General features: G+C 42.7%; 4 protein-coding genes across 13 annotated transcripts; 3 read left to right on the top strand and 1 right to left on the bottom strand.

Annotated features, from left to right (window-relative positions):
- Positions 1-2,565: 2,565 nt before the first annotated feature.
- LOC117457492 (cyclin-dependent kinase-like 1) lies at positions 2,566-18,419 on the bottom strand. Of its 6 annotated transcripts, none has more exons than XM_071205230.1 (10): positions 18,364-18,419; positions 16,299-16,477; positions 14,931-15,052; positions 14,054-14,126; positions 12,619-12,709; positions 12,069-12,269; positions 10,586-10,668; positions 10,435-10,491; positions 9,807-9,986; positions 2,566-3,323 (listed from the first exon to the last, which is right to left on the bottom strand). In XM_071205230.1, the coding sequence occupies exons 2-10, from the start codon at positions 16,464-16,466 to the stop codon at positions 3,249-3,251; spliced, it is 1,050 nt and encodes a 349-aa protein (XP_071061331.1). In that variant the 5' UTR covers positions 16,467-16,477; positions 18,364-18,419; the 3' UTR covers positions 2,566-3,248. The 6 variants fall into 6 exon arrangements, with proteins under 6 accessions (XP_071061331.1, XP_071061333.1, XP_071061332.1 ...); XM_071205232.1 differs by having other exon boundaries at positions 12,069-12,266; positions 18,303-18,385; XM_071205231.1 differs by lacking the exon at positions 18,364-18,419 and adding an exon at positions 18,153-18,228.
- Positions 18,420-23,348: 4,929 nt separating this feature from the next.
- On the top strand, positions 23,349-41,633 carry tgfb1a (transforming growth factor, beta 1a). Its single transcript, XM_034097082.2, has 7 exons — positions 23,349-23,665; positions 24,104-24,811; positions 37,313-37,594; positions 37,732-37,963; positions 39,307-39,457; positions 40,246-40,356; positions 40,468-41,633. Exons 2-7 carry the CDS (start codon positions 24,481-24,483, stop codon positions 40,513-40,515), a joined length of 1,155 nt encoding a protein of 384 aa, XP_033952973.1. The 5' UTR covers positions 23,349-23,665; positions 24,104-24,480; the 3' UTR covers positions 40,516-41,633.
- Positions 41,634-71,298: 29,665 nt separating this feature from the next.
- Positions 71,299-84,846, top strand: ppp5c (protein phosphatase 5, catalytic subunit). Its single transcript, XM_034097641.1, has 13 exons — positions 71,299-71,440; positions 75,516-75,757; positions 78,146-78,293; positions 78,456-78,577; positions 78,657-78,722; positions 78,873-78,971; positions 79,098-79,203; positions 80,578-80,720; positions 81,586-81,673; positions 81,750-81,790; positions 82,250-82,428; positions 82,518-82,599; positions 83,729-84,846. The coding sequence occupies exons 1-13, from the start codon at positions 71,335-71,337 to the stop codon at positions 83,789-83,791; spliced, it is 1,485 nt and encodes a 494-aa protein (XP_033953532.1). The 5' UTR covers positions 71,299-71,334; the 3' UTR covers positions 83,792-84,846.
- Positions 84,847-86,878: 2,032 nt separating this feature from the next.
- Positions 86,879-101,118, top strand: LOC117456861 (THAP domain-containing protein 5-like). Of its 5 annotated transcripts, none has more exons than XM_034096707.2 (6): positions 86,879-86,923; positions 89,102-89,312; positions 90,260-90,990; positions 93,918-94,104; positions 94,853-94,948; positions 99,713-101,116. In XM_034096707.2, exons 2-6 carry the CDS (start codon positions 89,148-89,150, stop codon positions 100,772-100,774), a joined length of 2,241 nt encoding a protein of 746 aa, XP_033952598.2. In that variant the 5' UTR covers positions 86,879-86,923; positions 89,102-89,147; the 3' UTR covers positions 100,775-101,116. The 5 variants fall into 5 exon arrangements, with proteins under 5 accessions (XP_033952598.2, XP_033952596.2, XP_071061409.1 ...); XM_034096705.2 differs by lacking the exon at positions 86,879-86,923 and adding an exon at positions 87,651-87,841 and having other exon boundaries at positions 89,102-89,222; positions 99,713-101,118; XM_071205308.1 differs by lacking the exon at positions 86,879-86,923 and adding an exon at positions 87,651-87,841.
- Positions 101,119-135,445: the final 34,327 nt, after the last annotated feature.

Raw genomic sequence — 135,445 nt, forward strand, 5'->3', positions numbered from 1 at the left:
ACAGTTTGAATCAATCTTCCTGTTTTTATTGTATTGGTTTTAGGGGTGTATAAGGTCATTTTTGATAAATGTTTCCTCAATTATATGCACTTTAGCAGATTGATTTTCTACAAGAATAATAAGTAAAATGCATGGATCACATGATAAAAACGTTACAAGAATTGTAAAAAAATGTTTTATTGATGAACAAAGTAAATACATGATTTGTCAAAATGTCATCAGTCATATTGTGACACATTTTGAGGATTATTGTCAAAGACAGGCTGTATTATTACAGACTGCAACCCGTCACACTACTTAAGAGCCAAGTATAGAGCACTACATGGTTACTGTATTACTGTAGTATACTCTTATTGTAAAATTGTGATTAATTGGACAGGAACATCTTGTTAAATATATTAAAGGGGCCCTATTGTGCTTTTTGGGGTTTTCTCTTTCCTGTAGTGTTACATAGGTTTGTGTGCATGTAAATGTTCTGCAAAGGGAGTGTGTGGGAGTTTCTCTCCCACACACCCCCCCCCCCCCCCCCCCCCCCCCCTGCCTGAAACGCCTCAGTATGTAGTCATTTACTTCCGTAACATGGTGACATCACTAGGTAAGACTATCCCTTTAACACATTGTACTTGATAGGCTAAGGGGCGGGACATCTTTAGGCGGTTGGTCAATCACAACAGAGCTGTCCAGCTAACCAATCAGAGCAGACTGGGCTCTGGTTTCAGACGAGAGGGTGAAAAGAGGTGCTGCAGCAGTATGAGAACAATAAAGAGCTCTTTGATCATTAAAGCATGGAGACATGTACCAGTAGAGACACTAAATACAAATATGAACCTGAAAATAAGCAGAATAGGGCCCCTTTATTTCTAATGTGTACATATTTTGTAGTTTGTGTCATTGACTGCAACAGAAAACTATAAAACTAGTACAAAGAAATAAAAAGAAGAAAAGTACTTTAGTCCAAGTGATGATGGCACACTGCCGACTTTAATGAGCTATTTAATAAATTTCATAGAGATGAAGAGTGCAGTATTTGTGCACCTACATTTGCTGTATGCCTTACTAACAGTACTGTAAGTGTGTTGCATAACCTGCCAACACACTCTCACTACCTAACGGTACGTCCACACAGCAGCTTTAGACAAATCTTCCACCGCTTCCAACGCTTCTCTGCCCATTGACTTTGAATGGGGATGACGTCACTTTGCCTCGCTTTTCGCCGAAATGCATTGTGGGGGAGCGAAGCGAAGATTTCCAGGATTCAAAAGTTGAGCAATGTTCAACTTTTGAAGCTGAGCTGGAAGCGCCAGCCAATCAAATCCCGTTTATGCAAATCTGCCAGTACAAGCGCTAGCCAATCAAACCACGTGTATGCTGGGAGAGTCAGACCGCAGTTCATTTCCTCATATTCCAAACGAGAAATTACGGTAGCAAATCACCCGGTTCTTTACGACCAGAACTATTACCGGGATACAAACCGGAGGAACCAGCATGGAGGGAGGTGGCAGAGACAGTGGGTGGAACTGGTAGGTTTTCGCCTGTTTGGGGAGTTTATATTTATATATATATTGCTCGCATAAAATCCCCAGGGTTTTTTGCTTTGTATGTCGGGGGCGGGAGATTCATGTGATTGGTTGTTGGTCGCGTTGCTCGCAAAAAATCCCCAAGTTGTCAGACACGCCCAGCTCCAAGATTTTCAAGATTTTTGAAAAGCTGCTGTGTGGACGTACCGTAAGCGTCAGGAGCGACGCTTGGTCAGGGTCCCATGGCGTGCAGTTGTGACGCGCCGAGGCTCCTTCAGCTTCATAAATGGACGCAAAGAGCTTTCAACTGATTGCAATGTATTCCCATCGGCGGCAGTATTTGACACTCGGGAAGCACCGCATCGGTCCATGTCGGTGGCCTTAAAGGCAATGTGAGCGTCCATTCCCATTGGATTAACGGAGAATGTACACCCGGAAGTAAGTATTCTCCTTACTGTCGATTGATTTGACAGTGATATCTGCACTACTCATCGACTCAAAAACAACCAGATTATCCTGTTAATTACACAACATTGATTGGTGTAAATTGTGGACAATGGTTTTGTGTTTTTCCCCTTCTATTCTGAGAAACAAATAGTTGTATCGGAGTTTAGGATGGCCGAAGACACTACACTACCCATAATCCTCAGCTATCGTGTGAGACTACACCATGCGCTTTGCTCGACAAACCCCGTGATTAGTCCTCAAGCTCTGTGATTGGTTGACCTCTGACTGTATTCCATATGAAATAAATGTTTTCGTAAAAGGTAAAAATCATACTTTATTCAGAGGGATTGCTTTACTCTTTTAAAGTCATCACATGAATGCATTGTAATAAATGGTTCGGCTGCATTAAATATTACACATCTGGCTTAGTTATATATTTATCTACAGAGATTGGGCCTCAGAATAGACCGGAAACTATTCATTTACCGTTCTGTTTTAATTTCACACATAAAGTTAATGGTAATATTTTTGTTTGATATTATTATTTTGTATTAACTAGACAGCTGCTGGGTCATGTTAAGACCATCTTTTCTGTGTTGCTGTGGGTTTTTTCCCATCGCTTTTGTGTTTTTTTGACGTTTAGAGTTTTTTTGGACGTTTAGAGTAATTCCAATGCAGGTAGATTGTGTTGCTTTTTAATTACTGTTTTTAAATGCCTTTTTCTTAATGTCTTTCATTTTTCTAAAGCACTTTGAATTGCCTTGTGTTGAAAGGTGCTATATAAATAAACTTGCCTTGCCTAAGGTCTGCTGCATGTTTTGTTGAATGTGTTATATTTGATTAAATAATACTTTAGGTTAAGGTCTTCTTTTAAATACATATAAGCAAAAAGCTTTGAGGGTATCTAGAGATAAATATTAAGCCTGATATTGCATGGTTTGTTTTGGGACTTGAAAATCAACGTTCCTGCAATGTTAAGTCCAATAGCGACGCTATGTTGAAGCCAAGTGCTTCGACATAGCGTCGCTATTGGACTATCAGGGAGTGAGACTGTGTTGCACCTGCATCTGTAAATGACCTAACAATTGTTTGTCGAGTAAATAATATTAAGCGATAATGCCAAAAATACGACGTGATCACAGACTCAAAATACACATTTTCACCGTCACAACAACAACAATATATCTTACTGTATTCAAATGATCGCACAAAGCTTAGCATGAGTCAGCCTTTTTTCAGCTCAGCCCACACGTGTTGCTTTGTTAAATGTTGGGCAGGTGATATTTATGCTTTCACCTGTTTCTTAACATCTGGAGCTGGTGAGATGTTGCTGTTGGGTAACTGAGGCAGGTACTGAGCCTAGAGAAAGGAAAGGGGAAGACAAGAAAAAAAAGGTTAACTTGATGCTTTTTTCAGGATGTCTATCTTAGACTACTTATTAAGGTGTCCGTTAAAGAAAGGTTTGTTCAGATCCATGCAAGTTCAAATCAGTCGTAGAATGTAATTGAGCACTTATTTAAGTATTTTACTTAAGTAATAATAAAGTGTTGCAGGAATGAGTCATAAAACCCGGAAATTAGTTGCATTTCTTGTTCCCTCGTGTCAAAGTAAATGTTTGTTTTTTAAACGTGTGTTTGGTTAGATGTCTCAAATAAGGTCTGTTGTTTACGTAAGTCCAAGAGTGTTTCGCTACATGTTAAAATACATCAGTAGATACCCCACTGGTCAATTTCCGAAGATTCTTCTGCAGACTATTTAAAAAATGAACGGGCTGATTTTATCATTGCACAACAATGTGTGATTGTTATAGCAGTAATATTAAACACTAATAATACAGTAAACTATTAACACTGTAAATATTATTGTTTGCTCGTGGTGAGATAACGAGGCTCCATTCAAAATAAACCTATTTTTTGTGTTTAGGCACGTTAATAAAGTTTTAATTAGGTTGACTCCAGCATATTCATATTTGTTGATGCTTTTCATGTCAGACGACGAGGCTCCGTTAAAATAAACCTATTTTTAGTGAATTACTGAGTTTAGGCACGTTAATAAAGTTTTAATGAAGTTGACTAGAGCAAATTCATATTTCTTAATGCTTTCATGTCAATTCTGCGAACATATGATACATTAAATGATCGTGAGGATGATGATTTAAAATCGTTTGTTTGAGCTGGGCTGCATTTCCTGATGAAAAAACAAACCGATTATTTTTGTAGTTGTAGTACGCCAACGTGGATTAAACAACATTATTTTGTTAAATAAAACAAGGTGATGTTTTGTAAATGATTACATGTCAATTATTTAGCACAGATATGATCCTATCTGTGAAGATCCGCTATATCAGATATACCTATCAGCTGTTTATTTCACATGAGTTCCAGTGTGGCAGCTTTTTAAACACTGCTCCTCCTGGTGGATCCATGATCCATTGCAGCTGGTTTCATTATAATTTATCAAGGGGGCGTATCAAGTCATGTGGGGGGTTTTCCTTTCAGCGAGGGCCCACCCCGTGCCGATCACGGCCCCACATGGGTAGGGGCGTCTGAAATTAGGTGCTACATTTGTACATTGGATTTAGTTATACCTGAAGTAAAATCACTATCTACCCAGCAATGCATAAAGTAGTTGAATTAGCTCCACTTTACTACTTGCAAAAAATACATTAATGCATCAATATACATGTATGTGTCCCTTCGCATTTATCACTGGCCCTGTGCATCTCCTAATCGTTATAACCGGCCTGCTCTCGTCTATCCCACATGCTCCACTGAGATCCAACATCTAGTTTCAGGCAGCCTGTGGAACTGCCAGTCAGCTGTTCCTAAGGCTGACTTCATCTCTGGCTACGCCTCCCTGCAGTCCCTTGATTTCCTTGCTCTCACTGAGACCTGGATTACTCCATTCAACACATCCACCCCAGCAGCTCTGTCCACAGCATATTCCTTCTCCCATACACCCAGACCCACTGGCAGAGGAGGTGGCACTGGTCTCCTGCTCTCTCCCAATGGAGCTTTTCCCTCTTCAAGCTACCTAACTTCACTCCTTCCACCTTTTGAATTCCATGCCGTTGCTGTAACCCATCCTATACAACTAACCATTGTGTTCTCTACCGTCCACCAGGCGCCTTGGGAGACTTCTTGGAGGAATTAGATAATCTCCTCTCACACATCCCTGAAACTGGCCCCTCCCGCTGTACTTCTCTGAGACGTCAACCTCCAGACAGAGAAGACATCTGAACTAACATCTCTTTTAACCGCCTTTGCTTTCTCACTGTCTCCATCCCCACCAACTCATAAATCTGGCAATGTCCTTGATCTCATATTCTCAAGGAACTGCACTACTCCTAACCTCTCTGTAAACCCGCTTCACACCTTGGATCCAGGGCTCTCGACTAACTTTTTTCACCATCCTCCCGGAACCATCTCGAAATACAATCTAAGCCGTCCCGAAATTAATGTGGACCGTCCTGAATTTAAAATATTAGTTTTTCTACATTATCATTAGTTAAGATAATTCAAAGTGACCTTTAACATAAATAAAACATCATACAAATCATTAGATGATAATTCATCAATCTTTTTATTTGAGTAAATCAGTCAATCACATAAACAAAGGCCAAATATATTTAAGAAAAACACACAAACGAGAAAGTTACTCTAATATTGAATCCAATCAAGTCCCATCCAATTAACAAACAAATCCAACACTTTCCAGAAGACAGAACCCAGAGGAACCACTAACCAGGATGACAGTCTGTAACACAGTCAGGAGACCTTTACAAACCGCCCCGTACACAGACGGGAGAGCGAGATCTCTCGTCTGGATTGTGTGGTGTCTCGTCAATTGTGTTAGTTGTGTTTTATGTCTGTCATTTCATGTTTAGTCAGGTATGTAATTCCAAGTCTAGTCAGGTTTCTATGTAGTCAGGTTTTCTTGTTACGTCACGTCTTGTCTGTCTATTTTATGTATGTCATCTCTAGTCAAGTCCCCATGTTTCATGTTATGTCTCGTTTTCCCATTTCCTGTTTTATTTTGTACTTACCTCTTGTCTTTCTCTTCAGGTCCTGTTACGGCCCGTCCACACAGCGGCGTGCGTTGAAGCTTCCAACGCTTCTGCCCATTCACTTTGAATGGGGTGACGTCACTTTTAGCCGAACTGCATTTTGGGAAGCGACGTGGAGCGTTGCTGGCGTTGCTGGCGTTGCTGGCGTTGCTCGCTTCAAAAGTTGAGCAATGTTCAACTTTTGGCGCCTCGGCAGAAGCGTCAGCCAATGAAATCCCATTTATGCAAATCTGCCAGTACAAGCGCTAGCCAATCAAACCGCGTGTATGCTGAGAGAGACTACGCAGGTCATTTCCTCATATTCCAAAAATGGAGGGAAAATTAATTATAGCGGTAGTGAATCACCCGGTGCTGTATGATCAGTCTCTGTTCATCTACCGGGATACAAACCGGAGGAGCGAGGCATGGAGGGAGGTGCAGAGACAGTGGGTGATGAAATGGTAGGTTTTTCGCCTGTTGGGGATTTTATATCCAGTTTACTTCGTTTTAACATTGCTATGCTTTGTATGTCTGGGGCGGGAGATTCATGTGATTGGTTGTTGGTCGCGTTGCTCGCAAAAAATCCCCAAGCTTCAGACACGCCAAGCGTCAACGCACGCTGCTGTGTGGACGCTCCGTTACTTCCTCACTTTGGGTGTTTTTCCGCCATCGTCAGCATCTGCCCCGCCCCTGATTGTTTCCACCTGTTCCCAATTCCCTCATGTTTAAATAGTCCTTGTCTCCCTTGTCTTGTGCCAGTTCGTCTTGTTTCAGTGTGCTTCTATGTCCACAGACCCAGCGTTAACCAGAGAAGAGAGTTTTGTTTGTTTGAAATCAAGAAGTTTTGTTTTGTCCTCGCAAGAGTGATTTTTGTTAAAACTTTGTTTTATTTTTTCCTCATTAAAATATGAGTCGTCGCATTTGAGTCCAGCATTTTTTGTACCCCCGTTCTAACAGATTGGAAAGATCGAAAATACATCATAGACGCATTTTGTAGTCTTATTGCATATTAGAGTTGATGAAACTAAAACTGCATATAATGTTTATGTAGCACTAAGACAGGAAATATATTTTTACAGATAAAAAGTCAGATAACGTCGGAGCTTAAAGGTACCACTGTCTTTAATCATTCCGGCCCGGGCCCAGTTAATACCGGGGCTCGGTACCCATCCCTACATGGGGAGAGGCGCAGCATATTGCTAAGGACTAAATACGATGGAGAGTTCTCAGCCTTATTACCCATAGGGATGAAGAGGAGTAAGTAAATAAAGAGGCCGGCGCTCCAGGGTCTGGTTCTGCTGTGCGTTTTCGTGATGTAATGGTAAAAAATTGCAGAATTCCTCCGCGGGATGCCATTGTCATTATACATCAACTCAACATACGAAATACACACACTCAGTAATAGCTAGACCCACAAATTTGCGGGCACAGCTGTGTGTGTGTGTGTGTGGTGTGTGGTGTGTGTGTGTGGTGTGTGTGTGTGGTGTGTGTGGTGTGTGTGTGTGTGTGTGTGTGTGTGTGTGTGTGTGTGTGTGTGTGTGTGTGTGTGTGTGTGTTGTGTGTGTGTTATTTTGCGGGTTGCTAAATGTTTTGTGCTTGTGTGTTTATGTTGACAAGGAGGTTTAATAACTGTGTGCTACACAAAACGAGCAGTCAGTTTCATTTTCATCGCCGTTCGTAGTAGAGTTAGCAGGGTATTTTTATTTTAACTCTGGTCCCAAATTCATCCCAAAATTATTTTGTATCCTCCCCGACCCTATTTTTTTAGGCCCACTCCGATCACTTCTTCATCTCATTCTCTTTACCCCTTTCCAAACATAACAAACTAATCTCTTCTCATTCATGCACCTGTCCACCGTAACCTTCGTTCCCCTCTCCCCCTCTACCTTTGCCTCATCCCTTCCTCTGACTCGTTCCAACTCCTGCCTCCAAACTCTGCTGCAGAAACTCTCCTCTCTACTCTCATCCTCTCTGGACTCTCTCTGTCCTCTCACATCTCGGCAGGCTCGTCAGTCCCCTCCTGCTCCCAGGCTAAATGACGCACTGCGTGCTAATAGAACCGTCCTTCGGGCAGCAGAGCGGAAATGGTGGAAATCCAAACACCGTGACGACCTCCTAACCTATCAGGCTCTCCTCTCCTCTTTCTCTGCTTCGATCTCTCAGGCAAAAAGCACTTTCTTTCAAGACAAGATCCAATCTTCCTATTCCAATCCCAAAAAACTATGTTCCATCTTCTCCTCCCTCCTGGACCCCCCCAAAGCCCCTTCCCCCTCCTCCCTCCTGGACCCCCCCAAAGCCCCTCCCCCCTCCTCACTTCTGTCAAGCGACTTTGTTAACCACTTTGAAAAAAAGGTTGATGATATTCGCTCTTCTTTTTCTGACTCACCTCTACTCACCGCTGGGTCACCAGACCCTCCTTTCACCCCGCACACTGACCTCCTTTTCCCCTCTCTCTCCAAGTGAGGTTCTTACCCTCATTACCTCTGCCCTACCACCTGTTCTCTGGACCCTATCCCTTCAAACCTCCTTCAGACTATCGCTCCTGATATTCTACCGTTTCTCTCCCATTTCATCAACACTTCTCTAACTTCTGGTCACTTTCCAAACAGTCTCAAGGAGGCAAGAGTAAACCCTCTCCTATAAGAAACCCACTCTCAACCCGTCTGATGTTATAACTACAGGCCTGTCTCTCTCCTCCCGTTCCTGTCTAAAACACTTGAACGCGCTGTCTTTAAACAACTCTCCTGCTATCTCCATCAGAACAACCTTCTGGATCCGCACCAGTCTGGTTTCAAGGCAGGTCACTCCACAGAAACTGCTCTCATTGCTGTCACTGAGGAACTGCACAATGCTAAAGCAGCCTCCCTCTCCTCTGTCATCATCCTGTTGGACCTGTCTGCTGCATTCGACACGGTGAACCATCAGATCCTCCTTCGCACACTCCAAGAGTGTGCGACGATAGGTATATTGGAGTTTCAGGCTCTGCACTTTCCCTCCTCACCTCATACCTCAAAGACCGCACCTACAGGGTTACTTGGAGAGGGTCCGAGTCCGACCCTTGTCAATTTGCTATCCTGGCTCCAAAATGGTGGAATGAGCTCCCCAATGACATCAGGACAGCAGAAAGCTGCACATCTTCCGGCGCAGACTAAAAACTCATCTCTTTCGACTCCACTTCGAGCGATAGAATTACTAACAGAACACTTATATACTAATAAAGGACTGGCTTACCTAAAGCCAGTTGAGTAGCACTTGAAATGTTTTAGCTCTATCAAACCTGATGTACTTTATGATTCTGTTTTCTTCAAGTTTGTATCTTCTTGGTCGAATGCACTTATTGTAAGTCGCGTTGGATAAAAGCGTCAGCTAAATGTAATGTAATGTATCAATAATTAGGATCCAAAAATATAACGTATATTATTCTGAAAGTGGCCAATTTGTATAATGAGGACTTTTTGTACCTTAGGCATATTGGATGCCGATAAATGTTTTGTTAAGTCATTCTTTATGCAGGACTCAAACTTCAACAGTATTCTATACTGTGGTATTTTTATGTTTACTCAAGTACAAGATCTGACTCTCTTTTTTGCCCTTGTTTGAAGTGATTTCATGAAAGCAGCCTTTGTGTCGGACAAAGATGAGTATGATATTATTATTGTTAGGAACATACTAAGAATATATAAACTAACCTATAGCAGTATGTTCATTGAGCTTGTATAGGTACAGTGATATGTGTGGCTGAAGCAGCATGCACAGTCTGTCAATGTGGGGTCATGAGAGGATTTCCCCACACTTACCCCAGGCTGTCTGCGTCGGGAGACTTTGTCATGTCGTCTCCCCAGGCGCTCCCCCTCACGGCCCCAGTTCACTCCATCTTCCTGGAAGTAAGGCAGCTCCAGCAGCTCCTCACAGGACAGACGGAGTGACGGGTCCATCACCAGGCAGGACTGCTCACACAGAGTGAACATGGAGGGTTGCTTTTCAAAATATTAGTTATTTCAAAGAATTGGACAAACTACAGTATGTAATGGCAACACTTGTTAAAATGAGCTCACACATAATAGCCTTAATTTTCTGTAGCACCATTTCTTGATTTATCTTTATTGATCCAAACATTTTAAATTGTTTGTTACAGGGTATTGCACGTGAGTTAAAAATATAATAAACAAAGAAATAAACACAAACCTGCATATCAACAGTATATATAGAGAATCTATTGATCACAATATAAAAAATACAGAATAAGTTAGGATACACTTTAATAAATCATCTTTAAACTGAAACAAAATATATAAACAGTATACAAAATAAATGGAAATGCTATTAAGTAGAGTTTGAGTACAATATGAGAGGGGAAAACTGGAGTGAAATCTGGTTAAAAAAGAAAACGATGTATTATATATGTATATAATAAAGACTACATACCTTCATAACTTGGAGGGCATAAAGAGACATGCCATGGAAGCGCTTTTCCAAAGGCTCCTAATAACAGAAATAAATGGAAAATGATGACGTCAAGGACCCTTGGCCTCCCCAATAATAACATGTGCATTCTCAATGGTAACAGGATTCGTACCGTCGTGTCAGGTTCAGGAATACTGACTCCGCTGAAGAAAACATTGGAGCGGAAGACCTGCTGGTGCCGGGGGATCAGGTCACCTGAGGTCAGAAAGGAGATCAACTAAATCATCAATCAGTACCATTTATTTTATTCAGTGTGTCCATTTCTGGGAGTAAATGGTTAACTAAGCTGAAGAGACTTTTCAAACATGTTTAACCAAGATCTATGGCGGTTAAACAAACCACGGAGAGCAAAGTCCACTGAAGAAAAGCCAAGCTTCCTTGGGAGGTTTTCTTAAGGAACAGTTCAAAAATACATACTGTTCCACTTACCTGTAGTCTTATTTATCAATGTAGGTTGCTTTGCTGTGTGCTGCAGAGTGCTGGAAATATAGTGAGGTGCAGTGATGACGTATTTATGTGAACCAGACTCGGAAGTGAGCATCGCAACGGGCTCCCTCGACACGTTCTGTTCAGCAGAATGATCCTCACGTATTAACACCCCTTTGGGACTTTTGAAGCGTCAATATAAAAAGCTAACATTAGGCAATAAACAAACTACATCACAGTGGCACGGCTGCGAATCACCACCGCTAAGCTAAAGGGGGACTTATGTCGGGGTGATGACGTTTAGCAAATTCATTTAGTCACTTGTTAGCAACCGCCGTTTTAAAGACACGTCAAATCTTTGGACATTCACAAGTGGCGTATTTTACTGGCGTATTTTACGTCGTTAAACAAAATGTACAAATCTCTTCAGCTCGTGTTAACCACAGACCTTATTTCAGGCTTCTAACCACAAACACGTTCAATAAACTGTTGACTTTGAGATGAGGGAACCGGAAGAGGTTAAATGCTGTCTTTTCCTGGTTTCAGGACTAAGCACCACTCCATTGGCCTTAAATGTGTGACTTCTCTCCGATATAATGAAAGTATATGTACTGTAACTATACGCGGTGCTTACATCGCCCAAAAAACACACTTTGACCCAAATACTAAATACAGTCCACAGACCTGTTGTGAGCAGTTTCATGTAGGAAGCATTGTCTTTCGACCAAACTAAACATGTCAACCTGTCTCTCTCCGTATGTGCAGTGAGACAGTTGGCAGGTATCTCACACCAAGGTCTGAGGGTTATCCTTCTGGAAAGAGACATTGTTCCTCTTACATTATAGTTCCTTTGAGTTCACACAACCTTTGATGTATTGTCTGTTGACTAAGCTTATACTGGTGTGAAAGCTATTGTATTAATGATCAGTCAACTTGACCAAGACTGCTCTAAAAGGTAGACATCTTTGTTTGTGGTGTAAAAGCAAGACAAATCCATCATTAACTGTTGAATTATCTCGGATTTCTTCATCAACTTAAGAACTGAACTACCCTTAAATCCATTTACTAATCGTATTAACTATGAATGTCTGAATAAACACATGTTGAGTTTGGCACCCAAAAGCAGATTCTTCCTGCTAAGAACCCATTTACGTGGCCCCTCAGTATACCTAGAGTTTTTCGGATAAGGTAGAGCTGGTCAACGTCAGACTTCCCGGGCCAGAGTGGATTCCCATTGAGGAGCTCAGCGAAAACACAGCCGAGGGCCCACATGTCCACAGGGGGCCCGTACTGAGTGTCCCCGACCAGCAGCTCAGGGGCCCGGTACCAGCGAGTCGCCACGTAGTCTGTGTACTCGTCCTCTGGTCCTGCTGAGTAGGCGGATAGAGATAACTTGTATGTACACACATACACTTATAATAATAATAATAAATACTAAATAGGGTACATTGTTGAGGAGGGGATTACAAGGCATGTTGAAAGAGTACATGTATGGTAACACAACCCAGAAACCTAATGCACGAAGGGTAAACAGAGACACGCTACACAGAGACACGCTACACAGAGACGCCTGAACGGTCCCCCTATGCAAAGCATTCATTGGAAACATTGAAAGTGAGGAGGCCGCCGGCAGGAGGATGATTCCGGTTTGTTGTTGAATAAGTCATTAGAGGTAGACGCTAAATGCACATAAATGCACTCGCTTTCTGGATGACCTACTCAGAATGCGGGCGAAACCGAAGTCGCAGAGCTTGATGACTCCGGTTTTGGTGAGGAGGATGTTCTCTGGCTTCACGTCACGGTGGATACACTGCAACATAAACACTCAGTATCAGGGATTTGGCAACGTGATACACAGTCTCTTCGTGACATAGGAAGAGGCGGATATTAAGGCTGAGGGATTAGGAATGGAGGAACAATGGCAAGAGATCAGATACCAAATATTGAAACTGAATACCGCATTGCAGTCACTGAGACTTAAAGGACTCCTGATGGGGAGTAGAAGGCAAAGTTTGAGTTTATTATTCTTAACTGTCGTGAGAAAAGAGCGGTGCAGTGAGTCCTGAACCCCATGCACGAAGTCAATGGTTTTTAAACGTGTTTTATGGTGAAATAAGGTACGTGGAAAAAAGATGTTTCACGTTTTGTTTGACGACATAAAACACGCCAGTATATACTCAACTCTGTAATGTCCGAAGCATCTGTGTCATAACAATAGCTAACAAGTGGCTAAGTGAGAAAACTAAATGTCATAACGCCGACATGATTCCGCCTTTAGCTTAGTGGTGGTGAGGCGCAGCCATTACGTTCAAAACAAAAACTACATGGTGTTAATATGTGGAGATTGTCCTGCTGAACAAAATGTTGTTGGTATCATAAATGTGTGATGCTAAATTCCAGGTCCGGCCTACAAAAATATATCAACACTGCACCGCTCTATTATGTAAGTAGGAGTAGTTCTGTGGTTTGTGGTGGTGCACATGTCTTCCCAGTATCCAAACCACAGGTGCCTGATGGACAGCTTCATTGACACCTTTTGCAGGAAAAGGTGTTAAAAAACTGAGCTATTCAAATAAGATGGTTTGCCAGATTCTGGGAATTAGTATAATATATTCCAAGCAATGCTATGAGCAGCAACAGTGATACAATTATTGTGTGTACTGCATGATGCTCATGTAACTATAATTCAATGTTAGAATAACATTAAACTGAATATTAGAGCAAAACACTGTATTTTATCAAATGTTTTGTATGAAATAATATAGTAAACTGTAAAACACATACAAATGTAAGGATAGTTATTTATGTGTTCAAGTTTATCTTAAAAAAATAATCAGCTGCCATATGTACACTGTAAAATATAGTGGAAAAGATACACACTTTAAATTGAGTAAATACAAAATCTTTCTTAAACCACTTTATTTAGCCCCCCCATCTCTTTACATGTTGTCACAGGAGGAGAGGGAATATATTACAGAAACATGTCACTTTAAAATACTCTAGATATGGCTTAAAGTATTTTTCTAATGCTTCCTTAAAAACTCTTAATATATCTTTTTAGACAAGAAGAAGAAGAAGGACAAACACCGATCAAAGAATAAACACATGAAAGTGACCAAAGAAAAACATTATATTAGCAGTTAAATATACTGACATTGTGCTTGTGGCAGAAGTTGACCGCCTGTAGAGTCTGCCACACGATGCTCTTCAGCTGAGCCTCTGGAACCCTGCAGAGGACCAGAGACAAACACAACATATTTACCAGTCCTGATTTCCTTGTCTATTATACAATAAAATACAAGAAGTGTGGCTTTACGCATCCTCTTGTCACCCGGGTAACCTTAGGCATGTCTCTAACGGCAACAGCGCCTTTGTTTTCAGGAGCAGCTAGAGTTTCTGCTGCACTGCCTTGTGAGAAGGGACTGGTCCGACGGCCACTAACCATTTGTCTTGCTGTGTGACTTCCCATGACTAAACTAAACAGAAGGCCCACATATACAAACTATATAGATACTCCAATGAAACTGAAAGTAATGTAGAAGGAAGTATCATCAGCATAGTGTAAAACATATCAAAAGTAAAAGTTCTAATGTTGAAACTTTTAGTGAACATTTATATACTGAACAAGAGAATTGATGATAATCACTGATGCGTTAAGAAGTAGGCAGCACTTTGACATTGTAGCCGGTCAAGTGCTTATGTTAACCAATTTATATACAATTATATACATCGGAGTTGTTTTGACTTGCTAAATGATCTAAGATGTAGTGAAGTAGAAAGTAGCATAAAGGGAAGTACATGACTAAAGTACAAATGCCTCAAAACGGAAGTACAGGACTCGAGTAGATGTACCTTCCACCACTGCACATCATGGGGCATTCTTAGAGGGGTGCGAACGAAATTGATAACAGATACACTTCTATAAAGATTCAAGTGGATGAGTATCTTCAGCCTTCCAAGTATGCAGCTCTTCAGAGTCCTCCACGACTCACTGATCAGACACACAGACATGGCCGACGTGTTTCCCTTACCCTCGAGGGTGTTTGTCCAGCTCATTGAGGACTGTCTGCTCGCAGAACTCGAACACCAAGTGGAGCCGTCTTTTCCTCCTGAACACCTCCAGCAGGTTGACCAGATTCACGTGTTTCAGCTGCTGCAGGACCAACAGATAACAAGGACACTGTGTCAGAACTAGTGCTGCGTACCTGGACTCACATTCAGGTTCAGGTCCGGACTCAAGTCCAGAGGTTCAGAGGTTCAGGTTCAGGTCCGGACTTATATGACTTTTATTCTGAAAATTCTTCACTTCCGGTTAGCATTAGCATGTGGCGAAATGCTACGTTTTCAAACGGCGAATCGAAGGTGAAATGACATGTGATGTTGTACACTGAGCACACTGGGATTAGCACTCATTTATTGACGCTGAATAACGTTTATCAGGGAATGTTTAAATAACCACAGACACCAGAATATACGTAAGTGTTTTTTGCGAGTCCAAGTACCGGTTCCTGACGTTCCGGTTTTAACCGGACTTGAACCGAAACTTTTTACAAGTCCAGTACCGGTTCGGCGTACCGGTACGCAGCACTAGTCAGAACTCAACATCATACTGAACAACATACAACCTATTATAGTGGAGCAGATAACAAGGTCAATCGTTCAAATGATGATACAAGCATGAAACTTGGCAGGAATATTTATTTTATGTCACTTTATGAGAAAAAAGTGCTAGCCACTTGAAATTCCAAGATGGCAGCCATTTTCCAAGATGGAGCCTGCACAATAGTTATTGTTACACAAGTCCTAAAATTGATTTATTGGTTCAAGAAATCGATCAATACACTCAGGAATCAGCTCTAGCAAGGTTAAAAACCTATAAATCGACACCAAGATGAAATAAATCCGACATCTCTGGCGATTTCTATGGTTAAAAGTTGTTTTTTTCATACCCTGGCGGCCATCTTGGAAAAAATGGCCGCCATGTTGAAAATCCACGTGGCTAGCACTTTTTTCTTGCAGAGTGATCCTAAAGGAACGTTCCTACCAAATGTCATGCTTGTATCACCATTTGAACGATTCTGCCAAAAAATCACACTTATCTGCTCCACTATTAGGGATCTTGAGTCTGGCCACCTTTTTGAAATGTTGTATCAGAATTGCCTCCAAATGTGTACTCTTTGTTTAAAGCTTGTTTCCCATCCCTTTAAAGTTGAAATGTCTGTATCGCTCTGTGAAACAACAAGTATACATTATGTGTGTCTAACACCTGTGTCGGACACATTCCTTACAATATGGCTTTGTATCATATAACCTAAAGAGTGCATATGAACCGGTGTGCGTGCAGTGGTTTTAAATGTAAGCCAACTTGATACTATTGGGTGTTGCTAATCTCCTGTCACCTTCAGCATGCGGATTTCTCGCAGTGCAATCTTCTTAATGACAGGATCATCTTCGGATTCCACAAACTTCTTAATGGCAACTATCTGGCCCGTGTCTCTGTGTCTGCATTTGAACACCACGCCGTAAGAGCCCTCGCCGATTTTGGCCAGCTTTTCATATTTCTCCATTTTCTAGTCACCTGTCAAAAAATGTAACATTTATCACAAGCTCAGCACCTCATTGAGATGTAAAAGATTCACCTTAAAATATCAAAGACACCTAAGACATATCTTTTAAACACTGGTCTATTTTGATTTCTCCTAAATGTCTTCAGTCAGTCAACAAAGTGAAAAACTATTTTTCAAACTGACTTTATCGAATGTTTGGATTTATATCACACTAGCACGTATTTATAAGAAAACAATTAATTCATCTAGGAATTTACAATATAACTGCCTTAATGTACGATTACCTTGAGACGTTTAAGGGAGGAATCTCTAAGGTGAAGTGGACCCTCACCTTTCCATGTGTTCTACTCTAAAACCTCAGAATAGTGAGTAAATGAATAACTTTTTATTTTGTATTCAACTAATTCAACATGAATATATACAGCCAAGGTAAGAAACAAGAAAACGAAGTTAGTTGACGTTATATATAAAATAATAGCCCTCCCTTGAATTATCCATCGTTGTTGGTGAAAGATCAAACATTATGATTAAAATGGCAACAAAAAGCATAGAATAGAAATGCAAATGATTTCATTTCTCAGGCTATACGTTTAACATCGTGTGTCGGGGCTGACATAATAATACAGTACCAGAAAATGAAAAGCAAGAGTAAAAAAGGAATGTCTTGTTTTATTCTAGAAATGCATATTATTGGTTAGCTGAAGTCATTAAAGTCAATTGGTGGTTGGTATAACTTTTTATAATCTGTTAGTCAAATATTCCTTAACTTTGATTTGGATTGTTGATCATAAACAATACTTGAGAGATTCCGACTCAGCCAATTCACCAATGAAATGAATTGTGTGACTTAATGGTTGTTCTTTCTACCCATTTGACAGAAGTTGGGAGAAGTAGTCATATACTGAAGTAAAAGTAGAAGTACTAGAGTGTAGGAATACTCTGTAAGTAAAAGTCCTACATTCAAAACGTTACTAAAATCACACAAGTATTCTCATCAAAATATAGTTGAAGTAGGGACAGTAAAAGTAGTCATTGTGCAGATTGGTCCATTTCAGAATAATATATATGATGTGTTTTATAATGATTGATCATGAAAGTGTTCTCAAAGCTGGTGAAGGTGCAGCTAGTCTGAATACTTTGTATACTGCAGGGTAGCTGGTGGATTTACTCCAGGTGGAACTCAAGTCTGATTTAAGAGTAGATCATGCTGTTTATCATCAATCTAAATCTGCAAAGTATGCTAACTAAAGGTACTGCATAGGCTAAATGTAGTGGAGTAACATTACAATATTTACCTCTGAATTGTAGTGGAGTAGAAGTACAACATTCTACTGAAGTACTTGAGTAAATGTACTTAGTTACTTAAGCCCACTGATATTACCCCAGTCCTGAAGATGTGTGTTGTTGTAGACAAACACAACTCATGATGCCGACCCTAAATTGCCGTCAGTGTCCCACTCACCTGTCCGCAGTGAACTCGCCACCCGCCGTCAGTCTGCGGAGGGTCCTTCCGTCAACAGTCTGTCAACAGTCCGTCAACAGTCCGTCAACAAACAGTCCGTCAACAGTCCGTCAACAAACAGTCCGTCAACAGTCCGCAGAGATACATGTTGTCGTCATAAGGTGAGTTTGATTTATGATAGCAGTAAGAAGGATGTCAGAGGTCTCTGTCTGTTAATACTATACCCTCCTGTCCTGTGCGTCGTCATTACCATGGTAACCCTCTTTGTTATAATTTTCCCTCAGCACTCACTCTTCATTTTCAGTCTATTTTCACATTACCAGGACGCCTCGTCATTGATAATTAATAACTAAGCGTTAGGAAGTTTGACTTACCCCTGAGAACTGCGCACAAACACATCGTTACGGGATTCACAAAGAAGGTTAAAACACTCACGTTGTAACCAAGGAGACAGGTGGCCGACAGGTGACCGGAAGCAGCGTTAACCGTCACACGACCTACGAATGACTGATTATCTAACAATGTTTTGGTTTATTGTGTATTCAGTTTATTATTTAAAATCAGGTAGGCCTAGTAGGCTATTAAACCGCTCCTATTTAGGAACAAACCTAACACAGTAGGTCCATTTCCATTGTTTTATTATTAGCTTTAAAGTTAGTATATTTTTATAACGTTCACAGATACTAGACTGTAAAAATACTCCGTTGCAAATAAAAGTTTAATCAGGAAAATGTATTAAAAGTATTGGGAGTAAAAGTACTCATCACAGAGAAAAACCCTCTAAAATATTAAAAAGAGATAGATATAAATGGAAAAAAGCATAAAATCTTCACAATTGAGAAGCTGGAACTATGAAATGTTTTACATAAAAAAAATGCTTAAACAATTAGCTAAATTGCTTCCAATTAATGTTGTGTTTCCCCAACATTGTTTTAGGCACTTAATGGATCATCTGATCTATACAAATATCATATGTTGTAATGTTTAATAATCTTTATCCATAGTAAAATGTAATAAACTAAAGCTGTTGAATACATTTAGTGAAGTAAAAAAGCACAATATTTTCCTTTGAACTGTAGTTGGGTAGAAGTATAAAGTGCCACAGAAAGAATATTCTCAAGTAAAGTACAAGTACCTCAAAATGTGTACTTTAGTGCGGTACTTGAGTAAGTACTTTCCAGCACTGTTGGAATTTATTTAGGAGTTACACTAACATAAAAGATGTAGAATTATACATCCAAAGTGTATAAACTCTACAATAAAATACTCAACAGCACAAATGCAATACTATGCAATAATAATATAATTATTGGCTATATGCTAAAGTTACATTGACAACACCCATTCAATGCGTCACAAGTACTTTACTGAGGACATCTCTGTACTTTATCTTGCATGTTGTTTCTTGCCATTTGCTTTTGAGCCGCTGATCCATTTACGTCTAATGCTGTTACCTGGAACCTGTACCGATACACTATTCCTTGAAATAAATCAGTAAATATATCCTGTCTGACTCAATGTTTGAATCCAAAGTTCCTGAGCATCACTCCACTGCAAAATCATCTCAGCAGTTTCAAAGCTGCAGCATCATGTCACATAGCCACCAATATGACCATTGCATGTATAATAATTGATGTGATGTGATGTGATGTGATGTGTATTTGTAAAGCGCTTTGAGCTCTGGAAAAAGCGCTATAATAATGTAAGGAATTATTATTATTATTATTATGATATGTGCAGGACCAACTCTGATGTGGTAGCATGATTTATAGACTGTGCTGTCCTCTCTCTCTCTCTCTCTCTCTCTCTCTCTCTCTCTCTCTCTCTCTCTCTCTCTCTCTCTCTCTCTCTCTCTCTCTCTCTCTCTCTCTCTCTCTCACACACACCGTCCAGCATTTACAAGTGCTCAGAGACTCAAGTACTGTACTTAAAGGTAGGGTAGGTAAGAATGGAGAAACCAGCTCGAGTAAGCTATAATTTGAAAGTACACAACCGAAAAAAATGAGGGCACGAGATAAGTTTGTGCACGAGATGGAAGGCTGACAGGCAGGTAGGCCATCCAATCATCTGCCACGGGCAGAGGCAGATAATTTGACTTGCTTTTTACAGCGCCACGGCTTCCACAGATGAAATATTTGTATATATTTATTGTCAAAGAATTTAATTTATTCATTGCTATCGGGATGTTAAGAGCATTCCATGGAATATAACAAAAAGTGTTTCTGAAGTAAATTACCTATCCCTACCTTTAAGTACAATTTACTTTTAAAAGTATTTACATTTGTTGTACTTCTACCCCATTACAAACATAGCTACATTGTGTATTTTTAATCCACTACATGTATTTAATACCTTTACTTACTTTACAGATTTGGATTAATGATGTGAAATATAATCAAGTGTTAAATCAGACTTTACCTGCTTTGAGAACACTTTAATGCATTAAGTTCAAATTCAAATGTTTTTTTGTCATGACATATACACAACTACGGTGTAATTATGTAATGTTTGAAATACTTAGATGGCAGGTTCTCAACATTGCAATTTTACAAGATATAAAACAAAATATATAAAACAACTACATGCAAAAATAAAAATAGTGCAAGCTCAGCCGTTTAATAGTCTTATGGCCTGTGGGATGAAACTGTCCCTGAGTCTGGTGGTTTCATTCCTGATGCTGCGGTGCCGCCTGCCAGGCGGAAGAGTTATCGATAATCAAAACATATAATATATGTTTTTCTGAAATGAGGTATGAGGATAATGACTTTTACTTTCAGTACTTTGTGTTTATTTTGATGCTAATACCTATGTACTTTTACTTGAGTAAGATTTTAAATTCAGGACTTTTACTTGTAACAGAGTATTCCTACACTCTGATACCTCTACTTTTACCTGATTACAAGATCTGAGTACTACTTCCACCTCTGGACACAGCTCTGGGATCCTTGGCAGAGACGCATTTAGGACTTCACAGGGAAAGGCATAGATCATGTTGCTCAGAAAAGACAGACAGACACCTTGAGGTGCTGGCGTCGAGGCTCTGTGGTATGAAATGCCCCATGACAGACTGGTAGGGCGTGCTGGTAGGGAGGTGGTTGTGTTCAGAGGTCCATGAAGTAAGTTGGAATAGAGAGAAGGTGAAACAAATCATTAAATGATTTTTGGACCTTTGGACTCATTTGTACAACAAGAACTCATGTGTTGCTGGAGATGCATTTAGTTCAGTTGTCACTGTTAGAACTATAGTGTCCTTACTGATAGTGCCTAAACATCCTGACCTTCACCACAGGATGCAGCTGTGGTTATGAGAGGAAATGCTCATTATCTTCAGTTCCTATATGCAGTGGTGGATAGTACATACTCAATTATTGTGCTTTATTTTTGACTTTACATAACATTTAATGCTGCTTTATACTTATAAGTCACTACATTTCAGAGGGTAATATCATACTTTTTACTCCACTAAATGTATTTGAACACTCACAGTAACTAGTTACTTTGTACACAAAATAGCACATACATATTTACTACTAATCTATACAGTATCTACATTTGGTCACAATTGAAAAACTACAATACTTAAATGCTCTTATATGTATCACAATAAAGTACGGTGAAATGATCTAGTCTGAATAACAAGTATTTTCACTTTTGATACTTGAAGTACATTTAGCTGAATATTATTTTACTTGTTGTACTTTAAGTACAGTTTGATGCTAATACTTTTGTACTTTTACTGAAGTAGAATTTGAAATCAGAACTTCTACTTGTAGTAGAATATTTGAAGACCATAGTATTCATACTTTTATTTGAGTACAGTATCTGAGTATTTCTTCCTACACTGTATCGATGGGACTTCAATGTAACCAAAGAAAGATGATCATGTATCACTCAGGCAAGTGATACACGGTGATCTGTAAATGTTTACTTCTGTTGAGATCCTTCTCTACCTCAATTCACTACTGGTGATGGTTTTATATATTTACAGTGCACACTAAAATGGGTGCATCGTAAAACAAATGGAGGTAATTCAGGTAGATGGCGGAGATGTTACCTATGTTTGTCCACCAGGGGGCGGTGCACACCCATCAAAGCTCCCACACACCAACACAAGCAACAGTTGTTGACAGCAGATAGCCACACTCATATTATCCTCCCACTCTTATCATTAATGGTAATCAGAGATGTGTATTTGTTGACACAGTCTGCAAATTGTCAATAGGACCTTTGTTTGAGCAATCGTTATTTCCTGTTGTTATAATTGCTGGTATTTTAGGGGGTTTCTGCTTGAGTTTCCCCATGTTAAACAAACGTCATGTTTATTCAGTGTTTGATGAACAGCTCTTTCTTTGTAACCGTCGGACAGAGTGGAAGACAATAAACAACCGTGGAAAACCCAGTTGGGGCACAACCTTAAATAACAACTGAACTGTTGGCAACATACACTGACATGTTGACTTTAATAAAAATGTATTATGTCAATAGATTTCACAAAACTGTATTAGGTAGTTGAAAGCATAATACATTTTATTAAAATCAACGTTTCCGTTTTTTCAGTGTACTATCTTTACTTCCTTGATGAATCATCCCTCAGACAGAGACAACAATGATTGAAACCATCACTGGTTTGTTTTAATGTAGCCTTTCTTTTGAAAATACACAATTGTACCTTTAAAAAGCGCTCAGACGTAGGTCAGTGCACCACACGGCCCAGCCCTGTTGGCTCTCCATCCATTCAAAACCACGCTTCTACTTTTAGACATGGCGGGCCCAGTTCTTTGGCCTGGCAGGCGTTCACCTTCACAGCCACCAGGTAAATGTGGTGACCTAGATGTGGAAAAAGTACTCAGATCTTTTACTAAGTCAAAGTAGAAGTACCAGAGTGTGGGAATGTAGGCCTATGTAGTGGAGTAACAAGTACACTCTTCACCTCTGGGGTCTAGATGTAGCCTACAGGAAGTGCAATACTTGAGTATATTTACTTAACAACTTTACACCACTGACCATGGCTAAGCTAAAGGCTGCTAATGGTCGGCGTGATGACGTTTAGCAGTCTTATTTTGTCACTTTTTTAGCTACCTCTGACACAAACAAGCTACGGACATTTACTTAACAAGAGCAGTTGAGTAAATGTACCTAGTTAATTCACACCACTGCAGAGCCCTTGGATATGCCAGTCACCAGTGGCAGAGAAAGCAGATAGTGTGAGAGCTCTTGTGGCTCTGCAGTGTTCAGCTGGTGGCTCTGCAGTGTTCAGCTGCTGGCTTCCTGATGTGGACAGAAGGCAGGCAGCAGAGCTCTGTTAAACAGCAGATGTTTTACACTGCGGCCGTTACCCTCATTTCCTGGGCGGAGAGCTCCTCGCTCTAAGAGACGAGTAACAGGAACCAGAAAAAAAAGAAGAGTTAGAGGGAGAGAGAGAGAGAGCCAGAGCGAGGGGAGTGCAAGAGAGAAGTTAGCCGAGCTTCCACAAATCACTCTGTCACCAGCAAGCTCTGACAAGCATCGGGAGAGAGGGAGAAAGGGGAGAGAGACTGGGGAGTTAAATAGAGGTGCGAATAGGGAGTAGTGTCAGAGCAAGAGGGAAGGTGTGAAGGAGCTTCAAGGAGGTGATACAGATGGATGGATAGAGGGAAGAGAGGACAAGACTACAATCCGGTTCTCATAACTTTTAAGAGGGGCTGTTACTCCTGCTGCTGCTGCTGCTGCTGGGTCTGGATGGTGCACATGTAAAGAGGTGTGTCAAACTTGAGCAAATATTGTTACGAGAGTTGGAGTGGCAGTCTGTTATTTTATAGCATCCCCTGCCTGAGCTGTTTTTTTTTTATTATCTCAGGCTCGAAACACAGGGATAACATTATTGTGTTTTAGAATAAAGAGACAGTGTCAGAAAACTGGTCATAGTGTGTCAAGTAGGCATGAGTCGGAAATCATTTTTCTAGCAGCTGTACACAGATCACATGCTCTTAATGCTAAAAAGGGGTAGTCAGAGCGGAGAGTGTTTGAGTGTATCAGATGTGTGTATCAGAAAAATCTTAGACTCAAATGTTAAGGGCTAAAGAACGTTTTGTTTTGACATGTGGAAGTTGCTTTGAGCAAGACAAGAGTATTTGGGTGTGTTGTGACTCACTGAGTGTCTTCTGAATCTTGGTGTGTGCTTCTGTTTGCACGTTAGGCTGGGCTCTGTTAGCATTTGACAGCGTCTGGGACGTCATTGTGTTACCCGTGTGGCTGAGTCAGAGGCTGGCTCAGGTCTGTCCGCCCACTGGGAATCTCTACATTGGTTTTCATGCCAAGAAGACACAAGTGCTAGGTGGGTTTCACAGCAGCAGCAGCAGCAGCAGAGGCAGCGACTGCGGTGGCACCACTACTCCTGAACTTCGAGGACTCTCCACACTGCTTGTATTGTTCTGCTGTCTGTAAACACCTTGCGTCACTCACACCTCTCCACGGAGCGATTCCCTGTTCCCTAAGCATCCCTGCTCGGTGGCAGACAGTGAACGGGAGGATTCGCCGAGAACCAGAGCCCAAAAGTAGTTGCAAACATTCACCATGAAGCTGGCGTTGTTGATGCTCATGGTCGTCTACATGGTGGGCAGCGTAAGCAGCATGTCCACATGTAAGACGCTGGACCTGGAGATGGTGAAGAAAAAGCGCATTGAAGCCATCAGGAGCCAGATCCTTAGCAAATTGCGTATGCCCAAAGAGCCTGAGCCGGATCAGACGGGGGACGACGAGGAGATCCCCGTCCCCCTGCTGTCCCTCTACAACAGCACCAAGGAGATACTGACAGAGCAGCAGAGCGAGGTCCCGACTGACATCTCCACGGAGCAGGAGGAGGAGGAATACTTCGCCAAGGTGCTGCACAAGTTCAACATGACAGGTGAGTACCGGCAATAACATGGCAATACATCAGTCATGGGTGGTGCACACGTGGACGCCCGTTGTCAAGGATACGGGAGATTGCTGATGGTTTAACTACTAAGGCCGGGTGTCACGTAAAACTGGAATGTATGCTTCTACATTTTAAGGCACTTTGCTGAAGACACACCCACATGGAAGCAAAGATGCTGAACGTGATTGCTTCCATGTTGGAAAATGGTTGTTCCTCAGATCTTACAATAACAGTTGCTATAGTCAGTGGCAGGGGTGAGGAGGTGAGATGGAAAGGTGTAGGGCAGGGGTGAGGAGGTGAGATGGAAAGGTGTAGGGCAGGGGTGAGGAGGTGAGATGGAAAGGTGTAGGGCAGGGGTGTCAAACTCAATTTCATTGCGGGCCACATTCGCATTTTGGTTGCACTCAAAGGGCCGGTTGTAACTTTAAGACTATATAAAAATACATATATAAATATTTAACATATATAAAATAATGTATTATATTACATTATTGGCTCTGCATTGGATTATTATCGGATAGGGTAATACCTTCATAATTAACTATGTCTGAAAGCAGAAGTCTAGGGCAAATAAGTCTCTTCAGTGAGAATGTCACAAAATGATTTAAAAAGAAAAGTCCAATTCTGAGAAAAAAGTCAAATTTGAGATGCATTGTGGGACATGGAGTTTATGGACAACGTGCCTGCGTAAAGTAGCATGTAACCGTATAATAAACACATCATATTTTTTGCAAGCTCTTGTGGGGCCACATAAAATGAAGTCGCGGGCCGGATTTGGCCCCCGGGCCTTGAGTTTGACACCCCTGGTGTAGGGTGTTCAAAAACAACATTTAACAATGAATTTCTTTTGACCCACGACAATTTTGCATAAAAAAGCCAGGGAACAATTGTTGAACATTTCACCTTTTCAGTGCATGTGCGCATACATTTGGACAGAAAACATAGGACTTTAACAAGCCAATCAGATTTGACTCCTTCCAACCATAACAAGAAACTATACCTCGCTGCATTGCTTCAGAAAATACCTAAAAAGATCATTTCATTATGTATGGTATCAGTGTTGCTTTATTTAGCCCATCTATGTATCTCCACGAAAGCTTGAGAATTACCTATTTCATTGTTTTGGAAGCCTTTCAAAGCAGACTTTGCTTTTCTGAAAAGGGCCTTAAGGAGATCCACAGACAGTACAAGTCATGATCTGTTTCCTGAACATAAAATGATGCAACGACGTTATAGTTGCACCCCACATTTCAAATATAAGTATGGAAATGAGCATAACATGTTTCTAGCAGTTTACTGGGATAGTCAAACTGAGACCGGGCCAATCAGTATTTGCCCGATCTCCTCCATAAACTCCCTAAACACGTGTACCGCTTCTGATCTCCACCCAACGTCTTCAGGCAGCTTGAGGAGTTCAGAGATCACAGGCGTTGCACGTTAGCAGGATGGTGTGTTGCATCTGGTCCCGTTCTCCGTGTTGCTCTCGTTGCATCTATGGCATTTTTACTGCTTTATTAGCGCTGTTTGTTTGGCTGGCATGCCCGTGCTGGTTCTTCAGCTAAATGGGTTTCTGGCTGTAATTGTGCAACGGCTCCCAAACTATTATGATAAACAGACATTGTGTTCCTTTCTCGGTTTGGTTTCTTTGGTCTATTGTTCTCTACATGCCTATACCTCTCACCCCATCAGGCAGGCATCCACACTATCCCTCTTTTATCCACCACTTCAAAAGAAAGTGGATGGACGCCGCTCAGGAGTGTGCAGTCCTGAAGGGAGAAGAAAGACACGCTCAAAACCAAGGCGCATGATTTTGTTCTGCTTAGATGAAAACTAAAAGAACAGGGGGGGGGGGGGTTAATGGGATGAGGGACGACATGAAATGCACTCCTTCACCCTCACCCTGTCTGTTTCGTTTTCTTTTCCCTCTCCTTCCCTCAGGGATTGGGGGTTTCCTGTAACTTGAGCATTAGGTTCTCCTTTGCTTATCCTGTCACTTGTTCTCCATCATATCTCTTTCTCCTTCCCTGACCATTTCCCATTTCGCTCCAATATCTCTCTGCCAATAATGACCCGTCTCCTCCTGCTGGGTTTCCTGAGCTTATTATCAGTGTGTTTGCAGCATGTTTTTGACGGGTCTGCTTGGCAGGAAGGAAAGCAGGCTGATGGCCACTGAGATCTTGAGTGACTCAGGTCCGGTGCAAGCGATGCCCATGGGGAACATGTGTTTCCTACCTTTGTGGAATGCCAGAGAACACCCAGCCACTGTCTAATGCTGCGTTCCATTTACATTGGGAGTCGGAGGTCGGAACGTCACATCCGAGTTGACTGCGCTCCAGTGGCAAAAGTAGGAAAAATATGGCCGCCTGCAGGAAAGTTGCTCACCTTGTTTACAGCTGTAGCAGCAAACTTGGGTCAGCCATTGTTAGCAATACCGGTTGACAACAACACTTTACTTCGTATTCTGTGAATACATTACATTACATTGCATTTGGCTGACGCTTTTATCCAAAGCGACTTACAATAAGTGCAATAAACCATAAAGATTCAAATGAAGGACAACAAGAAAAGTGCTGACATATTAATTTCAGACAAGCAAGACCATTGTAAGTGCCAGTGCATAAGTTAAACTCTTAGTGCTACTTTCGTTTAAAGTGGACCTATCATGCTATATTTTAAACATATATTGTAGGGCCATACCTATATAAAACATGTCTGTGAAGTTTTTTTTTCAAAATACCAAACAGATCATGCATTTTAGCCATGCCTCATTTCGCTCTATTTGCTGTATTCCAGCCCTGTTTTTGCAAGGGCTGATTCTGCTTTTGTGGCAGACTACAGCGCCACTTACAGGCCTGGCATATGTACTACAGTGTCTCCAGCGCTTTCGAGCGGTCTCTCATTCCCCTGATAGGTGGAGAGTTGCCCATATAAGCGGAGCACCCCTTTTCTGACGTCAGAAAAATTCAAGTAATAATCAGCTCCGTTGCAGCCCCGTTTTTAGGGATTTGGGTATGGAGGAAAAGAGAGAGGGTTGTGTTGTGTTCCCTGACACACCAGGGACACATATTCATGTATAAAAGACGTACAAGAGTGCATTTTGCATGATAGGTCCCCTTTAATTTTTCAAATGGCCCAGGTACCATACAAACATTGTAACAACATTTCTGCGGATAGAAGATGAGCATTTTTAAAGTAACCCTGCCAACCCTCATGGCGAGTTATCTCGAAGTCTCCAAGTAGGAAGTCTGACCTCAGGGGGCGTTCCAGATCAAATGTCACAACTGGGAACTCAGATACTCCCAATAACGCTCCAATAACCCTCAGGACGGCTTCTGAAAACATACTCAAGTGTAGGAGTGTACGTGTGCAGGCCTAGCAAAAAGTGTTTTGCAATTATTTAAAAGTACATCACACAACAGGGTGCGGGAGCTTCTTCTCTGCATTGAGAAGTAAAATATTGTGAGCAGAGCGTGTGGACAACAAGTTTTTACACATTATCCATCAGCATAGCCTATTCGTCACTTCAATTTGTGGTTCTATTTATTGGGCGAGTCACACTTTCCTGATCCCAACACAGCCTAGGGAGATGCATATTTGTGTGCGCCATTATGGTAATTAAGTGGTGAATTAGGCTAGATTGCTTCAGTAAATTATCACATTCTTCCCTTAAAGCCCACACATATTCACCTCTCCCATTAGACGTGGTATGGGTCCAATGTAAATGTAGCTTGTTAACATAGAGACCATTTCCCCCCCTTTTTGGAAACATGCCTATTTGTGGTGTTCCAGAGTTAAATGGGTTCACTGCTCACTGAGAAATGTATCATATTCAACAGCAGATTAATACGCTGCTTCCATGCTACAATGAGAAGCAGCAACTGGGGTGCGTAAACAGTGTGAGGTGGGGGGAACATTGACAAGTGGGCCATTGGAGGGTGGAGCTGAACGTATGAAGGAGGCAGGTATTTAGCCTGTTGCTGGAATCTGGTGCCTCCCACTGGTAATTACAGAGCTGTCTGCCAACCTGTCACAACAGCTGTCCCCGGCTTACCTGTGGATAGGCCCTGATTCAACACACAAATCCCCCCCCACACCCATGTACGCAGGCTTGGGTGCTATCTATACCCCCATTGGGAAGAGCAAGGCCCTTTCTAAGCCGAGCGTGGAGAAGAAGTTGTACGCGTTGTCTCCTCCAAAGACTTGTATTTGGATCAGATAAGCATTTAAGTGATAGGGAGAAGATGCGTCAAATGAAAGTAGAAGTGAGGATAAAGAGTTGTTGGTAGTGCAGTCAAAATGTGGGGGGGCTTTAGGGGAAGTGACTTAATTTCCTGTTTCCCAAACGCTTCTCTTAACACATCTATCTCAGTTTACTTAAACTAGCAGGAGAAGATTACTTTCCGTGCATGGTTTGCTCCCTGCACCGTTCACAGCTCTTCTAACGGGTTGCTCTGTGTTTTTCATTCAAACGTTTTTTTGAAGACTCTCTGGGTGGGACCAGTATAAATGTAATTTCATTTCCCTTTGAACCCATGACAGCTCTTTTCAGTTTCAGTTTGGCTTCCCTACAAGTCGTGAAACACTACCTGAGCAACAACACAGATGGTGGTACTGGTTAATGATACACGAGCAGCCCTGACATGCAGAGGTGGATTAAGTACTCAGATCTTGTACTGAAGTAAAAGTAGAGTGAAAAAGTGGAGTGTATGAATACTCTGTTACAAGTAAAACTCCTGCATTAAAAATGTTACTCAAGTAAAAGTACAAAAGTATCAGCATCAAAATGTACTTAAAGTACCAAAAGTAAAAGTAGTCATTGTGCAGATTGGTCCATTTCAGAATAATATATATGATATGTTTTATTATTATTGATCATGAAAGTGTTCTCAAAGCTGGTGAAGGTGCAGCTAGTTTGAATGACTTTGTATACTGCAGGGTAGCTTGTGAATTTACTCCAGGTGGAACTAAAGTCTGATTAAATAATACAAATAATAATAATAATACATTTTATTTATCAAGTGCTTTATCAGGTGCTCAAAGAAAATAAAACGTCCCCCCAGGTTCGGGTGTTGATTATACTTCATATCATTAATCCCAATCTGCAAAGTAACTAAGGTACTGAATTAATGTGGTGGAGTAAAAGACGATTACACGATTTCCCGCTGAATTGTAGTGGGGTAAAAGTACAAAGAAAATATAAATATTCAAGTCAAGTCACCTAATATTGTACACTACTTTGTTGTACTTGTTACATCTACTGAGTTACTTCACACCATGGTGCCATGTAGGATCCTGGTACAGGCTGATCCTGTAGCAGGGCTTCCTTGTAGCTCCTGTCAGGTCCAAGAGTAATTCCTGGATTGGGAGCAGAGAACCCGGCTCTGGCAGGCTCAGGCAGAGTGGAAGGCTTGGGCCAGTGCCAGGCCCCGGCTTCATTGATACACATCTCCAATTTCTCCGCACCCCCACTCACTCACACTCTTCCAGTCCTCACCACTGTGAGTGATATTCAAATGCATTCTTCACTTTGCCTGTTACAACTCCCCCTCCCACACCTCCTTTCACTCTTGGGTCATCTTTCTTCCATCTTCCGATTATCTTTGCACGTCTCCGTCCGACTTTGCAAAGTAACGCCGGTAGATTTATGATGTTAAAGCCTTCAGTAGCTTGGCTCTGTTTTCTGTCAGCCCGTGCATGGGGAATGTTCCTGCTGTCATGGAATGGGGCAGGCTCAGGAATAAAACTTGCAAATATGGGCAGGACTATACTAAGAAAACAAAATGCTCTTTATGGTCAACTTTATAGCAGCTGGAATGGATGAATGATTGGCTGCAGTTTAAATTATTGAGTAACACTGTGAATTTGGCTCCTCAATTTTATTCTCTGAAGAACCATCACCTTACCGTGGTGGAGAGGTTTGTGTGCCCTGATGAACCTGTGTTGTCTAGAATCTTGTGTTCCTGGTAGGGTCTCCCATGGCAAATTGGTCTCAGGCAAGGGGCCAGACTAAGATTGGTTCAAAGACCTCATGAAAGACGACACACGAAGTGAGGATACCCGGCCCGGAGGAAGCCCGGAGTCCCCTTCTGGAGCCAGGCCCAGAAGGAGGACTCGAGAGTCTGGTGGCCGGGCTTGTCACGAAGCCCGGCCGGGCACAGCCCGATAAGGCAATGTGGGCAACACCTCCGCTTCTCCGTCCCGCGGGCCCACCACCTACGGGAAACAGCGATGGGGTCGGGTGCGCTGCCAGAAGGGTGGCAGTGAAAGCAGAGGGTCTCGACGGACCAGACCCGGGCGAAAAAAGCTGGCTTTGGGGACATGGAACGTCACCTCTCTGTGGGGGAAGGAGCCGGAGCTTGTGCGGGAGGTGGAGCGTTACCAGTTGGATCTGGTTGGGCTCACCTCTATGCACAGCGTCGGCTCTGGAACCTTACTTCTGGTTGGACTCTATCCTTCGAGGGGGGTCACCTCCCTATGCCTGCGGGTTATGGGGGGGAAACTCTGACTGTTGTGTGTGCTTATGCACCAAACAGCAGTTCAGAGTATACGGCCTTCTTGAAGACCCTGGAAAGAGTCCTGTATCGGGCTCCTGAAGGGGACTCTTTAATCTTGCTGGGAGACTTCAACGCACATGTGGGCAATGATGGAGAATATTGGAGGGGTGTGATTGGGAGGAACGGCCCCCCTGATCTGAACCGGAGTGGTGGTTTGTTACTGGACTTCTGTGCTAGTCATGAATTGGCCATAACAAACACCATGTTCGAACATAAGGATGCTCATAAGTAGGGATGGGTATCGAGAACCGGTACTAAGTCAGTACCGGTACCTGATTGGACGGTATTGGTATACCGTTAAGCCGCTGGACAAACGGTGCTGCTTTCGGAATATGAATTACGCTACTTCCTTAGTTTAAACAATTCTTGTTGGTTGGGAACCCTCATCCCGTGTGACGTATCCGGCTGGAGTACCACTGATTGGCCACTGTGAATGCCACTCGTCATCTCTCCTAACAGCGCTCTTATTATTGTGAGACTCCCGGGGGCAGACCATAGGGGCAGACGCAACATCTTGCTAGAAACAGCGTCTCAAGGCTTCTTAACATTTAACAACATATTAATGATGCATACCCACTTAACGGGAAAAACTCAGCTAACAGACGATATTAACCATTTGAGCTACACGGAATAGAAGTCCAACACCAAGAGTCTAAATCAACACTTAGCAAAACGGGCTAACAGGGCTAACAGGTCTAACGGCTACTTTAGCACATAACTGGCAAAAGCGATATTTTCTACGTCATTGTATCTGCACAAACAACATATCACATGAAAGCTGATTCCATTGGTGTAAGTCTCATCACTGTACGACCAAAACTCACTGAACTAGGAGCCAGGAAAGAACAAGAAAACATCTTCACTTTACATAGCCATGATGATAGTTATGTCTTATCTTTGCTGTTTTGTGATCAAAAGTTTTGTTTAAGGGCATAAAAACAGTTAATCCAATGTCTCTGTGTAACTTTAAAATTATTACTGATAATCCATTATTACAAGCTTCCGGTTTAGGAGGTGCGCACGCAGCATCTCGTTTTAACTGAATAATGGTCAACACACAAACACAAACATTGAAAAAGTTACATTAAATAATAAATACAAATACATTATAATAAAATGACTGTTGTTTAATCTTCACATCTTGTAATCATGTCTATAATTTTGAGCACCAAGTTATTGAAAAGTATTGATAAGAGTATCGAAAAATACCGATACCGATAAGCAGTACCGGTATCGGTATCGATAAAATCCTAACGATACCCATTCCTACTCATAAGTGTACGTGGTACCAGAGCACCCTAGGCAAAAGGTCCATGATCGATTTCGTTATCGTATCATCGGACCTGATGCCGTATGTTTTGGACACTCGGGTAAAGAGAGGGGTGGAGTTGTCAACTGATCACCATCTGGTGGTGAGTTGGGTCCAGTGGCGGGGGAAGCCTCTGGATAGACCTGGTATGCCCAAACGTGTAGTGCGGGTGAACTGGGAACGTCTGGAGGAGGCCCAAGTTCAGGAGGCCTTCAACTCACACCTCCGGCGGAGCTTTTCGGGCATTCCTGTGGAGGTTGGGGACATTGAACCAGAGTGGTCGGTGTTCAAAGCCTCTATTGCCGAAGCCACGGCGGGGAGCTGTGGTCTCAAGGTCTTAGGTGCCTCAAGGGTAACCCTCGAACCTCCTGGTGGACACCGGTGGTCAGGGAAGCCGTCCGACTGAAGAAGGAGGCCTTCAGGGATTTGTTATCCCGGGGGACTCCTGAGGCAGCTGCAAGGTACCGACAGGTCCGAAGGGCAGCAGCCTCAGCCGTGGCCGAGGCAAAGCAGCGGGTGTGGGAGAAGTTCGGAGAAGACATGGAAAAGGACTTTCGGGCGGCACCAAAGTTGTTCTGGAAAACTGTCCGACACCTCAGGAGGGGGAAGCAGGGAACCATCCAAGCTGTGTACAGTAAGGATGGGACGCTGTTGACCTCAACTGATGGAGTGTTAGGGCGCTGGAAGGAACACTTTGAGGAACTCCCGAAGCCCTCTATGGTAGAGGCAGAGCTGGAGTATGACGGGGGATCAAATCAAATCAGGTTTTATTTATAAAGCACATTTTAAAACGATTTTTGGTCGAGCCAAAGTGCTGTGCATGCAAATAATAAATAACACATTACCACAATAGCAAAACAGAAGACAATAAATTACCACAGCAAATATAAAAATCAAACACAGGGAAATGTCAGGAATCGTATTCCGCTCTGACTAGAAGGCCAGGGAGAAGAAGTGAGTATTTAGTGTTGATTTAAAAAAACCCTAGGGTCTGGGCCGACCTCACATGGCAGAGTGTTCCAGAGCCTGGGGCCAGCTGCTGCGAATGCTCGGTGCCCTGTCTGCTTATTTGCAATGTAGGCTAGGCCTAATCAGAATTATGTCAAGTCCAGATTCAATGTTGTTTGCATAAGTAGGCTATATTTTTCGTTTCGTTTATTTAAGTTAATTCCAGGAGAATTTTGGGAATTTTGTTTTACCCCGGTAGTTTCTGTGGACATGTCTGCCCGTTTTGTGAGTGCACTGCTGTGGCATTGTTTGCGATTACCTAATTAAAAATAGCGTCCCCCCAGTAAAAAAATCCCCACTACACAACTGCCATTTAGTGCTCTAAAAACAAATAAAAGAATTTTAAAATCAATTCTGAACCGAATTGGAAGCCAGTGCAGTGAGGCCAGAATTGGGGTGATGTGGTCACGCTTTTTGTGGCCAGTCAGAAGACGTGCAGCTGCGTTCTGCACTAGCTGCAGGCGTCTCATTGACTGGTCCATACCCACATACAGAGCGTTGCAATAATCCAACCTTGTGGTTACTGACACTTTTCATGAATGCCATGCGTGGTTAAAAAAGACTGCAGCTGGACATAGACTACTCGCGCCAGGGCTTTAGATAAAAAAGGTAGCTGGGAGATGGGCCTAAAATTTGCGAGAATGGAGTGGTCGAGATTTTTCTTTTTAAGCAGTGGCTGCACCACGGCATGTTTGAAGGCAGCTGGGAGACATCCTGAGCTAAGAGAGGTGTTTATAAGCAATAAAACACTTGCTCCAACTGAATCGAAAACATCTCTGAGAAGGCGAGAGGGAATGCTGTCTGAGGTGCAGTTTGTCGGCCGCAGGTGCTTGACTACATCCGAGGGAGAAGAGAGGGACACAGGCTCAAAGTGGTCGAGGACAGCAGGGCACAGAAAGGGAGCAGGATCTGGGGTAGCACTAGTGTGGGCTAGCCTAAGTGCAGATACTTTTTCGATAAAAAATGTAAGAAACTTATCACAGAGAGTAGTTGATGGCACAATTGAAGAAACAACCAATCTCCCGGGGGGAGGTCACTGAGGAAGTCAAACAACTCCACAGTGGCAAAGCCCCGGGGGTGGATGAGATCTGCCCAGAAATGCTGAAGGCTCTGGGTATTGAGGGACTGTCATGGTTGACACGTCTCATCAACGTTGCGTGGAAGTCGGAAACAGTACCGAAGGAGTGGCAGACCGGGGTGGTGGTTCCCCTTTTCAAAAAGGGGGATCAGAGGGTGTGTGCCAATTACAGAGGCATCACACTACTCAGCCTCCCCGGGAAAGTTTACTCCAAGGTACTCGAAAGGAGGGTCAGGCCGATTGTCGAACCTCAGATTGAGGAGGAACAATGCGGATTCCGTCCTGGTCGTGGAACGACTGATCAGCTTTTTACTCTTGCAAGGATCCTGGAGGGGGTCTGGGAGTACACTTATCCGGTCTACATGTGTTTTGTAGACTTGGAGAAGGCGTATGACCGAGTAACAGGGAGTTACTGTGGGAGGTGCTGCAGCAGTATGGGGTGAGGGGGTCTCTACTCAGGGCCATCCAATCTCTGTACTCCCAAAGCGAGAGCTGTGTCCGGGTCCTCGGCAGTATTTTGGACACTTTTCCGGTGAGGGTTGGCCTCCGCCAGGACTTGTAACCATATTCGTGATTCTAATGGCTTCATCGGTCTGCGACCTTCAGCACTCACTGGATCGGTTCGCAACCGAGTGTGAAGCAGCTGGGATGAGGATCAGCACCTCCAAATCTGAGGCCATGGTTCTCAGCATGAAACCGATGGACTGTCCACTCCAAGGAGGGAATGAGTCCTTACCCCAAGTGAAGGAGTTCAAGTATCTTGGGGTCTTGTTCTTGAGTGAGGAAACAATGGAGCTTGTGATGGGCCGGAGAATCGGAGCAGCGGGAGCAGCGGGAGCAGTACTGCAGTCGCTTTACCGCACCGTTGTGACGAAAAGGGAGCTGAGCCAGAAGGGGGGGTCAGAGGCTCCTGAGGGAGGTGTTCCAGGCACGTCCAGCTGGGAGGAGACCAAGGGGTAGACCTAGGACCAGGTGGAGGGATTATATCTCTTCGCTGGCCTGGGAGCGCCTTGGGATCCCCCAGTCAGAGCTGGTTGATGTGGCCAGGGAAAGAAAAGTTTGGGGCACTCTGCTGGAACTGCTACCTCCGCGAGCCGACCACGGATAAGTGGGAGAAGATGGATGGATGGATGGAATTGTATTAGTGCGTGTAGTACAGCATTCTGAATAATAAAGATTGCGTAGTTCAATTATGTGGTAACTGCAGTGTCAAGAGTCCAGGGAAAAAATGAAACATTTTCTGTGCAAAGAGATATGACCTGTACAGCAAATGATCTTTACTGCAATAACTATGACTATATAAGCACCACTAAAAACTATTTAGATTATTTATTTAGTAACCTAAATATGATGATCATCGATAGACACTGAACATGTATTGTGTGTGCCAGGTGTGATCCATGTGGGGGGATGGGCACATAAGGAGGGAAACACATCTTGTGTGTGTGTGTGTGTGTGTGTGTGTGTGTGTGTGTGTGTGTGTGTGTGTGTGTGTGTGTGTGTGTGTGTGTGTGTGTGTGTGTGTGTGCGTGCGTGCGTGCGTGCGTGCGTGCGTGCGTGCGTGCGTGCGTGCGTGCGTGCGTGTGTGTGTGTGTGTGTGTGTGTGTGTGTGTGTGTGTGTGTGTGTGTGTGTGTGTGTGTGTGTGTGTGTGTGTGTGTGTGTGTGTGTGTGTGTGTGTGTGTGTGTGTGTGTGTGTGTGAGTGCGTGCGTGCGTGCGTGTGCGCGTGTGGGACCGGGACCGGGAACACCATGGGTGTTACAAAGTTGACTAAATCATCCAAAATTCAATGAAAGTGGTGATCAGCAATTTTATATGTTCAAATGTCTACTGTAGAAGATATCATAAAGCCTTGATGCAATCCAATGTAAAACAAAAAAGTTATGATTGATGAAAGTAGTAAATCGGTCAGATTTGACCCAAACACAACAGGAGGGTTAAATCTATACCAAATAATCCTATTTTAAACATTTCTTCCAAGTATTGTGAGCCAAAATCCGAATTTATGAAAGAACTAGTGAATACATCTTTAAAATAAATATTGTGGGGTAAAAAGTACAAAGTTGGCCTCCAAAGTGTTGTAGAGTAGAAGTATAAAATGAAAATACTTGGGTAAACTAAGAGTCCCTCAAATGTGTACTTAAGTACAGTACATGAGTTAATGTTACTTTCCACCACTGAATATAATAATAACATGTCAGATCTCCACCATCTCTCGTAAATTAGGGAGCAAAGGATAATGAAAGAATGGAAACAACACATACCTGTCTGTGCCTTAATATCAGATTCAAATGTTTAATATTTAACATCTGCTGACAACGAGCCAATTATATATTCTCCATAAAAAGACGCAGTTTTAAAATGTTTAATTACATTTCAAAATAGTTACCTTTCTGAAAGCCAGTAACACATACAGTGCCTTTTATATTCCGCCTTTAAACATGGCATGTTGTGTTTTTGTGCATCCAAAGTCATTATTGGTGATAAGATTCCTTCTTGTTTTTGAAATCTCGTCATCAGTTACTGTTTTAAATCCCACAGAAAAAAATGACACAGGGGCAGAAACGAAAAAAATTATCCCAATGATCTTCAACTTGTCGGAGATACGTAAAAGTGTGGGGGATTATCGCCTGCTGACCAGTGCGGAACTACGGATACTCATCAAGGGCCCCAGCATACGAAATGAGCAGCGGGTGGAGCTGTACCAGGGTCTGGGGAAAGCGCGTCGCCACCTCGTCTCCCGATTCGTCTCCAATGTCTGGAAAGACAAGTGGATGTCCTTCGATGTCACTGAGAGCCTGCAGACGTGGCTCAAAGGGACTGGTGAGAAAACATAACTTTATTTACACTTGATATGACGCCTGTTCATTTCTTTAGTTCCACCTGTCTGCAGATACTAAAGATGATGTCTACCTTAACCAATAAAGTTTTTAATGGCTGTAACTGTTCTGTTTCACCAGAGGATGAGCAGGGCTTCGAACTTCGGCTGTTCTGTGAATGCGGCCTGAACAATTCCGAAGTCTTTGGTTTTAAAATCTCCGGTATTGACAACAGTAGGGGAGACAAATCAACTATGCAACTGTTGACAAAGCAACCACCCTACATCCTGACCATGTCCATCCCTCAGAACAGCAGCAGCCACCTCACCACGCGCCGAAAACGCTCCACGGACACCAAAGATACCTGTACAGCGTAAGCAATCCTGTTATTTCAATAACATGTTTGAAGCTGAATCAGGCATTGCTACCCATTGTGAGATTTAACCATGGATGTATGAAGAGAACTGGATACAGTGTTGGAGGCGGGAACCCGTTCTTACCTATGGAAGTTGCTCAGTGGCACATGGACTCTTGAGAGCAAAAGTACCTGTATCTGGGCCCATTGAGCGTGCAAAGTTGAGCTTTCCCTTCAAGCCACGCATCCAATCTTCCGCTTTCGGCTACGTCAAATGAATGTAGAGAGAAAACTTTTAGACCCTAATGACTTATTAAAGGGCTATAAAAGCGGTCACTTGGTTGATTTTGTTTTAATATATTACCCGGGCGCTGATTAACAGACGTCTCTTACTCAATGTAAGTCAATGGGAAAAAGTATTTTTAGGCCCAATGATGTCCCAGAAGTTGTAGTACCACCGTTTGGCCACTACATAGATTTGCTTCAACGTCCGGAGCACTTCCTGGGGGCTTGGTTTTAACACGTTGGGACAGGTGAAAGCACAACTCAAAGCTGTGTGGTAAATACACTGTATTTGTACAGCGCTTCTCAACCCCAGTAGGCCTCAGTACTTAATCTATCTACGCCAACCCTGTCTCCTACAAATTATGGTCCGATGCAATTTGACTGCATTCTCAATTACATTGCAAGGGAAACATATTTTCTTCTGGATTACAGTCACAGTTATTAACATGTGTTTAACGTTATGACTTGAAACAAATGAAATACGCATCAGAAGTACTTGGTTCGGTTTTAGGGAAAGATCACGGTGTGGCTAGTATATTCCTACTCTGGGTGAAAGTCCTGTGTATGTTTGATCCATCAAACCAGACTCCACTCCAACAGCGTCTTCCACTGATTAGAAACATACTCCATCAATCAAAAACAAAGCGTCATCTGGGAGAAAATAGGTTTGCCTTGAAACGTTATTGAAAACGCATTTCTGTTGTACAAGAACGTTGTTTTTATGAGACCAGGCTGTCCACACACACTGGCTGGCTTTTAGGAGCAACTGGGGTCCGGACTCCACCTGCACACTACTCGTTTACTGAACCCCAGCTGCACTTGAGCACATTGCATTTTACACTTTTGATTAGATTTGCTGCCCTTTATTGGACACTAAACCCTAACTTAGGGTGGGATAGACCTCGCATGTGCCTGCAAAGTGTACACTGATGGGATGAGAGCAATCTTATATTAAATCGTAACTTTTAAAAACTAATTGATTTTGAAGATTTCCCTGCCACAGCAACTTTTAAACAACAACTGACAACTGCTATGCTTTCTCATCAAAAACGTTTCCCTGTTTTCTCTTTACGCAGTACTACGGAGACCTGCTGCGTGCGAAGCTTGTACATCGACTTCAGGAAAGATCTAGGCTGGAAGTGGATTCATAAGCCGACGGGCTACAATGCTAACTACTGCATGGGGTCCTGCACCTACATCTGGAATGCTGAAAACAAATATTCTCAGGTATACACCTCAAAGTAGTGGACTATCTATTTCTGATTCCATGGCTAAATGAAGGCACAGCAGAGTTAAGGTTCGGCAGCTCAGACGCAATAATTCTTAGAACTTAATGTTTTTCCGTTTATGACTTCTAAAGGGCTGCTTTGATTCACACACCAGGATTGTGGAAGTGCTGTCACTGTTCATAAAGAGGGTTAAAATGACTGCTGAGCCGATCCTCCATTAGTTGGTCGACAGAAAAGGAACAATTCTACTAATTGATCATTATTTTTGGTCAAACATTTAGTGGTTCGAGCTTCCAAATAGAATTTGCTGATCGATGATTTTGATGGAAGGCCATTTCATTGATGATTTTTTTTCACATTTGAAAGATTATACAATACAAAATGTAAACAAATATATATCATTGTAATTGTTAATGACATAAATAATTTGTTACACGCCCATTTCTAATAATAAAGCACATACAAGACGGATTACTACATCAATGTGAAATGTTTTCAATTACAATACTTCCCATTCAACATTTTGTTGCCAATACTAATATTTTAACATAAACACTCTTAACTTAAGCTTGTAACAATCAGTTTTTACTACAAATGCATTGTGGGATTATGAAATACTGAGCTGAGAGCCTTTATTTGGCAGAGACGGAATAAAAATAGAAAGAGGATGGAAACCCAGTAGGACACGCAACAAAGGTCCTGGAATGGAAAGGGTTGCGGTTATGTGGTATGCGCTGTAACCATTCAGCTGTTCTCATGTCCTTCCCTTGTTATAATTGTTTGCAGATTTTGGCCCTGTACAAGCATCACAACCCAGGAGCCTCTGCCCAGCCCTGCTGCGTTCCCGAGGCCCTGGAGCCACTGCCAATCCTCTATTACGTGGGCAGGCAACACAAGGTATCCACACCGCAGCCATGTCGCCTCCATTCTGAAGTATTTACCCAACATTTCATGTGAAAGCCACGCTTGCCAATGAGTTAACCCATTACTGTTGATTTTCCCTTTCAGGTGGAGCAGCTGTCCAACATGGTCGTGAAGTCCTGCAAGTGTAGCTAAAAAATACGACATGGCACACTGCTCCGCGTCCTTTCGAACATAAACCGAGATGTGTTTGAGACTACAGAGAGGGGCATACAACGGAAACAACGAGGTGAATAAGGAGCAGAATAAAGAGGACATGGAGAACAACACATGTCAAGTCTTCAGGATCTTTGTGGTCCAACCTTTCTCCTGAGAGCCACCATTGTCATGTTGAACGCACAAACCATGGACTTCTTTTATCCATGTTCTTTTCTATGTGTATATACTTTTTCCTTGCAGTAGTTGAAATATCTGTCTTAAAATGAATTAATTTATTTGTTGGAGGGACAGATCTGTAAAGAAGTGATATACATGTGTAAAAGTTGGACAGATTTAAAGGATTTTTATAAGAACAAGAAGGAGGAATTCCAAAGGATACGAGGACCAAAATGACTTTGATGATTGTCTGGGATAAGTGGTTATTTCCATATGATCTTCCTAATGGGGTCTCAGTTTAAGGTGCTCAATCCCGGGTGTTGGGGTTTTCGGGTTTTCCTGGACAACAATGCCCCAGGTGTTTTTGGAGAACCGTAAAGGTGAACAGACAGTCCAGCCTGGGAACTCCCTCCAACCGAGAATCTGGAGTCATCAGGAAACAGAGTCTTTCTTTCACGACAGCCGTTCTTCAGTTTTACTTTTCTACAGCCCACGTGATTTGTAAAATGCTTTTTTAATACATAGTTAAATGTCCGTCTGTCCTCCCGTGCTGTCAGAGCCATGTGTAATATCAGTGGTGCTAAGAGTGATGACACCTTGTTTTTCTCTCTCAGGATTTACAGCCAGCGTGTTGTCTTTAGATGGTGAGGGTCAGGGGCTGGGGTTGTGGTGTTGGTTCTAGGGAAGCCATACAGACTCAATACACAGATTTGTTTTTTATAACGCCATAGTAAGTTATAATAAGAGGCAATGTATGCCTTTTATTCCAGGACACTTCTTTTTCATTTCATCTGTAGTGTGATGCTTTTTGCACAACTCAAGAACGAATTCAGCTTGTTTTACGCTTCAATACTCTTCTTATAGTGCACTTACCATTCGAAATTTGTATTTGTAAATATTTTAACAATTTGAAATAAACATTGTTGTTAAATTATCAAGCTTGGAATATTTTTTCCAAGCAGAATAAAACCACACTCGTCAGGAGCTGTGTTGTGAAGTGTGTGTATGCCGATAGCATGTAGACATGCATTCTTGTCTTCATCATCACAAGGAAACATGAATGAAATGTTTCATCTTGTCAGTGTTTGGGATGTTTTGCTTTGTGACTTCAAAAAATCCCACACCTTTTCAGCTACTTAAACATCTCTCGTGTGTTTCCTTTGCTGGTGGGGATATACAGCATGCACAGAACAAATATTATGTTTCTTTCCGCACATTCTATAAAAGCAGGTTGTGCACTTATGACTGTTCAATGTCAGATCTACCAGTGGAAAAGCTTGGTGAATGCCAGGTGCGTGTGGTCTATTTCTGGGAGTGGATGTGTGTTTACTCTGGACGGCTGTGGACTGACTGAAGAAGAGCAGCACCTGAGGAAGCGCTCCAATTCCCGGACGCAAAGCCCCGTTCTTGGCACTGCTTTTACATGTAGGGATGCACACCATACCAACATCTCTTCGAGGCACCTCGTCCACCCCCACCCTGCCAGCCCCACCCCTCTCCCTCAGTACTCAAGGGATTACTGGCAGCCCACGAGGCTGAATTGGGAGTGAGGAAAGCAGGTCCAGACCCGTTGGTAAGTCCCAGACTTAAGGGCAGTGACTACATGGAAAATTAAACTCACATACTGTACACATGCACATGAAAACACTGAACCCACTGACACACAGCCGCGGCTCCAGCACAACACGTCAAATACCTTACATAAGATGTGTGCTCCCGGGGGGTGTGGGGGATGCGGCAAACAAAGTGACAGTGATCTGTGCTATCTTGTTCCAAAGCCGGTCATGTTACGCGGGGTTCTTCTGCAAAGTGCAAGAATCTTCAACACAGAGATCCCTTGTTTGGAAAGAGCTCTCCAAAGGAGGATAAACAAAGTAAAAATGAAACATGATCAACATAATTGAATCCTCTTTTTATCTCACCTCTCAACGTGATCCACATAGTACCCTTGCCAGGTCCTGGTTTTTAATGGTGCCGAGGCACAGTGCGTACCGTTTTATCTTGGCAGAGCACATGTAATTGGAACGTTAAAAGGTTTTTTTCTGCAAGAAAGTAGGATCATTACCTAACCCCAAACAAGCAGAACATGAGTTGTGTTGGAGGAGACGAGATCATTCAAATGTTCCTAAGAATGCCAGCACTTCCACCTGCTTTACTTTCCCTGTAATGACCAAACAAAGAGAAAGAAGAGGCTCATAAATCTATCAGGATGTTAATGGAGGGAAGTCAAACTCTAGGCTTGTCCTTCAAACCAATGTTCATTTCTCGGCAGCTGCTTCCTCCCGAGCCCTCTGGCTTTTATGGGACTGAAGCAACCTGCTGACACCTCCTGCTACATGCTGAAGCACTTCCTCACAAATGCTGCATCCAAAGAAAAAGGGCACTTGAATCTTCCTCACCGAGTGTTACACGAGAGAGACAAAGTGGAGACGGGTGCCTGCAGCATTTCAGGGTCAAGCAGGTGTTCCTCTTCTGTTAATGCAATCCACGTGCAGAGTTTATATGACTTCATGAGTAATAAGAAAATTGCTCTGTTGTTGCACTTCCTCCGAGCAGATAAGTCAATTGTGTTATAAATCACGCTTTAATTGCATGCACATGCTTTTTTATCTGTAAAAGCTCTGTTTCATGTTAGGCTGTAAAACAATGCTACAATCTCTAAGTGGATCAGCCACGCCGCCCGTCTTGAAATGCTATTTTGGGTTCTGTCTTATTACAAAACATATGACATTTGCAATTATACGTATGTCCACTGATGTTTTGCCCCAACTGTTTATTAAAAGTAGATCTCCTGTGGGCTCAGACAGAGCTGACTGCGACCTTAATAACACGCTGTGGTGTCCTGCTGCTGCTCCACAAACACACAGCTGCTCACAGCCATTGTTGCTCCAGGTGCTGATTCTGTGCATGCACACACACATACTCACACATCGACAAACATGGCTTCCTACTCTCTGTTAAAACTCTGCTCTGATTATTATTATTATCAAATGTTTATTTATTTTGATTGCTGAGTTGTTTTTCATTTGAATGTTTATGAAGACTGAGTAATTTCACTACATTTGTTTTCCTATCTTATTAATTATCCTTACAAAAAACGATTACGTTTTACTACCTATGTCATTCTTTGGCAATATATATTTTGGTTAAAATGGTTTCTCTATTGTTTTCATTGATGTTGTTTTTGTATTTCATTACGCTTTTTATTACTTTAATGCATATATTTCCTACCATGAATATTTACACACACACATACACACCTTTTTGAGAAGTGGGGACCGGATAAAAATAATGTCCTTACTTTGGATTGGTCCCCACAAAGATAGAAATATAAGAACTGTAACACACACACACACCTTATTACCTTGGCTTTGGAAATGTGTAGCAGTGTCTACACATGAATTGATTATTGAGAAGTTTTGTGTGGAGGCTGAACTGCTGAATGTGCGAAAAAGGTCAACGGTGACCCCCACTCCACCTGTCTCACCTTTACCGCCGTGCCTCCCCCTTCACACCTGCAGTTGAAGCCGAGATGGTTATCACAGTCTGAGTCAGCCGACCATATCTCTTGCTCTGTCTCTTCCTTTCTCTCACTTGTCCTCTCTCATCTTTAGCCCCTGCCAGCGCTTTGAAGCCCCCCTGGCCGTGTGGAGTTACCACCTGGACCAATCAAGGCAGGTAATAGGGGAGAAAACAGATGTAGGGCACTGAATGAACAGAGAATAATAGACCACACACTTCTTCTCCATTTAGCTTAAGTGTGTTAGCATTAACAACAACATTTTCACAAATGAGAGTCTCTCAAATCCTTTTCTCCAGATGCTGGCTATGTTCTTTTGTCATGCACATAACCAGTAGCTAACATCATAGCCTCGAGGAGGGAAGAGAAACACTCTTCAAAGTGAAAACTACAAAGGGAAAGTATGATGAACCATGTGAGTGTGATTATGAAACATGCTGCGCCCTGACTCATTTGCTGGACCTCAGTAAGTAACAAACATCTTCCTAAATAAGGAAAGGTACTAAATATATATCTGGACAGGCTCCGTCTCACAGGCCCGCCCCCCGCTCTGTTTCCCATGTTCTGATTGCGTCTCTTTCTTTTCTCTCTGCTACTCTCTCCCTTTCCCTTTCCATGGACACAAGGGGACACATATACCCTCATAAACAGCTACCATCGTCCCCGGTAACAAAAAGACAACATTGGCTCTGTTGAGATTACTGTACACCCAGGGGGGAGGCATATCCTAAATAGCAGTTTATTCTCACATCCACAGTGGGTTATGGTGACAGTGGGAGGGGGGTTTGTTAAAGAGGCCCTTTTATGCTTTTTGGGGTTTTCCCTTTCCTGTACTGTGTTATATCGTGTTACACATGTCTGAGCGGCCAATTGAAGATCAGTTAAAAGGGGGGTGTCGCTAATAAAAAGCTAATGTAAAAGATGTGTCTTCAGCTGTCCACTGAGTTGGCCTCTCTGATGTATAGTTGTAGTCTGTTCATAAAAGCTGCTTCGCCCATTTTATTTTGGGGAACCTTAGGAATTTTTAAAAAGCCAGCTGAAGAGGACCTCAGGGCACTTCCAAATCACACACACTGGGTTAAACTGACACAGCGGGAAGACATATCATCCTCCTGCTCTGTGAACACACACACACACACACACACACACACACACACACACACACACACACACACACAGACACACAGATACCATATATACATCACTTCAGGGGACATTACATTGACTTACATGCATTTCCTGGAGACTTATCCTAACCTTAACCATAACCAACACATGCCTAACCCTAACCCTAACCCTAACCCTAACCCTAACCCTAACCCTAACCCTAATCCTAAACCTAACCAAGTCTTCACCCTAAAATTAATGATCCCCACACGTGACTGTGTAGACAGATTTAGGTCCCCACAAGTATAGTAATGCCAGGCCACACATACACACACACACACACACACACACACACACACACACACACACATTCACACACATTGTCTGCATCGCATAGTAACCTGACTCTCCTTATTGGATGAATGGGAGGTAAGGGGGTTGCTAGCTTGGTTTAGGGTCTGCTTTACATTAGCCATGATGTCCTGTGTCAGTGGGGCTCTCAGCTGTACTGATGGGCGTACAAGGGTTATGACAGCCGAGAATAAGCCTGTTCCTCCATTGCCTCCACTCCGAGGGACATTAGGTCAGTGTGCCCCCACCCCTCCTTCCTCTCCCCACTGGCTCTGAATTCCCCAATGAACAACACATTCCTCCTTCCCAGTCCCTCTGTTTATGACACGCCATCCTTTGAAGCAGTTGAGTGTTTGTGTACGTGCATGAGCCCAGCGCATGAGTGTGTGTTACTGTGTTGGCCTTGAGAAACCAAGCCCGGGTGAAAACTTAAACATTTCAGCATGACGGTATCAAAGTTGCAGCTTCGAGTGTTCTCCTGATCCGACACACCTGAGCAGGTAAGATACATACATCTGTGTGACAGCTGGTTTCTTTCTTCCATCCTTGCACCAAATGCGCAATCTAGGCGAGTTGAGCAAGAGCGAGGGTGCACGACAGCGATGGGTGGAGGAGAAAGCTGTGAGTCATCGGCACATTTGGGATGCGCTCGTTTTAAGAGGCCGAGACGGAGAGAGGGGGCAGACTGGGTGTTGAGACGAAGAAACACAAACGAGTTGCTTTTCTAATTAAAGCCGCCCTGAAGGAGAGGGTGGGGGCGTTAGGGAGTTGAGGGGTGGTGGAGGTCATCGTGAAGCTGAGTCATTCCTTTCCACCCATTTCCTGCGATTGGGCCACTTTGGCAGCGGGCAGCAGGGTGAAATGATGTGTTTGGTTTATGCAATCTTTTCCTCATTTCTCCTCCCATTCAATGCACGCTCACACGCATCACATTATACATGTACAGTACACCCATGAGAGCATATTCAAACACACGGCTGCAGACATGTGCAGGATGGATTGATGCACACGCGCTCACATGTGTACATTAAGTCATATGCAGTCAGTGGAATACACTTAGGATCTGTTGCTGTTCTTTGAGAGGGATTGCCTATTCACAGTGGTGGAGGAGGTACTCAGTTATATACTTTGGGAAAAGTAGTACCACCAGAGAATATAAATATTTGTATTTCCAGCAGGAAAATAAAAATACATGTAAAGTACAGCACTTGTATAAAAAGTAACTGTCCAACACTGATTTGTCATAACTTCTAACTATATATTCTTTATAACAACAAAGACGACTACAAAATCTATGTTGCGCACTATCACTCATGTGCAATATATACCACTTTATAATTATCATTCTTACGAGTTGCAATCTCGTAGTAAGACTACTGTAACACAATCTTTAATCACTGTGCAATATACTGCATACTTTTAATTCCACTACTGTTATCTGGCTGCTATCACACGTTGTTAAAACATTTTTTAAATACTGTTACTGTACTTAAAGGTGGGGTAGGTAAGTTTGAGAAACCGGCTCGAGATACACTTGTTATATTCCATGGAATGCTCTTAACATCCGATAGCAATGAATATCTGAAGTGCTTTGACAAAAAATCCATATAAAATGTCATCTGTGGAAGCTGTGGCACTGTAAAAAGCACGACCAATCATCTGAGCCGGCCCGGCTAAAGTAACTGGATGGCCTACCTGCCTGTCAGCCTTCCATCTGGGCACAAACTTATCTCGTTCCCTCATTGGTCATGTGCACGTCCGTGTGTGTTGGAGGAGGGGCTCTGTGAGGAAGTGGCAGATTTGTTCCGGCTGTGTATTTTCAAATGCTAGCGCACTCGAGCTGGTTTCTCCAAAATGACCTACCCCACCTTTAATGTTGTCCACCTGGATGGGTACTTTTGTAGATTCTAATTTGTGTATGCATGCCTCTTAATTAATATTTAGCCTCTTTACTTTTACTGTAAAAATGTAAATCAACTAATAAGGGTATTCTGATCTTCTTATTAATCTAATATATATATATATGGTATGTTGCACTTTCAACCAGCGTGCCTATTGTTCAATATGGAGGTATCTGTTGTGGGATCCAAAGTAATACTGGTCCTGGTAATGGAGATACAATTGTCCAACATTGCAACAGCACTTTATATGTTTTTGTATTTCTTGTATTTAATTAACCTGTCATTTCGTGATGCGTGTGACTCAGTCATGTGTAATGCCAATTTTATTATTAAGAAGGTGAAGTGACATTTACATGAGTAAAGCTCTCACAGGACAGCTCAGGGGTTCTTTGTGAGAAACACAAAAGGTGTAAAGGCATCACTTATTAGACTGTGCCGAGTGTATGCAGCCTTGTGCAGTGATGTGATTGTGCTTGATTCAGGTAAACTAATGTGATATAAAAGTGTTGACACAAATGTATATTGTATAAATGTAACTGTAACAAACGTGTGGTAATGCTGATAATATATGTATATGAAGTTAATTTGTTAACTAAGGTTCAGGAGCATGGCCACTCCTTAACCCCATCTCTAATCACTGCAAGGTCTATTTATATCCGGCCAAAACATCCGGCCACATTTTGACTCCATTCTCTCAACCCACCCTCCCTCTCCCTTCCACTCAATACATTCCTTTTTCTTATCCTTAGCCAAACTCCTTGATCCCTCCACCCATGGACCCTCTTCATCGATTCAGCCCTACATTCATTCATCCCTTACTCTCTCATCTCTTCTTCCTCACTCACTTCCCTTATCCACTAATCCCTTCATCCCTACATCCCTTCATCCCTACACACCCTCATCCCTTTATTCCTTCCTCAAGGCTCCATCGTGGGGCCTCTTCTCTTTAACATCTACATGCTACCACTGGCTCAGATAATGAAGAACAACAAAATAAGTTACCATAGCTATGCAGATGACACACACATTCACGTAACAATTTCACCAGGAGACTATGCTCCAATTCAAACACTGAGTAAGTGCATTGAACAAATCAATGACTGGATGAGTCAGAACTTTCTCCAATTAAACAAAGATAAAACTGAGGTAATGGTTTTTGGAGCCAAGGCAGAACGTTTAAAAGTGAGCGCTGAGCTTCAGCCTGCAATGTTCAAAACAACAGATAAAGCCAGAAATCTACACAGCAAAATCGTAAGTATTAATGTAACTCTTATAGAGTTAAAATCAACACTTACTTGGTGTTTATATAATCCTCACCAATTGGGAGTTAAAGTTACACTTCGGAAAGTGTTAATGTTTTAACTCTTTAATAGTGTTAATTATCTAACACTGACAGTGTTGTTTTATAACCATTTTTAACACTAAATTCTGTTATTGATTTACACTGGGAGTGTTGATTTATAAAATGTTACACTGATTTTATATCTTATTCCTTACTGATGTAAAGCACTTTGAACTGCAATCCCCTGTATGAAAGGTGCGATACAAATAAAGTTATTATTATTCAGATGGATGTTTCTCTGTTCATTCTCCCATTGTCCTCCTCAATCTGCCTACAGGTATTTTAATGTTGTAGCTGTTACTATAAACAATACTAATGCTAGGGCTGCAACTGACAGTTATGTAGGCACATTGTTATTGTTTCTTATCGCTGTGTGATTAAAAGAATACAAATAGCAGAATAGGCAATGCAAAACTTTATTTCGCACCTTCATACACACATAACACAACATTAGAATGAGCTTTTATCAACGCCTACATGATGATAACCTGTCAACATGACATTAATACTAGTGATGTTACGTATTGCGCCGAGGCTTCGGAGCGTGTGTCGAGTAATCCCCGAAGTTTTTTGTGAAGCTTGTATCGAGGCTTGTATCGTTTTGGGCCAGTGACGTCACCGATGACAAACGAAGCCTCGCTGCCTGTCGATACCACGTGACTGCTTCAGGAAGCCATTCAGATCGGTTGAACCGTTGAACCACAACGCTCATAATACCCATGGATGTAAGAACCATATTACCCCTCCTGTACCCGGGCCCGGTGACACGATGTAATTAAGAAAGCTCAGACCCTCACTTATATAGAGGTCGGAACATGTCATAAGTATAAATAGATACAAGCATAAATAAATGTAGGAATAAAAACATGAACAAATAAATACAGGAATAAATATGTCGCAGTGTTTTCAGGGAGCCTTAGTGTGTGCTGTGGCTCAGCTGGAAAGCAGTTTACTCATGACCGCAGGGTCCCTGGTTCAACGACTGAACAATACGTATTTTTTGTTGTTTATAAAAGCTACAGCTAAATGAGATAATGTAGTTAATAAATGTATTCTTTGATATGGTTTAGCCTTTCTCCGGCTACAACATGGTTAAGTTTATGAATATTAGTAAGGAATACAAATCCCTCTTTGCAATGTGTACCAGCCTCCTTAGGCTTTTCAATCACAATCATTAAACTGGAATAAATACAATATTGTTAACATGAAAATATGATTTAATGTTCGTTGTTTAGAGTTATTCTAAGGCTGTACTCATTGGGAACTCGGTATGAGAGAGAGCACACTGTTGAGATGTCCAATCTGCCTGTTTTACACACTTTGACCAGCAGGGGGTTTGTGTTCAGATGAAGCCCATGATGAAGCCTCATGAGATGAACCCTTTTGCGAACCAATTGGCTGGAAAGCTTCAAAGCTTCATAAGGCTTCATCACGCCATCACTAATTAATACAGAGCGGGCAGAACCCAAATCAAGCTCCAGTGCCGCACGAAACATGTTTTCGATGGACGAGAGTGAAAATGGAACGCACACTCTATTTGTTGTTTGTTTATATCACGGTCTGTTCTTCTTCTCTGTCTTCCGGTTGTTGCCTCTTTTGAATGACGAATACACACTAACGCCGCCTGCTGGTAAGGAGAGTTATTGCCACTCACGCACTGAAGTCTTTGCGGTGTGTTCCCGTGCGACACATGGCCAAGACGCAGGAGAACACAGCGACGCAACAGCCGGCGTCGGCGAGTCCTCTGGTGACTGCTTGGTGTGTCAGGGCCTTAACACAGCTGCAACTCATCTCCACCTGATTTCCCGCTTATGGTCATCATGGCTGCATGAAAATTACACATGACTTTGCGCAATGTAATACTAGTGAGAGTCATACGAGCAAAAGCCTCCACACCAGCCTTGACACATTTGAGTCACACCCGAAGTGACGTTTATACATACTTTTAATACAAAAATGATCAGCATAAATGATTGAATATACCTGGTCCTTGTCTTTTTGAAATAATGTAGGCTCCCCTTCCAGACACAGGTTGCTCTCCGCCATGAGATGAAGAAAAAAGGCGCACTAAAACCGGAAGTGTAATTAACTCCAACTAGAGTGCATTCAATCAACTCCCTTAAAGAACACCGGCCTTAGAGCTTTTTCAGCACTGCAAGTGTTAAAAGAACACCCAAATCAACACTTATCAACTCGAAATAATTTACACTGAAAAATCTACACTATTTAACACCACAGAATGTGCTGTGTAGGTGTAGTCATGGACTCTGACCTGAGTTTCAACAGTCACATTAAAACAGTTACTAAATCAGCCTACTATCACCTAAAGAATATATCTAGGATTAAAAGACTAATGTCACAGCAGGATCTGGAGAAACTTGTCCATGCTTTTATCTTCAGTAGACTCGACTACTGCAATGGTGTCTTCACAGGTTTCACTAAAACATCTATTAGGAAGCTGCAGCTGATTCAGAACGCCGCTGCTCGAGTCCTCACTAACTCTAAGAAAGTGGATCACATCACTCCTGTTCTGAAGTCTTTACACTGGCTTCCTGTGTGTCAAAGAATATATTTCTAAATACTGCTGCTGGTTTATAAAGCTTTGAATGGTTTAGGCCCAAAATACATTTCTGACCTCCTGCTAAATTATGAACCATCCAGATCTCTCAGGTCTTCAGGGACTGGTCAGCTTTCTGTCCCCAGAGTCAGAACTAAACATGGAGAAGCAGCGTTCAGTTATTATGCTCCAAATATCTGGAACAAACTCCCAGAAACCTGCAGGTCCGCTGCAACTCTGACTACTTTTAAATCCAGGCTGCAGACTTTTCTTTTTGTCGCTGCTTTTAATTGAACTATTCACATCTTAAACTGCACTGTAATTTTTATCTTTTAATGTTTATTTATTTATTAGCTTTTCTTTTTTAATGCTTAATGTCTTTCATTTTTTGTAAAGCGCTTTGAATTGCCTTGTGTTGAAAAGTGCTATATAAATAAACGTGCCTTGCCTTGCCTTCATCCCTCCCTTCCCTTATCCCTTCATCCACCAATCGCCTACACCCCTTCATCCCTTCACCTCTCCCTTCTGTTATCCCTACATCCCCTTATCCCTTTATCCCTTCATTTGTCACATCCCTTATCAATTTATCCACCAATCCCTTCATCTCCTCATCCCTACATTCCTTCATCTCCTCATCCCTACATTACTTCATCCTTACATTCCTTCATTCCTTAATCCCTACATTCCTTCATCGCTCCCTTCTCTTAACCCAACATCCCCTCATCCTCTCTACCTGTCTCTTCGTCTAGTCATATTCAACTTGTGCATATTTTTAAATGTCTCATTCTAGGAACAATCTGGGGGGCTGTTATCAGGCCGCATGGGATTGTGCCAGAGATGGAACCCCCCCTCTGAGTCTCCCTCTGCACGGACCACAGCACATCAGTCGTTTGGGGAAATATTAACATTGTAGTTTTGCTGGAAGTAAAACATCTTAATACTTTTTCCATCTGATCTTTTGATCATGCTAATATTCCTTTTGTCTCATGTTGGTCTTATTTCCCTGCAATTTCTATTATATTATGTTTTATTTTATTTACTTGCACTATTATCTGTTGTATTGTGTTGTACTGTTGGAGGAGCCTGTGACCTACACATTTCATTGTCATAACTACACTGTAGCTATGTACAATAAAAGCCTTGCATCCTTGAATATGGGTGGCCAGTTAGGACAGACTGCAGTCTTAAAAAGTTGGCACTAATTAGAGCCAGTTCTATCTTAGCATCAGCACACAGTCCTGGCCTCTGGCTCTGCTGAATCATAAAGGCTTAACACACCGGGACGGCTGAGAGCTACAGACTTTTCCTCGTGGCATCTGAGCAATCTTTGACAAAATAAATGTAGGGAGATCAGCTTTTTGACCGCAGTGATGATAAAGAGGGAGGTCACAAAGTCTGCTGCATTCCACGGGGGTCCAGTGAGAGTTTGGGAGATGCTATCTGCTGTTGTGTTTTCGGCTAACACCACCTGATGAACTCCTGTGACTGATCTCTTGAATGTGGTTCTCAGTTTCTCTTCGATATACCCACCGTACGTTGCCAAGAGCCCATCTGCTCCAGAACGTGCCTTCGAATTTACACTTCCTCCCCTGGCTGGCCACCCAAGTGTACAGGATGTGAACTAATACTTTACAGTAAGAAATCCTACTCCCTGGAGATAAAAAAGAAATGGGCTCAGGGATGAGTCTGGAAGGCACCCAAAGGTCTGTCAGTGGTTAATGCTAACTGACAGGAAAGTCCAACAGAAAGAGCAACAGGAAGAGGAAACTCTCCCCCTCCACATCCTGGATGGCTTGCCTATGTGTGACTGGATATTTTCAGACACTGCGCAGGGTTTCTGAGTCTCCGTTTGTCCTTTGCAGCTGGTATTGACACGGCAAAGTTGTAGTGTCTCATTAGTGACTTTGAAAACACATGTGTTCCAGTTCTGTAGTCGGGGAAGAAATATTGTTCTGCCGACTGGTATTTACAGTCGGTGCTGGAAGAACTATTCAGATGCTGTACTTGAATAAAGTACCAATTATATACGGTGGCTGAGAGGTGCAATCGACAATTACAAAGTGTGAAACACTTTAACAAAGCTTGAGACAAATTTACATTTTATAAAACAAATTTACATTTTATAAAACACTTTTACCAAAGAAAAAACGATTCAACATTAACAAAAACAAATTAACAAGATGCGAAACTATTTTACAAAGCTAGAGACAAATTTACAAGTGCCGAAACACTTTAACAAACTGGAGAATCAAACCGGAAAGGGGATGCCCATCATACCAGAAGTGACGTGCAAGTGATTGACACAAACTTAAGTTTGTTTTGGCGGATAGACCGCCGGTTTATGGTCCGTTAGGGTTAGGGTTAATGTTATAGAAAACCATGTCACTTGGCCCAGGTGGTTTCCACAGAACGGAATCGGCAAATGTGTTTCGGGAAATGTTAAAGTGTTTCGACACTTGTAAATGTGTCTCTAGCTTTGTAAAAGTGTTTTGCATCTTGTTAATTTATTTTTGTTAAATAGTTTTTTCTTTGGTAAAAGAGTTTTGCTAATGTAATTTGTTTTATAAAATGTAAATTTGTTTTATAAAATGTAAATTTGTCTCAAGCTTTGTTAAAGTGTTTGCACCTCTCAGCCACCGTAAATACATGATGTGTGTATATAATTATATTTATATATGTGACATTTATAGATAATATTTTTGCACTAATAAAACTCAAAATTGAAACGTTTACTTTAATTCAATGTATTATGGTCATCAGGTTAGTTGAAAGCAATAATATCAATTAGATTAAAAAATGTAGGTTCAACTTCATATTACTGCTTTTAACTAACCTAAAACTGTTTTGAAAAATGTGTTGACATTACATTCTTAATTAAAGTAAACGTTACAGTTTTTTCAGAGTTCAGTACTTGAGTAAATGTACTTAGTCTCTGTTTACAGTTTGCCTTGTCTGTCTTTCTTTTTGCTTTTTTCGCTGTCTCGCCACATCAGATCCCAGCTATTAACACCACTTGACAATTCATCTCCTTGACGAGAGGCCGGGGTGTTTTTCGTCAACACCTCGTCTCTCTTTCCACTTTGTTTGTGGAAGTCTTCCTTTTCCTTGTAAGTCCCACAGTCATCTAATGGTCAGAGTGTGTTCACCCAGACATCCTGAGTCACTTATGATGCGGGTTCCCTTCTGTGGGAAAGCTTGACCATGTGTGCTGCGCTCCATCCTTCATTGCTCATAAACAGTAGGAGCGCAGCCTGCGATGTAAAATAAACTAGCCGCCACAACATGTCGTCGCTACAGTTAAACAGTGAAAACAACAACCGCACTGGCAGATGAAAGGGCTGCAGCGGGTCACACAACCGCCACTGTCGCTTTGATAGATAATCCCTGGGCTCTTTCTTGTTTTTACGAGCTCCACTGCCAGAGGGTTTGCCGTCTAGCACATTAGTACAACTGTGGGATGTGGGTGTGATGCAGAACTTGTCACAAAGCTAACCTCCAGGTGAAATGAGCAAACAAACGCTGCTCTGTCTGACTCCAAGAGAGCCGTTGGCAGTGGTGGAAGAAGTATTCAGATGCTTTATTTGAGTAAAAGTACCAATACATTATTGTCATTACAATTCAAAGTTCTGCACTCAAAAGCTTATTGAGCAAAAGTACAAAAGGATTATCAGCTAAATGTACTTTTTTATAATAATTGTGCATACAATTTGCTTTTATGTGTAGATAATTATTTTAATATACATTTCTAGATAATAATAGCATCAAGTACCATATTACTGTTAAAGGTAGGGTAGGTAATTCACTTCAGAAACACTTTTTGTTATATTCCATGGAATGCTCTTAACATCCCGATAGCAATGAATATATTAAATGCTTTGACAATAAATACATAACAAAATGTCATCTGTGGAAGCCGTGGCGCTGTAAAAAGCACGACCAATCATCTGAGCCGGCCCGGCTAAAGTAACTGGACGGCCTACCTGCCTGTCAGCCTTCCATCTGTGCACAAACTTATCTCGTGCCCTCATTGGTCATGTGCGCGTTCGTGTGTGTTGGAGGAGGGGCTCTGTAAGGAAGTCTGAAGGAAGGGGCAGATTTTTTTCGGGTGCGTACTTTCAAATTCTAGCGGACTCGATCTGCTTTCTCCATTCTTACCTTTAAGACAAACTAAGTTCTGATTGACTTTTTTGTAAATTATTTAATGACTTAAAGATTTAGTCCACAAGTTCAGTTTTTGTGGATGCTGTGTGTTAAAAGTAACTAAAGCTTAAATTACAATTAAATTCAGAGTTAAGAATAGGAACACACCATGGTTTACTAGAGAACTATCGGATCTAATTCATGATCGAAATAAGCAATGGTCCTTAGCTAGAAAGTATAACACTAGTGATGACTGGCTTCTTTTTCGTGTCCTCAGAAATAAATGTACAGCCCTTATTAAAAAAGCTAAAGCTGATTACTATCTGAGCTTAACCACTGATTGTTTTAATGACCATTCTAAGTTCTGGAAAACAATTAAATCACTTCAGAACAAGAAGGTTTCGAGTTTCCCAAAAAAACTGAAGGTCAGTGATTCTTTTATTTCAGATTCAGATGGTATGGCTAATGCTTTCAATGCTCACTTCTCCACATTTTTGATGAGCAAAGTCATGACTCTCTAAATGGTCGTACTCACAGCCCTAGTCAAGAAATGAACTCCCCTCTTTTTGATTTAGCTTATTTCTCGGTCTCTGAAGTCTTACAGGGTTTGCAATCAATTGATCCTAAAAAGACTGACGGGCCTGACGGCCTCGACCCGTTCTTTTTAAAAATTGCAGCTCAGATTATAGCACAACCAGTAACTGATATTTTTAATCTCTCCCTGTCCACTCACACACTGCCAGCTGTGTGGAAGCAAGCTCTGGTATCGCCCCTCTTGAAAGCTGGTGATCCCACGGAGTTAAATAACTATCGTCCTATCTCAAATCTTTCTGCGTTATCAAAGATTCTTGAGTCCCTTGTTTCTACTCAGCTAAAACTTTTTTTAAATTCACACAACATCCTTAACCCTATGCAATCTGGATTCAGATCAAAGCACAGTACTGTGACTGCCGGTCTGAAAGTCTTAGACGATATTAAGGCTGCTTTGGATAACAAATCTGTTTGTGTTGCATTGTTTATTGACCTAGCCAAAGCAGTTGACACTGTAGATCACCACATTATGTCTAATGTTATGTTGATGTCTCGTTTCGGTCATAATGCCATTTGCTGGTTTCAGAGTTATCTAACCGACCGTAGTCAATGCGTCAGGTTGGGTAGTACTGTCTCTGACCCTGTCACCTTGAAGAAGGGAGTTCCACAGGGCTCTATTTTGGGGCCTTTGCTCTTTTTATTATATGTAAACAATATTTGTAATCAGATGCAATTTTCTACCTATCATATTTATGCTGATGACACTATTGTATACTTATATGCTCCTTCTCTGGATATGGTCGTTTCCAATTTAAAATCTGATTTTATCACGCTGCAGCATGCACTTCTTGATTCCAAACTGCTTTTGAACAGTAAGAAAACCAAAGCAATGCTTTTTGCTCCCAAGTCAGCGTCCTCTTGCCTTTCCATTGACACCCTTGATGGCGTCTCTGTTGAGTTTGTCGATACCTACAAATATCTTGGCTTTTGGTTGGACAGTAATCTCAACTTCAAACACCATATTGAAGTTCTAACTAAGACATTGAAATTCACTCTTGGCTTGCTTTACAGACTTAAATGTTGTTTTTCAACTTCATCCCGTAAAAGGTTGGTCTCTGGCTTATTCCTGTTCCAGCTGGACTACGGTGATACCATTTATAAATTTGCCTGTCCCACTGTTTTGGCCAAACTTGACCCACTCTACTATGCTGCACTGCGTTATATATCAGATGCACCCTATAGGACTCATCATTGCAAACCGTATAGCCTAACTGGATGGTCCTCACTTACTATGCGTAGGATGCAGCATTGGTTTTTATTAATGTATAAAGCCATTTTAGGTAAGCTTCCACTGTACATATGTGCCAGTTTTGCTCCAGTTTGTGACTCTTACAACCTCAGATCCAGCGCCTGGATACGGTTCCAGGTTCCTGCTGAGGCTGGGAAAAGGAGTCTTTTTTATTATGGTCCTTGGTCTTGGAATGACCTTCAATCACGCCTCAAACTGACGGCACTTGTCTCAATAGCATGTTTTAAATTGAAGTTGTCTGAAGTCCTTACCACCAGCTGCTCTTGCAGTAATAAGTAGTTCATCTTTCTTACTGTCCTAATGTGCAAAATGTAGTGACTGCTTTTTTGTCTTTTGTTTTCTTAGTTATGTTCTCTGTATTTTATATATTTGTGTTATGTGTTATGTGTTATGTTAAATAAAGGTTAAATAAAATAAAAACAATGATTCCCTTTTAATTGTATAGTGGAGTAAAAGTAGCATTACATTGAAATACTCAAGTAAAGTACAAATACCTCAAAATTGTACTGTTACTTCCCACTTCTGGCCATGGTGTCCTCCGCGACCTGAAATGTGGATTGAAAATTTGAAAGATAAGGTGAACTGCGCCTGGGTTAGGTCATGCAGTTCAGAGGTGAGAGAAGATCTTGTACTTAAGTAAATGTAAAGTACCAGAGTGAATACTCTATTACAAGTAAAAATCCTTCATTTAAAATGTTACTGAAGTAAAAACAGTATTAGCATCAAAATATACTCATAGTACCAAAAGTAAAAGTACTCATTATGCAGATTGGCCCATTTCAGGATAATTGTTGATGTTTTCATTAAAATTATTGATGCATTCAACACTTAAATTCAAGTGTTTATCACAGCTGGTAAAGGTGCAGCCAATTGTATGTTCTTTGTATGCTGTAGGGTAGCTTGTACCTTTTACTCCAGGTGTAATAATGTATTTTTTAAGGGTTGTTTTTACACTGCAAAACTGAAACCTTGACTTTAATTAAAAGTATTACATCAACAGATTTCACAGAACTGTATTAGGTTAGTTGAAAGCAATAATATTATGTTTAAATAAAACATATTAGGTTCAACTTAATATTATTGCTTCAAACTAACCTAATTGTGTAATTAATGTATTTCACATCATTCATCCAAATCTGCAAAGTAACTAAAGGTATTAAACAAATATTGTGGAGTAAAAGTACACGATTGACCTGAATTGTAGTGGGGTGGAGGTACAAAGCTGCAAAAAATGGAAATACTCAGGTATATTAAAAGTCCCCCAAAAATAAGTACAGTAAATGTACTTATTTACTTGACACCACTGCAGTTCAATGGAATACTTTTTTGAGCCATTGATGGGTTTCGTTAGGATGGTTGATGTCATAGGGCGATGTAGGACAGCATCTAGGGTGGTCACTGTCTATAAATATGTTTCTCAGGGTCTTCCTCCTCTCTCCTCATGTTCACACACACAATGTAACCTTTCACCTCCGCCATTTACAGCCTTTCAATTCAGTGTGTCTCTTGCACATCCTCTACCGTCTATCCTGCTCTATCTATCTGCATTCCTCCCTGCAAGTCTTCCTCTCCGGGGCAGACACACACACATGGGTGTTTTTGCTTGAATTTCTCATTTCCTGTTTGGGGTGTGTATCTGATCCCTTGTTCTCGTGCCCAGCACACATCAAACACCCGTGCTGCTCGAAATAATTGAAGGAGATAGAAAGGAGGAAACACAGAAAGCAAATATACATATATGCAGTATAAGGGAATGATGGCAAAAGTAGAAAGGAATGGGAGGTATATATGTGTTTTAGGATGAACATGTGAGGATAGGGAACATCTTGACTGATGACACAGACGCACTGAAAACCAAGGTCAATTGAGTAAATACCGAGTGGTTAATTACCATGATATCCGCAGAAATGGCCAAATAAGGCCAGACTCGTGCCATGCGAGTTTGTACTGCAAGATCATTTGCATCCAAATAAAAAAATGTAAGGAATCTGCATGGGCCACTTTCTCTTCCTTCAGCAATTTGTTTTTATTCATCCTAATTATCTGTTTAGTTGCTCATTTTCTACATTTCCTTTAACAAGACTATGGTGCCAGTCGATCCGGGGGAGGCTGCTGGGTATGAGGCATAAAAGGAAAAAATAACAACCTCCCATAGTCTGCTTCACATTTCCACCGTCAAGAATTGATTCCATTCAGGCTGTGTGTGGGCTTACACTCAGGTATGGAGCCGTGGTTTCAGTGCTTAATGTGACTCCTTTTTGCATTAGTTGGCGAGTCAAACTGCCTACTCGATTGGAAATGTTCCCTAAAACCTATCCCCAGCGCATAAGAAGCAAATGTGATGTAATACCTGCTTTTCTATGCTAAAATATGTTAATAACAAAGGCTGGGATAGTCAACTGGACACATTTGAGACCGTCAAAGTTCCACTTGTTTTGTTCAGGTTCCAATTTTTCATGGAACAAACAACAAATGTATCTATGTGTAAAGAAAAATCAGGTATGTCTGTAATAATTTAAAACCCTCTGCAACATTGATTTATCAAACTGTGGAAATCGACAACACTTTTTGTCAGAATTTGTCATTATAATAAAGCATAGGAAATAGAAATGTAAGTTTGTTATTTCTTATACTTAGATCACTTTTATGAGTTCATAAAAGTGTATCATAACCTTTTAACTAATGCTCTATTAACCCTTACATGGGCAATCACATGTTAATATCTTGAAATATGAATTGGTTGCTATTGTCTATATTACATCTATGTTATTAAACCTGTATTACCCATTAATACACCCCTATTACACTTGTGTTATGCCATTATCACTGTATCAAGTATTACACCCTTTTTATTTTACACTATTATTAAACCGATATTACACTTTTATTAGACCCATATCACACCCATGTCATTTCAATATTACACCCATATAGCACCATAATAACACTGTTATGACACCCATATTACACATTAATACACCCCCATTACACCGATGTTACACCATTATTACACCCATATTACACCATAATAATACACACGTTAGACTGTTATTTCACCAATATTGAACTGGTATTAGACCCATATTACACCATACTAAAACTGTTAGTACCCATCCATCCATCGATTTTCTCCCGTTTATCCGTGGTCGGGTCTCGGAGGTATCAGTTCCAGCAGAGAGCCCCTGGCCACATCAACCAGCTCTGACTGGGGGATCCCAAGGCGCTCCCAGGCCAGCGAAGAGATATAATCCCTCCACCTGGTCCTAGGTCTACCCCTTGGTCTCTTCCCAGCTGGACGTGCCTGGACAACCCAGTCTCACGGCATTTCGTGTTCACCAACACGATTTTTAATCTATTGATTCGTGTTCACCAACACGATTTGCCCTTTTTTTTTTCCGTGTTGCACAGCACGATTTTAAAAGCAATGCATTTCTACTGCCTGCAGCACGTCTTTTTCTCCGGTCGGGTCGAGGAAGACCGGAAGCTGTGTGGTTCATAAAAACATGTTCTTACTCAATATCAAGCCACAATTATTGCTTTTATTTGAAATCGTATAATTTCGGACTTTTGTTGCCGTCTGTGAGGAAAATAAATGGGGCTCAGAGCCTCAGGATACTGAAATCTGTATTTTTTAAATCTTTTTTTCCTTCTAATTTGTTATTCTTTTCAAAATAACACACTGTTATTTACTCACCAATAACACACAATTATCCTTGCTTTTATTTATTGGTTTAATTCCATAATCTCGGGCTTTTTTGGCGTCCGTCAGGAACTGAATTTCAAAATCAAAATAACCGGAAACAGACGTAGGCATTTCGAGCGATTACCCAAGATCCTCAGCTATGGTTTTAAACTCGCTTATTGGATGTTTTAGCCGCAATGCATGCTGGGATTTGTTGTTTATATGATATGAAATCCGGAAAACATTTTAAAAGAATAAAATAATACTTAATTCCGAGTGTTCTTGCTTTTCTCTTTGAAAGTCATCACATAACGGCATTGTAATACACGGTTCGGCTGCATTACATATTACAGATCTGCCGTAGTTCTTTATTTAGAGAGCCCTGATGAGAAGACCTTTGGAAAAACTGAGAAAATACCTCCGAAACTGAATACTTGACGTGGATCATAAATATATTCAACAATTAAACAACATCTTCAATTTCTCTTCACACAATACGTCTCCTTGCAGTATCAACACTAATTTGGCTGACTTTTACATTTGATCTAATTCACAGATAGGTTATATTTACACCATAACGGTGCACAGCTGATAGAAAAGGACTGTAGTTTTAAAGATATTACTGATTTTCTTTGAATGTAAGAATGTAAATACTGAGTCTGAAATAGTATAGCAATATGCTGTAAAATTATGTGAAAGCATGAATAAAACGTGTCCTACACTAATAATACAAAGTTATTATGGCTGTGTGTACCTTGTGTGCACCGCCTAGTGGTTAAAGCACGTTATTGAATTATTGTTTTTATGTGTTATAATATAACACATAAAAACAATAATGTACTCTTAATATTTTTTTCATCAAATATTATTTGAATAAAAATATGAAGAGTACATACTTTCATAGGGGGAAAGTAGAAGGTCTGTGATAGAAATATAGAATATAAAAAATCAAGAAGATACTATAAGTGATCTCTACAATAAAACAGTTTAGTGCTGGATGTACAAAGATATTAATAGGAGGAGGTGCAAAACAGAAAAACGAATTAACCTTTATTTAAACCTTAAATAACAGATTAAGGTCTTCTTTTAAATAAGAAAAAAACTTTGGGGGTATCTAGCTACAGATAAATATTAAGCCTGACAAAGTACTTAACGTCTAATATATTGCTTTCCTGCAATGTTAACTATGTTGAAGCACTTATTTTAACTGATATTATACACATTAATTATACTCTTATGTATGTAGATAGAATAAGAAATGTGCAGAATATGACAGTTTAATGGTGGAGGTACACACATATTGATAGATGTCTTGTAATGCACTGTTGAGGAACCTGTGACACAAGTGTTTCATTCATTGCATAACTACACCGTAGTTGTGTATGATATGTCAATAAACCTTTGAAAATCTTGAAAGGGATGTGCAAAATAGCCATAATATACAGTCTTTAATTAACTATTAGTAGAGAATAACGAGTAATGAATATACTTTATTACTTGTTTCCATTCATGTCAATTGCAGATACATGTTTAGTCTTCTCAAGCACCAACTATCAAATATCTCTCCTGATTGTTGGCACCGTACCTGAATTTTACTCAGGTCACGTGTAACTTAAGTCTGATTTAAGGGTTGTTTATATTTCACATCATTAATCAGAATCTGAAAAGTAACTCAAATAAATGCAGTGGAGTAAAAATACCAGGTTAACCTCTGAATTGTAGTGGAGTAGAATTACAAAGTAGCAATGAGCTGTCATGTGGGTATATATTAATGCTATATATTAATGCTGCGCATTATGGACACAAGCGATTTTCACCCATGTATTAATTATATGTTTTACATTTGATAACACCAATGTGTTTAATAATGGCAACTTCTAATTGTGGGAAAAACGAAAACGTTCAGTAGAGACGCCCCATAGAACATTTTGCGAAACACAATAGCCAGCATGTGTAGTTCTGGGGGGGCGTTCGATTCCAGTTTTGGATAGTCTGGCGTGGTTTCGTTCCATTTCACACAGCTGTTTGATGCTCTGCGTAACCTTACGGGGACTGTAGTCCTAAACGATAGAAAAAGACGTGCTGCAGGCAGTAGAAATACATTGCTTTTAAAATCGTGCTGTGCAACACGAAAAAAAGGGGCAAATTGTGTTGGTGAACATGAAATGCCGTGAGACTGGGTTGGCCAAGTGGCATCCTTACTAGGTGCCCGAACCACCTCAACTGGCTCCTTTCGACGTGAAGGAGGAGCGGCTCAACTCCGAGTCCCTCCCGGATGACTGAACTTCTCACCTTATCCCTAAGGGAGACACCAGCCACCCTGCGGAGAAAACCCATCTCGACCGCTTGTATCCGCAATCTCGTTCTTTCGGTTAGTACCCTAATACATCAATATAACACTATTAAACATTTAAGGTTTGAACATTTAAGCATTTAAGGTTTTATTCATTTGGTAGTTGTGTAAATGCAAAGAACTAAAGATACATATAAAGGTCCTTACACACCAAGCCGATTTCGGCCGTCGATAGATGTCGATAGATGTCTGGCCGTCAATGAGCGTCCTGTCGCCCTACTCAGATTGGTGTGTCCCGCCCCGTCATGTCTTTTCGGCCGTGCCAACACCTTCCACCGCCGGCTAAAGTAGGTAGGCTGTCAGTAAAAGTCAGTCGGCTAAAGAAATCACTCTGATTGGCTGTTCAGCTAGCGAATCAGTGCATGAGAAGCGAAACGGAAGTGAGGGACCCAAACAAACGATTAAGAAAGCAAATCTGAGAATTAATTTAACTCCAGCTCTCGACACAGGTTCGGGAAAGCACCATGAGCTTCTCGCTGTACAGAGAAAATAGAACGCACACGCTATTGGTTGTTTGTTTATATCAGGCATTCTGTTCTTCTTCTTCTCTCGGTGTATCACGCAGTCTGTGGCCGTTTCTCAATCGCAAGTACAGAGCAACTATTTCAAGTATACTACGTCATAGAGTGCCGCAGAATGCTGGGCATTTAACATGCATTTAAACAGTCCTTCGGTGCCACTCGATGACGTAGTATACTTGAAACAGTTGCTCTGCAGCAGTTTTACTTGCGATTGAGAAACGGCCTGTCTTCCAGTTGTAGCCTCTTTTGAATGACGAATACACACTACCGCCGCCTGCTGGTAAGGAGAGTTATTGCCACTCACGCATTCAGAGTTCGTACGTGCTACTTGGCCGTCGGCTGAAGTCTTTGCGGTGTGTTCCAGTGCGACTGTTGGCCAAGACGCAGGAGACGTGAGGCGACACAACAGTCGGGTCCGTCGGGACGCGTTCTTTGGTGTCAGATTGGTGTGTAGGGGCCTTAAAGCGTATACAAACATATTTAGCTATATTCAGATCTGCTCACCAGGACTTCCACTGCAGCTGAGTTCATGGCAGGCACGGAAGGTAACAACCTTGCTTTATACTTAAAACAGCCCTGCAAGAAATATAAACTGACGCTCAGCTAAATATAAACAAAATTGCTTTCTATAGCCTCCTCCAGTCACCCCACCACCCAACCACCTTGGTTACAAGGCCAAGACACACAGAGGTGGTTTCTAATGTGGAAAGGTAAACAGGCAGCAGACTATTCAGGCAGGTATGCATCATGTCTTTTTTTCCAGTTATGTGACATTTCCAAGTCCTCACCCCCCCCCCCCCCCGTAGCGCAAACACACAACACATGTGAACCAACACATGCAATGTGTCATTTTCAGGATGTGGATTTACACACTGATCAACATGCAATCATGCCGTTGTGAGCAATCCTGGATGACTCAAAAAAAAAATGATAAAAAAAGGAAAAGCCTGTTAAAACTGAGCACATGCAAGATAGAGGGACGTAAGAAATAGGAGGAAGGGTGGAGCTCCAGTGGCGGAGTGTTTTTCCCCTAATTTATCTTTAATTTCTCTTGAAGTCCTTTGCCCTGCCCGCTACAAAAACACATGTTTCAAATAAGTGCAACCCCCCACAGACCCCCTGGAGTCAAGCTCTCATTAGTGAACTATTTGGAGAGTGCGGAGCAGAGGAGGGGAGACAAGGCTGTTTCTACAAAATACTAGCATGATGGTTAAAAGGGGTATGAGTGACAAAAAACGACATGTTCAAAACACTGACTTTGCAATGGTCCTGGATAATAAATAGTAAAAGGGTTTGGATCAGGCCTATGTAATATACTCCGCTCGCTCAGAGGCCTCATCATTCATTGGCTTGCGACCCTGGAAACATTCCCCCTGACCTTCATGTGTCTCTTTCTCTGGTCGCTCGTATATCTCTGCGCTGTTTGTTTTAACTTTCTCAGGACCCCTCCGAAGCCCACGCTCACGCATCGTACACCCAAGAGGACAGCAATGTTCCCGCTCCCTCCTCCCGGCAAGCTGAATGTTCTCCTCCTGTCTCCCTCCCACACCGTCTCACCCACTCACTGTCTGCTCTCATGTGAAGCTGAGCTTGTAACGTCATATCTTTCTCAGTCAATCTTGTCGTGTTTGTTTTTGTATTTATTTCGCCACACTGTAAAAACTGAATTGTGACTTTAATTAAATGTGTTATGTCAATACATTTTACATAACTATATTAGGTTAGTTGAAAGCAATATGATTGAATTCAACCTAATATTTTGTATTTAAACGTAATATTATTAAACCATCCGATTATGTTATGTGAAATCTGTTGACATAATACATTTAAAGTGGACCTATCGTGCTATATTTGAACAATATATTGTAGGGCCATACCTATATAAAGTATATAAATATAGTTTTTTTCAAAATACTAAACAGATCCTGCATTTTAGCCATGCCTCATTTCGCTCTATTTGCTCTTTCCAGCCCTGTTTTTGCAGGGGGCTGATTCTGTGCAGCTCACCACGCCCCCCTGCAGGAGAGGGGAGCGTGCTCTGAGATCAGCTGCTGGGCTGTCAGAAGAGGGGGAGAAAAAAAGATCTCCGTCCTCCGTGTTTTATTCTTATTGAAGTAAGAAGAGAAGTAATGGGGCAGAAACCCTCCTTTTTACGCAGCGGTCCAGACATAGACATCAAACGGCGACACATATTCAGTTACCAGTTACTTTGGTATTAGGGCAGGGATATCTAGATACTTTCCAAAGTTTGACATAATGAATTGTGCTACTTTTAAAGCAAGCAACGATGTTTTGAAATCTGTAATCGAAAAGCTCCTCAAAAACGCTATCGAAGCAGTTCCTGCCGTTGCTACGTTAGTTCAAACAGTAACAACGGACTATTTTTCTTAGCGGATGCATGTACATTTAAATCAATACATTGTAGTGCAGAGAGAAAGGGAGTCGGAGGTGGTGCAATGAAGGTGCAAAAGGGTACTTTACTCAAGATCTGCAAAGGACATGTTGTCGGCTCGCAGCCCGGAACGACAAGAGAAAGAAGCCAGGAGGGCACACAATATATATAGTAAACCACATACATGTCCGTGTGGAAACAATACCCCCAACTGTAGTTCCATGTGTGAATTATCTGCAGTGTTGTGCTAGTTACTGAAAACCAGTAACTAGTTACCATTACTAGTTACTTCATTTCAAAAGTAACTCAGTTACTTTACTGATTACTTACACCAAAAAGTAATGCGTTACTGTGAAAAGTAACGTTTTAGTTACTTAAAAAAGGTCTCCCATTATATTAATGCCCTTATAGCCTTCATTTCAGTACTGTTATTGCATTGGAGAATAATACAATCTGTTGATCAACTTGACATGCATTATATGCAATCTGGATAGCATCGATATTAGCTGGCTTTACATTTTTGTATATTCTTTCTCCAGGTAGTTGGAAAAAGTTTTCCGTCCCATATGCCGTGTGCCGCCCGGACATGCTATCATGCTAACTAGCTCCCTGAAAGCGGGTGACTCCACTGTAGCAATAGCCTGCATGTGTTCTACAACATATCGTGCAATGGCTTTATCGACTTTTCCCTGGCTAGCAGTCCCTTAAAATCCAGCCGCTGTTGCTTAGGTGGAGGTGGAGTGGCGTCGGCTGAGTCTCTGTGGTCTTAGCTACTAGCTTCGTCCCAGCATGTTGTTTCTGCAGATGTTTTAAGAGATTTGAATGACTGGTTTGGGCAGTAGATAGGCTCTTTGACCCGCCAGGACACAACTTACATTTAACTAAAACGTTCTTTTCTTTGTGCTCGACAAAAGTGAAATAGTGAGAATATCTCCAGGTGGAGAAACTAGACTTGAGCTCCGCCGCCGCCATGATAGTCTTGTTAGTAAACAACACAAACACGCCCACAGCCCATCTCCGCATGTGACACAGGAAGTATCTAAGTACATTTACTCAAGTACTGTACTTAAGTACAGTTCTCATCTCTGTTCGCCAGGCTGTTGACTATATAAAAAAACTAACGGAGTAACGCACCATGTAGTAACGGTAACTGAGTTACTGAATTTAAAAAGTAATGCGTTAGAGTACTCGTTACTGCCAAAAATAACGGCGTTACAGTTACTTTGTAACGCGTTAGTCCCAACACTGATTATCTGTCAGTGTGTTAATGAGTGATCACTACAACATACAACTATTTTTTAAATCAATAAAATAATTTTCTAAATCCATAAAAGCATTTCAATTAATATTGGGAGTCATGTTGTTACTTTGTTGAGAATGTGGCCATGTAATAAGTGGGATAATGTGCACATTGCACATTGCATAATGTGCCTTCATGCCGATCTAGATCCCTCCGCTTCGCGTCGGGCTCCTGATCAGCCTGTTGGTGTTCTTTTCCCCATTCATTTGTTTTAAAGCAGGAGGCGCAAACGCTTGCCTCGGGGAGGGAGAAAAAGAGCCACAGCGGAGAATAAACAGAAGGGCAACCATGGCAACCATGCAAGGGAAGTCTTCTTCGCTGCTTTTGGCCGGCCTTGGCCCAACCTCTCATTCCCCTGATAGGTGGAGAATTGGCCCAATAGCCGTGGCACCACCGTCCTGACGTCAGGACAGTGTTCAAATCTGTCTGTATCAGATCCGTTACAGCCCCGTTTTTAGAGATTTGGGTATGGAGGAAAATAGAGAGGGCTGTGTTTTCTGACACTTGGTGAGTTCCCTGGAACACCGGGGACACATATTCATATATAAAAGATGTACAAAAGTGAATTTTGCATGATAGGTCACCTTTAATGAAAGTCAACATTTCAGTTTTTTTAGTGTACTTAACCCTCCTGTCGTGTTTGTTTCTCCCCCTTGCTTTGGTGTTCCCCGTCAAATTCCAACGGGCTATTTCTGAATTTTATTTAACACCCTTTTAAGATGTAAACAATATATCACATGGTTTACATGAATAACCGCAGTGAATACAAAGAATAGACACTGAAAATGTTAATTCACAAGGTTGTCAATTTGGGGGTGTCTACTATCTGAGGGAAGAACATAATCCAGAGTTACCCATTTTACTATGGTGGTCATTTTTGACAAGGAACACCATAGGGGTTAGAAAGTTGACTAAACTACTCAAAATGCAGACAATCAAATGTAAAAGTGTAGGAACACTCTGTTACAAGTACAAGTCCTGTGTTCAATTATGTGAGTCAAGTAAAAGTACAAAAGTACTGGCATCAAAACATACTTAAAGTACCAAAAGTAAAAGTAGTCATTATGTAGATTGGTCCATTTCAGAATAATATATATGATATGTTTATAATGATTGATCGTGAAAGTGTTCTCAGAGCTGGTGAAGGTGCAGCTAGTTTGAATGACTTTGTAGACTGCAGGGTAGCTGGTGGATTTACTCCAGGTGGAACTAAAGTCTGATTCAACACTTGATTATATTTCACATCATTCATCCACATCTGTGAAGTAACTAAAGGTATTAAATACATGGAGTAAAAGTACACCGTTTACCTCTGAACTGTAGTGGAGTAGAAGTACAAAGTAGCATAACTTGAATAAATGTACTTAATCTACTTTACACCACTGTGTAAAACATTGGGCAAATTTGGCATGAACACCACAGTGGGGTTAGACCATCACAGAGCTAGACGTGTAGTGGCTCAGAGAAAGAGGGCGACTCATCTTGCTAAGAGAAAGTGAACTCACTCCCTGGTAAGTATTCTCCAGGGGTCACACTGAGTCACCCGGCTGCGTGGTCTCTTACTCCTCACTGCGGGACGCCGCTTGTGAGTCAAGCCTGCAGACTGGACTGGGCTGTATCCTCTGTGTCACATGCTTCTCTTGAACGTCTCTCATTATGTTGAACTTCTAACCCTTAACCATCTAAAACCAAAACACGCCAAGCCGCAAGCCTACATTTCAAAGGTCAGCCTTTTCCTTCACACAAGACAAATGTCCCTCTCCTGCACTGACCGCAGCACTTTTTTTTTACTACAAACAGTGTAGAGTTTCAGGCAGAGGAAAGGTGCTTTAGCTTTGGTGTGTTTCTACTTAAGGTTGCGTGATGTTTTTGCAAACCAGTTATTTGAGGGCTAGAGTGCGTCAGATGCCATGTGTCAGTGAGTAAAGTTGTGATGCACCTGTGCCATGTTTGTCCCCATATATATATGTTATTATATCATAACTTATTACTTTTTTTAACATATGTTACAGAAAGCTGTCTGTGGCTCTTTCCTGCTGTAACGATGCAAATGTCCCCTCTGTGGGACTATAGAGGTATTCTGATTCTGATATCAGCATATCTGTGGTTTCCTGCCAGTTTGCTGCATTCAGATGAAGGCAGGAAACTTCCTCGACATCATCAAGCCTTGAGGCATCAGGATTACGATCAAAGGCATTGGGGAAATGGCTGTGCTTTTGTTTCATAAGCCTGTGTTTTAATTTATTGGAATATTATTGAGGTTTAGTCAGAGACTTTAGTAAATTAAAGTCTTATTTTTTTAAAAATGGCTCCAACATGAGTCATGTACCTAATATTGAACGAATGATTCAATTGTAACAAATGACTCACTATCTGAAGTATTCTCTGGTTAACCCCTATGAGTGTGGTTCACTCTATTAGCAGTCTAAACAAACCGGTTACGCTGCTTAATATCATGGACATTTCAGTGAAGGTGTATTCTGACCCCTGCTGGTAATAAACTAAAGAGAACCAAACCAAATGAAAATAATCCTGCTTGGTGTTTTCTACTTTCATCTTTGAAATGTCATCGTCTTTATCTTACAGTCTCAGAACCTATCCCCACAGACTTTACTTCTGATATACACACTTATTGGACACCAACATTCTTATAAGAAAGGGAAACACAAAACACAGCCACAATCAATCAATCAATCAATCAATCAATCAATCAATCAATCAATCAATCAATCAATCAATCAATCAATCAATCGATGTTTATTTTAATAGCCCAATATCACAAATGTTACATTTGTCTCAGTGGACTTCACAGTTTGTACAGAATATCAGTATGACAATACGACACCCTCTGTCCTTAGACCCTCTGTCCTTAGACCCTCTGTCCTTAGACCCTCACATCGTACAAGGAAACACTTCCGGAGAAAACCCACAGTTTAAAGGGGAAAATGGGAGAAACCTCAGGGAGAGCAACAGAGGAGGGATCCCTCTCCAAGGACGGACAGACGTGCAATAGATGTCGGGTGTAAATTGAAAAGATAATACATTTTACAGCATATAGACCGAATGTTTGATAATGCATGTGTCTATAATAGGAAGATGAATCCATGAGGATGTCAACAATGCTGTGGGAGCCATCAGGGAAGTAGTATGATGAGAGTCAGGAAGGACCACAGATAGGTTCAGCCACGATTCAAAGTCCAAACTCAAATGTAGTATTGTTTTGCATTCGGCTTATTTATTGACAAAATCTGAACCAAGTTTTTTATATTTCTGTTTCTTTTCTTTATATTACTTTTTTTTAAGCACAGTGCAAGCTGTGTTTTTCAAGTAGCCGTTACATTTCAATAACATGTATAACACTGACACTGACACTTATATATAATATAATCAATTCATAATTTACATTACTTGTAATAACACTGTGCATTATTTATTTTATACTGTAGGATCGTGTAGGATATTTATTGTGTAACCCATAGTGTTTTCAAACATATTTCTTACGACTAAAATGATAAATGAAGCATCAAATGTCCATATATTTAATATTTCTGCAGCATAATGGTTCTATCATTTACAGTTAACCTTATTATTTTGAGCCAAAAAAAGAAGAAACACTTTGCGACCTTTACGACCATGCAGTCAATGGCGTACGGATCGGAATACGGCAGTGAGAAGAAGATGGCGGAGGGAGGTAATGATGCAGAGCTGCTGAAGGAGAAGGCGAATAAGTACTTTAAAGGTAATACAACACGCATGTCAAGTCAATGGATTATATCAGTTGGGTTTAATAGACACATGTGTTACTGTTGATTACAGTAGCGACATAGAGGTATGAAAACATGGTCCCCGAATAGTTACCGGTTGCTTAGGATCAGCTAAGCTAACACTGCTCTAAAAGCATGCTAGCTGTAAACCCCATTCATTGTATTAGGCTGCACTGAATTGGATTTAGTTGCTAACACTAGCTAGCAGCCAGTACAGCAGCATCGATGTAAATCCATGCCGTCACGTGTTTCGTGTGGAGTGCACTGCTAACATGCTAGGATTTAGCACTTTATATAGGATTCTGGCATGTTGTATTCACTCTTGTGTTTTTTTATCAGTGTCCTATGTAGTTTAAAGTGAGATTCAGATACATTTACTAGAATATTCTAGAAGTTAGCAAACGGGCGCGTGTGAGCAGCACCTGAGCCTCGGTTAAAGCATGCGCATTATAGTAGCGTTCAAATATTACTGACATAGTTAAGTGTGTCCACTTCTTATTAGGCGGTATTTTAAAATGTGGTACATTTTGTTCCTCCGTTTTGTTTTAAGAATTTGTTAAATGATCAGTTTTACATTAATAACTGAAATACTTTACTATGTCAAATTAGCAATAAATCATAATATACTCTGTTACAAGTAAATCTCCAGTCAGTTGATATAACAATACGCCAAAGATAATAACGTGTCTATCTATAGCGCTAGTGTTACAAATTGCTTTACAACAAACATATGAAAAATACAACAATAAAAAACACGATTATGTTTGAATAACCAGGTAAGCATGAGCAAAAAATAAAGTACAATGCATCAAAATATCCGTTTAAACACACAATATGCAGAATGGTTATGTTGTAATGATACATGATATGGTTAGGGTATAGATCAGGGGTCACCAACATTTGGTAGGATGAGGGCTACTTTAAAAAAATAAAACAAGTCGGGGGCTACTTTTACTCCGTTTTTTGTTTTTTGCAGTGTATATATTTAGCACATTTTAACATTATTATATGCTTACCTTTAACCTGTGTGCTGTTTGGGTCTGTGGGACCCGTTTTCAGTGTTAACTAAAAGAACATGTATTAAATTAAATTATTTTAACCTGCTTTATTTGGGGGTGGACTGGCCTCACCTCCTCTAGGGGGGTCCGGACCTCACCTCCTCTAGGGGGGTCCGGACGCACGCTCCCTCAAAACTTGCGACATCTGTGGCATTGTGCTGTGTGATAAAACTGAACATTTCAGAGTGGCCTTTTATTGTGGCCAGCCTAACGGCCCCTACACACGGCGGCGTGCGTTGCCGCTTCAACGCTTCTGCCCATTCACTTTGAATGGGGTGACGTCACGATTCGCCGAACTGCATTGTGGGAGCAAAGCGTAGCTTCTCTCGAGGTGCTCGCTGCAAAAGTAGAGCAATGTGCTACTTTTGCCACCTCGGGAGGCGTCAGCCAATCAAATCCCTCGTATGTAAATCTGACAGTACAAGCACTAGCCAATCAAACCGGGTGTATGTTGGGGGAGCCAGACCGCAGTTATTTTCCATATGTCAACAAAAGGAGGAGAAAATGATCGTGGCGGTAGGGAACATACAGGGATACAAACCGGAGGAGCCAGGCATGGGGGGAGGTGGCAAAGACAGTGGGGGAAACTGGTAGGTTTTCGCTTGTTTGGGGAGTTTATATCCAGTGTATTTCGTTTGAATGGACAGCTAGCAAGGATAGACAGTATATTTAGCCAGCATGGATGTAGCATGAATGCTTTGCTTTGTATGTCCGGGGCGGGACATTAATGTGGTTGGTTGTTGGTCGGGCTGCTCGCGTTGATTCCCCAAGCTCAAGACACGCCCACCGCCAAGCGGCAACGCACGCCGCCGTGTGTAGGGGCCGTAAGGCACACCTGTGCAATAATCATGCTGTCTAATCAGCATCTTGATATGCCACACCTGTGAGGTGGGATGGATTATCTCGGCAAAGGAGAAGTGCTCACTATCACAGATTTTTTCAGATGTGTGAACAATATTTGAGAGAAATGGTTATTTTGTGTATATAGAAAATATTTTAGATCTTTGAGTTCATCTCATGAAAAATGAGAGCAAAAACAAAAGTGTTGCATTTATATTTTTGTTCAGTGTAGTTGGCATTCTTTCTTTTTATTTATGCATATTTTACTAATCATTCACCTTTTAAACAGTTTTTTGTACTGTACTATAGTACACATTGGAATGATTTCTTACTTTATCTACATTAAGTGCTCTCTCTCTCTCGGCTGTGTTTTCCTCCGTGGCGATGACGGCTTGCGTTAAAAAATAATAATAAACATATTTGTAAAGTGGGGGGACACAAACGGGATTTCGAAAAGTGCGGGGGACATGTCCCCAGTGGAGATTACGCCATGTGTGTGCTGTGCATCAAGTGCAATAAATATATATGCAAGTTACAACACACAGAGTAAAACTCTGCCCTCATGTGTTGTATAGGCTGGCACGATAGGCTGTTCAATGGGGCTGATGTTTTCTGCCAGAAGGAAAATCAGCGGGGAGGTGCCACATTGCATTTCTTCCCGACTGCAACGCTGGTGCAGCAAATCAAGCAAGAACGTGATTGGTCGATATTCATTTTGGGGGTGGGGGAGGAGGGGTGTTAGATAGATATAGAGTTGTAGTAAGTAGATAGAACTGAGAACTTCCACACCAACACTATGTGCAATACATCTATATAATTAACATCCTTGCAATTACTCTCACAGCTATATATAACTATGTGCAATATTATATTATATTATTATTATTATTAGTATTATTATTAATAATGTTATGATAATGTGCAATTACGTAACTGCCACTACGTTTAAATTTTTGCACTACTAACTACTGAATACTGCTAATAATGATTGCATTGATTGTGTGACCATCTATGTTTCATGTTGTCGGTGGATGTTTGATTGCTCTTTTTCTGCTGTGTTTATTGTGTTTGTTGTATTTTGTTACTGTTACTGTTACTCTGGCACAACAATTTCCTTCGGGATGAATAAAGTCTTATCTTATCTTAGAGTTCGCTATGATTTAGGTTTCGTTTATGGGTAGATAATTTTAATTACATTTACTTTTTTGTTTTGTGTAGTTTATACATTTTGGATTTGCTTGGCGAGCTATTTTTAGAACATACCCCGCGGGTGACTCACGTTGCCCCTGCGGGCGAGTGAGTGCCCGCGGGCACCGTGTTGGCTACCCCTGGTATAGATCATTTCTCTCGACATACTTCCTGTTGTAGTTTCTAAAGGCCAGGCATTACAAGGTACACTTATGAGTCAGAGCAGAGAAAGGGAAGATTCATTGTGACTCCTAGTCAAGGGGCAACAGAAGTGTACATTTGTTATCACCTTTCCCGATATCAACGGTATTTATTCTTCACGTCAGAAAGATTGTCATGTCAAACTACAAAGAATGATGGCAGTTTAATCGGAATCAGTTTTATTAACAAGTAGGTTTACACATAAGAGGAATTTGCTTTGCTATATATGGTGCATACAAAGACACAGAAAGAAAACATAGCAAAACAAATAATGATATTGAGTTTACTACAAAACCTGATTTTAGTGTGTTGTCTGCTGATAAAAACAAGAATATTATCTAGTGTTTAATGTATAACTGACTTACACATTCAAAAATCAATGTATGCCATTAAGTACACTAAAGTGGGTAGTAATAAAATCATCCATGAGTCAAACCTTTCTTCTCTCAGAAAAATCACATTCTGCATTCTGACTGTCGACAGTACAAAATGCTATATTTTGCGATTACGTTTGCCAAACAGAGTGGGAATGAAAAAAGAATGTGTCATCATGGCTGTGATTGGCTACTTAGCATTTGTAGCCTTGTAATGTTTGCATAGATTGGCACCACCCCTGCCTCTTCGTCGTAGGCATACTGTGATTTCTGTGATATCTTTTTCCCAAAGTGCACAAAATAGGCTGTGCAGATCTTTCTGACATATTTCATTTTGACATATTGAAAAAACCACACAGTGAATATTTATTTTCACATTTGTTTTTCAGAAAAAGACTATGAAAATGCAATCAAGTACTACTCGGAGGCTTTGGAGGTCAATCCAACCAATGCCGTCTACTACAGCAACCGCAGCCTGGCATACCTGCGCACAGAGTGCTACGGGTACGCCCTGGCTGATGCCACTAAGGCCCTGGAGATAGACAAAAACTACATCAAGGGGTATTACCGCCGCGCCACTTCCAACATGGCACTGGGGAAGTTCAAGGCTGCACTTAAGGACTATGATACGGTAAGAAATATATCATACTTCACTTTTAGTATCTGTACACATTGAACTGCCATGTCTTAACTGGGTATAATTGGATGTTTGCCTGCCTGTTAATCTGTCACCCTGAATTGAATTCAGTCATAATGCCAAATGTTTTGAGTTTGATGGCAATCATTCCAAGGCATAGATCATCTTTTTGTCCATTGTGTTATGTGCGGTTCTCATAATAAGCAATATAAATATACCTGGCTACTAGGGATGTAACGATTCACAAATATTTCGGTTCGGTACGTACCTCGGTTTTTAGGTCACGGTTCGGTTCAGTACGTCTTCGGTACAGCAATCTTTTTTTATCACAAAACATAAAAGATTTTTTAGGGTTATTTAATTATTATTAAATTGTGAATAATGTATTCACTCAAATAAATACAAAATAAACATTACGGTGCAGCATTTCGATGAACTGAAATAATCTGTATTTGAACTGTACTAGTACCTAAGCAGCCAGCTTGACATTATGACTTGCTTGTCATTGTATTTTCATGTTTTTTTAAAGAAAAATTAACTCGTCCACATTGCTTGCTGAAAGGGCAGATCTGCTGGCACTAACAATTAGGGATGCACGATATTGTTTTTTTTAAACCGATACCGATAACTTCCTGCTTCTCAAGACCGATACCGATAACCGATAATAAAAACAATTTTTACGCCACTAATTATTTTAACGCATGTGTATTTTTTTTCCTTGGCCGCCCCGTAGTTTCAGAGCGCATCGAGTTTAAAATACCATCTACAAGCTGATGCTGACAGCCCCCCTCCTGCCGCCCGCTTGTGGCAGACCACACTTCCACGCTCACCGGCAGGCACCGACTGGCCATCTGGAGGACCGGGAGGGTGTGTGTATGTGTGGCCCGAGCGAGAGAGAGACCTTACTTGCATTGTTGTTGTTAGCATCTGGTGCTAGCTAGCTGCGCTAACGGATATAAGGAGCTGTTTAAATGAAAACAGAGGAGCGACATTTCGCCACAACTACACACACACACACACTTTGTATTGTATTATTGTCTTCGTACGCTTTTAACACACCATCGTAGCGATGGCGATGTTTCAGGTGACTGATCAGGTTCGAAGTATTAGGGAGCGCTGGATTTGTGAAGAACTCCCCTCTTCCTAAACCACTAATACCACAGTACTGGCAAAACGGGAGGAGCCGAGTGAAAAACAAGTGCCCCTCATCCCAATCCACCCACACCGCAGTATTTTTTATTTTATTTTTACCCAAAAAATATATTGTCTATTATCGGGGCTATTAATACTGGTATCGGGTTTATCGGGATGACTTCATAATTCCTAATATCGGACCGATAATTATCGTGCATCCCTACTAACAATGTCTCCTGCTGTGGAGAACACCCTCTCGCTAGGGACAGAGGTAGCAGATACAGCCAGGTAGCGCTTTGCTAACATGGCAACATAAGGATATTTGCCGTTTGTAATAGCTTTGGCTCGGTCTGAACTTTTTGCGAGTGGTGGAGGCTTACATGCTAGTGGGAGTTGGGTTTGCACTTCAGTCTTTTGGTACCGGTGATATTCACGTTCAGGTGATGCCTTTTCAAATGAGTGTGCAAATCTGATGTATTGCCAGCCGCGTAACCAATTGTAGTTGAACAATGCCGACAAACAGCTTTGGTTCGGTCCACCTGTCTTTGTCCGTCATCCTTGTACGTAACTGCGAAACCAAAATGTTCCCAAACCGGAGACTTCAATGATGCTGGAGGATTTTCGAGCTCAACTTTATCTGCGTTCGCCATTTCGACAGTACCTCAAATTACTGACTACATTTGAACGCATCCCTGTGACCAGCTCTCATAGTCTGCCTCTCGTCCAATGAAATGACTTGCTCGCTCTATGACGCGTTGAACCCAATGTGAGAAAATTACTCTGAATGCTGCGACGCAGCACCTGAGATTACTTCCAAGAAGTTGTTCACGTTCTCAATTTTTTACGTTTAACGTTATATTCATTCGGTACACACGTGTCGTGTCCCGAACCGAATTGCCCATACCGAATAATTTCGGTACGTATACCGTTACACCCCTACCGGCTACGGCAACAAAGCTCAGCCATAGTGAGAGCAATTTATTCCACACCCACAAAACAAGAGTTAATCCTTATGAGAGGTTGGATCTAGATGTATTTGTATTTATAGATGTACAGGATACTAGAGTGACCGACTGGGGATTTTTTTATTATATATTAATTTTGTATTGAGGCATTAAAACTGAAATAGACTTGTATTACTGTTTACATGCAGGGCTTTGCAGTGCCCCTGAGTCAATTGCCCCCTATCTGCCAGTTGATGATTAACCAGTGTGGTTCATTTATTTAAATTCCCTGTTTGTACCATAGGTAGTGAAAGTTCGACCAAATGACAAGGATGCGAAAATGAAGTATCAGGAATGTAACAAGATTGTAAAACAGAAGGCTTTTGAGAGAGCCATTGCCAGCGATGAGATCAAAAAATCTGTTGTGGACTCTCTGGACATCGAAAGCATGAGTGAGTTGAACAAATGTTTAATAGTATTCATCTGTAATAGAAATGTGCCTCAATCAAATTGGTGTTGTTGACAAAAGCAAATTTAAGATTGTGTAAAACATTTGATTCTTTACTGCACATCTATATACTTTCCTCTGACATGAAGACAATCTTATATTGCAGCCATTGAAGATGACTATGACGGCCCCAAACTTGAGGATGGGAAGGTCACAGAAACGTTCATGAAGGACATGATGGATTGGTTCAAAGACCAGAAGAAGCTGCACAGAAAGTGTGCTTATCAGGTAAACATGTTTGCTTGAATGAAACATACTAACTGATGTCAACTTGTTCTTGTAATTAAACCTTTTCATACTTTTTCAGATTTTGGTGCAAGTTAAAGATCTTCTATCAAAACTACCAAGTCTTGTCGAAATCACGTTAAAAGAGGTGAGGACTCTGCAGATAAGGGAAGGAACTAAAAGTTGCTAATGTGTTATGTACAACAAAGCAACAGCAGACTTCTATTCTTGATCAGCCCATAATAGGACTTGGTTATTAGTGTCACAAAGTTCAAAATGTTATGTTTCTTTGCCACAGACAGAGAAGATAACAATTTGTGGAGACACCCATGGACAATACTACGATCTTCTCAACATCTTCAAGTTGAACGGCTTACCCTCAGAGACCAACCCCTATGTATCCTTTTTTCATCTACATTTGTGCTTGCAGTCCTCCTCCTCGTTTCTAATATTCTGTGTTTAAAATAACTACTCGTAGAATCCTCAATACTTGTGTGTTGTAATGCTTAACCACAGAACTCAGCTGTTCAACGGCGACTTTGTAGATCGTGGCTCTTTCTCCCTCGAGGTCATCCTTACCCTCTTTGGCTTCAAGCTGCTCCACCCCGACATCTTCTTCTTGCTTCGGGGTGAGAGCACTTACATTGTGCATGAGTCTATGGGTGCATGTGTACTGTGTAGTGTTTGCAGATGTGTGATGTAACGTGAAAGGGATATTATCGGGAAGCCGCTCATTATAGCGAATGGAACCCCAACAGGTTTTGAAATCACCCTTTTGATATTATGATCGGCTCCCTGCATATTATCCGACTGGAACTGCAACGGCAGAAACATGACCTAAAAACCAGTTTTCTTATGAAGGAAAACTATTGTTGTCGGCCCCTCTGTTGTTTCCCCGACTCAGACTGCAAGGAATCTGGGTGTGACCCTAGATAACAACCTGTCGTTTACTGCAAACATCGCTGCTACAACCCGCTGCTGCAGATACACGCTTTTCAACATCAGGAGGATGCGTCCCCAGCTGACCCAGAAAGCGACGCAGATTCTGGTCCAGGCTCTCGTCACCTCACGCCTAGACTACTGCAACTCCCTCCTGGCTGGTCTACCTGCATGTGCCATCCGACCTCTGCAGCTCATCCAGAATGCAGCGGCTCGTCTGGTCTTCAACCTTCCAAAATTCTCCCACACCACGCCGCTCCTCCACTCCCTCCACTGGCTTCCAGTAACTGCTAGAATCCACTTCAAGACACTGGTACTTGCGTACCATGCTGCGAATGGATCTGGCCCTTCCTACATCCAGGACATGGTTAAACCGTACACCCCAGCACGTGCACTCCGCTCTGCATCAGCCAAACGATTCGCTGCATCCTCGCTGCGAAGGGGACCCAAGTTCCCATCAGCAACAACACGTGGGTTTGCTATCCTGGCTCCAAAATGGTGGAATGAGCTCCCATTGACATCAGGACAGCAGAAAGCTTACACACCTTCCGGCGCAGACTGAAAACTCATCTCTTTCGACTCCACTTCGAGCGATAGAATGACTAACAAAGAACTGCTAACAGAGCACTTATATACTAATAAAGGACTGGCTTAGCAAGTTGAGCAGCACTTGAAACGATTGGCTCTTTGAAACCTGATGTTCTTATATGATTCTGTTTTCCTCAAGGTTGTGTCTTCCTGGTCGAATGTACTTATTGTAAGTCGCTTTGGATAAAAGCGTCAGCTAAATGCAATGTAATGTAATGTAATGTTTATTTGCTTGCGTTAAATTGACCGGACTTCTATCTGCAGATGGAAGTGACAGCGCAAAGTTCCTTGATCACAGCTTCCTTAGAATGTCCAATTTGACTAATACGACTCAAGTATTCAACTAAGTCACATAATAAGTCATGTGTTTTGTCATACAGTTAAATGTCACTGGTATTTATTTAATAGATGTGTTCCATTACATTCTTTCTGTTGAGCGTTGAACAGGGTTGTCTAATAAGGGTTTTTACACGCAGGTAACCACGAGACGGACAACATGAACCAGATGTATGGATTTGAAGGGGAGGTCAAAGCCAAGTACACAGCCCAGATGTTCCAGCTGTTCAGCGAGGTGTTCCAGTGGCTGCCTCTGGCACAGTGTATCAACGGCAAAGTCTTGGTAAGCAGTGGCAGTGTGAGCGCCATGCAGGCACAAGGCTGTGCAATCATGTTGTTGTTGTTATTGTTCACCAGGTCCACTTTCTGTTTGATAACTTGCTTCCAAAGTCAGGTGTCATTTTTCAGAGAGGATTTTGTCAAATGCAGGTTAAATTCTTTACAATCCAGCTCACTGGTCACCAGTCGCACCCACCCGCCTGTTTTGAAAAACATTGCAATATGCAGAAAAAATGCATCCCAACCAACTTTATCAGGGTGTCCGCGGGGTCTTAAAAAGTATTAAAAGTTGATAAATCAATTTAGCGAAAATTAAGGCTATTAAAAAGTATTAAACGGCATTTTCCAAGGTATTAAGAAGGTCCACAGCAACGACAACATGAAACACCCTTTAATTTACTGAAACAACATGTCGGGAAACCCCCTCAAGGTGGCCCCATGCATAGCGTGCCATAAAATGGTGTGTAGCGTGCTGCAGCAGCAGTCTGCTCTGCACGCAGGCTTCCTCCAAGTTTACAGTAAAACAAACTGGTGGTGTGACCAACGGCAATTTACAATTATTAATACTATTATTAGCATTAGTCTATATTTTGGTTGAAACTAAGCCAAAAAAACCAAAACATAAATAATAATAAAAAAATATATAAATAAAATCGATTTTTAAAAATAATATTTGATTATGGATACTGTAACGAATATATCGAATAATCACTGGCATCCCTAATTCAGATTTAAAGCTAGTGAAATGATCTCTAGTGGGTCACAGCCATGATCTACCCGTATTTTACAGATGACTGCTGTCAATTATTTTTTCAGTGGTTTAATATTTGATATTGTGCAACCAGTCCTGATTTGAGTCTCCTCCCCAGGTAATGCATGGTGGACTGTTCAGTGAAGATGGTGTGACACTGGAAGACCTCAGGAAGGTTGAAAGGAACAGACAGCCCCCAGACTCAGGTAAACACAAACACCCACCCACCATCTGCCACTGATAACCATCTTTATGCAACATCTCAACATCTCTCCCCCACAGGTCCCATGTGTGACCTCCTCTGGTCGGATCCTCAGCCTCAGGTCAGTCTCTAACACATTTGGAAAGTACATTTGACATACTTGTAGTTTACTTGAGTATTTTCTTTTATTCTGCTGTCCATTATTAATCTACCGCATCTCAGAGGGAATTATTGTGCTTTTTTAATTGAACCTGTTTAGTAGTAGTACATTTTTTAACATGCATATGTTTGTCTCTTATCTTTCAAAATCCGAATACTCCATTCCGTAGGAGTGTAGGTTTGCGACTGTTGCTTGTTTTCATAATGAAATAAATGTAATATTATTTATGTTTTAAATTCAGGACTGTTACTTGTCATGAATGACTTTTTAAATGATCCTTTTTCTACATTAAAGGATGTGAATACTTCTAACACTGGTTCCCACCCACCCAACACCTCATTAGGTGTTTTTGCTCAAGTATATCCAGTGGTTTGTGTCTGATAAACAGAAATGTTCCACCTCTCTCTCTCCGTCATGCAGAATGGCCGGTCAGTCAGCAAGCGAGGAGTGAGCTGTCAGTTCGGGCCAGATGTGACGGAGCGTTTCCTTGAACAGAATAATCTGGACTTCATCGTGCGAAGTCACGAGGTCAAAACTGAGGGCTACGAGGTCACTCACTCAGGGAAGTGCATCACCGTGTTCTCGGCACCCAACTACTGGTACGTACTCCTACCGGCTAACTCGAGTGTCGATTCAGCTGTTATTACAGCTGCTTACTTTAACTGCTGTTTCTTCTGCCTTCCCCCAGTGATCAGATGGGAAACAAAGGAGCATACATCCACCTCAGGGGATCAGATCTCAAGCCAGAATTTCACCAGTTCACTGCTGTTGTCAGTATCCTGCACTCTAAACTCTTGTATTTATTCAAATTGTTTATAAATGTTGTTATATGGGTCATATGTTACTATCTTTTATCATTATTTGTTTTTGTTAATAATTTACCCAAGAATGTCATTGTAAACATTTTGAACCTTGGGTTAGCCCTCAGCATATTATTATAGTGCCATTTACTAAGAGTTGGGTTTAATTTGGTCCGGAGTGGCCCAGTTACCTTAGCTTTAACTTGGCTAACTTGGATTTGTATTCATTCTAACTAAGCAGTTGACCTATTCTAAACTTCAGTTGTAATGACACATTACATTACAAAGCCATTTCAGTTATGAATATTTTGCCACTTGTTCAGACCTCGGCCAAGGCTTATGGTGCATTCACTTGCTCCTCAGACGGTCCTTTTACCCCAATTTGAAAGTTGTATTCACAGTTGAGTGTGTTAATGTGATGGAAGTCGTTATGTGAAAACAACATGGACGTCACAACGAAGATATGTTGTATGTTGTTGCTCAGAATGTGTAAAGTGTGTATTGGTTCTGTGATTTCCATCAACTCTAAATTGCAATGGGTTCGTTCTTGGCCCTTCCAAGTTTTTCTGAAAATCAGTTTTTGCGGCAAAATTATAAAGAAATAAAACAGAAATTGAACATAGAAAAATACTGCTGAGGCACTAGCTAGTGAAACTTACAAATGGAAAAGATCCAAAGTCCAGACAAGAACATCATCTTTGTGCAGTTTATTCCAATGATCCAATATCTTGGAGTACAATGACGATTAATAAATAACTGATCACGCTGGCCTCAAAATAAAAGCATAAAAAACAACTTAAATTAATTTGAATAACACTAAATTAATATACATTTACTAAAAACGATACAGCAAGAGAATACATTTTTTATTTTTTTTAAATATAAATAATTCCGGTCGGTAGTTTTTGCCGTATTCGTTGACAGATTCTCTTACAAACGGACAATAAAAACGTTCTTGGCTGAGTTAATGAAACGCTGTAAAAACCGATAAATGACCTCTGTGTGTAGGTTAACTGCAAAAGGCTATTAATGATTTTATTTTTAAGCTTATTCATCTTGTTGAAGCTTTATCTAATAGTTGTCTCGCTCTCCTTTACAGCCTCATCCGAATGTCAAGCCCATGGCGTATGCTAACTCGCTAATGCAGATGGGGATGATGTAGAGGCCGTGCTAACCTGTCTGTGACACTGAAGACTCCCATCTGACCTGAACCATCCCAGCCACCACTCTACACTCCCTAAAGTGCTCGGACATGCTCATGATTAGCCCTACGGGATCCCCACCGACAAACTTCAGTTAGTTGTGTACAGAAAATAATGTGGCGTAGTTCAGATGGAAGAGATCACTCACACCAGTCCAGAACTGGCTCTGTTCCTTCATGTTATCAGTTAAAACTGGAAAAAATCTCCACCTCGGTTGTTCATTCGCTCATGTGTTCCATCACCTGGTAAGAACCTTTCCGATGAGTCTCCTTGGAGCTGCTTGGTTTAAAAAAAAAAAAAATCGATACACTCAGCAGATGGGATCAAAAAGCTGATATGTACCAAAGATCTGTAATGAAATTGATTGTTCAGTTTTTAACAAGGACTGTGTTTCGTGACTCTGAAAACTAGCATTGTGCTTTTGGCCTGTACACAGCTCAGAGGATTGTTAACTGGGTTAAGAGCAGCATGTCTATTAGTGTTTCTCTAACTACCCTACAGTGTCACTTCAAGTTTTATTTCACTGTTTCAAATACAAAAGTGATTAGATGTTTGACCCCAGTTCAAATAGTTTGATTGTCTCTGGGTACACTCTTAAAGGTGATGTCTGCCATTAGTAGTGTATTTAGTTAGTTCGGTCATGTAGCTGGTAACATTTAATTTGCACTGCTTCCTGTTGAGGAAGATATTGCTGCTCTCCATGTGTTCATCCCATCATTGTGCCACTCACACAAGCTCCCGCACAGTCTACTCTCTAAACCAGCTTCGGTGTAAGGCAAACACTGATGGCACTCTAAGTCTCCCGTACTCCTTTAACTCCTGGTTACCCATGTGTTGATTTACACAAACGTCCAAAGTGCAATCCTGTCTTGAAACGCACAGCTGCATTGTCTAATGGCCCTCAACTTTTTAGATAAAGAAGTACACTGATGTGTATGTATATATATACTGTATCATTTAAAGATTCCGTGTAATGTTTGGAAAAAATATTGAATAAAAAAATCCAGTCCAGTGATTTTAGAAATAAGTTGGGACCTTTATTTATGGCGATTTAATATTGCCTAACAGTTTCCTTTTGGGCAGGGGTTTGCTTCAGCACCTGTAACGATGTTGAAGGGGACACATCAAGCTTATATTCAGGTTCATTTTTATTTTAAGCTTGTGGGTGAGTAAGCACACAAGATACTTCCAGATTCCCAAATGAATGTGTCCAGGCACGTTTGGCTTAAATATCCCTATTTATATCAATGTTCTTTTACATTTACTACACAAATGTACAGCAGTGGATAGTCACTTTTATTGAATTAAGGTAATTAAATACAATTGTAAAGTATTTGTGCTTCACTAGAGGATTTCCATATTCTGAAACTATCTTTCTGCTGCTGTCAAAGGAAGATATTTTAATTGTTCCTTCAATGCATTAATTTAAAGCCTTTGGTTACTTTGGAGTTTCAAAAATAATAATACTAAAATATGATCAATAATTACATTTTATTGTAATATAATCCTGTGATGAAATTCACTGTTGAATGGGCAATACATATACGGTAGTAACATAAGTTCCTCTTATGCCCCTTTCACACCAACGCGGTTCCAGGGCCGGTTCGGAGCTAGAGCCCTGATAAGCACCGGTTTTTCCTGTTCACACCGTAGCGGATCTGGCTCTAAGCACCGAAAACTGGTGCTTACCAAGCAAGCACCAAACAATTGTCGGTCTTTACAGGGGTGCCCAATACGTCGAAGGTAGTATGGGTAGATCACACGTTTTTTTTAAAGTTAGCCTTTCATCCATCCTTACTATGGCATTTGCCACTACGTCATTTTGGCCCAAAAATACTTTTACCCATTGGCTTACATTGGGAAAGAGATGTATGTAAATCAGCGTATACCTTTTGAGCTAAATCTACTACCTAGAACGAATATTTGTATAGCCATTATTTTAATCATTGGGGTCTCTAAGTTTGTGCTCAAAAGCATGTTACTCTGGGCCCAGCAGGTGCAAAACTAAAGAGGGGCTTCCATATCCGGCAGAGAAGGTGTTGTGGCTGCTGGATATGGAAGCCCCTCTTTAGTTTTTCATTTGCTGGGCCCAGAGTAACATGCTTTGGTGAGCATAAACTAAGCAACACCAGTGTGATATTGGTGACGTTGTGACTATCCTGGACAAAGATATAAGGGGGGTTCCAAATCAACACCTTCTCTGCCGGATATGGAAGCCCTTCTTTAGTTTTGCACCTGCTGAGTCTAGAGTAACATGCTTTTGTGAGCACAAACTAGAGGGGAACAGGCAACACCAGTGTGATTTTGGTGATGGTGTGACTGTCCTGGACAAAGTTGTAGGGGGGGTTCCATATCTGGCAGGAGAAATACCTGCTCTGCTGAACATGTGTAGAGAACAGTGCAGATCTTCCCTATTGACACCAGGATTAACCTAGTCTAAAATAAGGAACATTAATAGTGTGATATAGGCACAGATATAAGATCAATACTACACTTTATTTTAGGGCACCTTTCAAAACATTCAATGTCACCTTAAAATAAAAAATTAAATATGAGTGGCATTACAATACAAAAATGTGTTGAGTAGGAAACCACAGAGGAAAATTACATTAAAAGGAGCACTTAAAGCGAGTGAAGCCAGTTTGAACAAATGATCTTTTAGGCTTGATTGAAAAATAACCCAGTGTCTGACATTATCATATGTTATATCATTAATGTTATATCATTGCTTACTATTCGTGGTTATCAGACACTTAAACAACAGAGAAGGTTTTAAGAAATAGGACTATACTGACAAATTACATTAGCAGAGTGGGACTACACTTACAAATGGAAGTTTGTTCCAATATGAAGATTGTGACAGATCTGAAAAGTGTCCTTAAAACGAGCCTCCTCGTCATTGTATGCACATTATTTATTCAGCCGTTTGCTGTTTAATCTGATGGGAAAGACATCATTCAAAAGAGAGAAAGTAAATCATTTCTTTCGTTTTTCCGTTTAAGCGAACGCTCAATAAACGATATGACGTCATCGTTGCGCGTCCCCGCGAACAGGGCTTCTGGCTTCAATCTGCGGCAAGCCTTCAACCTACGGTACAACACCATCTGTTGTTCTGTGGTTCTACAGATTAGATGGCCAGTCCGCCCTGCGTCACGCTTACGTCGGAGGCAGGGGCAGGATCAATCACCCGAGCAATAACAGTTTATGGCGATATTGTGACTCCTTTTACTTTTATGCTTGTATTGCTACTTTTACTTAAGTGAAACACCTACATATGATTTCTAACACTGCAATGTGTATAACTTTACTACCATGGATGTATAAAGGGCACTGGATACAGCTTCATCATAGGATGGCTATGATTAGTTGCTCAGTGGCGCATGAAGCCCAAAATGTAGCGACTAGGAATTCGGAAAGTATCCGGGTCATCCGGGGCCTTTTGGCTATACGCGCACTTGCGTTTTCCTTAAGCCCCGCCTCCATTCTCCCGCTCTCGGCTCAGTCAAATGAATGGAAAGAGAAAATAACTGGATTCAGCTCTTTGCGCATGTTACAACTCTTAGACCCCAATGATTAAAATAATGGCTATACAAATATTCGTGCTAGGTAGTCAATCTAGCTCAAAAAGAATACGCTGATTTACATACGTCTCTTTCCCAATGTAAATCAATGCGTAAAAGTATTTTTGGGCTCAAATGACGTAACGGAAGCTGTAGTGCCACCGTTTGGCCACTACGGACATTCAAAAACTGGCTTCAACGTCCGGCGTACTTTCCGGGGGCTTTTCTCACGACAGTCGCATTTAATTTACGTCATGAATCTGAACAGCTGATCGCCAGTCGTCAGCTGTGCGCCACACGTTGACAACACACTGCACGAGTTTCACCTTGTTGTGAAGTTACTTGGACAGGGTGAACCTCAGACAGCATCGCGGAAATGCCGAAGTACTGCTCGGTACCGAACTGTAGGAACGAGTCCGGGCCCGGCGGAGACCGGAAGAGCTTCTACAAGTGAGCTGCTTAATGTCCGTAGTGCTTTAGACTGATAGTTATAGTGTCAGTTAGTGAGCGCTGCTAGGAGCGTCAAGTCATCTCTCACTTTAAGGGAAGTGTTCCTATCAGATGAGTCATTCTTTCATCACATCCATTTTACTGTATATATGTCAAGTCAAAAAAATCACTGCAGTCATTACAACTAAATATCAGAATGTTGATGACCTGTTGAGTGTGTCGCCTTGTCTTGACCTTTGACACGCTGTCCTGAGTCAATCATGATTTGAGGCTGTAAACCAGTCTGTGCAGAATGGGATTACTGACAGGTAATTTAATATGTTACTTTCCCATTCTGAACATGTGCTTTTTAGTTTGATTTGTTGTGGATTGGTGGAAGACAGACTGATGTCAGCTTAATCCTGGAGCTGATTCAGAGACAGGAACATCTGCTGGGACAATGAGCAGTGGTGGAGGAAGTATTCAGATCCTTTACTTTAAAGTACTAATACCGGACTGTAAAATACATGAAGTAAACAGTTTCCTGCATTCAAAAATGATACTGAAGTAAAATGATGTAAATATATTCAGGAAATTATACTTTAAATAGTAAAAGTAAATATCAAAATGCCCCGGAGCACATTTTTATATATAGGCCTATATATATATATATGGTATTAAGAAATCCACTAATACTAATATTTAGTGGAGAAGGAATATATAATCAGAATCAGAATACCTTTATTAATCCCACAGAGGAGAATGTATGTAGTTAATGCATGAAAGTGAAAGTAAACTAAAGTATAAAAAAATCACATAAATGCACCACGGACATTATAAAACAACTCTTTAATTCTCACAACATTCAAATTGAAACCTGTCCTGTAGAATATACACGTGTCAACAATATATCGCAACAAGCTTTCCAGAAACTGTTCTTGCTCTGAGAGTATCAAAAAGTGCATCTAATATTCAGTCAACCTCACAAAATATCATTTTCAATATAAAATGTAACCAAATGCAGCCAAGCATTTACTACGGTTGGTTTGTAGTGCCCCAGCACAAGCCAACATGTGCAGAGTCCACAGAGTCAGTCAGTCACCTTATTTCCATCTCAGAGAGGCAGCTTTTCTTTATTCATATTTATAGATTTCACATAATCTCTATAAATTCAGTTTAAGGGTGCATTTTCCTGTTTCTTTTTTTTGTTCTATTAAACATTCCACTTGAGTTAGCCTGAGTGGGACCGGTGTCTCACCTGTGTGGTCTATTGTCTCCCAGGTTCCCTCTGCAGGACCCGGCCCGGCTGCAGCAGTGGCTGAGCAACATGAGGCGGGGGAACTGGACCCCCTCTCGACATCAGTATATTTGCCATGAGCATTTCACGCCTTCATGCTTCAAGGTGCGATGGGGCATCCGTTACCTCGACAGCGACGCAGTGCCCACCATCTTCCAGGAGGTGGAAGTAAAACACACGGCTCAGTCTCAAAATGTAGGGCTGAACAATATTGGCAAGTCATTATATTGCCATTTTTAAGCGAAATACTGAAGGTTATTGCTGACTGCCTAGGCTGGAATTGTATTTTTAACACTTCCTACAATTTGAATGTGGATTTTTTTTCCAATGTTAGTTTCATTTATAGGTCAGAGTCATGAGTCATGAAAACAGGAAGAGGAGGATTTTTTTTTTGTAAATTGTGACAAGATTGTCAAGTTATCTACTGAAATGTAATACAATAATTCATACAAAATAGATAGTTTATTAAATTAGAACTGAATTGATTATTTAGTTATTTTTATTATATATGGACTTATTGTGCTTTGGCAAATGCTGATAAGGTCTCTAGAGGTGGCCGGAAAGAGTGTTGATTGTGACACTGAAGTTGATCAAACTTAAAGGGGACCTATCATGCAAAATGCACTTTTGTACGTCTTTTATACATGAATATGTGTCCCCGGTGTTCCAGGGAACTCACCAAGTGTCAGAAAACACAACCCTCTCTCTTTTCCTCCATACACGAAATCTCTAAAAACGGGGCTACAGCAGATCTGATACAGATTTGAAATATCTCTGACATCAGAAACAAGGAGCTCCGCCTATATGGGCAACTCTCCACCTATCAGGGGAATGGGGGGTTGCCGTGGCATGGTAACAGCATGGTAACATGACGCTCGTGCCTTCGCCCCCCTCCTTTGTAGGGGGGCGTGGTCAGCTGCAGCTCATTTTCCACAGAATCAGCCCATGCAAAAACAGGGCTGGAATACAGCAAATAGAGCGAAATGAGGCATGGCTAAAATGCATGATCTGTTTGGTATTTTGAAAAGAAAACTTCACAGACATGTTTTATATAGGTATGGCACTACTATATATTATTCAAATATAGCATGATAGGTCCACTTTAAATGTAATAAGCTTCATGTTGTTTCTCTTCTTCGTAGAAACGGGAAGCCACAGATCACAGTGAGAGGAAGCCGAAACAGCTTCGAGCTAACAGTCATCAAAGCACGGCAGTGGAGACGGACTGCACGTTACAAACGGTACACCTGTACGAGATAACTGTGGACCCGCACCAGAGGGGGGAAACCAACCTGGTGGAGCTAAGTGATGTTGGAGAACCTGGGCGCTCAGACTTAACCGGGGACGGATTCCAAACGGCAGCTAATTTCCCGTTAACTTTATTCCAGACGGTAAATGACGTGAGTAACAGCGGAGAAGTGGTGGTGATGGCTGAGTGCCCTGCTGGTGAAGGGCAGGAGGAGCTCCTGAGTGGAATCACCGCTGCACTTTTAACTCAGGGCCACAGGCTGGTCATGAACGTCTCCACACTGGGCTGTTCAGGTGAGGGTGTAGCCCCCCTCGGGGTTGAAGGTGTGACTTGTGCCACAGAGGAAATCACCGGAGGACATGAAACTCAAGTCATCGCTTACTTTGAGGCGATACCAAGCGCTCTCCCTGCAGAGAAACCCGCCCTGCCCTCCTTATCCCCGGACACTGTGCTGTCCTCCGCTCTGAGCTCCAAGCCCATCTCCTCCACTCTGCCCATAGTGTCCAAACACCTGCCCCCCTCCCCCAAGTCCCTGGTCCTCACCATGGAGAGACAGGACACAGATGAGGGAGACGACGACATGTCAGAAGAAGATGCCACGGAGCAGCAGCTGGAGGAGCACTGGTGAGACTCTTATGTCGGTATTTAGATTTGGAATGTGATCAGCAGTTTTAGATGGCAACTTAACTAAAAATACAGCAAACATTTAATAACTAAATATCGACATTCCATTATTTAAAATAGGACTAAAGAGCACTTCCGTTTCCATTCTTTTATGTCCTATATTCTCTCTGTATTACAGCCATTGGTGGGCAGTATTTAAGTACATTTACTGTTCATATGATTTATATGACAGTCATATTTACTTCTAAACTTTGTTTAATGGGTCTTTCAATAGCAAAAACAAATATTCAATGTAAATATTGCTAAACAAAAAAATAGCTAAAACCACATTAATAAGGAAAACTAAAAAATAAACATTTAATAAATGTTTAATTAAGATGTATTATACATAATTGAATCAACAAATTATCAGTAATATTTTTGTATACATTATAGACTTTAGTGTAATTCACAAGCGACATTGTAGTATATTAAAATGTCACGATGTACCAACCAGCAAAATCAAATTGATGATCACATCAATGCCTCAATCATTCTAACACAATAATATAAAGTACACAATGTTCAACAGAATGAGTATTTTTACTTTTGACACTTCTGATACCTTTTGTACTCTTACTTTAACTTTTAAAATAGTATTACTACACTGTAATAATTTGCAGTACTACATACACTGAACACAAATATAAATGCAACACTTTTGTTTTTGCTCCCATTTTTCATGAGATGAACTCAAAGATCTAAAACATTTTCTCTATACACAAAATAACCATTTCTCTCAAATATTGATCACAAATCTGAAAAAATCTGTGATAGTGAGCACTTCTCCTTTGCCGAGATAATCCATCCCACCTCACAGGTGTGGCATATCAAGATGCTGATTAGACAGCATGATTATTGCACAGGTGTGCCTTAGGCTGGCCACCATAAAAGGCCACTCTAAAATGTTCAGTTTTATCACACAGCACAATGCCACAGATGTCGCAAGTTTTGAGGGAGCGTGCAATTGGCATGCTGACAGCAGGAATGTCCACCAGAGCTGTTGCCCGTGAATTGAATGTTAATTTCTCTACCATAAGCCGTCTCCAAAGGCGTTTCAGAGAATTTGGCAGTACATCCAACCGGCCTCACAACCGCAGACCACGTGTAACCACACCAGCCCAGGACCTCCACATCCAGCATGTTCACCTCCAAGATGGTCTGAGACCAGCCACTCGGACAGCTGCTGCAACAATCGGTTTGCATAACCAAAAAAAGTTCATCTGCATGCTCGTCGTCCTCATCGGGGTCTCGACCTGACTCCGGTTCGTCGCCGTAACCGACTTGAGTGGGCAAATGCTCACATTCGATGGCGTCTGGCACGTTGGAGAGGTGTGGCGTCGTGTGGGTGAGCGGTTTTCTGATGTCAATGTTGTGAATCGAGTGGCCCGTGGTGGTGGTGGGGTTATGGTATGGGCAGGCGTATGTTATGGACGACGAACACAGGTGCATTTTATTGATGGCATTGTGAATGCACAGAGATACCGTGACGAGATCCTGAGGCCCATTGTTGTGCCATTCATCCACGACCATCACCTCATGTTGCAGCATGATAATGCACGCCCCATGTTGCAAGGATCTGTACACAATTCCTGGAGGCTGAAAACATCCCAGTTCTTGCATGGCCAGCATACTCACCGGACATGGCACCCATTGAGCATGTTTGGGATGCTCTGGATTGGCGTATACGACAGCGTGTTCCAGTTCCTGCCAATATCCAGCAACTTGGCACAGCCATTGAAGAGGAGCGGACCAACATTCCACAGGCCACAATCAACAACCTGATCAACTCTATGCGAAGGAGATGTGTTGCACTGCGTGAGGCAAATGGTGGTCACACCAGATACTGACTGGTTTTCGGACCCCCCCAGACCCCCCCAATAAAGCAAAACTGCACGTTTCAGAGTGGCCTTTTATTGTGGCCAGCCTAACGGCCCCTACACACGGCGGCGTGCGTTGCCGCTTCAACGCTTCTGCCCATTCACTTTGAATGGGGTGACGTCACGATTCGCCGAACTGCATTGTGGGAGCAAAGCGTAGCTTCTCTCGAGGTGCTCGCTGCAAAAGTAGAGCAATGTTCTACTTTTGCCGCCTCGACGGAGGCGTCAGCCAATCAAATCCCTCGTATGTAAATCTGACAGTACAAGCACTAGCCAATCAAACCGGGTGTATGTTGGGAGAGCCAGACCGCAGTTATTTTCCATATGTCAACAAAAGGAAGAGAAAATGATCGTGGCGGTAGGGAATCACCCGGTACTCTATGACCAGTCCCTCTTTACATACAGGGATACAAACCGGAGGAGCCAGGCATGGGGGGAGGTGGCAAAGACAGTGGGGGAAACTGGTAGGTTTTCGCTTGTTTGGGGAGTTTATATCCAGTGTATTTCGTTTGAATGGACAGCTAGCAAGCATAGACAGTATATTTAGCCAGCATGGATGTAGCATGAATGCTTTGCTTTGTATGTCCGGGGCGGGACATTCATGTGGTTGGTTGTTGGTCGGGTTGCTCGCGTTGACTCCCCAAGCTCAAGACACGCCCACCGCCAAGCGGCAACGCACGCCGCCGTGTGTAGGGCCGTAAGGCACACCTGTGCAATAATCATGCTGTCTAATCAGCATCTTGATATGCCACACCTGTGAGGTGGGATGGATTATCTCGGCAAAGGAGAAGTGCTCACTATCACACATTTTTTCAGATTTGTGAACAACATTTGAGATAAATGGTTATTTTCTGTATATAGAACATGTTTTAGATCTTTGAGTTCATCTCATGAAAAATGGGAGCAAAAACAAAAGTGTTGCATTTATATTTTTGTTCAGTGTATGTACAAGATCTGAGTACCCCTGATGACAGTTTTTCCGATCTCTCCGTCTTGTTTACCTGCCAGCTACCATAAGAACAGTCTGAGTAAGGAGCAGTTGGAGGCCATCGTGTCCGAGCTGCAGAAGAAGGTGAAGGTGCTGCAGCAGAGACACCGGCGACACCTGGAGAAACTCCTGGGCCTGGAGAACACCGTCAGCCAGCTGAGGCAGAACAACCTGCTGAACGAGGAGCGGCTCCAGCTGCTGGAGAAGGTGAAGTGTTACACAATAAGTCCAGATTCTATTCATGTGGCTATTCTGTAGTTTATTCTAGCTGTAGGTGCATTAAGAGATGCAGTGATGACGTCACCTTGACAGCCAACTCCGGAAATTAGCATCGCAAGTTACCCTCGATAAAAAGCAATGGATTTTTTTTTTTATTATTTCGAAATACTGCTGAGAATAATTTCTGAAGCAGACACACAATTTATGATATTTGCACTTTTTGTAAATAACAGGCTATAATTAACAAAAATCACGGCCACATGACACCACCACTAATCTAAATGCAGCTAATGTTCTTCGTGATGACGTTTTGTAGTCTAATTTAGTCACTCTGTTTTTAAGACGCATTGAAGCTTCAGACATTCACCAGTGGGGTTTACTGACTATTTTTATTCGCACGACAAAACGTAAAAATCTCACAAAAAAAGGCACAATGAACAACTGACGACTTCGAGACGAGGGAACTGAAAGTAATAAAATGCTAACTCATTACTGGATTTTAAAACTCATTCCTAAATCCTTGCTCATTCATTATTTTAGGTTGTAAAACATCAGGTGAAAATCTGTTTTTCACAGACCTTATTTAAAAAGTGGTAACTCATTACCGCATTTTAGGAATCAGTCCTGCTCCACTCTATTGTATTATTTAATTGAAAGATACCGAACCCTCCATTAAAACAAACCATGCACATTTTTATTTGAAAAAATAACATTACCTCTGTCTCCTCTTCCTCAGGCTTACATTCAGAGCAGTGCAGCAGTGTCAGACTCTGGGGAGACGGTGACCATCATCTATGAAGTGGACGATGCAGCATACTTGTATACTCCGCTGGTAAATGCAGACTAAGAGCTGTGAGACTGACTGTCCCCTCTGTGTGTCTGTCCACTGCCACATGGCTATTGCTGCTTAAAAAACAAAATACTGCCTAATTACCGTTTACTAAATGAGATTTGTGTTTGGAATGTGGAGCTTTGCACACATATGGATGAGTTGTATGGGACAAGATTGAATGTGTTCTTTCTTTCATAAGGTTTCTTTCACTGAAAAACAGATTTCACATAATTGTATTAGGTTAGGTAAAAGCAATAATATTAAGTTTAAATTTGAAATATTATGTTCAACTTAATGTTATTGCTTTCAACTAACCTATTTAAGTTATGTGTAATCTGTTGACATAATACATTTAAAGTCAACGTGTAAAAATGTTCAGTGTTCTGCTGCCAATCCCCCTATTACGCTCAACCACTCTTTGTTTTACTTCCAAGTGTTTTTGTTTGTGATAATGTAAATATCAAATAAAATAAATGAACTTCCATTTAGGTTTGTGCTTCGTTGATATTGTTATTTTACGTTCTAAGACTTAAAATAACCCCAGACCATACAACCAATTAGGTCATATGATAAAGAGTCTAATGTAACTGTCATTGATGACCTTTTGATCATCACTGGTATCCAAACCAAAATCCATGGGTGGGCATTTTATTTGCGAAGGCGGGCCCAAGGTAAAAAAGACAAAAAGGTGGCACGGGCACATCGGTTTATTGATCTTGCTGATTTATTCAAAGCGTATATCTTCCTATCTATGTAAAATATGTGCGTCTTGAATTTCACTAACTTGAAAACAACATAGTTAAAGTATATTCGCATTTCGGGGGCATTGCCATTATCCGGACCCGGTTTGGGCCCAGCAGAGCAATAAAGTAGTATTCAGGATACCTGGACCTCTGTATGGGCACTGAGAGGATTCACCCCGTGTAATCATTTGGTAAATAAGCTCTATTTTGCTGCTTCTTTATGCGTTCTGGCAACTCAATTAGCCTACATGCGAAGAACGTGTCTCAATCATTGAAAAAATGTAAGCAAACACACATGTTTATCTTGAAAATTAAATATGAATATTCATGCTCTGCCTTATCTCGTCTTCTGCCCTTGACACCAGCTCCGGTGATATTAAAATAACTTAGTGGCACAGAAGTCACAGCTTTTAGTGACAGTAACTACTGTACATCACTACATTGTTGGATACATTTTATTGAAGTTCAAGTAGGATTTGTGATGGAAACTTCTATAGCAATGGAGACGAAACTCAGAGAGATACGAGGAGAGCAGGAACTTTGATGGGAACCACTGACGGTTTATTTGGAGCTTCGGCCGGAGAATTCACAAGTGCTGCAGCCACAAGGTGACACAGTGGTTGCCAAACCAATTGTGAAGATCTCTACCCCAGACCCATGTATTTAGCTAGTTATAGAGAGAAGAATCAACATTGTGTATAGGGATGCTCCGATTGATCGGTCACCGATCGAGATCGACCGATACTCACTCTCTACCGATCGATCGGTGCTCTCTAAACATGCCGATCGCGAGAACCGATCGCATGACGTAAAATACATGACACTTTTCTCTGTGTGCGGCAAAACAAGCTCGCCAAAATGGCTTCACCGGTCTGGCATTATTTTAAGGTGTCCGAAAAAGACAGTATAATAGTGGTATGCAACGTGTGTGTGAAGCAGGAATCCTGCAGCTCCACCCGCCGGACCGGTAAGCGCAGTGAAACACACACACAGGGAGAACCAGACCGCAGTTCATTTCCTCATATTCCAAACGAGAAATTACGGTAGCAAATCACCCGGTTCTTTACGGCCAGAACTATTAACGGGATACAAACCGGAGGAACCAGGCATGGAGGGAGGTGGCAGAGACAGTGGGTGAAACTGGTAGGCTTTCGCCTGTTTGGGGAGTTTATATATATATATATATATATATATTGCTCACATAAAATCCCCGGGTTTTTTTCCTTTGTATGTCGGGGGCGGGAGATTCATGTGATTGGTTGTTGGTCGCGTTGCTCGCAAAAAAATCCCCAAGCTTTCAGACACGCCCAGCTCCAAGATTTTCAAGATGTTTCAAAAGCTGCTGTGTGGACGTACCGTAAGAGTTAGACCTAACACACTTAGCTATTTTATCTACCTCTGCAACAAGCTAAACTAGTTATTATAAATATATGTATTCTTCATTGTCGGGTCACTCATTACTGGATCAGTGAGCTGCATGAGAGGGAGAGAGCTGCATGACAGGCTGTCAGGAGAGGGAGAGAGGAAAAGAGAGTGCTTCCGCTAATTTCTCCCGTGTTATTATCCAAAGTGAATGTAAACTTGAATAATGTACATCATTTGAATGTAATAATTAGTTGATTGTTGTTTGCGGAAGCTCCAGTGAATGAGCCCCATTAACTGAGTTTTAAACATCACTTTAATGGAAGATTGAAAGTGATGTTTAAATCTTCCATTTAGGCCCCGCCCACTTGATCGGATCGGCGATCGGTATCGCCCGATTCCGGTGATCGGCGATCGGCCCCGAAATTGGCGATCGGAGCATCCCTAATTGTGTATAACAAGATAAAATCATAACACCTCTATCAGCTGACGCCAACAGGCAGGAACAGGAAGACAAAACACTGAGAGCAGCACCCAAGGTTACAGGTGCCTGTGCTCAGTGAGGGCAGGACAAACTGATAAACTAGGTGTTACGGCTGCCGCCTCCCCGGTTCTTATTAAAGAAGGATTTAAAGGCTTCGGTAGTGGATGAGTTGGTGGTAAGGGGTCTCCTTGTGCCGCCTGTACACCCTGAGCTCGCTATGTCAGACGCCTTGGCTGAAAGGTTGGAAACACAGAAGCATGAGGCGGAGCCTGCAGATGCTCAGGTAGAGGGTGGTGACGGTGAGGACGGCCGCGATTTAAAGCACCGTTGACTAGCAGGAACCACGCCAAAACAGTGTGATGTTTGTACGTTTATTGAAGTAACATGTGAATGATATGAGGGGGGTGAAGGACGGGAGGACGAGCTGTGGTCCGTGCAGTGGGAGACTCAGAATGGGGGTTCCGTCTCCGGCATGATCTGCGTGGGCTCATTACGGGCCCCCAAAAGAGTCAGATTAAATGGAACTGAGTTGAGCGTGTGCCTGTCTGAGATCATTGAGATTGTTACGGATGTAAGTGTGGTAAGCTTGGGATAACCAGCGGCCCAGGACCTGGATGGTTTGGTCAGAGATGCCCAGTCTCGCTGATGTGGACGCTGCGCCAATGCGGAAGGAATGGCTCGAATAGTGTTCTGAGCATATCCCCAAAATAAGCAAGACATTTTGGAAGTGTTTCTGGAACCAGAAACGTGTGGCCATTTCCCCTGTTTAGGTGAGAAAGAGTGGGTGTTGAGGCGTTGCGTGTGCAACGTACCTTGCGCTGAGGTATTTGGTTAGTGGCTCGTATGGGCTGAGATACGAGTTCAGGCGGAAGATGTGGATGGGGAAAGAAATTAACCCAGCTGATCTGTTTTACTCCTTCGGAGTGTGAATATGAGAGAGTAGTTTGTGTGGAGGGATATGTTGGATAGGCTGGGGTGGTGGTGAGGGTTGTAGGCGGATGAAGTGGGTGCGAATTCGGAGCATCGCAGGAAGCCGAAGAATGCTGGCAGGAACATGCATTCTAGGGTAAGGTCGACCATTGGTGATAAGTATCCTGAGCGTAGGGAATGGATGCAGAGGCTGAGAAGGTCGGAAGTGAGTGGCAGTCGCTTGGCTGTGAGGGAGGGTTCCTGCTTGCGTAAGCCTTTTATAAGCATTGTGACGTGGCTATGGGACGTGGAAGGACATGGTTGGCCGCTGGCTATTTTAATGAAGAAGTTAATTCCGGCCAAGTATGTCTGAATGGTGGATGTCCGGCACTTAAGGATGGAATGAGCGTGAGTAATGAAATTGAAGACGGATATGATGTCCAGAGTGGGGAATGGTAGCTGGTATGCCCCGTGATATGCCTTAAAGCAATTCCAGCCGGTGAGATAGGCTGACAAGGTGCTTGGGGCAAGGCTGTTGAGGATGGCTTCCCGTGAAGCGTGTGAGAGTAGTTCCAGTTGTGGGTTTAGTTGAATGTGGTGGCTGAAAACGGAGGGACTGGTATGGGATGGAGAGCCGCCTCTGGGGCCAAGTTTCTGAATTTCTGAAATTGGAAACGAGACAAAAAGTCAGCGATGCATATGTTTTGTGGATAACATTAGTGTTCACAAGAACAAGATACACTCCCATGTTTTGTTTTAGTTGCTCTTTAGATTGAAGCGGCCAGTTTTATATCGACTATACTGTATGTGTGATCTCCTTTTACATCTCGTTGTGTCATTTGAGTTTATTTGCTGTGTGTAGATTCAAGGATTTTGGTTATCTTGTCAATTTGTTTGGTTATCTAGGCACAGCTGTGTGTGACTCCCTCTGGTACACTGGTATGTGTTTTCCTAATGTAGAGAGCATTGATTAGTTAATAAACTACACACTGAGTCTAGATCCTGACCAAATCCTTTTTTATTGTTGATCAAATGTTTTTCAAAAATGTATTCATACACATTTACAAAAATACAATGTACAATCACAACCAATACAACACAAATTACAAAAAATACAGAAAAAACAAATAATAACAACAATCAGACAAGAGGACAAAACTATGGAAAAAGAAACCCTCCCATCCCCAGATCCGGACCATCCTTGTATTATTGCTCATTCAATCTATTATAGCATGCTAACAAATGGTACTTACTTTATCTTTACAGATCTGCATGGGAGACGATGGCGCGATGCAGAGCCCTGTCTGTGATTGTGCACGGGGGATGTACAAATGCAGCCACGCTGCAGCATTGGCAATATGTGCCATGTGGCAGATCAGCTCCACAGATGTCGAGTGCCAGTGGAGGAAGCCTGGCACTTCCAAAGTAGTCCAGCCGGTGTCTCAACTTTACCAACAGCGAGAGGAGACATACAACCCACTGGCCAGAGACATCGCCACTCAGGATGTAGACTGGTTCAGGTCTGCACTGAGGGGCGCACAGTGTGGCATGGCATGGCTTTTGTCACCTGAGCCAGAGCCGCGGCCTCAACATCAGGCCATTGTCACCGTGCCGGAGCTGGTGAAGGGGCATGGGGGTCGGGGGCTTGAGGCAATTCTTGCCTCAATGCGACTGAGCAGAGACCAGCAAGCTGCCATCCGGACAGCCACCGTAGGACAGCGGACAAATCCTCAGTGGCAGTTACACAGGCAGGGCAGGTTGACAGCCAGCAATTTTGGTGCTGTGCTGCGGTCGGGACTTTCATCCACTCCATGCGCGTCCCTCATGAAGAGGGTGCTTGGGGGGTACAACTTGGACGGAGTCATGGCTGTCAACTGGGGGGTTGTAAACGAGGCCGAAGGGGTGAAGGCTTTTGTGCAGGCCTATCGGGTGACAGTGTTCGAGTCTGGTCTCGAGTCGGGTGTTTTAGGAGCATCACCCGATGGACTTGTGCAGCCATCTGCCCTGCTGGAGGTGAAGAGTCCACACAGCCAGAGGAACATGACCATCGCGGAGGCAGTACAGTTACCATCCTTCTGTCTCCGTGAGGAGGGTGGGTCATATATTCGCAAGGAGAATCACCCATACTGGCACCAGGTCCAAGGGCAGCTGCACATTGTTGTTGTGACCGGAGTCTCTGCTACTTTGTTGTGTGGACCACGAAGGAGGCGATCATCATCCCCATCCCCAAAGACCCTGCATGGCATGGAAATCTCTTCCTCCTGGAAATATTCTACACCCAGCATATGCTCCCTGTGTTGGCCAGTAGAGAGGAGGACATTTAAATAAGCACACTCTTAACACCCTCAGACTCTGCGTTGTGTTCGTATGTGTGATGGGGTGTTATGCAGAGGGGAGGAAAACAGGACACAGCAGATTGGGATTGTGGTGGAGATGCTGAGCAATTATTTATTTGTTGCATGTAATTATTATTATACTGCGTGCTTCTTAGTTATTACATCTTTTGCTGTAACATGGATCTGTATGTAACTCTATATTTACTTGTTATCTACCACACTTCCTTCTACATCATACACCATCATTATACATGATGGTGTATATAGGATATATATATTTGTATACATATCTGTAAATTGTATAATTTAATTTTTCGTATTTGGGATTGTTGGAAACGTCTTTTTGATCTCTCTGTCTATAAACACAAACTGAGTAAGATTGACAATAAAGTTGACTTTGAAAAATATATATATTCTTTATGAAAATAGTTGACTGTTGTCAAATGAATCCAAATTAAACGTTGGACTGAACTACAACTACGCCTTTAAATCTCTACGGACTGTTTTACAGTGGGATGGCAAGTTCCTATCTTTAAACATTTATTAGTTTTTTCTCAGAACAGATTTGATTTTCTGAAGTTAATTTAACTTTGCCGACCATGTAAGGCCATTATTAAAAGGTACAATCAATTTGTTTAGGGTTGACTAAAATAATGAAAAACATTTCATTTGGATAATTTACTGACAGAATAAGAAACTCAATGATGCCCTGTTCCTTTTTTATAAAGCGAAACAGTTGAAACGATAGATTTTAGTAAACTTAAAAACAACCTTCTCCAAAAGCTATCAAGGAATATACCGAATACTTGTTTTAGAACTTTATTACATCTTTTTATATAGTTTGAATGATCCATAATTGACAGAAGCTTGTGTTTATACTGACCTGTTACTACTATATTAATGTCTTTGTAACTTCAGTAAACCACTACCTCACTCATTTCTTTCATTCATCACGGTTCAGTAAACTAAGTGATTCATGAACCAGTTTGAAAACAGCTAAACTCCCTTTCTCTTTTGTCCATACACTTGGCCCTTTCTCTTTTCCATGTGGAAAATGGCAGCTGCATATTCTGCTTTTCTCATCTGGCTCCCTGTCTGCTCGTCTACAATGAGAAAATTATATAATTAATTACTAATAATCATTTAAACCTGTTATTACCAATATTTCACAAATTCTTCATGTAAACTTAAGAGCACAGCTGTATGTTGAGTATGTCAACTTTGCTTGGTTCATCTTGGGGGGCAGCTACATGAATGTCGGGGCAGTCCACAATCATTGTGCAGTTGAAGGCAGAATGGATGAAGGCAGAATGAATTTTGTATTGACTCAGAATGAAGCACAACTTCATGTCATACAATACATTGACTTTATTTGTAATTGTGTAAAAAAATGTGAGCATTGATTAGCAAGCAGGACCTGCAGGAACCTAGAATGGTGATAGATGGAGCTGGGAAGAGAGAAGAATAAAGAAAACAGATCAACTTTATTATCGGATATTAAAAATTCAATTTCAAAACAAGTTGCCGCTCCTACAGTTTTCTAGAATGTAAAGATGATTTCACTTGACCTATGCAAAATATCACACTCAATACATGTGTGTCTCTGGGGGGTGCATTGTGCCTTTGATGTATATACATAATATACCATAACCAAATACTATTACGTACAGTGAAAATCAGGTTGCCAGAGCAGGTCAGTGTGCATGTTCCTCAGGGTCTCAGCAGTTACAAGTGAGGTAAAGAAAATAAAAGAGAAAAAGGTCAGTAACAACACTCCTACTTGCCGGACACAGAGAGGGATGTAACTACACCCACATTACCGGCAGAGGGAGCGGGAGCGAGAGCACTGCCTTCACCTAGCTGGATTAAATAAAGAAGCTTAACGGGGCAGCTTAGCCAGGCGGCTGCTGCTAAGAATCAAGCAGCACGTCCACCAGGAGCGGGGGCGAAAAACACTGCCTTCACTGGATGATTTAAACAACGAAACTCAACAGAACATGCCAGATGTTAGCCAAGCGGCCGCAGCTAACAATCAGAGCAATACGTTACAGGGAGCGGGAGCGAGAACACTGCCTTCACCAGCTGAGTTTAAATAAAGAAGCTTTAACAGAACATGCCAGATGTTAGCCAAGCGGCTGCTGCTAACAATCAAAACAATACGTTACCGGAAGCGGGAGCGAGAGCACTGCCTTCACCAGCTGAGTTAATAATGAAGCTTAACAGTACACACAAGACGTTAGCCAAGCGGCTGCTGCTAACAATCAAGCGAAATCAAGTCAAACACAAATGTTTAAGACCAGACAACTAGCTTCTAAAGAAGAGAACAGCACAGAGCCGTAGTTACAGCAGTAACTATGGCCAGTGCTTACACGGCAGAGAACCGTAGTTACAGTAGTAACTATGGCCAATATTTACACGGCTTAGACCCGTAGTTACTGTAGTAACTATGGCCAGTACTTACACGGCTTAGAACCGTAGTTACAGTAGTAACTCTGGCCAGTACTTACACAGCTTAGAACCGTAGTTACAGTAGTAACTGTGGCCGGTGCCTAAAAGTGTCAGCCAACGGCTGCACCCTAGATAATATAATATTGGGAGGATGAAATCCTCTTTAATGGCCACACATGCAGATCACACAGCACACACAGTGAAGATTGTGCTCTGCATATCATCCTACAGTAGTAGTAGACTAGAGTCTAGTACAAAATCAAGAAATGAGTATTCTCATGCTTATAATGAACTGGAAGTGTGTGCTGTTTTGGACAGTGGTGCACGGAAAAGTGTGTTGGCTCTGCATCAGTACGAAGCTATTCACCTAGAGGTCCGGCCTCCTCTCCAGCAATCAGTTGTTACGTCCGTTGTTGGTATCGGTCCGGGTGACATACCTGTGCTCGGTGAAGCTAACTTTCCTGTCCAGATAAACCGACGCCAAGTTAGCATACACTTCCTGGTTGCTGACATAGCTTCAGATGAAGCCCTGCTAGGCCATCCATTCCTGGTCCAATCCAAAGCACGTCTTGACTATGGTACCAATCGTATGGTTCTGTTTGGTGAAGAGGTCCCATTCTTCAAGCCACGAAGCAAGCCACCATCACGTGCAGTGAGAGTATCCCGGACTGTTGTAGTGGAGCCTGGGCGGGAGTACATGGTGCCAGGCTACACACGTTATAAAGGACAAGCTAAAGGGGAAGTAATGCTTAGCCCCACCAAGGTTTTCGTTGAAAAACACAGACTGCTGGTAGCCCAAGCCCTTGTAGAAACTCAGCACTCTGGAACTGTGCCCCTCCGCATCTTCAATCCAGGAAACGCTCCCGTAACCATCAAGGAGGGGGCCATTGCAGCTATTGTTCAACCTGTCGAAGCTGTACAGCCTGCAGCCACTACAGATCAGCCGGGGCAGACTGTCATTGGTCCCACGGTCCCAAAGCACCTGCAACAGCTCTACGCCCAGAGCTCTACTGAGCTGAAAGCTGAAGAGCAGCCCCAGCTTGCAAAGTTACTGCACACATATGGCAGTGTGTTCTCTACTGGCCCTGATGACCTCGGCTGCACTAGCCTGGTGCAGCATGACATCCATACCAGGCCAGGTGCCCCAGTCAAGCAAACGCTAGGCGGTATGGCCTCAGAGAAGCAATAAAGTGCCAACCAGCAGATACAACAGAGCCTGGAGGTAGGACTGGCCCGCCGCAGTAACAGCAGCTGGGCGTCACCTATAGTTATGGTGCGTAAAAAGGACGGCACCTACCGCCTTTGCATGGACTATAGAGCCCTAAATGACAGCACTATTAAAGATGCGTATCCACTACCCTGCATCCAAGACACACTGGACACCCTCTCCAATGCCAAATGGTTCAGCACGCTGGACCTCACCTCTGGCTATTGGCAGGTCGAGCTGACCCCTAGAGCACGCAAAGCATCTGCCTTCTGCACAAGAAATCGACTGTTTGAGTGGAATGTCATGCCCTTCGGATTGTGCAATGCCCCCGCGACCTTTCAGCGCCTGATGGACCACGTGTTGACCGGCATGCAGTGGGAAACCTGCCTCGTCTACCTGGACGACATCATCGTGCTGGGCAGAGATGTGCCAGAGATGCTGCAACGACTGAGCCAGGTTTTCGACCGCCTCCAACAGGCTAACCTGAAACTCAAGCCTGCAAAATGCTGTCTCTTTCACCACCAGGTGGCCTACCTGGGCCACATTGTCTCTGAGGATGGTGTGGCTACTGACCCCAGCAAAGTTCAGAAGGTGCAGGAGTGGCCGGCGCCTACATCAGTCCAAGAAGTCCGCCAGTTCATCGGCCTTGCATCATACTACAGGCGGTTCGTTAAAGACTTTGCCTCCATGGCTGAGCCTCTCCATGCCCTGACAAAGAAGTATGCCCGTTTTCACTGGAGTGAAGAATGCCAGGAATCATACAACGAGCTCAAGCGTCTGCTAACCACAGCACCAGTTTTGGGTTATCCACTCGACCAAGGCAGCATGATACTGGACACAGATGCCAGCGATGTGGGCATTGGCGCTGTCCTCTCTCAGGTTCAGCAGGGCAGAGAGCGCGTGCTGGCCTATGGGAGTCGCAAACTATCCAAAACTGAACAGAATTACTGCACTACACGACGTGAAATGCTGGCTGTGGTGGAGTTTACATCACACTTCAGGCAGTACCTCCTGGGCCAGCCCTTCACAGTGCGCACTGACCACAGCAGCCTTCGCTGGCTAACATGGATGAAAGAGCCTGAGGGACAGCTTGCCAGGTGGTTGGAGAGACTGGGTGAATACAACTTTGAGATTGTTCATCGGCCTGGCCGGCTGCACAGCAACGCAGACAGCCTCTCAAGGAGACCCTGCCGCGAGTCTTGTCCATGTAAGCTGCCATGCCCCTCCCCTCAGCCGGTGAGCTTTAGTGATCAGGCGGTGCAGTGCCAGTTGGACTCTGACATCAACCAGGCGATGGTGAGTCCAGTGGGGGTAGAGAGACCCTCAGCTTCCACAGCAGTGAGTCCAGTGGGGGTATGAGAAGCTTCACCTGCTGAGATTGACAATGTAAATTCTGGAAAAATCTACCGGACTACGACCAACAATACTACTGGGCTGTTCTGCGGCTGGAGCCCAGAGGAGCTGCGGCAGGCTCAGGAGGCTGATCCAGACATAGGCCCCATCAAAGCATGGATGGAGGCCAGCGACGAACGGCCACAATGGGTAACAGTCTCCCCGTGCAGCCCAGCTACAAAAACATATTGGAGCCAGTGGAAGCGGCTCTACTTCAAAGACGGAATTCTGGTTAGGCGGTTCTACTGCCTAGATGACACACAGTTTTATCCACAAGTGGTGCTGCCTCGAGTCTTCCGTCCTGATGTCGTGAAATAAATGCATGACGGCCAAATAGGTGGACATTTTGGTGTAATGCGCACAGTGGCCCGGCTGCAGACCCGATACTTCTGGTACATAATGAGAGAAGACGTTGCCCTCTGGTGTAGCAGCTGTACCAGCTGTGCATCCAAAGCCAGGCCCCGTAAGACACCACAAGCTCCAATGGGCACTGTCAGGGTAGGAGCCCCCATGGAGCGCATCGCCTTGGACATCATGAGGCCCCTGAACGAGACAGATCACAAAAACTGTTATGTGCTTGTGATACAGGACTATTTTACAAAGTGGGTGGAAGCTTCCCAAGGGAAGGGGGTAAGCCATAACAGCACTTCAGAGGGGGTGTGTCGTTATGGAGCACCACAGATGCTGCACAGTGATCAAGGCCGAAACTTTGAATCCGAAGTGTTTCAGGAAATGTGTAAGCTCTTTGGCATTGAGGAAACACGCACAACACCTTTCAGACCTCAATCTGATGGCCAAGTCGAAAGATTTAATGCCACACTACAAAAGATACTGGCCACAACAGCTGAGCGCTGCCACTAGGACTGGGACCTCATGATCCCCTATGCTGTTATGGCTTACAGAGCAACCAAGCACAGAGCAACCAAGCACAGTGCAACGGGTTTCACCCCCAACTTCATGATGTTTGGCCGGGAAGTGAGCGAGCCGGTGGACCTGGTAGCTGGTCTACCCCCAGACATCTGACACACTCAGTCCCTGAATATGTCCAGCAGACCCGACAACGCCTGGAGCTGGCGCATCAAATCATCAGAGAGGCCCTTGGTGAGTCTGTAAAATGTGTTAAGAGACAATACGACAAAAACTGCTGTCGCACACAGTACCATATTGGTGATCAAATCAAGTTTTATTTATATAGCACATTTATAAACAATTTTTGGTCGAGGCAAAGTGCTGTACATATAATAAAAATAGCCTACAGTAGAGACACTTTACAGCAAATACAACAGCACAGATTGTTCAGAATATCAGTATGAGAAAAACGACACCCTCTATCCTTAGACGCTCACATCGTACAAGGAAAAATTTCCAGAGAAAACCCACAGTTTAAAGGGAACATGGGAGAAACCTCAGGGAGAGCAACAGAGGAGGGATCCCTCTCCCAGGACGGACAGACGTGCAATAGATGCCGTGTGTAAATCGAAGAGAGTGATGCTGTGTGGTACCTGATTAAAGGAACACGGAGAGTCCAAAACAAAGTCAGAAAGTTTCTCTCGTCGTACGAAGGACCATACTTCGTTCTGGGACACTTGGATGACACTTGTGACACCCAGAAAGGCCCGATGACTAAAGCGAAAGTGGTTCACCATGATCAGCTGAAACCCTACCGCTGCTGTGATCCACTGGACAATGCCTGGGCTGTGGAGCACGCCCGGAGATGGACACCTACGGAGGTGTCGGCCCCTGCCTTTGACATGGATCCTGCAGACCCTGGGTCTATCTCAACTGTTCACTGACGCCGCAGTTGAAGAAGGCTCCATCTGCACTCTGTCAGATCCAGAAGTGGAGACTGTCGCTGCTGCCCTTTCAGTCCCCTCTACTCCTCCGGACTCTTCTGCCCCTGAGGACATTCAGATTAGTGGGGGTAGTGTGGCAGAGCAGAACCGTCGGAGCCATCTGTTATGTATGTGTCACATCAGTTGTGACTGTGCATTTAAGATGGCACCGGGAGTTTTGGGATGTGTGAACCGGATACAGTTGTGTTGTTGTGGTGTTGTCATGGAAGCATATGCAACAACGTGTTCAATAAACGGTCAACCTAAATGTCGTAGTCCATAGTCTTACATATACAACATTGGCGACGAGGATTATGGATTCTCTACTATCACCTCTCTCCCCGTTCCTCGCACTGCCGGGCGAACCGCCGATTCCGTGGGTTCGCTGGCTTGAGTCCTTCGAAACGTTCATAGTAGCCGCGGGGCTAGCTGAAGCTAACGACGACAGGAAGAAAGCCCTGCTGATACACTCACTGGGCAGCGACGGACAGCGGATTTTTCGGACTCTCGGACTCGCTCCGAAATATGCGGACTGTGTTACACTGCTCACTGGACACTTTGCTGCCCCACAAAATGTTATGCTCCGGCGGATTGTTTTTCGGCAACGCCGGCAACAGGCGGGTGAGTCCGTCCACCATTACGTGGCTGATCTGAGGGGACTAGCCAGCCTCTGTAAATTCGGGGCGCTGGAGGATGAACTAATACGGGATCAGCTGGCTAAGCACACTAACAGCCCGACTCTCAGAGAAAAGCTGCTAATGATGACAGACAAGCTCACTTTAACAAGAGCAGTGGAGGTAGCTTTCCAGCTTGAGTCAGCAGCAGCCTTAGCATCCCAGCTAGCTCCCTCCTCCGGTTCTTTTCCCCACAGACCCATGCTACTAACTCAAACGGTGGCGCTACCCATGGAGCCTCACGGGGAGGTTTTCCCTGAGGACAACTTTGATGTGAACTTTGCAGCACGCCAGGGTACGGCAGCACGCCAGGGTACGGCAGCACGCCGGCCCTGTGATAATTGTGGCTCATCATCGCACCAGAGTCAAGCTCCGAACTGCCCTGCCAAGGGACAGAGGTGTCAACGCTGTGGCAGACAGAACCATTTTGCACGGGTCTGTCGCTCTGTTCCTGCAGCCGACGGCCCACCTCCACGTACGCCTGGGCCACACGCACCGACGACCATCCACTCCGTGGGCGCCATCTCCCGACGGCTAAAGTGCTGCACGGTGGAGCTGGATGGGGTCTGCCTCCCGCTGCTGCTGGATACGGGGGCCTCCAAGTCCCTCCTGAATGTTTCCACGGTCCGGCGTCTCTTTCCGCTCCGAACAATCACCGCAGACGCCGAGGATTTGTACGGGTATGGACACTCTAAAATTGGAATGGCGGGCACAATCACCTTGGCTGTGCGTTACGGGACTAAGACTCTCCCCGCATTCACCTTTCAAGTGTCTCACCAGGGGGCCAACCTCATGGGTTTTGATTTGTTTTGTGAGTTGGGTTTCACCCTTGTGGACAATTCTGGGGCCGCTATCTTGTCTGTTGGCTCGCCGTGGCATCAGCGCTGGCCTGCCCTGTTCAGTGGTTTGGGCTGCCTCACCGCCTTTGACCACCAGCCCCTCCTCAAGCCTGAGGTACACCCTGTGATTCAGCCCATACGCCGCCTGCCTCTCGCCCTGTGCGACGACGTCACCGCCGAGCTGCAAAAACTCTTGGACGCGGGCATCATCGAACGCATTGATGCTTCCCCGTGAATTTCAAACCTGGTGGTGGTGAAGAAGAAGTCAGGGGGCCTGCGCCCGTGCATCGACCTCAGGCCGGTGAACAAGGCCGTGATACCCGACAGGTATCCGCTGCCCACAGTGGAGGAGCAAGCCGCACAATTCTACGGCTCTTCCATGTTCACGAAACTAGACCTTCGTCAAGGCTACCTGCAGGTTCCGCTGCACCCTGACAGCCGCAGCCTTACAGCTTTCGTGACTCATGTCGGAGTGTTTCGCTACACCCGCATGCCTTTTGGCCTCAGCTCGGCCCCCAGCTGTAGTAGTAGTTCATGGTGCTACACCAGCCGTTCATGACGAACGCCTGGCGAGGGTGCTGGACGTCCTCGCCAGTCACAACCTCACACTCAATGGGGAAAAGTGCACCTTCGCTGTTCCAGCCATCGAGTTTGTGGGGTTCCGCCTGACCGCCGACGGCCTCAGCCCGTTACACTCCAACGTAGAGGCGGTGCTGTGCCTGCCTGAGCCGTCCTGTCCGGCTCAGATCTCTTCGTTTCTGGGGATGACGGCCTACTACCTGCGCTTCCTTCCTCAGTACTCCTCGACCACCTCCCCACTACGTGAACTCCTGAAACAGGACGCAGTCTGGGAGTGGACCCCGGCCTGCTCTGCCGCTATTCGCCAGCTCAAGACGCAGCTCACCTCAACGCCGGTGCTCGCATTCTTTGACCTGAAGAGCCCCACGTTCGTGACCTGTGACGCGTCCAATACGGCAATAGGGGCGGTGCTGTCCCAGATCCAGGGGGGCACAGAACGCCCGGTGGCGTTCGCCTCTCGGTCCCTCAACTCGGCCGAACAGAAATACTCAGTGGGGGAGCGGGAGGCGCATGTACGTGTATGGGCGGCATTTTACGTTGCGTACTGACCATCAGGCTCTTACAGCCCTGCTTGCTACATCGGGGTCGGGGCACAAACCGCTGAGGATCTACCGCTGGTCAGAGAGACTCCTGCCGTATGACTTCACCACAGTGTTTACTCCCGGCAGGGAGAATGTGGTGGCTGACCTGCTCTCCCGCGCCACCCCCACCCCAGCGCCCGGCGAGGGCCCGGACGCAACAGAGTCAGAGCTCATACTCATGCTCCACGCCCCGCTTCAGGCCGCGGTTTCCCTGGATGACCTTCGGCTCGCGTCGGAGGAGGACCCCACGCTCTCCCTGCTCCGCACTTACATCCGGGAGGGATGGCCTGCGAAGTTCCCGGAGGAGCTGGCGTCTTTTCATCGGGTCAAGGACGAGCTGACCTGCTGGAACGGTGGCTCGGGGCCTCCGCACGTTCGTTCCCATCGACCTCAGGGCCCGCGTATTGTCTATGGCGCACGAGGGCCACCTGGGTATCGTGAAGGTAAAACAGCACTGCAGGGATTTGGTGTGGTGGCCGGGCATAGATCGAGATATAGAGACAATGGTGAAGGAGTGCACGGCCTGCCTGGTCAGTGGCAAAACTGGCCCGCCACTCCCACCGCCCCTGCAGCCCTTGCAGTGGCCACACACGCCTTGGGAGCACATGCAGCTGGACATCTGTGGGGAGCTGCATGGCGTCCCGCACCACCAACGCTTCCTCCTGGTGGCCTACGACCTCCATTCGAAATGGCCAGAGGTGGTCGCCACAGGGTCCGTAACGGCTCGGGTGGTCACAGACTTCCTCTCTTCTCTGTTTGCTCGGTGGGGCAGTCCTAACGCCATCACTACGGATAACGGCCCACAATTTGTCTCCTCTGAGTTCGCCACCTTTGTGGAAGAGAGGGGGATTAAACACATCCGTACAGCTTTCTACCACCCGCAAGCAAATGGGGGGGGTGGAAAGGTTCAACCAAACCCTAAAGAATGGGATCAGAGCACACCTGGCAGATGGTCTTCCGTTCTCAGCCGCGCTGCTTCGCACCTTGCTTCACTACCGGGCGACGCCGCATTCAACTACCGGCAGCTCCCCAGCTCTCTTGATGATGGGCCGTGAGCTGCAGCTCCCTTTGGATCGGCTACGGGCCCCGGCGGCCGTCACGCCAACAGCCACACCCTGCCAGAGTGCCAGGGTTGCAGAGGCTCAGCGTCGCATGAAGCATCGGTTCGACAAGAGACGGAGGGTGAGAGCACCTTCCTTCACAGTGGAAGACTGGGTCAGGATTCACCGTCCTAACCGGGACCACAAGCTGCTATCCTTCTGGACGGCGCCGATGAAGGTCACCGCTCAACTGGGGTCAGCCACCTTTCGTTTGGCCGACGGATCACGGTGGCATGCAAGCCGGCTTCGGAAGGTGGCACCGCCCCCCATCGTGGACCCAGGGCCCAGGGAGGACGGGGGCTTTGTTTTTCCTGATGAGCAGTTGCAGGATCCAGCCGGGTACCCACCTGAGCCGGTTGAGCCAGTGGTTCGTTTTGAAGCTCATCCGGCCCGTGTCCGGGTCAGACCAAGATACTTGGAGGACTATATTGTGAGCTTGTGACTCTCAGGGGTAATGTTCAGAGCATAGTCTGTTGCGTGGCAGAATAATCCACATGGCTATGCTGGTGACTGGCAGTCTACCCAGTTCATCTAGAGTAGATAGCTAAAAGTTAATTGGGTTCCTTGTGGGGAGGGGTAAATGTTATGTATGTGTCACATCAGTTGTGACTGTGACTTTTAAGATGGCACCGGGAGTTTTGGGATGTGTGAACCGGATACAGTTGTGTTGTTGTGGTGTTGTCATGGAAGCGTATGCAACAACGTGTTCAATAAACGGTCAACCTAAATGTCGTAGTCCATAGTCTTACATATACAACACCATCATGTTCCAGGGCCACGGACGGGCCGCAACAGAGGACCACCTGTCTGGTATGGTGAGTGGGTGAGGACATAAGCCCCACAGTTAAAGGACTGTTCATGGACCGTTATGTTGTTTTCTAATGTCCAAGCTAAATGTTATTGTTTCATATGTTCATACATAAAAAGAAAAAAAAGACTTAAGGAGAGCAGGTTGATAACCAAATGGAGAATTTAAGTTTTGAATGCCTTCTGACTGCTATTTTAGAGCTCAGCTATTAATGCCTTTTTCAGGGTTTCCTTATGCTCCACAGTGATATGTGCACACAAAGACTGCTATATATCTGCACTGAAATGTTGTACCCTTTAATGTACCATGTAATTTACTGTGCTGGATTAGAATTGTGTGCAATTGCCATTGTAGTGTTATGACATTAGGGTCAAGCAGAGTGAGATTTCTACCCCTTTAAGAGAGGGGTGTGGCGCGTGCATGTGATGTGGGTATGGTAGAGCGAGAGTGAGCGAGCGGTATATATGTTTTCTGGAAATGAAACGAGGCAGCAGGAAAAAGCTTAGGTCTGTGATGTATCTTGTGAAACGGAAGAACTAAATAAATACAACGACCTCCCAAGACGAGCTCGCCTCTCTCCAGGGATTTCATAAAGTGGGTTATTGAATCTGAAGCGTGTTGCTTCTGCCCTGGGAGACGACAGAGAGTCATCCCCCCCTGTTTCCTCGACCACGGTCTAGGAGCCGACAGGAAAGTTCAACACAGAGATAGGATCCTGCGTAGTATAAATAATGCCAGCACCGGCAGCTTGACGCACATTACGCAGCAGCACCGCAGCGACGAACACAGCGACGAACACAGCGACGAACACAGCGAACAGAGAACAGAGAACACAGAGACGGCACAGAACCAACCCAGTCTCACGGCATTTCGTGTTATAGTCACAACATTTAATCTATTGATTCGTGTTCACCAACACGATTTTCCCCTTTTTTTCGTGTCACACAGAACGATTTTAAAAGCAATGTATTTCTATTGGTAGTATGTTTCGTGCCTGCAGCACGTCTTTTTGTCCGTTCGGGTCTTGGAAGACCGGAAGCAGTGGGGTTCAAAAAAACATGTTCTTACTCAATATCAAGCCACGATTATTGTTTTTATTTTAAATCGTATAATGTCGGACTTTTTTTGTCGTCTGTGAGGAAAAGAAATGGGGCTCAGAGCCTCAGAATACTGAAATCTGTATTTTTTAAATCTTTTTTTCCTTCTAATTTGTTATTCTTTTCTAAATAACACACTGTTATTTACTCACCAATAACACACAATTATCCTTGTTTTTATTTATTTGTTTGATTCCATAATCTCGGGCTTTTTTGGCATCCGTCTTTTTTGGCGTCCGTCTGAATTTCAAAATAAAAAGAACCGGAAACAGATGTAGGCCTATAAGGGACATTTCGAGGATCATTGCGATACACACCCACAGAACTGATTACCCAATATCCTCAGCTATGGTTTAAACTCGGTGATTGGATGTTTTAGCCGCAATGCATGTAGGGATATGGTGTTAATGCGATATGAAATCCGAAAAACATTTTTGAGTTTAGGATGGCCGAAGACACTACACTATCCATAATCCCCAGCTATCGTTTAGGACTACTGTCTCCGTGATTAATCTTCAAGCTCTCGGATTGGATGTTGGAGTGGCAGTGCACCAAGGTTACGCCGAGCGTCAAACAGCTGTTTGAAATGGAACGAAACCACGCCAGACTATCCAAAACTGGAATCAAACGCCCCCCCAGAACTACACATGCTGGCTATTGTGTTTCGCAAAATGTTCTATGGGATGTCTCTACTGAACGTTTTCGTTTTTCCCACAATTAGAAGTTTCCAGTATTAAACACATTGGTGTTATCAAATGTAAAACATATAATTAATAAATGGGTGAAAATCGCTTGTGTCCAATAATGCGCAGCATTAATATATACCCACATGACAGCTCATTGTTACTTTGTAATTCTACTCCATTACAATTCAGAGGTTAACCTGGTATTTTTACTCCACTACATTTATTTGAATTACTTTGCAGATTCTGATTAATGATGTGATATATAAACAACCCTTAAATCAGACTTTAGTTACACCTGAGTAAAATTCAGGGAAGGTGATTGCCAAGTGCCAACAATCAAGCAAGATATTTGATAGTTGGTGCTTGAGAAGACTAAACATTTATATGCAATTGACATGAATGGAAACGAGTATAGTATATTCATTACTCGTTATTCTCTACTAATAGTTGATTAAAGACTGTATAATGGCTATTTTGCACATCCCTTTCAATATTTTCTAAGGTTTATTGACATATCATATACACAACTGTGGTGTAGTTATGCAATGAATGAAAAACTTGGGTCACAGGTTCCTCAACAGTGCATTACAAGACATCTATCAATATGTGTGTACCTCCACCATTAAACTGTCATATTCTACACATTTCTTATACTATCTACATACATAAGAGCAGAGGTGTGGACTCGAGTCACATGACCTGGACTCGAGTCAGACTCGAGTCACCAATTTGATGACTTGAGACTCGACTTGACAAAATCACAAAACACTTGCGACTCGACTTGGACTTGAACACCAATGACTCGGGACTTGACTTGGACTTGAGCCTTCTCACTTGAGGTGACTTGATCATTTAATTCAGAGGTCTCCAACACGCCGATCGCGAGCTGCCGCTAGAAGAGCAGACTCCAGTCGGGGAGAGCAGAATCTTCAGCCGCTCTTACTCTTGCTGAGAATCCTTGCAGGCAGGGGCGGGACTTTATTTAGCTGGGCCACCATGCGGCCGACACACTAGGATCATACCATTATGTGAAAGAAGGGTGGTGGGGGGCACAGCAGGTGTAGTGGTACATGCCAGCTGCACAGAGCGACGGGGAGACGGATTTAAATGCAAGTGCGTCGGAAAAAGTCAAGAAATGAGCGAAAACCGAAAAAAGAAGCAGCATCTGGCTGCTTTTCAATGATATTGGAGAAAGCAAAGCTGAGTGCAGGATTTGTAAAATGAAAATTACCTTTTTAGGTTACCTTTATTTTGGTGACCACTCAGGATTTACTGTCAGAGTTGGGAGAAGTTCAGATCTTATACTTGAGTACAAAAGTACCAGAGTGTAGGAATACTCAGTTACAATAAAAAGTCCTGCATTCAAAATGTTACAAGTAAAAGTACAAAAGTATTAGCATCACAATATACTTAAAGTACCACCTGCAGAGGGATCTAGATTCAGGTGTTCTCTTCCCCATAGAGACCGCCTGGCTGCACATTATCCCTTGCATAAAGATAGATTGTGGGTCCCTTACAACATGTTGTACACAGTGGAAATAAACATTCTGGTTACCTCAACATCAGGGATCTTATATTAAACTCCTTCTGAATCAAACCGTCACGGTAGCCTTACCTTACTGATCCCTCTTAAATTAGAAAAACACACGTTACTTTACCAGGAGAGAGAAAATTGATTATTAAATTATTAATGTGACTAATAAAGAGCAGTTTGATTATTAAGTATTATTCTGTTGATCGATGTCATTACATTTGGTGAAAAACACATAATGACTTGTTTATGACTCGTTTTGTCAAAGTTTAGGACTTGGACATGACTTGAACTTGCCCAACATGACTTGAGACTCGACTTGGACTTGAGCGCAAAGACTTGAGACTTGACTCGGACTTGAGCGCAAAGACTTGAGACTTGACTCGGACTTGTAGGGAAATATTTGTATGTATTCATGTTAGCAAACTATGAATAAGCTTAAAATGGGAAATGATTTGTGTAGAAAACTGTGAGCTGGATTTGGGGCCTGTTGACATGTGGTATTGAGAACAAAGGAAGATGGGGGAAGGTGAGGGTTTGACTTACATTCAACTCAGATCTAGAAGATAATGAAGCTAAGCTACTGTGATTGGGGAGACTTAAGAAGTGAGGTGTTGGTGATATTTGGGCAGCCAATCACGGAGGTCTGGAAGGGAGGATCAGATAACTCCTCCCATTGGAAGCAATGTATTAAACACAGGAACCACACTGTGTTCGCTCTCTTTCCTCTGGCTGGCTCACGTGATTATCAGGTAAATATGGGATCCCAAAGATAACTGTATTGAATTTGTACTGTATTGATTGTATTGCATTGTCATATTACCATTAAAGTAGATTATTGTTTTTAACGGTTACTTGGTAGCACTGGATTCCTTCCTGTATGATAACCAGCTTGTTAGGGACGCGCGGAGATTTGGAAAGCGGACCAGTTGTCCCTCAAAATCTCTATCAAATGGTGACTCGACGTGCCTGATAAACAAAGCTGTGGAAGAATCCGGACGACCGGAATGGGTCGGGAATAAACGCTTTCAAACATCTCAGACAATCAGCAGGGCCCTGCACAATAAGACAAAAGGTATGCAGACGACTGTTAAGAAAATCAACTGTCTGTAATTGGATATGCTAAAACTTTAGGATTGTCTGTAGGCGTTTCACAGTGTTTTTAAAGTTTAAATGGAATATACAATGCATATTTTACTATGTTAGGAAAGTTATATACAAAACGTGAACGTTGATCGCCAGGTAGACAGAAAGTCCTGCGTAACGTAAATAGAGCAGTTTGGCGTGGACCTACAGGTAGCTTATTCCTGAGTGGCGTGGAAACGGTGCAGTTTGTGGGTTGCGAGGTTTTATTCCTGCACGACAAAACCTGGAAACTCGATATTTTAGATCGGGTCGCCGTTTAAAACTGGGGTTAAATAACAGACCAAGGCTGAAAGCAAATGGAGACATTCTTGACTATATAGCGGAACGAGTCGAATATTTTGAAAGAAGGCAAAATAAGGTTGTCTCTAACTCAGAGCAGAAATCTCAAACGGGGCCCACACAAAATCCAGCTATTCCCACCCGCTCCTCTCTCCTTTACCCGGATTTAGGTAGTCTGATTACACAGCCCCCTCCCCCTTATTCTCTACCCGACGAAAGCACAAATAAATTGCAAATGATAGTGGCAGATGCATCGGACACAGAAGGAGGGGAGACTGCCATGAGCGTAGGGAACTATAGAATGGTGGGGACAGTAGCGTTGAGTCCGTTAAGGGGCGTCCCTACTCCAAAGAAAAGACTAAATGTTAAAAAAACACAAGTTTCCTCCCCGTTAGACAGAATAGACAGCGCACACACCACGCGGAGGCCTAGTTTTAACACAGACCAGGAGGTGGTTTCCCCGAGAAGGGACAGTCGACCACCTGATAGGGAGCTCACCTCAGAACAATTGACTTCCCTTCTGACAGATCTTACAAAGAGCCACTCAGGCGCTACACAGACAGAAATAACATACATAACTGACCTCCTAGACGAGAGGGAAACACGAGAAAGGCGGTGCTATGAACAACAGATTCAAGATAGACGCAAGGAGGAAGTCAGGAGACAAGAACAGAGCGGATATGAGGGCTCGGTAGAAGATATAGAGGAAATTAGGGAGAGGAGAGGCCAGCACACAGGTGTACGCAGGCGCACTGAGGAGGGGGAGAAATGTGATCCTTTTCAGAACAGATCACGCCAGACATCTACGTCTTATTACCCATGCGTTGAGGGAGGGGCGTCGGGCCATGAAAGTGAGGAAGAGACAGCGAACCACAGAAGTGGGGGAAAGGCAGCTGGCCATAAAAGGGATAGGGAAACAGCAGGCCATAAAACTGAGGGGTTTTACAATGAAGCAGGAGGCCAGGGTCATAAAGACAGCTATCAGGACACTTTTCAGCAGGAACAAGCAGGACAGGAAGAGGAAGACAGCAGGAGGGCGAGGTGCAAAGTTAAGCAGATATCTCTGACAGGAACAATCAGTGAACGAGTGGAAGTAGGTCAGGTTCTTTCAATGCCCCGTAACAGATTAAGGTCTCACCACACCGCAGAAGACCCCACCAAGCATGCTTTTATTGCTCCAGTATTACAGGCGCCTTTAGTGGCCGCGCAAAATGGGAAAACGGCTTATCATCCTTTCACACTAGGGGACATACATGCGCTGGTTGATAAAATGCCGTTGCCTAATGAGAGAGGGAGACATTGGATGCGAAGGTTTGCGGACATGGCTGTAGGACAGACTATCTGTCTGGGAGATATCAGGAGAATACTAGCACAACAGACTTCCTATTATGAGGTAGAAAGAGTTGAGGATAGATCAGGAACATCAACAATGAAAGATGACGTGCCTATTTCCTTTAACGATGTTCACAGCCAGCTGGGCAAAGCAATGAGAGAACATTTCCCACAGACAGGGGGAGGTTACGGTTCACTGTCATTTACATTTACACCTGGAGAGGCTGCAGCAACCATGTTGCTCAGGTCACGCCAACAATACACAGTGGCAACTGACTGCAGTCCAGATAATAATGACCAACATATACAGATGTTCCGTAAGGCAGTGCTTGCAGCGGTACCGAAAGAAATTAAAAGTCTGATGGAGGACAATCCAGAGGTAGATCAGTTAAACACACAGACGTGGGAACGTCATTTAGCCCATCATATGAGTAGATTTAACAAACAACATACAGAGAGTAAAACTGAGGAAGAGGAGTTGAGGGTGCAGTTACTGCAAACGCAGCTGGAAATAGCCCGGAAAACAGTTCAGAATGACAAAAAGAATGCCAAACAGTTGATTGTTCACCCAGTAGCGCCGGCCGTGCAGCCACAGGGGCAAAAAAACCCACAAGGGGGCCTTTCCAACCAGGGTCCGCCCTATAGTCAGCCCCAATTTGGCTATGATAATGGTTCTTGGCAACAGAGGGGTGGGTTCAGAGGTGGGGTCAGAGGTCGAGGTGGCTTTGGAATGACTCCTGGATTGGACTTATATCAGAAAGTGTGTTTCATTTGCGGACAGCCAGATCACTGGTTCAAGCAGTGCCCACATAAAGCCCCACCAGGAAGGGGGCGGGCTAGAGGGGGACAGAGAGGGTACGGAAGGGGGAACGGATCAGAGAGACCATATATCCAGACACCCCAGGAGGCTGTCCCATTGCCGCAACAACCGAACCAGGGTCACATTGCCCCTAATGCTATGGCCGCCCCCTATGGCCAGTTTGTCCTGTATGAGGGGGAGTACTACGAAGAATGAAGACGCCCAGGGAACTCTGGATGTACGGGCCTGGCGGATCCATACACTACTATGACTGTTAAAGACTCAAAGCTACCATTCCTGGTTGATTCAGGAGCAAGATATTCCACCATCAATTCTCCCGTCTTCAAGGCGTCCCTTTCATCTACAACAGTCTCAGTCATAGGGTTTTCGGGAAAAATAGAAAAAATACCGCTTTCCACGCTGTTATCCACCAAGATAGCAGGACAGACATTCTTACACCAGTATATTCTTGCACCTAAAAGCCCGGCTAACCTCATGGGAAGGGATATTCTGATCAAAGCGAATGCCTCCATCCTCTGTTCCCCGGATGGACTGATAATATCATTCCCAAATGGCACGAGCATTAATTGTTCGTTATCTACCATAAAATCCGGTTCTCAGATGATGTTGGCCCAGTCCACTGAGGCAGAAGCAACTCAACATGCCACTATATTCTGGGGACTGTTGGACCGACCTCGGGACAACACACCTGGACTATATTCAATTTTTCAACAATGGAAGCCATGGATTAACCTCCTCAGGCCTTATGGCCCCCCTCCAGACCCCCCCCACCTGACGCTAAACTATGATAGAAGAGACGACCAAAGTTATGAATATGAGTATGATAATGAGGTGTCTATGGCCGTTTGGGACGTTACCACGACAAATCTCTTTGTGGGACAGGCGGGGGTGGCTGCGTCGGTTGAGCTCTCTGATGAACAACTGTATTGGTACCGTTTGTCTGCTGAGTCCACACCACACATTTCATTAGCTATCAGGAAGGGTTATGAAGCTAAAGAACTTGGTCCCATGGTAAAGACGCTGCTAGAAGTCGAAGATTGGGAACCTACGCAGATCGCGGCACTGACATACTCTCCCACACACAGAGCTTATCGTCTTAAAATCTGCACACAAGAATGCATCCACATGGAGAGACACGAAGTAGATAGACATCATGGTAGGGAAGAAACTGACCATGCATATACAGTTGACATGTTGCGTGATCTCCCGTCCCTGTGGGCGTCGCACTCTCATGATGTAGGTTTCTGCTTAAAAGCCACACCAGTAACATTTGAGGTGAGCAGCTCTGTGCCTGTGAACCGGTCACAATACCCGATCAAAGCACAGGCAAAAGGGGGTGTTGACAAGGCAGTTGAGGGACTGAAGAGAGCAGGGGTGTTAGAACCCTCACAAAGCGTTTGGAATACTCCCATACTTCCTGTATCAAAATCTAGCGGGGAGTACAGAATGGCTCATGATTTGAGAACCGTTAATGCTATTACAACTACAGCTCTGATACCCGTTCCTAACCCCTACACGGCTATCTGTAATATCTCACCTGAACATACATGGTTCACCTGTATTGACCTAGCCAACGCTTTCTTCTGCATACCCCTGGCAGAGAGTATGAGACCTATTTTTTCTTTTACAATAGGAGGGGAGAAACTACAATACACAAGACTACCACAAGGCTTCAGTTTGTCTCCAGGAATATTTAACAAAGTACTCAGGGAACAGCTAGAGGGCGTTACATTGCCAGTGGGGGTAGTATTAATACAGTATGTAGACGACCTTCTCATCGCAGCACCTTCTGCAGCCTCTTGTTTGGAGGCCACCAGAAACCTACTGGTGCGCCTCCACACATCAGGGTTAAAAGTCTCCAAGAAAAAGCTACAATGCACCCGTAAAGAGGTGACATTTTTGGGCAGAGTGATTTCCCCAGCATGCACGGGCATGTCGGCAGCGCATCAGGAACACATTTTGAACCACCTGAAACCCAAAACAGTAAAAGACATGTTGTCTTTTTTGGGTCTCACGGGCTACAGCAGACACTACATCCCAGAGTATAACCTGAAAACAGCTGAACTCAGAAAACTCATCAATGAGAAAGGCATGCGCAATCTCACTGCCACACTAGACTGGACACAAGCGGCAGAAGCTGCGTTCATTTCTCTCAAACAATCCATGTCCCAAGTCACGGCTCTCGCCTCTGCATCTTATGCATTACCATTCTTTCTTGATGTTTCTGAAAATGAAAACACAGTAAATGGGATTCTTTTTCAGAAAAAGGGGGGTTGTAGGACAATATTGATGTATATCAGTGTTACACTGGACAGAGTGGAAAACAGAGGACCTCCCTGCATGAGACATGCGGCAGGTACAGCACGTATCTTGAACAAGATTTCACACATTGTGATGAGCCATCCTTTGACAGTACTGACAACACACAGCATTGTCTCTTTTGTGAACTCAAGTGCCTTCACAATGACTTCAACGAGACAAACAAGGCTGGAGAAAACTCTGACAAAGGCACACATCACATACACACATGAAGGAGTTAACAGCGCAGACACCATTGGCAGCGGAGAACCCCATAGGTGTGAGGAAAGAATCATCCAGGATGTGAAGATAAGAATAGATCTCAGAGACGAGCCTATGCCACATGCAGAAAACCTGTTCACAGACGGCTGTTGTTTCAGACACCCCACCGACGGGCTCCAAGCAGCCTACGCAGTGGTAAGCCAAACCGCGGAGGGACAGTTTGAGGAAAGAGCAGCAGGAAAAGTAACAGGGAAAGTCTCAGCACAGTTGGCAGAAGTAATGGGAGTCATTGCAGCATTAGAGCTATCAAAAGGAAAAGATGTAAACATCTATACTGACTCAGCATATGTTCATGGTGTCATACATGTGAAAATGCGCCAGTGGATGAGAGCAGGATTTGTAACGTCCACAAATACCCCCATCAAACATGAGAAAGAGATCAAAAGGCTTGCAGAAGCAGTAATGTTGCCTAACAAGTTAGCTTTATTTAAGTGTAAAGGTCACAACACAGAAAATAACTACTTGGCTTGGGGTAACAATGCAGCAGACAAAGCAGCTAAAGAGAAGGCAGGATATACACCATGGTATCAAATGCTTGTCTTAAAATCTGCTGACTTGCTGCCCGCAATAACAGACGAGACGCTTAAAGAAGCTCAAGAAGTGGGGTCTCCTCAAGACAAAAAACTATGGTCAAACAGGGGAGCTACCAACAAAGATGTGATATGGTACTCCCCAGATGGGAGACCGGTAATACCCCCAGAGTGGATAAGATCCATGCTTAAAGAAGAACACGGCCCAACGCATTGTGGTAAAACTCAGATGAGCAGACACCTGACTCACTGGTGGCACCCTTACCTACCTGACATGATAGCAAATCACCTAGAAGAGTGTGTAATTTGCTTAACCCATAACATCAGAGCTACTGTAAAACCACACCAGGGAAAGTTTCCTTTACCTAAGATGGCAGAAGAAGAAATCATCATTGACTACACTGACATGATTGACAAAGTAAGATTCAGATATTTGTTAGTTGTAGTAGATGCATACACAGGTTGGCGATAAGCTATCCCTTGCAGAAGAGAAGATGCAGACTCAGTGATCAAATTCCTAGTCACGCATTACATTACCGAACATGGATTTCCTAGGAAAGTGAGGTCAGACAATGGCAGCCATTTCAAGAACCATGACCTACGCACAGTAGAAGAGTCCCTAGGACTAAGACACCGTTTTGGAGCAGTTTATCATCCACAGTCTCAGGGAAAAGTGGAAAGGATGAACCAGAACTTAAAACAAAAACTCAGCAAAGCATGTGAGGAGACAGGCATGAAATGGTTAGACGCATTGCCTCTAGCTCTTATGTCAATCAGGAGCTCCATTAACAAAGGGACAGGTTTCTCTCCATTTGAGCTCACTCATGGTCACCAGTTCCCAGGCCCAGGGGCCCTAAGTGTAGGAAAGGAAATAGAGGTTCTGAGTTCGAAAAAATACTTCCAGCAACTTAAGGGATTGGTGGTAGATTTTTCCACCCAGGTTGCAGAGGCAAAAGGGGGACCCGAGAAACACGAAGCGAACACTGCGGAGTTCGTCTGGCTGAAAGCAATCAGACCCAAGTGGCTGATACCCAGGTTCTCTGGACCCCATCGGGTGATGCAGAGGACATCTCACGCTGTCCGCTTGGAAGGGAAAGGAGACATCTGGTACCACTGGAATCAGTGCGCCGTGGGGAAACCTCCGGGAAGGACCCTAGACGACCTCATCACGGACGTGGTCTGCGCAGAGGAGGAACCAGACGACAACACTCCTACCACCGACCCAGAGGAGGCACCAGAGGACGACACTCCTATCACCGACCCAGACGACAACACTCCTATCACCGACCCAGAGGAGGAACCAGAGGACAACACTCCTATCACCGACCCAGAGGAGGAACGGCCCTGAGGGAACGAGGCAGAGCGGGGTGGATCAACGCTTCCAGATGGCGTCTGTCTTCTCCACCGGAGGCTGGCGTGTGAAAGCTGTCATCATCCTCCTCGTCCTGGGCCTGCTGTACCTGTCCAAGGTAGCCCTGCTTGATGAAGCTGTGGCCATTCCAACGACAGGTGGCGAGGGCTCTCGCCCCTCGGGGGGAGAAAGTAAGGTGCTCTTATCTAAGGGCCCAGACCCTGAGGGAAAAATCACACCAACGGGCCAATCAGTGCCTAGCGACAAAGACAGGTTGTTTCAAATCACCACACAAACATTCAGTACGATGAGAGAGAGACAAAGAGAGAGAGAAAGAGAGAGACACACAGAGAGAGACACAGAGAGAGAAGAAGGAGGAATGCCCCTCTCTCTGCTCACGAACCACAGAATGTTTCTTTTAACTGCCCAACTGCAATATGTGACTTACCAAACTGTGTTATTAAGTACCCTGTGTTTTTTAACAAGGGGGGCGACTCCACGGTGTGGAGAGCGTATCCAAGGACGCAGTATCAGGAGTTCCGGGTCTCGTCACGGATGGTAAGAATAACACTCAACACCATTGCAAATATGCCCCCAGAACTGTGGTGTACCACGGCAGAACAGTTAAAATACGAGTCCCAGTGCACGACAAGGAAACCAGATTACAAAGCTCCCAATTTGGGGGTCACTGGATGTGCATTTATTGAACCAGAGCATGAAACAGATTTTTCTAATTTAGGGGTCGCCGGACACGCCTCTATTAGAACATATATTGAACCATATCATGAAACACGTTTTTCTGAAAATGCCCTAATATCCACTCCACCTAAACAAACAGGAGAGGATGTAGATTCTTCAAAAAAGGCCTTAATCGCTCCACCTAAACTAACTAAGACCAATTCGGCAATGAGTTTAATGTTAGACTATGCACATGAACGCAATGTTAGTAACTGTTGGCTGTGCCAAAACCTGCCAGAATCCGTACATTCTCCCATGTTTAGCCCCATTCCTTTCTCAAAAACTGACTACAGTTTAGTTAGCTGGAATGACATAGCATCCCGCATTGGAGATGATGCCGAGGATTGTTACACTACATCGTACCCAATAAACTCTGAGAAACCTCTACAATACAAGGGTTTAATCTCGCTCATTGTTGAGACAGTAAATAAAGATTACCTGCCAGAGGGCTTCAAACAGTTGACGGTCCTAAGACTAATATATGTGAAGAAATATATTAACCTAGCTTTTGAATACAGATTCCAATTAGCTCTAGCCCAGACTAATTGCTCGGTTAACTTTACCAGTCCAATATGTACACTGCAACCACACACTCCATCTTTATTAGTTGAGGCTTTGGTAACAGTAGTGCCCTGGTTTGGCTCCAGAACAGTGGACTCAGTTGTGGTTAAAATACATGACTGTTCGCAGCCATTACCCTTAGGTAAGTCCCCTACCCGTGACTGTTCTGTCTATGTTCCCCCAGTTGTAGTACATGAGTGGAAGAATGTGTCCATCTGTTTCCAGAATGAAAGAGGATCTCTTACCTCTCCAGATGTGGGCCACAGCGACTGTAATACTGTAATAACGGTGCAGTTAGCCAGAACGCCCCTCCCGCAGAGAGTTTACTTAGTTTGTGGGGACCGAGCCTATGGCTGTATGCCTTATGACATTTTATATGGCACCTGTTACCTGGCCTATCTAATCCCTTTAATCCGTAAAGTAAAGACTGATGAGATTGCAGCTATACTTCCCTCTCTACATAGAAACAGCAGGTCAATTACAAAAGGACAGCGGATGGCTAGTCTATTTTTACCATGGTACGGTATTTATGTTTCTCAGCAGGAAATTGTGGCGTTGTCCAAAGTAGTGGAAAATCACTTAAATGCATCTAACACCGCCATGTTAGCCGAACATAAAGAATTACAGGAGGTTAGGACTGTGGCATTACAGAATCGTACTGTATGGCGCTGGATCTTCTATTAGCCGCCCAGGGGGGCACATGCAAGGTGATTGGATCTGAGTGTTGTTCTTTCATCTCTGATGCTACACCTGAGGTAATGGTATGGCTCATGATACCGCCAGGGGGATAAAAGAGTTGCATGAAACTCATGGGTTTACCCTTGGGGATTTAACTGGAACTTTTGGATCGTGGTGTGCGGGGTTGGTTAAATTTGCAGTAACCGTTTCAATGTTTATCCTAGTTGTGCTAATTGTGATAATCTGCTTGGTCACTGTAGTTAAACTAGCCATACGAAAGATGACCAAAACCGCCCTCCAGGCTCCACAGAGACTAGTAGGATATTCCATAGTCAATGACTCCGTGTTGATGTACGACGCCCAGCTTTCAGATCCGTGGGGCTCAATCACGGCGTCTGCGCCATGGGGACCCCCACAAAATAAATGACAAGTTGATTAAAATTGACACTCAGAATGTAGAAGATGTATATATCTTTTCGGGTTTTTACACTACGCAATAAATGTCGGATTCTTCTTTTTCAGATTTTGAACCGTGTATTGGACTAAAATAAATGTATTGATAAGTGCCTTACTTTGGACTAAAGCGTAATGAAGTATACGTGAAGTAATGTTAAAGCTTGAAGACACTGCAATTTTGCAGATTACAGATTAATTCAATCACCACTGTGAAGGTTATACTTTAAACTGTGAATTTCAACTGGACCTTTACAATCCAGATGTTATACCTCAGGTGGATTTCTAATAATCCTAAATTTTAAATGTGTTTTTACTATAATGGTCTTGAAGCAAATCTTTGAGATGCAAGCTATTTTTTAAAGTTTGTAATTTGATGATTAAGGAGGACTGAATGATAAATGATAAAAGATGTTATTTGGAAACATACTGTTTTCTTCTATATTTTTTGGTATGTTTATTTTTGTGCTATTGATGAACGATTTGTCTAAACACTGATGAGAGATGATTTTCTATTACAATTGGCGGTACTCAATCATTCTGATTGAAGGTTTTTTTTTTACTTTGTTATTACTAAGTAATGTAATGTAATGTATGGAGTTATTTACATATTTTGGTATTTCTACACGGTCATATGAAGTTGATATGTGGAGCCATTCCTGAGTGTTTAAATAGTCTGAATCCCAGGTTATAATGTGAATGTCTTGAAATAGTTGATCTCTTAAGTGGAGACCAAAAGGGGAATTTGTAAGGAAATATTTGTATGTATTCATGTTAGCAAACTATGAATAAGCTTAAAATGGGAAATGATTTGCGTAGAAAACTGTGAGCTGGATTTGAGGCCTGTTGACATGTGGTATTGAGAACAAAGGAAGATGGGGGAAGGTGAGGGTTTGACTTACAGTCAACTCAGATCTAGGAGATATTAGGCTTGTTTGAGACAAGCAAGACCTGCGCAGTTGCGATCAACGTCTTGCTAGTGCGTTGCATGATGGTTAGTCATTTTGTCCGACTTGCTCTGGAGGCTTGCCCACATGAGACTTTGAAATCTCGCGGGACAAAGATGCCCGCAGCCTTGAGAGCGAGGCGAGGCGAGTTGGCGCAGTTGCTCTCCACGAGCTGCGGAAGCGAAATGCTTGATGGGAAACGGCTCGCTGGTATCTCGAGCTGAGCGCTCATTGGTGGGTTTTACCATGTGCTGCTGATGAAACTCTCCAATTGGCTGGCAAAAGTTTGTTGTTGTTTTGTGTCAGTTTTACGTCGCCACATCCATTCCCATTTTTCATCATTGTTCCACAATGTTTATCATCATGAAATTAATATCTATATATTTTATACTATACTGCTTACCGTTTTCATACTTTATATATCTTAGCATATTCATACACACTGTTCATGCTGCTCACAGGCTGATATCTAGTGTATTCATACACACTGTTCATACTGCTCACAGGCTGATATCTAGTGTATTCATACACACTGTTCATACTGCTCACAGGCTGATATCTAGTGTATTCATACCCCACTGTTTATTCATCATTCAATTCATTCTATATGTTATTCTGTAGATTGTGTACATTACTTTCCACTTCACTGCTTGTTGCACCTGGTTAGAAGCTAAACTGCATTTCGTTGTCTCAGTACCTGTAATATGTGCAATAACAATAAAGTTTCTCTTTAAGTTAAACCAAATCATTAAATAAAATCTATTGTAATGTAATGATTTGGTTTAACCTTATTTATTGAATACATCATTTAAAATGGCAAGATTAAATCAAATTACATCCATGTTGTACACATCATAAGCTTAAAGTGGCAGCTAAAGAATTAACACAGCAGCAGGTCTGTTTCAATTCATGCTCATTAAGCTTCATGTGTGCGGATCTGAAGGGACTGATCATTTGTAGCCTGTCCACCTATCAGTTTTGCAAACATTAAGAGGGAGGAGCATTTCTATTGCATCCACTTCATCTGCAACGAAAGACGCCAACGCAATTTCCGCCATTACAAACCCAGCCAGTCAAGCCGACTCCGAGTCCGAGCTGTCCGACTTAAGACGAGCTTTTGACACCTCCCCGGCTGCGATCGGCTACTCTCGTCTACTTTCGAGGTGAGCCGCAATGTGTCTCAAACAAGCCTAATGAAGCTAAGCTACTGTGATTGGGGAGACTTAAGAAGTGAGGTGTTGGTGATATTTGGGCAGCCAATCACGGAGGTCTGGAAGAGAGGATCAGATAACTCCTCCCATTGTTAGCAATGTATTAAACACAGGAACCACGCTGTGTTCAGCCTCTTTCCTCTGGCTGGCTCACGTGAGTATCAGGTAAATATGGGATCCCAAAGATAACTGTATTGAATTTGTACTGTATTGATTGTATTGCATTGTCATATTACCATTAAAGTAGATTATTGTTTTAACGGTTACTCGGTAGCACTGGATTCCTTCCTGTATGATAACCAGCTTGTTAGGGACGCACGGAGATTTGGAAAGCAGACCAGTTGTCCCTCAAAATCTCTATCAGATGCTACAACAACTCTTTCACATCTCACCTTTAAGGTTTATAATTTAAGATGAAATGCTGATGTAAAAAAATATGATGTTTATTTATTATTTGAAGCATTAATAAAGATTAAGTAGTTGAGATTAAATGAAATATTTTGATATATATGTGTTTATATATATTTCCAGGTGTATCTCAGTTCCAGGACAAGGAGGATTATTTGAACCACGGGTGTGCCTGAAGCTGCCTACTATACATGAAGATAACATCATACTTTGGGATAAGATAAGACTTCTTATCTTATCTTAACCCATCATTCAAACTGAAGCCGGGCGCTATGGTTGTAAGCAGTGGTTGATAACCTGGGTTGGTTAAGAAAAACATGAAAAACATTTGCTTTATGTATGTTATGCCTCTCTGTTAACATCTGGTTCCAATTTGGTGAAAATCTCATATCCAAAGATACATTGGATAAGGCCAACACAGCCCCCTTCAGAGAAGCTTACATTTTCACTATATTCGGTTAAAAGTTCCAAACATTAAAGGTCCCATGTCATGGCCATTTCTACTGATCATAATTCCATTGTTGAGATATACTAAGATAGATTTATATTGTGCAATTTTCCAAACTCACATTGGTTTCTCATACAGCATCTCTGTAAAGTATGTGTATTCACCAGGTATTCACTCTCTATCCTAAACAGCTTGTTGGAGCTCCTGCCCCCCCCCTCCCTGTGAGCCTAGTGTGCTCTGATTGGTCGGGACGTTGCGAGGCTCGCTGCTCAGTGAGCTGGCTTACTGGTGTGGTTTCCGGGTCGGCGATACAGCGCGAAACTCATCCTGAGCACACACAAACACTCACAGCCGAAGTAAAAACAATAAGTGTGGCTTGATATTGAGTAAGGAAAAGGTTTATAACGCTGTGAGAATGGGTCTGGGAGAGCATTTCTCCGCCATCCCAACACGTCTATTACCAACCAGGGAGCTCTATGCAAGTCAATGGGGCTCCCTGTTAGTTGGAAATGTATGCTAAAGGTCCCCCCACTGCGTTTGATAGTGACGCCAAGGGATCCTGGTGTGTGAGGAGCTCCGCGGATTGGTGCATTTTGGTTCCGGGAACCACATGAAGAAGAAACAAATGGAAAAAGAGAAATCTCCAACGAGGCATATGGGGCAGCATAGACAGGTCTTTTCTGTGTTAGAGTTTTACTCTCTAGTCTACAGGGTGAACTTTGAGGGTTTGTGACTCTGCAGAACGTTTACATGCATAACAACTTTCATAACACACAAGGGGACGGGTAATAACCAGAAAAGCATGACATGGGACCTTTAACCAAATAAAATAGTTTTGCAGAAATGTTTTTGTATACATCCATTCATTTAATAAACTACACATATAATATTAATGAAAAATGAAAAGACATGGTTGTGCTTTGTTCTACCTCGGGAAGCAGTATGTCGGTATTTCTCTTTGGGGGCATTAGTTCCTCTTCTTTTTTTTTCAATATGTTTATTGATTTTCAGTTTACAAAAAATCACATAGGACGAAGACATAGAGCCAAAAGCAATACATATATACACAGGACAACTACTTTAAATTAAAGAAAAGTAGCAACTCTAAATTAAGTTGGTACATACCACAAGGGCACTCTAATACATCGGCAATCATCGAGTTTTCCAGCAATAGGACCGTATGTCTACAGAGGATATCACAGTCATTTACATTTCACCATATTGTAGCACATTATAGAATTATCGCATTATCCTGCCCCAGTTTTGTTCAGAAATTGAGATAGGTCGTTGTTCTTGGTGTACTCTATAAAACATCCCCAGACCTTCTGGAACAGTTCTTGTTTGTCTTTAAGAATGTAAGTGATTTTTTCTAAAGGCAGACATAAAGAAAGTTCCCTAAACCACTGTGCAATACTAGGTTTGCCCAACTTTTTCCATGTTAAGGCAATCACTCTTTTTGCTTGTAATAAACATATATCTATAAAACGTGTTTATAACGTTGTCTGTTATGTCCAATCCGGATATAGGCCAAGTAGCAACATTTTTGGTTCCAGCTTTAAGCTGATCGCTAAAATATTCTGTACTGTTACCCTAACCTCTTCCCAGAATTCCTTTATTCTTGGACACAACCATAGACAATGAAACAGTGTGCCTTTTCCTTCCCCACATCTGGTGCACGTGTCTGGGATATTAACGTTAAATGTATTCAATTTTTCTGGTGTAATGTACACTCTCATTAGCCACTTGTATTGCAGAAGCTTTAGACGCGTATTACCCGTCTGTGTTTGGGCCGCCTTACAAGCTGTGCTCCACTGTTCCAATGTTAGATTTTCCTGTAAGTCATTTTTTCCAAGCATTGAGTCTAGAGTTCGAGGATTCTGAGGAGAACGCCAGCAGGAGATCATAGAATTCAGATATGATGCCCTTCCCAAAGGGGTTTTTTATTAAAACTTTCTCCAATATGGACAGAGGAGGGGCCAGCATGAGTCGGTCCTGGTTCGCTCCTACAAAGCTCCTGAGTTGCAAGTATTTAAAAAAATGTTTACGAGGAATTTCGTGTTTACTGACAAGTTCTTCAAATGATAAAAACTTCCCATTATCGCTTCCAAACTTTTAACTGTCCCACCCCCTTTTCCGCCCATAGTCTAAAACCTCCATCGGCATTCCCTGGCACAAAGAGAGTATTTCCCCATATCGGGCTGAACCAGGAGAGAGAAGAAGGTTCGTTCATATATTTGTTAACCTCCTGCCAAACATCAATCATATTTTTAACTATAGGGTTAGTTGTAGTTTTTTTTAAGGTTTTTAGGGTTGGCAGAGTATAGATAAGTAGGAAGTGGGAGCTTTAAGGAGCAAGACTCAACATCCCTCCACACCGGAGGCCTCTCCTCTGTGTAGTAAAACATCAATGTTCTCAGCTGAGCTGCCCAGTAGTACCACAACATGTTAGGGAACTGTAATCCTCCTCTATCATAAGGCAAGTACAAAAGAGATAAACGGAGCCTGGGGCGTCTGTTATTCCATATAAAATTACTAAACATTTTCTTCATTCTAGGAAAAAAATCTGGTGGGGGTGGCAGGGGGATGTTTTGAAATAAATATAAAAGCTTGGGGAGAACATTCATCTTGAGTATATTAATTCTACCCATTAGAGAGATCGGAAGGTTTGACCATCTATCAACTGATTTGGAAATAGACTCTATAATCGGAGTATATTAGAGTTCACAATATCTTCCAATTTGGGGACAATCTGAATACCCAAGTAAGTGAAAGTATTTACTGTTCTAAAATGACCAGCATGTTTGGGTGGGTTAGACCTTTCCTCCGAGTTAAGGAGCATGATGGAGGATTTTGAATTATTTACTTTGTAACCCGATATTTGGCTGAACCCTTTAGTTCCTCTTCTAGTGTTGTTACTTACTTTGGATATAATACTTCCATGCTCTGGACAGGTCCACTGTCAGTCTGCAGGGTGAGGGGGGTGGGTTCGGAGAGAAGCCTTGCCGTGAGTGGCTCTGTATAATATGATGCTGTGACATGATTGGCTCTGTCCATTGTGAACTTGCGGCATGATTGGCTTAGTTCCAATCTCACATTGAACAGCGAGTATCATGATTGGATGATATATTGGGGAGTGGTGCTGTAAGCTTTAATTGTATTACTTTGTCAGCAGAGGGCGCTGCTCTTTCTACAATATACACAGAATTCCTGAAAAAATGACCCAAATTCTAACCTTATGTACCGAAATGCCAAATGAGTTTGTAGTCTTAAATTCTGTTTTCAGAATTTCTTGTGTTTTGTTGTCCTAACTTTAACCTTTTTAAAAGGGTGTTTTTAGTTAATAGAAGTTTTTTTTCATGTTTTGGTCGCCTAACATTTCATGTTCAGTGTATGGTGTGTCCTTTCTCCATCCTCTTGTGTCATTTCTGGTTGCCCTAACCAGGGCCGCCCCTCCCTACAGGCCAATCACGCAGGCTGCATGGGGCCCCGCCTTGCGCAGGGGGCCCCGCCCAGAGGGCCTCAGCTGCTGTGTGCAGTTCTCCGCTCAGTTCTACGCTCCCCCCCACGAGAGTGAGAATGAGAGGTGACAAGGGGAGCATGTCTGTAACCCGACACCGTTGCAATGAATCGACATCTGACCAATCACGGCTTTGATATGGCCACTAGTGCAGGTGAAGAGATGTCGGTGAAAAGACAGTTTCAGTCCGGAGCAAGCAAGAGGGAAAAAAACTAAAACATGAAGAAACTAGAGCATCACTCGAAGGTGGGTTATTGTATGAGTCAAATGTACAACTTGTGAATGTTGTATAAGTCAAATTGCCAATTGCCATATTAAAACATCAGCTGCAATTCACGACATGAAGAAGGCAGTCTCTGCAGAGCATACAGGCTAATGGAGATGCAGTTATTTCCAGCATTCTTTATTTACCATTAATTCAAGTATGTGATGCCTTTTATCTGCTAATGTACAGGAGGAGGAGTGATACACTGTCGGTCTAGTTGGCTTACATAACAGTTAAAGTTTACAGCCTAAAAAACATGGAGCATTTTTTCCCCTTTAATCTTTTTTATGTCAATTTGCACATGTCATGGTGATGCTCAGCCTCTCCCCTTAACTCCTGCAGTCATCATCATGTCAACCACAACACAGAGAAATACTGATAGCAATGTGTGTGTAGTTGTTGATACATTGCTGACAGAGGGAACTAGAATACAGATTTAAGAAGTATCAGTTTTTGAGCATGTCATAAGCATGTTTTATCTTGACTATATTACAATTATATTATAATAAAATAATATAGTATTTATATTATTGAATTGATTATGATTATTATTATTATTATTATTATTAGTAGTAGAAGTAGTTTATTTGCATTAATTATATTTTAATCTTTTTGAGGCTAGTATTTGGCAGGAAATGCAGACGCATTCACCTGTAAACGCATACTGAACGACATACATGCACATTTACCATTTACCTCACCGTATAAAAAAGTAACTGTTGATAATAATAATAATAAACTGGAATTATATTTGCAAAGGAGCCTACTTTGTTTCCAAAAAAAAATTGTTCACTCCTGTCGTTTGGGGGGGGGCCTCATCTCACAATGTCGCTTGGGGCCCCAAGTTGGCCAGGGGCGGCCCTGGCCCTAACTATAAGCTTTATCAAAAAGGAAGGTCTTAAGCGCACTCTCAAAAACGGATAGGGTGTCTGCTGCCCGAACACAAACTGGAAACGTGTCCTATTTGTTAAAATTACACTGAATGTTGGTTTCATACATATTGGTGTTTATTACAATTGTACTGGCATAAACAGTGCATTGGCCAATCATTTACTATTGTTGCAGTCCCTCTATGTGGCCACAGGATGACAGAAAAGAGTCAGTTCCACTGAGGTCAAGTCAAAAACCAACTATACCAAGTCCTCACTATGGTGAACTTCGGAATGCAACATTACATTTAAACAGATTTCTCTCCTTAGTGGTGAAGTCATTTCTAAATGTTTGTTACATTTTGATATTTGTTTTTGCTTTTCAAACAGACACCACATTTGTTCATCTTTAATACATGTTTTTAATCATAATTATTAAAATATATGTTTTTATTTATTTACAAGTCTAAAAAAGTTATGACATATTTAAAAGCAATGTTTTATATTGTAGCTTTGTCATGTTCTTTGTGACTTTTTTCTAACTTCTTCACATGATGGTTGGCAGAATTGCTGCTTGGTGTGTTGATTTCCAACATGTAGGAACATTGAGGTTACGCTTAAATCTCTGATATCCTGTGGTGGTTTTTAATATATTAATTAACGGAGTTCTTAAATGAGGACCACATTCAGATTTTTTTAAACGTTGTATATTTTATTTAATACATCAAATAAGTACATATACATAGTAAGACATGCTCTAAATAAGTGTCAGCATTATGAAGTAGGTGCATGTATAAAGTGACTGATCCAGTAAAAACAAAACTATACTATACAAAAGTGTACATTTGAAAATGAACAGTTGTAGTTTTATACTTGCCAATCATAATATTATGGTAAAATACATATTTAATTACATTTATGATAATAAATACATCAGCTAATGTATATTCCATAGGATTGTTGTTTTTTGCAGACTTACATTAGAGAGAGGGAACTGAACTGAAATAATCTGAGGACAGGATACACCTACCATGTCAACAGTTCTGGCCAGATTTTGAACATCTTCGTGTTTTATTTAATCTGCAGGTGGAGATTTGTGGTTAATCATTGTTTTTTGAATGTATTGCACAATATTCTAGGCATATTTGAAATAATTCTCAACAATATAAGCACAAATGAAATATGTATGAATAAGATTTCATTAGAGCTGAAGCAGTTGAGTAACTGATTGATTCAATTGACAGAAAATGGAGGTAATCTCCTTATCTCTGTTTTTTATCATAGTAATCCAAATATCTATGCCTTTTGAACTGTTTGTTTGATTGTACTTCTGTTATCTAACATGATTGTTAGAGTACAGTTTAAGGCGCCCTATTCTGCTCATGTTCAGGTCTTTATTAGTATGTCGTGTCTCTCCTGGGACATGTCTCCATGCTTTAATGTTTATAAAGCTCTTTATTTTTGTTATACTGCCTGTGCTGCAGCACCTCTTTTCACCCTCTGTCTGAAATCAGAGCCCAGTCTGCTCTGATTGGTTAGCTGGCTAGCTCTGTTGTGATTGGTCAACCGCTTAGAGCTATCCTGCCCCTTAGCCTATCATGTGTTGAAGCGCTCGCCAATAGAAGCACGAGTGTTAGATAGTGGTGGAACTATGATACAGAAGTAAACAAAGGACTACCATCAAGCTTTTTCAGACGGTGGGGGAGAGAAACTCCCTCTGGAGGGAACACAGGGATGTTAGCCTTTGCAGTCCATT

The sequence above is a fragment of the Pseudochaenichthys georgianus genome, chromosome 13 (genome assembly GCF_902827115.2).
Source record: "Pseudochaenichthys georgianus chromosome 13, fPseGeo1.2, whole genome shotgun sequence".
Taxonomy (NCBI): domain Eukaryota; kingdom Metazoa; phylum Chordata; class Actinopteri; order Perciformes; family Channichthyidae; genus Pseudochaenichthys; species Pseudochaenichthys georgianus.

Coding starts and splice junctions, on each gene's coding strand:
- LOC117457492 (XM_071205230.1), bottom strand. CDS start 16,466: ATGGAGAAATATGAAAAGCTGGCCAAAATCGGCGAGGGCTCTTACGGC. Junction 14,127..14,930: donor CTGGACAAACACCCTCGAGG/GTAAGGGAAACA, acceptor GGTCCTCTGCAG/GGTTCCAGAGGCTCAGCTGA. Junction 10,492..10,585: donor TTCCTGAACCTGACACGACG/GTACGAATCCTG, acceptor TTCTGTTATTAG/GAGCCTTTGGAAAAGCGCTT.
- tgfb1a (XM_034097082.2), top strand. CDS start 24,481: ATGAAGCTGGCGTTGTTGATGCTCATGGTCGTCTACATGGTGGGCAGC. Junction 37,964..39,306: donor ACCAAAGATACCTGTACAGC/GTAAGCAATCCT, acceptor CTCTTTACGCAG/TACTACGGAGACCTGCTGCG. Junction 40,357..40,467: donor ACGTGGGCAGGCAACACAAG/GTATCCACACCG, acceptor TTTCCCTTTCAG/GTGGAGCAGCTGTCCAACAT.
- ppp5c (XM_034097641.1), top strand. CDS start 71,335: ATGCAGTCAATGGCGTACGGATCGGAATACGGCAGTGAGAAGAAGATG. Junction 78,294..78,455: donor TCTGGACATCGAAAGCATGA/GTGAGTTGAACA, acceptor CTTATATTGCAG/CCATTGAAGATGACTATGAC. Junction 78,972..79,097: donor CCTCAGAGACCAACCCCTAT/GTATCCTTTTTT, acceptor CACAGAACTCAG/CTGTTCAACGGCGACTTTGT.
- LOC117456861 (XM_071205308.1), top strand. CDS start 87,768: ATGCCGAAGTACTGCTCGGTACCGAACTGTAGGAACGAGTCCGGGCCC. Junction 89,313..90,259: donor ACACGGCTCAGTCTCAAAAT/GTAGGGCTGAAC, acceptor TCTTCTTCGTAG/AAACGGGAAGCCACAGATCA. Junction 94,949..99,712: donor CATACTTGTATACTCCGCTG/GTAAATGCAGAC, acceptor TTATCTTTACAG/ATCTGCATGGGAGACGATGG.